The sequence below is a fragment of the Salarias fasciatus genome, chromosome 12 (genome assembly GCF_902148845.1).
Source record: "Salarias fasciatus chromosome 12, fSalaFa1.1, whole genome shotgun sequence".
In the NCBI taxonomy this organism is placed as follows: Eukaryota; Metazoa; Chordata; class Actinopteri; order Blenniiformes; family Blenniidae; genus Salarias; species Salarias fasciatus.
In genome coordinates, this window is record NC_043756.1 from 12,306,393 (window position 1) to 12,449,753 (window position 143,361).

Here is a 143,361-nt window from a genome sequence, read left to right on the forward strand (position 1 = left end):
GATAGTCACCCATTGCATCAGACTCTGCTTTTGCTTACAGGAAGAAAAAAGATCTTGTGGGGTTTTTTTTTTTTTTTCTTTCTTTTCTTCTTCTTTTTTCTTAACTCTGAAATGGGATCAGAGAAAACTGGCAGCGCACGACAATGTTTCTTTTTTTCTTGATGCAGTCCTCTCTGGCTGCAGCACTTCAGGAAAAGGAAGAGAGCGAAAGAAAGCGAGGGATGGTGGCAGGAGAGAGGGAGCGACGGGAGAGGAGGGCAGTCTAATCAATAATGGTATTTCATTGAGTGGTGCGGGTAATTCCGTCTGATGGAACAATCTCGTTTGGTGACTGACGTGAAACACTGCGACGCGTGAATGCCAAACACGCGAGGAAGGTCTAATTTAAGCTTTCGTGCATCCACGATGGGGGTAGCCCACTGTTTTCTGAAGAAAGACTCCGCGCTGTCTCGGACAATGGTGAGTAATAAATAAGACTTTCACTATAGAGGAACACGCTGGTCGAGGAAGTTCTCCACTTGTGAGTTCCCGAAAGAAAAAAAAAACTGATTCAAAATGTGGAAAAAATGGTTTCCTTTGTGAGTTTTAGCGCCTCCAGTTGCCTGTTTTATATCCCAGAAAATGTGCAAAGCAGAGTGTAAAACCCATTCTTACGCACATATTCTGTACAGTTTTATCCAATTCAGGGTGGAGAGGGGCTGGGGGCGACAGGGAACACCCTGGACGGGTCACCAGTCCGTCACAGGACCAACAGACGCGGGTCACCAGTGCGCTGCGGCCACAGTGCGTTTAAACGGGGGCTGTCGCTGTCCGTGGTGCTGAATGCGTCGCTGTCCGTGGTGCTGAAACAGCCGCACCTGCTTGAGCGGCGCAGCGGTGCAGGCGGACAAGTTTACATACACACGTGTGCAATAGTTGTTTGGAAGTTTCTTAAACACAGTTCCTACATACAGTAATACTATCATTTCAGTGTGTGAATATGACAAACCCTCTGAATAAATACCTAGTGAATTCAATTATTTTTAAAAAAGTAAGATCGTTTGTCATTCATTAGTGCAACACGTATGTCTAGGTGGAAAAAAACGTGTCCTCAAGTTTCTTGATTAAAAAAAAAAAAAGTACTGATGTCTGTTCCAGAATACAGATTTTTCAAACTTTTACAAATTACACAGAAGAGTTTCAACTTTTCAAAGAGATATTCAAAACTTTTAATTGCCATTAGTGTGTTTTCAAATAATAATAACCTGCATTCAAACATTCAAAGCTCATTTATCAGAGTAGCAATAAAGTAGCCTATATAAACATAACACACAGAGATACAATGCAGAAATGTTACATGCTGAAATGGTAAATTCATTGTATACAAAAACTTATTAACTCACTGTATATTAATGGAGACTGTGGGCCTATGCAGAAATGACATGTGGTCTTAAAAATACTTAAATAGAAAGCATGGTGAAAATTAGACTTGGAGTGAAAAAAAAAAAATTCTTTAAATGTTACTTAAATTGTAAAATGAACCAGAAATATTACTTAATTACACTAATGTGAGTATTTCTAATTTGTTACCTACATCTCTGTTAACATTATTAATATAATACTTTGGTTCACATAATATTCTCCACAAAGACTCAACACATTATCAAAACCAATACAATCTCATTGTGTTCCAACCCGAGTATTTTGTTGACCTAACACAAGCATTACCGAGTAATGTATCTGTGAACAAATCTCCAGCTCATAAGCGTCCTTATGAAAAATGTAATAGGCCGTTCTTTATCATTTTTTCTTCAGAAGATAAGTGCAGTCACATTGTTTGTCTTTCTTGTATGAAAATTAAGATCTTTAAGCTCATTAATCAATGACCTACCTGTGGACACATTAACAAATATGAAAAAGCTGCATGGATATGAGAAAGGAAACGGTACTGGAACTCATACAAGATCCCATCCATTTTTTCAAGATGAATGAACCTTATATGCATGTTTTGGACTTTGGCAGGAAACCAAAGCTTATAAAGTAACCCATTATGTGCACAAGGAGAAAATTGAACAGTGATTATTCCAGCTGTGAGGTGAGGGTGGTAACCAACCACCTGCAATGTAGGCCTGCTTACAACAATCCTATACTTCATGTGAATACCTTTCATTATTTATAGCTTTACTATTTCAGTTTAGGTTAAAGGTTCACATCTGTGGTTTAATTATTCTAATATAATTTTACTTTTTTTGTTTAATTTACAGTCCACTGAGAGTCATTTGACAACATAAAGTAACTTGTTCTGTAAGTGAAGCCCTTGCTTTGATACAATTGGAACACAGAAAAACACTCACATCTTTTGTTCGAGGGCTCAGGGAGAGTAAAAGTATTGGCGAACACTATACAAAGATTATACAATCCTGTTATAACAATTGCATAATGTAACACGGGCTCTTTAGAGCTAAGTAGGCTCTTTAGATGAAGTGTGAGACAGCAACTGCCTGTGTGCCTGCTATGTCAGATCCTAATGCCCATGAACCAGCGAGCGATTCCTGGAGAATGTGAGGGAGGGAATAAAAGAAGAAATGAGAGACTGATGCAAGCAGAGCAACATTCAGCTTTTCAGTATTCACATCATTAAATCCGGCACACTATACCAGCACAACCAGTGAGACGCCTCTGCTGTGCCCACTGCAGAAAATGGCTCCCAGTGAGCTTCTTTGATTTACTGCAGCCGAGCCCCGTAAGTCCATGTTCTCAAATTTAAATAGTTAAAAATTAATTATTTCATGTCAAAACACATTGCAGGAAGTAATGCTGTCTGAAATAATTGCAAGCACGGAATTGTAAATGATTGCATGCACTGTGTACGAAAACATGCTTAACATACAAGACAAGGCAAATACAAGCACAAACATGTGCGCACACACACACACACACACACACACACACACACACACACACACACACACACACACACACACAAAAGAAAAAGAAAAGCATCTATCTCCTTCCTCTGAATTTTATGATTGCCAGAAGCAGTGACCTGGGGTTTGGGACACTCTCTGCTTTTGATCTCGAGTTAAGAAACAAACCCTCCCTCAAGCCATAAGACTCCATTTACTACTAGGAGTGCTGAAGAGCACTTAGCTTAATGTACAGGACAGTAGAATGACCCTCTCGCTCTCTCCCTTTCTTTCTCTCTCTCTCTCTCACACACACACACATCCATACAGAAAGAGAGGAGAGAGAGAGAGTGAGGGAGAGAGAGAGAGAAAGAGAGAGAGAGAGAGAGAGAGAGAGAGCCTGTACACGTCAGAGCTCTCTCTCTTAATATTGTCACTTGAATATGCACACAAGCAAGAAGGCTGCTCTTAATTTCCCATTCAATTATTGAAAGGAAGTAACAATAGCTACGTATGGACCCATGAGAGGATTAGACATGTAAATGTAAGAAGAACTCTTTTGGAAATACTTTCCCATATCCCTTCATCTTCTGTTGTGTTTTATGAAAACTCAGGTTTGCAGCACAATAAAACCAATCACAGATGATTATGGGTAAAGGCAGAGTACAAACTAGAAGTTCAGACCATCACAGAGAAAGCACAGAAAGACAGACAGTCACTTCAAACAACTCAAATAAGTTTTTGTGTGTGAGGAAACCAGGGTATTCCGAAAAACAAAACAAATGCAACACACAGAGACTCTGCAGACTCTTCAAAGAAAGCTCTTAAATCCATGAGCTTCTTCTCACCATGAGGTGAGAATACTGTGGACACAAACCATTAGTGTCAGTGATCTCACTGTCATCTCTACACTGAGAACCAGCTCTCTTGGTTTCACACAATATATATATTTGATAGACAATTTGAATATCATTTAATTGTAAATTATTGCATTTATATTACATACTTAAAATACAGTAAGTCCCCTTGTTTGTATTTATCACCCGCATTTAAAGAAGCTATGCTCTGTTTGTTTCACACATTGCATCAGACATTCTTCATGAGAAGATATCAGATTTAGTTTTTTTTATTTGCTTCTAATCTACCAAATACAAAACTACTGAAACACTTTCAACTCTTTCTGTAAAAATCTTCTATATGTTCTTTCTCAAAAGAGTAAAGTGTAATGTTCTTAATTTCATTTTTTTCATACATGTCATGTCAGAAGATAAACAATGGATGGAGTATTTGCAGTACCAGCTTCAATGAACAAACAGAGAGGTGGAGGTACACTGGAACATGTGTCGGCTGCTTATCGTCCTCCAGATTATAACAGACAGTGATGGTAATTGTTGCTGTGGGCTCCATATCTAATGTCAGCCTCTATGCTCATCTTAACTCACACAGGTGAACACTCGATGCCGGACTCAGCTTTCATCTAACTCCTCTGAAATGTTACATACAAAAACACACACTGTTGCCTTTTTTGCATCTCATCTGGATGCTTTTATTGTTTTCTCTGTCCTAATGGCGTTGCCTTGTGTTCACAAGTGCTGGTAAATTCCAAGCTTTGAAACAAACAAAAGGACGTTGGTGTCACTGATCGAGAGATGTGATGGATTAGAGTGGCCCAAGGGGGAAGTCCTGCTCCATCAAAATGTAATGAAAACTAATTTGATAACAGCAGGCAGCTATGAATAACTCTAAGATGAGTTCTGGCAACAATGTGTTCAGCAAGAGGTCATTATTGTCTCATATGTGTGAAAAATGGAGTTGATAACATTGCGATTGATGATAGAACATTAGTTGTTGTCGTCAGGAGTTATGACTGTCTGCGGACACGTCTGACTGAAAATCGATCAAGGGCAGAAACAATTTTACACCAAGTTGGAAATCCACATTTCCACAAGTCAAATGCAACAGAGGAAATAGCACAAATATAAGACAATAGCAAAGCTGTTTAGTATTTTCCATGCAGCTGTGTAATGAGATAACTCACAATAGAATGCAGAACTGTATGTGTTTCAGGAATGAATAAGTCCCTCTGCAGAGTCAGTATATACTGTATAAGCGAGCAATACATACACATTTTTGTTCCGTATACCATTGCAAGGTCCCACATACCTGAGCTAAAATACCAGAGGGAAGAAAATCAAATGGATTGTGATTATTGTCCTGGAACAGATTGAACAGGCTGAGGGAGGAGAATGTGAGCTGAATCCCATTCCAGCACAACAGCACAGGTGCATTTCTTTTACTGGGAGGAAGGTGAAATTTACTAAAAGGGATGTATGGAAGGGTTAGAGCCAGAGAAACTGGCTTTCATCATCCACCATCAACAGTAGGTTGCTACCTTTATCTGGAAAAAAAGGAAATCATAGAGTAGAGTAGGTGCAGTATAGAGTCTTCTCTATGTCTTCATCATTGTTTTGTGTTTTTATTTTTTTTTCCCTTAAATTTTATTGGCAGCATGTGCCGTTAATAAAATGGGATCAATTCAGAGAAATACTTTCGCCAAGTGGGATTAATAAGGGAAAATTAAATAGTTTTGGAAAAATTAATGTGGATAAAGTCGACTAGAATTGTACTCAGCTGTATATGAAGACTTCCCATATGTTTAACTTCTAACATAACAAATGTCTTGCTAACACTCAGATGTGTTTTAAGGTGCATGGTTCATCTGTTTTCAGTGCACCCTGCATTGTAAGCAGAGATTCTGGGCACTGCACCAATTTCCTCTCTAATTGCTGTTGATGCTGATGTATTCCTGCTTTTAAGTGCTGCCAAATACAGAACATGTGTCTAAAATGCTTAACCTACCACAGCGTATAATCACTCCTGCAGTTTTCTCCTTCTTGGTATTAAGCATATCACACATAGACGCAGAAGAAAAATTTAAAAAGAGAAAAATGAGGAAAAAAAACTAACGTGCCAGTTGGGATGACAAAAAAAAAAAAAAAATCACCCCGAAAGAGAAACTGTGATGAACACCATCACCAAAACCTGTGAATCATCTGCACTGAAATGGAAATAACTAATCTGTGGGAGTTGTGGCTTCCTGTCATTCAACAGGAAACCTCCACCCCCCCACGGAGCGGCGGGGATTATCCTCAGAGCCGCACAGTTCTGGTTCACATGCATAGCCGGCATCAACTGTCAAGACATGAGAGAAAAGGAAGAGTGCGTGTGTTAGTTGGGGAGAATCTGTGCAGGTCATTCTTATTTTGCCGTAAACAGTGATCACATTTTTTTTTTTTTTTTTCCGTTTACGAATGCCAGAATACCAACAGGCCAATTTCATACATCAACTACCTTCATCCAATTCAACTCAGAACAAGCACTGAGGAGACCCTGCAGACAGTTTCCGGCCCATCCATTACCCTCATATGTGTGCTTTTGGGCTGTGGGAGGACATCAGAGTAACAAAACAAAGACCCACCCATCAGGAGAACTTCCAGACTCTACAAAGACAAACCCAGGCTGCATTCAAACCTATTAAAAACTACTGAGTTGCCTTATTTCATTATTTTGAAATAAAATACAAATAGTAATATTAATCATAATATTCATCTGATCTTGGGTATACATTTGTCCTGGTTTTTTGACAGTTCTGCCATCAGTGATCATTTATTATCATTTCTTACATTTATTTAATTGGCATCATCGGCATATTTTTTTAATGATCCTCTTAAAACAGGTGTATGCACTTTTTAATAGAACAGTGCTGCACTGTCGCCATGAATCTCTTGAAGTTAGCCTGCAGGTCTAATAACGGAGCTGACAGGATGCCTTCGGACTCCGAGGTATTCTCAGCCAGGTGGTGTGGAGGCTCTGGTCCAACACTGCAACTAGCAGCCCTGCCATGACTGAGAGGGACCATATGTCTCCTCTCTCCAGAGTCAGTCACAGCGCCACACTGCCAAGCCAAAGGCCGATCGCACATATGTGTGATAAGACTGGTCGGTTCCTAATTTTCAAGTGGTGGAGAGTTGCTGCAATGTGGATAGTAAACCAGTGTCTGTTCTGTATTGTTTCATTGAAAAACACACACATGGTGTTGGAGGGCTTCACAGGGTGACGACCTCCCCTTGAAATTTAAAGCAACGAGCTGGGATGAACAGACAAAGATTGTCACAGATGAAAGGGCAGCAAAGCAACTCTTGATGAAAGAGAAACGGTACCTTTTGAATAGAATGTCTACTGCTGAGGCAGTGAGAAATAACTGTAAATGAGATGGATAAGTATGACAACAAAACAGATTCATGCAAGTAATTTTCTTTTTCTTTGTAATTGTCATATTTTGGGGGGGATTAATTGGACTCCAAAAACAAAAATGGTCACGTGTGATTGTGTGACCTCCTGACTCCTCACCAGCCCAGCAGAGCCCTACACTCCTCTGATCAGCACTTCTTGGTGGTCCCTCGGTCCAGGTGTAAACAGTGGGGCGATCAGGCCTTTGCAGTGGCCGGGCCCAAACTCTGGAACTCTCTGCCTCTGGAGTTACGCTCCATCATGGACCTGCCCCTGTCCAAGGCCAGGCTCAAGACTCATTTGTTTAGGTCAGCCTCTGACTGTTGAGATTTTACTTTATGTAATTGAACTGACATATTTGTTTTTTTACTCGTGTTTTTTACTCATATTCAGCACTTTGATCAGCCTGGGTTGTTGTAAAGTGCTATATAAATAAAATTTGATTGATCGATTGATTGATTGATTGATTGATTGATTGATTGATTGATTGATTGATTGATTGATTGATTGATTGATTGATTGATTGATTTAAAAAATGTTTGTATGTTTTGTTAATTCAAGCAAATCACACTTTTGGAGCTTGTGTCTAAAAATGTGTGTGCACTTTTTTATAACTTCTACACCAAATATTGGCAAATGATGAACTTCTGAACTCCACTGAATTATGTGTATCACTACATGACCGGGTCAGAAAAAGCCATGCATACTTTTAGAACCTTTGGAGTATATTTGTATCTCTCAGTGCACATTTATGTTGTCTCCTCCCTTTATTTTAAGTTCAGTTGAGGGCACAGAGGCATAACAGAAAGGTGAAGTCTTGAAGATAGTTTGGATTCCAACCTAAGCCTGTCTGCTATTTTTTTTTTTTTTTTTTCTTTAAATTTGCTTATAGTGACTTTGGTAGCGTGACACATGTTTACTGCATAAACAGTAAAGCCCAATCTTGGGGAATGAAAAAAAAAGTTCGCAAAAAAAAACATAAAAACATTTGAGATATGTGTCTGGTCATTTTTCTGATTTTAAGTTCCTGAGTGTTATACAAGTAAAAGCACAAACTCCATAACCACTTTTTTTTTTGTAACTAAAACGTTTTAGTGAAAGTGCATGCAAAAAAAAGACGAATGAAAAAAACAGAAATTATAAATTTGCTTTTCAGACTCTCTCTCAGACCAAGACAGCTCTTGGGGTTTCGGTTTCATGTATCAGGTAATAAAATCAGGTAATAAAAAGCGAACAATGTCCTTTAAACATGTTTGTGTATGTTTAAAAAGCCTCGGTCTGACTGAAAGTGCTCGTGGAGCAGATGATGACCGGCGTCGTTCCGATTTTTGTTGTCATAGAAATAATTCAACCAATCAGCGGGCAGCTCACAGAGTCTTTTTTAACAGTAGCCAATCAGAACGCTCGATATATGAGAGTCGGACTGTTTGAAAGGCAACGAAAGCGTTCTCCAACAGACAGCAAAACTCAGGAAACAGACGAGCGTGGTTCCTGCAAATGTAAAAACAAGTAAGAATGTCTGAACGCGGCAGCGCATTACCTGGACTGTTGCTTTTGTCGGCAGTATTTACTTTGCTCGGTGTTGTCAGATAAACGCGTGTTTTGTTTCCTCCAGATTTAATGTTAGCTAAAGGCTTAGTCTGGCTTAATGTCCGCGTCAAGACGGACACAGAAGTGTGTTTTGAGTGATTTGTTGTCCAACATTCAGTCAAGTGAGTCTTTTACTCATAAACGAGTATGTTCGTGTGTCTTTTTAAGTCTGCCTGCCGTGCAGCGTTTTGCATTTGTTGAACGCACAAATATGTAGCTTTGAAATCATAGTTTCCTTACCTTCCCGTAATATTTTTAACTTTCAAATGAAATAATAATAGGACAACAGCATCACTCGTATGTAATGTATGAAAATCTAAATATTTATTTAGTTGTTCTTTGGGTTCTTCCCAATCAAAGATGTCTTCAGAAGAAGAGGAACCATCGAGTCCCATTCTCCCCAAAGACTCTGACCGGGGAAGCTCCGTGTCCTCTGAGCTTCAGGTAATATTTTACAACATCATTTGTAAATTCACATGAAGCTTTTTGAGTAGCTCTTCTTTGCTTTCCCCCTTTTGATACATACACCATATTCCATCACTGATAGATGGGACAATAGTTTTAAAGTAATCACAATACATTTGAAATAGGTATCTTCATCAAACAAAGCATAACTTTTTCTGCATGTGTATCCTATTATGACTTCCAAGCCTCATATTGCCAAATATTAACACTCAAGACGAATTTTGAGCTTATATATTAACACTGTAAGAAACTCTCATGTAACTTTTAAACTGACTTCACGATGCCATTGATATTCCATGTAGATTTTGTTAAGTTTACATCAAGATAGAATTATACCCCATTTTTCATTTTGCGTATTTCTCCTGTATCAACAGGATGAGTATGAGGAGCTGCTCCGCCATGCTGTTGTCACCCCAAAACTTGAGGCATTCACCAGTGCTAAGCTAAAGCCACCGAGCACCTCGCATCTTTCTGTGCTGGCCCCTGCCCACCAGAGTAAAGATTACACACAGTCACAGCACCTGTCTGGTAACTCGTGTTCCGATGTTGGGCCCCCGTTCACATAAAATCACAGCTCAATAAGCTGTTCTGACAGAAGCTCAGCTTGATCCCCGCCTGATACTGCTTCCATCAGATGATCAGCTGTCAAAAAGGATTTGGCATCACACAAATTTGGCTTTATATATTTAGTGGTTAAACCAGCCTAACAAGCTAGCTATCAGCCTGCCACAGTATACCCTCTATCTCTTTCCCCTATGATGCCCACATCTTAAACAGCCCATCAGTCCTTCTTCCTCAGTTGCGGCTCTCATTGGAAGCTCAGTGCTTTAACTGTCACGGAGCGGTGCACAGGGATGTAGAAAGCAGACAGGCTGATTGGTAAGGATCTCCTGGCACGCTGCCCGCACTGCTCTTTAGACTGCAGGCTTTCTCTTCCCCCTGCAGAATTTAATTAAGGTATTGACATAAATGCATTCTTGGCCACGGTGATCTTATTCAGCACTCTCACCATCTCATTTTGTGTTCTTGAGCCATCTTTTGCATTCTGGCTTTTACATTTTATTTTTAGCTCTCATCACTGAAATGTCTTGGCAAAAGGTATTTTAGCAGCATCTAATTTCAGTCTTTTTTTTTCGCCATTGCTTTTTACTCTCTGATTCATTCACTTGCTGCTTCTTGTCTCCTATCAGATCCTGAAATTAAAGATGGGAGACATTCAGGAAGGAGTATGAGATCGTCACAGTCCTCTCCCTTAATTATTGAGCCCTCCACACACTCAGGAGCCTCTCATGGTAACCCCAATTAAAAAAAAAGCAACAGCATTAAATACTTTGGCGTTGTGTATTTGTGAATGAGTGAGATTGAAAATGTCCAGACGATCAGTTTCCGCTGATTTCATTTATCCTCAGCGGTACTGTCCTCTGTGGATTTTTGTTTTTGTGTCTTTCAGCTGAGAGGATGGAAGGTCAGTCGTCTGGCAGGGCGTCCGCGCTGTCAGACGCCGCCTCAGACAGGTTGCACGTGGCGTCTGAGAGGTCGAGGCCAAGCAGCCCGGACCCACTCGAGTTTGCTGTGTCAGAGATGTTTATTTCAGACGCAAACATAAGCAAGATGGAGAGCATTCTGGACACGTGGAGCAACAAACTGAAGGTTCCTCTACCTCCTCAAACTAAAGCATGATCCATCCGCAACCAGATACTCTGATCCATGATTAATAGATGAGCACCGTTTAAAACTCTGAGTAGTGTTTTGCTTACTGTTGTATCGAAATATTTGTTTCTTTTCTGTTGCTCTTGAGTGCAAAAGAAGAAAAATAAATATGCATACCGTTATATATGATATTATAAATGCATGACTGAAAAACATCAACATATGTGAACTCAAAGTGCCCACTCTTCCTCCCTGCTGATTCGAGATTACGAATAAGAATTACACATCACTCTGTTCTCAGAAAGGAAAGAGGGCAAGATCAAAAATTCCAAAGGGGAGTGTGTGTTACAATTATGATAGCTTTTTGGAGAGAATGACAGCCCTGCTGTTCAGGAGACCAGTGACCTTTTAATTGTGTCCTCCACTGCAGTGATTCTGAGAGGTGGGTCGTTCCATGTGGGTGTTCATCCTGCCCTTTTTCTCTGAATTTCTACGATTCATTCATGAAGAGGACATTTACAAGCAGTCTTCTGTTAAGCTTTAGTGACATAAAGAGTAGAGCTCGATCCACAGAACAGAAGCAAGGACAGGCTAAATAAAGTTGAAATAAAAGTTACAAACCTTTAGCTGGTAGAAGGAACTTTTCTGGACGTGGGGCATGTTTGTCATTATTTTGTTGCTCCTCACATATGGGGCTGAAGCCAAGCGCTATCTATAGAAGCTTAAATTTCACTTAAAAGAAACTGCTGCTGCGGATGTCTCAACGCATGAACTCAGCAAAAAAGGATGAGAAATGAAAATTTGGGCTTCAACACTCTGCTGTGGGTGGCAATCTGTCTGGAACACCTGTTCACATAATTTAAAAATGAAGTGACGCTGGCTGTACAGATGCCTGTGTTTGCTAAAGCAGTGTGATGAACTCGGTGTGACTGTCCTCCCCTCTGTTCCCTCATTAGTCCAACGTGCTGATGGAACTGCGGAAGTGGAAGCTCGTCTTCGTGGAGCAACACAAGCAGGAGATGATGAAAGAGCGAAGAAAATATGAAGCCCAGGCAGCTGGTCTCAAGTCAGAGCTGGATAGCCTGAAGGAGCTGCTGCACACCTACGAGACGTCCAACCAGAGGAAAGACGAGGTGACTCCACGTGTATCAGTCTGCCTTTTCCCCTGACGTTATTCAGTTATTGAACGTTGTAGCGAGTAAGATTCCATCAGTAGCATTTCCTTATATCTTGTGCACAATTAATTTCTTGAGCTGTTATTGAAAGTACTTGCTGTCTTGTATGTGAGAATATTATGTAAATTACAAATTATAATTTTCTTTGCCTAAATTCTATAATCCATATCTCAGCGATGAGCCAAAAGCCTTATATTATATTGTCTGTCATGTTTTGCAATAATTTGTAATGAGAAAGATAAGAACCAATTTTTTCTTTTTTTAACAAATTGTACATTGTGTCCCCTCTCAGGTAATCGGAAACCTGTGCCATGTTTTAGAAAGACAAAAAGAAAAGCTTGAAAAGATGAGGGCCTTCACCCACTGGAGACTTCAGCATGCCGAGGCCAAAGAAGAGGTACAAATGTGGCATTCTGCTGCAGTTTGGTTTTGTTTTTTGTTATTTGTTTTGCTATTTTTGCCGAAAGTGTGGCTGAACCTGCTCATCCGGATGGAATTACTACCGTATCAATATTATCCTGGTCTTCTGGTTCCTGCCAGGCTCACGCCGCTCAGGTAGCACGGCAGCACTACCACTTACAGCTGAAGAAGAAGGTCTGGTTAGGGTGGCGCTCTCTGGTCCAAAAGCACTGGAAGGACCAGGTGGAGAAGGCGTGCCGTCTGAGGGCTGAAGAGGTCTGCACTCGCTTGTCTGCTGACTATGAGGCCAAACTGGCAGAGGTAATGAATAAATTATGTTTAATTTTTCACTTCATGTTCATAAAATGTTTTATCAAGTTTTCTTTTTAATTGAAATGAACAAAACTCAGCCTTGCAAAGTGGAAAAAAAACATTTCAGAATTGCAAAGAAACTGTTTGCTTTAATTTATCTCCTTTTTTTAAATTGGTGAATAATTGTGTGGTATTCCAAAAGTTATGCTGAGTGAAATTTTGATATGCTTGAGTCATTTATTGTTATTTTTTTTAATCACAAGCACATTTGTAAGCACTGTTTCACAAAAAAATAAATGCTATTTGTGAATAAAAGATAGATGTCCTGTGTCTGGAAGTGGGAAAGAGGACGTGACGTGTTCTTATCTGTATCATAAAGGGATGATTGATCGGGCTGCCGCTGTGTCTCCTGTCTCCACAGCACTGTGAGGCTATAGAGAAGGCCCAAGCCGAGATTCACAGGCTCCGAATCGAGCGAGAGCAGTATGAAGAATCCATGAAGAAAGCCTTCATGAGGGGAGTGTGCGCTCTCAACATGGAGGCCCTCAGCATGTTCCACGGTCCAGAGGGGAGGCAGGAACAGCCTCCACTCACTAATCAATATGGTGAGTGACACAATTACCAGACAAGCATATTTTTAGAGGAATCCGAGTTCATCACAAGCCCCATAAATAGAACCCCGCTCCGTATGAGGGACTATCATCGTATGTGAGCCTTGCCTCTGTGCTGTATTGATTCAGCCCAGACTGACACTGCGAGGGGAGAAAAAAACCGAAAGCCCATTTCTCCAAAAGAGTGAAACCACGTGTTATTGACAAACGCGTAGATTTATGAATGAGAGGAGGGAAGCGAGTCTTTCGAGGGCTGGATCATTTAATGGAGTGATGAATCAGTGGACGCGCTTTGTGCTGACTGAGCCGTATTTACAACCTTGATGTGACGCTGAAAGATAAGTTCAGTAACACCTGTGTAACATTTTTTGAAGTATGTGATTACTGTGGCTAAAATAGTGCGTTCTAATAATGTTATTTTCAAATCATAGTGGTAAAATTAACTGACTATGACTTTAATAATTAACCATTCCCACTGACACTGGACAAATCTGATCTAAATCTAGATCTTATCAATTTATTTCTCAGGTGCTGAATTGTTACCTTTCTAATATGATGCACCAGATGTCAGGATGTGTCACAATGAGTAGCAATTCTCCCGCACAAGCTCAGCCAGCTTTTTTTTATTGCTCTCATAACTGATTAGGTTGAATCTCAGTGCTTTTAACTCGTGGGGAAGAACTCTACCATGGTCCTCTGCTCCTCCATCTGCCGCTGTGTGAAATGCATTTTATTATCATACGATTGTTTTTTTAGCTTTATTGTTTGAGTATTCTGTTTTGCTGCTTTCCAAAAGAGACCAAGACAAAAATTCAACCTGAGATTTGAAGAAACGGTGAACTTTCTGTCTCTGTGTAGATCCCCTGACCACCCGGGATGAGCCGATGTCCACATCAGTCTCTCATCTTCAGACGCATCCCACCTCTTCCTCACGCTTCAGCCCTGTCCACCCTGACCAGCCAGAGCCTTCTCACAGCGAAGCTGATGAAGCAGTGAGATGCTCACATTTTTTATTGAAAAACATATTTGTAATCAGACTATCAGCTTTGGAATTAACTAAACTTCAGACATTGTCTATTATTCGTGTTTTTCTCTTCGCTGATCTGTTTTTCCATTCAGGCGGGCTCAGGCGCCCACATGTCCCGGGAAGAAGTCTTCCCTTCCACGATGGTGCTGCACACCTCACTTCCACTTGGAGGCATTGCAAGTTCCCACAAACAGGTGATCAAAAATGAAGTGTGTCTCAAGTCTAGTGAAATATCTGTTTGTGGCTGCCTGATGTTTTAGGAGTTCCGAACAAATACCGCAATCTAAGAGGTTTAAATGGTCTCAGCAAGCTGCACGTCTCAGCTCGACTCTATCACCTACATTTCCAGAAACCTAATCCCAAAGAGTCTCTTCCACAGCAATCATGTCTGTGATGAAATATTTGTTCCAGGTCAGCGGTCGTGTTGTGACAACAAGTCAACAGAAGCCCTCAAAGACCGTGACGGCTCGCATCACCGGCCGCGGCGAGGTTAGCAAGGCTGCGCGCAGCAGCCTCAACGTGATGGGGGTGGCTCCTCCCATGAGCTCCGTGATCGTCGAGCGCCATCATCCCGTTACCCAGGTGTGAGCACTGTGCCTCAGGACCGTCGGTCTCGAGTTGCTGCTCTGTCTAGAGAGTGTGAGCAGATAACTAACCTCCCGTGGCTTTTCCTCCGCTTTTCTTCCAGCTCACCATCGGACAGGCCACAGCTGCGAAGTTTCCTCGCTCCTCCCAACACGCGTCCACCGCTGGAGCCAGAGGGTCGTCGAGAACACACGCCAGCTCGTGCCACGTTCACTCCATAAAAGTAGTTGACTAGCTCCACTCAAGATTTTGTCGGTTGGTGCCCTTTTAATCTAGGTTTAACATGTTTTATGCAACAATCCCGTGAATGGCGACCCAGATGTTAGTTTCTGGTTCATTTTACCTTAATGTCAGATAATGAATCTGCTCAGCAATTTCAGTTTTTATGGATAAATGGCACAATTTCCTGAGCAACAGGATTTTTCTCAGGAAACACTAAACAGACAGATGTTTGAACTGGAATATGTAAATGTTTTTAATTATTACATATTTGACAGTTTAGAATTGCAAAACAGTTTTATTTTCTATTTGAGTTTTCCTCTAAATTATGCCCAGGTGAGTACTGTAATGCATGAAATTACATATATTTGTGTAGTGATCCATGATGTGGCCACCAGCAGTTTGTTTACTTTTCAAAGCCGAAGCCATATGCTTTATGATCAGATGCACAATCTTGTTTTTCAAATAAATTATTTTGCAGCAGACTGCCTGTTCAAGTCAGTATTTGGCAGCGAGTTACACACCGGGTTGAATTATTCAGTCGATTTGATGAAGTGCTCATCCTCATGAAACGCAGCAGCCTTTATTGCTGGAACTCTCTTCCTCCATGCGAATCTTATCTGGAAGACAAAATAAGATCTTATGTGGTAAATGTTGACCCATCCAAGTAGGTCCTGCGTATTTGTGCTAGAAGTAGGTTAACTAAATCTACCTGCAGCTTTCCTGTTCCGTGTGACAATGAGGCCGTGGTACAGGTCTTTAGCAGGACTCCTCTGAGCCAGCTCCTCCCCGTGCAGCCAGATCAGCAGCATCCTGTTCCCATGCTCCCGGTAGCTGTGCTCGCCTGCAGACCAGCAGGTCTTCATCACACATAAAGTCATCATGAATCTATATTTGCAACATTAGGAGAGGCCTTACAGAGTCAGACACTCATACTCAATGCTGCGTCGATGTGTGTGAATGGTGGCACCTGTCCACTGCTCCTCGATGGCAGATATCTGGTCCTTCGTGAAGCCCCAGTGTCCTGCCAGTCTCTTCCAGTCTCCCGGCTTCAGGAGCTCGTAGGCCAGACGCCACGCCATCGAGCGGAGCTGCTTGGTCTCGTTCCGGTGGTCAAGTTTGAACGTGAGAGGATACTCGCTGGGAACACTCTCATTAAGCTCAGGGTTGGCCTGAAAGGGTAATTAAATCATGTCAGCAAGTCTGATAAAGGCCACAAGCTCCGGAGAAAACATAGGCATGCAAGGCGATTATTGGCAAGACACTAACACACATAAGTGGCAATATGAATGCCAGGGCTGCACGTTTTAAAAATCAATAATGGAAGTGAATCAGGCATAGCTTTAATTAAACTGATAGTAAGATGTTCCTGATGAATGAGTCTTCTTTTTTCTTTTTGAGTGGACGTCTAACAGCATTAGAGTAGATTCAGCTAATTGAATATGACCACGGGAAATTAATCTCTTGGTATGAATGTAATCATTGATTTCCAAGCCTCAGAAAATGGACCGTGGCACACATGAAATTGTGAAAGTGTCACTTGTCACTGGTTTATTTCTCACCTCTCTCCAGGCGTAGTATCTTTCTGCTTTGATGATCATATCTACAATAATCACCTCATTTGCTCTGGCAGCAACGCCCAAAACTGTCTTGTCCTGCTACTCCAAATTCAGCATGAATGATGGAAAAAGAGAAATCATAGTGGAGAAACATGACATTAGAAATAACGTTTACTGGCAACTTAATCAGAAATAGTTTTTGCTCTTTGGATGGCTAGGTAATGTAGTACAAACTATTAAGAATAAGCATTAAAGAAACTGTATACTTACTCTGTCCTTGAGCGTGAGATCGACCCTCGATTTAAGAAGCATTTCTACAACTTCAATCCTGGCAACTTCTGCTGCCAGATGCATGGCAGTCTGGGACCTCTGGAAGTTCATAGAACAATACAATGTAGTACAAGCTGACTAGTTTACTGTGGTTCAGATGTGATGGCGATCCAGTACCTTATCTCTTATATTCAGGTCACAGCCAGCTTGCAGAAGAGCGTGGATGACAGGGATGTGGTTTTTCCTCACTGCAAGGTGGAGCGGTGACTCTAGTTGCTGGAACAAAGATATGCTGTTACATTTAAAAAAAAAATAATTGTGTGTGTGAGTGATCTGTACACCCAGAAAACTGAAGGAGTGTGCTGCTGCCACCCAGCCTGTGTGTATTCACCTGATTTTGAAAGTCCGTATTGGCTTTGTACTTCACGAGGAGCTGGACCAGAGACGTTTGACCTCTCTCAGACACAGCATGCAGGGCGCTGCATTTCTCCTACAGAGAAAGAGCAATTCAGCCGCAGTCCTGCATTCAGAAATGCAGCTTATTTATCAGGTGCTTCATTGCTGGCCTGATGATTATCTCTTCAACAAAAGTTATCGTTCTTTATTGTTAACAGGCAAAAAGAGCAGAGATTAAAATGTTCCAGTTAGTATTCTACCGCTGTAACGATGTCTGGGTTACAGCCGGCCTCCAGCAGGGCTCTGACACACTCTTCATGACCGTGATCTGCTGCCTGGTATAAAGCCGTCTCCCCGTCCTGAAAGACACATTCATATAAAGAGGAATCATTAATGCAGTGTACATGAGTTTGTGACATCTAGTGATAAAATTGCATTTAACTGTCCTTCTAAATATGTAAGAGATCAAAAAATCGCTCTCTAAACAAATAGAAAAAAATTCATTCTCCCTGTCCAGAAAGCATTTAATCAGAAACAGCAGTTAAAATTTAGTACAATTTATTAGCCAGTGCAGGGGTTTAAACTAGAGGACAACGTGTGTTGCTGGAGCCGTAACCAGTGCATGTTTGATACATCTTAATTGATCCAGAGGGGAGCCAGTATCCAGCAGTGGATTAGCTTTTGTGCAAACTCTGTCACAAACCAAACCCTGATAGAGAGAAAGTTTACACTGATTGTCTACCATATTGACTTCATCCCGAGTATCAAAGCTCTGCAGCAGCAGCTGGACCGCGTCCAAGTGGCCGTTCCTGGCAGCTAAGTGCAGGGGTGTGTCGCCTCTCTGGCAGAAGGAAAGGGAGGAAAAACAACTCGCATCAAAGACTGTTTGACTTTGAGTTTCCTTACAGATGTGACACACAGAATGCCCCTCAGACAGATGTGGGAAGAGCAATCCACACACACGCACCTTGTCAGGCTTCATGGTGGCCATGTCGTATGTATCCATGAGCATCTCCAACATCTCAACGCAGCCGTTCTTTGCCGCCTGTGCAAAAGCCCGGTTTCCTGACTGGAATATCACAATTTGGAAAAGCATGTTTACTTCATGTTCCAAAGCAAAAAAGTGATTTCTGCTGCTGTTTCCTGCAGAAGTGGTGCCTCTTCTCTGTGATACCTGATCCTCTTTGTCCAGTTCTTTCATTTGAAGGTCACTGATAATGTATTCTACAATATCCGTGTGGTTGTTCATGGCAGCACAATGCATAATGTTCAGTCCATCCTGAGGTAGAAAAAGCAAAACACAGCTTAAAACAAAATCTGTACGTTGTATTGGGAAACCACTTGAAAAAGTGGATTTTCCACTCTGAGACTTGTATGCAGCAAGGTGCAGAAAGTAATATCAGGTTTCACAGTAAATACAAGACACTTGAAAAAAATCAACAATAGCCTGAGGATGAGCAGGTTTTTTTCTGAAAAGTTCAAAGTAAATAGAAAAGTAGGCCAGGTTGGAGGTTTTCTGTCTGTCAGTTACTAAGAAATAAAGCTCTCTGTGCCTCTTGTACCTCGTTCTCAACCTTCTGCTCGGCTCCAGCCTGAACTAATAACTTCAAGATGTCCAAGCTGCCAAACCAGGCAGCCAGGTGAATTGGTGTGATCCCGTGCTGTCGAGACACAGGAGACGGAATGGAAAGCTGTGCTTACAAGTGAAACGTCGCATAAGTTTCAGTCTGTGGGTTTCAGTCTCGGGATGCAAACATTTCAAACCCCGCTCACCTTATCTTTTTGATCCACCTTGACCCTGCGCTGCAGGAGGAGCTGCACAGCCTCCTTGTTTTTCCCAGCCACTGCGTAGTGAAGGGCTGTCCTGTTATACTGAGGCAACACAATCAATACATTACCCATTTAATAAAGGCTTTTAAAAAAGCAAACAGCTGCTCGTCCAGTGTGATGCGAGAGGAGATGCTGAGAGTGCGCCGTCGCAGACCCACCACGTTCTTTGCATTGGCGTTCATCCCTCTTCCAACAGTCTTCATGGTCTGCACGTCATTCCTTTTAGCCGCTTCCATAAATTGCTTCTCTGCCTCCAGCACTGCACAGCACAATGGGCAGGAGGATTTAACATACAGCTATTACTTGTTTGCATAAATAACAGCTTATACCAGGCCTAACACACACAACCAGACGATGCCACAGCCTCAACGTCCCGCCAGGTAAAGTGGAATGAGCATCTCCTCCTCTAAAGACTTCTCCTATAATTTTTTCCTTACCTGAACACACACCCACACAGCAAATAAAGTGCGGCTTTGTAGCAAGAGACTGTCGTACTGTCAGCATACAGTCGCTTTACGAAGTCGCTAATACTTAAGAATACAAACTCAAGAGCTCTTCTATTGAATTTCCATAATCTTCTCTTTCCTGTTTGTTTTCCACCATTTCTCATTATGTTGTTAAAAAATCCTTGCATACTCACACTCTTCCTTGCTGTCGAAGCTCTTGTCAGCTTCTGTGCTCATGCTTTTGTTGAACAAGAACTCTGCGAACCAGTCAACGGTCTCCTGTTTTATCCACTTCCAGGGACCCAGATCCTCCATTGGAGGGCAACGGCTCCTGGCTTTCTCCCTCAAAGCCAAAGCTGTTCTCTCCATTGTGAAGTTCTTCGAGGAATCCTTTTGTTTAACAAAGACTTATTGTAATAAACAACACAAAAGTCAACACTAGAGGCGAAATACCTGAGGATAAGAACACAGCAGCTGAAAGAAAATAGTGCTTTACCGAGTATTGTGTGGTTCAGTTGTACCCAGAGCACAGCAGGAGATAGAATGGAAGCAGACACCCACAGTCTGTTCAGAGTAATTATGGGTCGACCAGTGTTGACTTTACCAGCTCACGCCCATCACGGGTCTGCCGATAACAATACTTTTAAAATGAGACTTCTCCATTTCCAGCTCGTAAATTACATGACTGCAGCCGTTTTAGACATATTCCAAGAGGAAGAGCTCACGCTGGCCAGGCCAAATGTTTGTTCCAGCTTCAACGTGTTTGTCTTGTGAAGTCAGGTAAGTCGGACATGTAACTTTCCAGTAACGCGTCCTATTTACACAACCCGGTGGAGGCAGTTCGTCGTGTGCATCACTGTGCAGCTCCACACATAAGAAATACACTCAAATCCCAGCTTCTTTTGAACCTGTTGGACGTCAAAATGTTTGAATTCAGGTGCACACAGAAAGGAGGAGTATCCACAGAAGAAATTTCACTCAACATGAAATCTGAGCAGAATAATAATTTATTGGAATAATTCAAATGATAGAAACATTCTCTTATCTTCATTAAAAACAAAGAATCCAGCGTCACCATTGGTAAAATAAATACAACAGGAAATTACTGAAGTATATCTGAGGAAAATGGCCTAATGAATATGAATTTAAAAATCCGCTGACCTCAAGCATTAGGAAAATACCCTTAAGTTACATTTAACACTCATTAAAACAGAGACACCAGGCTGATCTTTAATGAGTCATTAATATTAGACAATGAAATAGACACTGACAGACACCAGGGTCATTTAAAAACTCTCATTACTTTGCTAGAATATAAATATAAATACATTATTTGTCTTTGACATCTTTCATTTAGTTTATGGCTTTGAAAAGACAGTGCAAATGCATACCTTCAGCAATTCCGATGATTTGAAGAGAAAAAACTAAATATGGTTTTTGTGTGCAATAACTGTGTAGGCGGGATTAAGCTGTGGAGTCTTGAGCAGTAAAAGCATGGGGATGGGAGATGAGTGTGTTACTGCCTGCTGAATTCGCTCGCTCAGATGAGGATGTCGGTCCTGTGCAGACGAACGTCACCGGAAAAACCTGTCGATGGTGTTGCAGGGCTGGATGTTTTTTGCCTTCTTCGAAGGAGGAGAAGAAGGTGAATCCCGTCTGTCATGAAGCCAACAAATGAAAATCAACTGAGGTGTAATAAAAAGTAGGCATAAATTCAAATTATGCCTGAAATCTACCACTTATGTAAAGGAAATGATCATATCTCACCTTTTGCTTTTGCCTTTGCTAGTTTTCCTGAGCACAAGATCTCTTCCTACAAACAAAAACAGTCAGTCAGTGGCACAGACAGGAAGAAAAAACAACTCCATAGTTATCTGTTCTCTGACAAGAAAAAAATGACATCCACTGAGAAGGAGCACAATTGCAGCACCTCTTCAGAGACATAAAGAGTGCAATTTCTGAGGCAGGCTTGTTTAAGAGGAAACCAGGGTGCAGTTCATTGTCGGAAATGAATAGGTGAGAAAGTGATTTAGCCATTTCCAAGCCCGGGGCAGAGGGAGCCCCATGGGGTGAAATGAGATGTCTTTTCTCTGTCAGAATCAATACAAACTCCTCACACGTAATGTCACTGACAGTAAATAACAAGGTCAGAGGCCACAGACATCCACCCAAGCAGACATTCCTCCCGTTAACTCAAAGACGTCACACAGCCACAGCTTATAAACAACACCGAGAGGGGAGCATCTGTCATCCTGGGAGACGGAAACATTTTCAGATGCTTCCCGGAGAAAGCAACAGACTAAGAAAATGTTCACACTTACCTTTGATCTTACTGTTGCTGGCTGTGGGTGGATTTTTGGAGGATAATATCTGTCCCCTCATCTCATGTAAGGCTTCCTGGTTCAGACAGAGGTCGACGTGGCGGTTGAAGACTGTGAGGTCCTCGGTTGTCTGGGTCCGCTGACACACCGGGCAGATGAGGACAGGCCCTTCACCGTCACATGACCGGGGCTGTTGCGAGGTCGCGGTTTCGCTGTCCCCTTTGATCAACAAAACCTTTTGAAGATGATTCTCCTCGACAAAAACTCTGTCTGACCCTTTGTTAGTTTTTGGCTTCTCCGCTTCAGTTACAAGCTCCTCTGTCAAATTGTCCGTGAATTCACTTTCTGTTTGGTCACTTTCTAGGTCCACATCCAAAATCTGGTTTGGTTTTCTAGAGCCTTCACTGAGACAGTAATCGATATGCCTGTTGAAGATGTTCAGATCAGTCGTCTCCACCCGCCTGAAGCACACAGGACATGTGAGGGTTTCTGATTTCATCCCACCGCAGCCTGATGTTGATGCTTCTACGGGAGAAACAAAGAAATCATCTGACTGATCAGATGCTGAGCATGCGGGATGATTTTCTTTCACTGGTGAAGGTAAACTCTCTTCAGCAGAAATGCTTGTAGAAGTAGAAGTAGAAGCATCTTCTCCACTTCCTCCCTCTTCTGCTTTGACTCTCTCCACCTGGAGCTGAAGCCTTTTGGCATGAGCCCTTTGAAAGAAAGACTGCTGGGGTCCCTCGGCAGCCTGGCTCTGCTTGAGCTGCCTCTGTTGACTCCGCCAGGGAGCTTCTTTAGGTGTCTGGCACATCTGTGTCACAACTGGCCGGGTTTGGAGAGAGTGATGCTCCTTCTCGGGGTTTTGATGCACACCTGGGGAATTGCCGCTACAGTCTGTTTTGCTTAGCTGGAGGAAGCCAATGATGCTTTTCTGCATCTGCTTTTTATCGTCTGAACCAACGAAGGCAGAAATGCGAACACCTACGAGCAGAAAAACACATTATAAGGAAAAACTTCAAGTTCAATGTAGACTGCAGTGCGTCACAGATCATTTAGATTTATTTCAAACTAGATATATTAATTGATATGTCACTTATATTTTCTTAGAAAATTACCCATGAGTCTCAGTCTGAGTGGCTGGGGGCTTTCATTTTCTATTTCCGTTTTCAGAAGGTCCTTAGCAACGGCGAAGATCTCCTCCTCAGTAGCGACAGCACATGGCAGCGTCTGGGCCTTGGTCTTCACCTCAAAGTTTACTTTCTTAAGCTTCAGCGTTACCGTTTTACCCTTCACGGAAACAAAGAAAAACACACAACTGAATTCAGAATGGCGAAAACAGGAAGACGGCCTGCCTTCCAGTAACCTTCTAATTACCACCATGATCAATGGCACTGACAGAGAGGGCCGTAAATAGGAACAGAGATGGGAATCTTCATAATCTCTCATATCATTGATTGATTTGTCAGAATGTATTTGGTGAGTTTTCATAGTAATGTGATCATCTCTCAGGAAGATACTTCCACAGCTGATAGCGGCCCCTGCTGTCTCTTTAATGGCCCTCCATTTCCTGCAGCTATCAAGGCCACATGAGGACCCAGGCGGGGGGGCGATGGCTGTGCCGGGCTTCACTCCATTGATTCAAGAAGGAAGGGAGAGGTTAAGGTAATTGTATGAGATCCTGTATGGAGTCAGGGTAATTTGAGGTCGAGGATAACATTGTTTTTTCTTTTTTTTAACCATCTTGTACAACACATTTCCTTTCATTTGTGATGCCCATTGATTTTCAAGCAACGCAACACAGAATACCCCAGTAGTTATAATAAACAGTATGCTACATATAGTATCAGGCAAGGTAGGTCGCCAATGTGTTTAAGTCAGTGTTTCCTTGAAAAAAAATAATTCTGTACCTTCAAGTCTTCTTTTTTCAAGTCTGCGGCCAGCTCTTCGCAGAGCTCTCTGCACAAAGACATCTGCTCTTCAGTTTTATTCATTTCCTTGAATGTCCTATAGTTATTCAGCAAAAAGCAGAGATTCAGTAATCAATACACTAAAAAAAGACAGTTTAAACATGTCAGTGTCTTATGACAACAAACCTTTCGATACTCATGCTTTTTCTTTCTTCATGTCTGTAAGAAATCAAAGGTAAAGTAAACTATCTTTATGGGATTTACATCAAGTTTCACCATTTGCACTGAACTGTGTTAATACCTGGGTATGTGTGTGGAGCCCAGGCCAAGAGAAATCCCCATGAAATGATGCCAGCTCGTCTCAGAGAACAACAACGACAGCAGCGCCATCTGCTGGCCTAGATGGGAACAGTTAGTAATATCCAAGGCGTTCAGCATCTTCTCGCTCACCTTCCCAATACCAGAAACCTGGACGAAAAAACACGAACATGCACTTAATGTAAATCCCTTTCAGGCATTTTTTAGCACATAAAACAAACAACAGTTATTACAGTAAACATTATGAAAAGTCTATGAAAATTCAATAATCGCAGAAAGCACACATTCATTTATTTGCATAAATAAATGCATTTATTTTGGTCTGTCATCAAATGAACTCATGAAATAAACTGTTGTGGCTCACTTCAGTGGGACAGTCTCTCTTCTTTTCCACTCCATAAATCCCATTTCCATTCTCAAACACTCACATGAGCACAAAGCGCTGTTTATGTTTTACTTTGAGTGAGGAGTACTGTACCTTGCGAACTGGAAGGGTCTGGATGAAGTCCGTGACGGCCTCTCTGGTGGACGGCAGTCTGTACTGGCCGTTGGGCTTGTTCTTGTCGCTGCACACCTTGGCAAGCATCATGTTTGGTGCAATTCCTTGAAGATTGGAAAGTGTATTTGTTGGTAACAGCTCGTATAATGATATACAAAGTTCAGAAAAAAAAAGTTTATACTTCAAGTCACTTGCAGTTACATTTTGAATTCATTTAGAAGAGGAATGGGAATCTATAGAAATATAGAAAAATGAATCTATAGAATATATAGAAAAATAGGGACCACAGTGAACATCACAGTCACTTTGCCCTCACCTGCACTGGCGGTCAGCATGGTCTTCTGTTCAATGCGGAATCGCATCTCTCTCACAGCCTCCTCAACAGACGTCCCAAACACCTCACACTTAGCCCCAGCATCACAGACGTCTCTTGAGCCCGGCAGAGAGGGAGATGAGCTTAAGCTGTCCTCAAAAAGTACTGGAGAGAGGTCCTGCTCCTCTGTCACTGCCTCTTGGGAAGTCTCGATCTGTCCTTCATCTTTACAGAGAAGAAATGGTTCATGCAAATTACCTGAACATCCAACAGACATAACCCACCACACTGTACATTCATTGACATTTTTGTAAGAAGGAGCCCTGCCTGTGGCGAGCCGCCCGCTGCAGTACTGATGTGTGCGTGACGACTCCGGCCAATGTTGCCTCTGTTCCACGTGGTCTGTGAAATCTAGATAGGCTTCATCCAGGCTAAGTGGCTGGAAGTGAGGGTCGTAGTCTGCAAAAATCTCTCGGATCTGAAAGAAACGAAAAAATAAGAAAAAAATTAAAGGGTCTTTGGAAAATAAGCTACAGAATGAATACTGTGAATTTCATTGCATCTGTCTTTGTTTGATGTGGTTCACACCTCATTGCTCACAGCTCTGTATTTATCAAAGTTGACTGGAACAATGACCAAGTTTGGGCAGAGTTTCTTTGCAATGAATCCAGGCATCGCTGCACGAACTCCGTATTTCCTGGCATGGTAGTTAGATGTTGACTGAGGAAAGAGTGCAGTACAAATGAAACACTTCTGGATTGCATGTGATTTAAAGCCAAATATGTGAAATGAGTAGAACTTCACATGCAATAATTAAATGATTGTGAATTAATATTAAGAGAGTACAGAATCTCAGAGTAAGCTATAAAATCCTGCCAACAAATCATCCATACTTGAACCCACCAGCATGCTCATGGATCCTACAGCCATCGGCTTGTCCTTCAGCTCAGGACAGTCTCTCATCTCCACAGCAGCATAGAAAGCATCCATGTCCACGTGAACAATCAGACGACTTAGATCTCGACTTTTCTCCAGTGATGAAGCCATCCTGTCCACCTTCACAGGGAAATATGAAGACAAAGGTTTTTGAAATATGTTTTCCTTCAGTTAAATATAGTTGTCTGTAGTGTCACCCGGCATGAGAAAACCAAAGCAGGAACATGCCATACTTGAACTTGTGCTGTCTTTAACTGCTGCTCGGTGATCTGTGCCTTCTGAAGCAGCATCTTCTCAATACGTTGATTCACCTGCTGCTCTTTCTTCAACTCATTCTCATAAAACCTGGATCCCTGCAAGAAAAGGACACAGACAAAACAAATATATCCTTTCAAGAGTGTGGCTTTCAAGGAAACAGTTCTGATGGATGTGTTTCAGTCCCTTTTTTGTTCATTTCTGTGTGCCATTAATTGGTAGTGGTAATATATTGTTATAAAAGGTTTGGGTAGATGTGTAAACACATCCGACATCTGATTCAAAGCTAAGCATCTTTCATTTGTACCTTTGACGTCTCCATGATGATATTGTTGATCTTGTCCCTGTCAAGCCCCTCCATACCAGCCTTGTTGTCATTGAGCGCCATCCTGGAGAGGAAGCTCTCTTGTTTGGTAGATGAAGCTCCATTCTCCATCCTGAGGACCAGTCTCTTGTCAGGAGAACCCTCGGTTGTGCTTGAGTCCTGTTGAAGTCCCGTCGAAGTCCTGTCAACTCCGTGTTAAACCCCCTTATATGAGCCCGGCTCAGATAAGCAAATTGTATCCCCTCCTCCGGCTCATGAGGAGAAACCCAGATCAGAGTAAACCGAACAACTCAGCTGTCTACCGTTCATGTCTCTACATGTTTTCAAAACAGTAACGAAAGTAATTTTGGCGCCACTTCCGCATACGTCACGCAAAAAGGAGGTCAGATGTTTTTCCATAGGATTGTGAAGGACGAGGTCCCGCCTATTCTGTTTTGATTGGTTAATATGATTTTTCAGAACGAGTAGGAGCCAATCAGAAGCAGAGTAGGGCGGGTCATGATGCTGCCTCAGTAGTATTTGTAATATTAACGATTCTCATCTCGATTCTATGCAACAAACGTTTCTTTCTGATTGTGTAACTTCAGACAGCACTGTGTTCACTGAACCGAGCTGGACTGAATTGAATTGAACAGTTTCATTGTGATTATTATCACTATAAAGTGTTAAAAAAAACACAGAAATTATACACATAATAAAGATATGAAAATACAAATGTGTATTCAGTAAACAAATGGGCTCTTTAGATATGAGAGGCCTTGCCGAATCTTGGGTATAGTTATCCATGCTCATAGTAATATTCACGAAAATGTGTAAGTTTTGTCATAATTTGATTGATGCAAATCTAGAAGCTGAATTCAGTTTGTGACTATAAACACATGTATCAACTTGACAAGCTGCTCAGTTCACTAGAGGAATATTTTTTTCTGAAAAGCACCAGTTTTCACAAACCTGCAGTACTGTTTTTTAACAAATATAATATCAACTTTTCTTTCATTTATTCAAATTCAAAGCAACAACCAGGTACACAGACTGAAACTGCTTTGACAAAGTAACAGACCAACAGTCAGTGTAGGACAAGTTACTTTTAAAAAGTAATTTAATACTGTTTCTGTGTGATGACGTCATGTAGAACTCTCCTGACTGAGTTGGCAACAATGTATCGGTTTTAAAAAGAGGCATGATCTAATTGACCAAGATATGCAAACTATATGCAAATCAGATGATGACGTCACTTGGAACGTTCCTGGCTGAGGAGTTAGCAACAATGTATTGTTTGATAGCGATGTTAAAAAAACAACAGAATAATGTGCATAATATTTAGTTTAATTACTAAGCATTTAATCTAAATTTTATCATTATTCAAATTATGCACTTTCATTTAAATTGTTATGATATTGTAATATATAAACTTATTATTCATTTCAGTTAAGCTTTATTTATATAGTGCCAAGCAAAATACAATCATTTCTAGGCACTTTTACAGATAAAAACACAACAGTTCCACATGAGCAAGCATAAGTGACTGGTGAAAGGAAAAACTCCCTTCTAAAAGGTAGAAACCTTCCTTATAAAGGCTGGGGTGGGGACTACAGGAGAGAGAGAGGGCACACACAGGTTAGTAGCTTTCATGGTCTCATGAGACAGGTGCCATACCTTCTCATGACTTCACAAATATTAGAAATTATTCATTTAATCATTGCTGATCCATAATTCCAACAACTGACAATGGGGACAGGTTCCCAGTTACAGTGACAATCCGGACAGGGATCAACTTCAATTTATACATGCCAGAGATGGGTGAAACGTGTTTCCAAACTTTGTGTTGTTTCAACATAGCCATTTATACTAAAAGTCCATGCAAATTTATTTAATTAAAAACCTGACTGATAATGATTACAAGAGAGAGAGAGAGAGAGAGAGAGAGAGAGAGAGAGAGAGAGAGAGAGAGAGAAAGAGAGAGAGAGAGTGTGTGTGTGCGTGTGTGTGTGTGTGTTCTCGTATTTCTATCCTTGTTGGGGCCAAATGTCCCCACAAGGATAGCAAAACCTGAAACGACGTGCCTTGTGGGGACCTTTTTCCGGTCCTAAGTAGGAGAAACTGTGTTTTCTTGACCATGTTGTTGTTACTGAAAAAAGTAAAAGTGCAAAAACATTTCTTTAGTGTTAGGCTATGTTGTGGTGTGGGTTAGGGTTAGGGTAAGGGTCAGGGTTAGGGGCTAGACATGAATGGGAGTCAATGGACGGTCCCCACAAGGATAGAAATACAAGACTGTGTGTGTGTGTGTGTGTGTGTGTGTGTGTGTGTGTGTGTGTGTGTGTGTGTGTGTGTGTGTGTGTGTGTGTGTGTGTGTGTGTGTGTGTGTGTGTGTGGCCCGTCCCCTCTACGCAGCAGGTACACAGTGAAGCGTGGCTGTAGCTCCTCCCCCTCCGACCCGACTGAACGCAGGCTAGTACTCCGTCCTCTGCTACAGCTAACTGAACTGCGGAACCACAGCGGCGGCTCCAGCCCGCTGCCCCTCATCTTTCCATGGGAGTTCAGGTGTCGCGTTCACACGGATTCCTCTCTTCTTCTCCGTTTTCTTTTCAACCGACTGCCGCTGATACTGCAGAGGACACCCGTCACAAGTCGGAAGTTGTGCTGGAGCGAGCTAGTCGCGTCGTTTGACAGCTAACGCTAACTAAGTTAGCTAGTCTCATTGGTATTCGAGAGCAGTTTCAAAACAAAGCCCGCAAAACGGAGGAACTGAGAGCCAGCTGATCCCAAACAGCCCGATCCAGACGAGCTAGCTCGGTTCAAGTCCTAAGATAGGTTACGCTCTCCTGCTGCTTTTTGACCCTCATTTATTGCCTAATTAACATCATTTTGCCGACGTGGGGCTAACTTTAAAAGACTGTCAGCTGGTTTGTCACGTCTGAACGGTGATCTAATCCACAGCTAGCGCTCGGCTGCTGTTGAATACAATCAGGTTGAAGTTTTCCTTTAAACTTGGATTCAAATGTCCGAAAAGAGTTCCTCATCGGATGAGGATGTGGACCCGGAATCCGGCCAGCCCGTGGAGCTCGGAGGCATCTTGAGCAAGGTAACTTTAGGTGAACTAGGTTCAGTGTTTGCTCCAAAATATCATGTATGAGACGCTGTAAAACCAGACAGCTCGTCTAAAAGTTGCTTTAACATCACTAGTAAGATTCATCAGATGACTTTATTGCTACATGTATTAAAAAATGTGTTGATTTGATTCTACAGCTGAGTGTTTACTGTCCCTCTTGTTTGTTTACAGTGGACAAATTACATCCATGGGTGGCAGGACCGATGGGTGGTGTTGAAAAACAATACTCTGAGTTACTACAAGTCTGAGGATGAGCGGGAGTACGGCTGCAGGGGGTCCCTGTGCCTCAGCAAGGCTGTCATCACAGTAAGCGTTCACCCTGGCATGAGGAATGGACATCACTCCTCTGCTGTCTGATGCACAAATAGAAAGCACAGCGAGCTTTTTGCACCTGTTCAGCATTTCAGTGAGCAAGTCCGGGAACCAGGAGATACTTCCTGAAGGAGAATATTTTAATCCTGCCTGTCTTTATCATTGGCACAGCCTTAGACGTATTGACTTCACTGTGATTGTGGGGTAAACATTAACTTGTAATGAGACTGTTATTATGAGCATAAATAGGAGTGAAACCGGTGGGTTTTTTTTGCACACAAAGGCTGTCATGCCACAGCGGTTTTATGAGCGTGCTCCCAAGCCTTTACCTCTCTTCCTATTATTGCATACCTGAAACTGGTGTTGTCCTCAGTTCTAGATCGAAACGCTGACCACAAACTGCTGTAGAGATTGGAGCTACAATCGTATGCGGGCCCCATGTTAGAGAGATAAGCTGAAATCCCACACCCTGGTTAAATATTCACTGCTCTCTGAGCATGCCGGCACTAAGTACAGAGGCCAAACAAATGGTTTTACCGTGATTTCTTGAGTTTTGGGCAGTAGGATCATATAAATCACACCTGGATTTAAACCATAACCAATTTTTTACTCGGTGACAGTGTTTGTGTCAACTATTTTTATGCAGCTTCACACAGCAGTTGGTATTTTTTTATATTGTGTCTTAGTAACCTCAGAGTGAACAGTTTTATTGCACATACTGGCTAATAGGAGTGGAGTGACCCGCCCGCCCAGCCTCTTCTCCCTCCCTGTCATTTCCTAAAGATCCAAAGCCAGTTCAGTCCGAGGAGACTGTGCTATGAGGGCCCAGGAATGCAGAAACAAGCCCCTGCTTCTTTTCTTGCCTAATATTAGTCTGTTACACACTGTATCTACTGACATGCATGAGACTAGACTACAAGCCCAACATTCAGGAACTGTTGCTGTCTGCATTCCTACTGCAGGCCAAGGTTCATTATCTAAAAATCACGCCAGTTCAAGCTCCTTTTTGTGCATGAATTATAGTCAGCATTTGTTGTGCCTGTTATTTTTCTTCATTTCAATACAATCCTGTATACACGAACACACTGCTTTTAAAGTGTTTTCAATGTGGCACCTTGCAGGAGAACTTCAGTCTTTGTGCTGCCGCAGTTATCAGTGTTTAACTGGTAATCTCCTCTTTCCTAACTCTGAAGATTTCACTGTCCTTTACTCTGGAAAGAAAAAGCCAATGCATCATGGGTATAATGCAGTGCTGACGCAAGGGTTTAGAGAATGTTCTTGTCCGAAAGAAAACGTTATAAACGTGATTGTAAAGCAGGAGGTTTATGGTCTGTGCCTGATACAGCACAATAATAAGAGAGGCTGGATTTCTCTGACCATTCCCCATCACGCCTCGATGCACTTGAGGTTACATTGTACTCTCTTCTAAGTGAGCTATTAGGACTGGAGGGCATTTTTTTTTCCTGCACCTGTCTGAGTTGAAACATTTGTATTAGGATTTTGGTCACCATCACAGACAATAAATCTCTGCATTTTAACTCGTTTGATGCCCCACCAGGAAGAATCTGCTGTATAAAGTCATACGTGGTGATGGCACTGAGTGTTCAGAGCTGGAGTGTATGTTTCCTTTGTCAGGGGCAGTAAATAAGTAACCACATGAGAGTCATTCAGCAAATGAAATTAAACCTGGCCAACATACGGTTAAGTCAGCTGACAGCAGCTGTATCCATTATTCTGCTATCGAGAACAATGGGGAGGAAACACACAGACTCCAGCCAACTGCGTCTTATTTCTCATTTCGAACTCTTGCGGGGTAGATCTCTTCTCAGTCGGGTCCAAATTCCTATCTCAGAGGAAACGGGGGAATTCTTTGTTGCACGTGTTTGGGTGCCTAAGGCGGTCAGTGGCTGGAGCTGGGTGCGGTGCGCTGCGGAACAGGGGAGTGCAACAGTTGAAACATTGGGGTCAGAAGTAGATGGAGAGGTTACGATGACCCAGGCTGCTGGAGCGGTCGGTGTTTTCGCGCTCGCACAGCTTCAACGCGGTCATTTGGGAGGCGCGACTGCAGACACAAAACATCAGTTTTCAATTAAAATTCCAGTTAATCGTGAGGCATCTGCTTGCCTCGAGCCCGTATGTGTCCAGAATATGTCGCTGCCAGGCAGCCAGTGTCATTCAGAGCGGATTTCTAGCAGGACTTAGTTCCAGTGGTGGAAAATGTATTGCATTTAATGTATTTTTTCTGACATTCATGTGTTTGTTTGAATTATTGGGATTCCCTGACCTCACTTATAAGTTTTCACGAGGCTTCTTTCTCCTTTCTGTTCAGCCTCACGAGTTTGACGAGTGCCGTTTTGACATCAGCGTGAACGACAGTGTTTGGTACCTCCGAGCCGAGGACCCTGAGCACAGACTCCAGTGGATCGACTCGATAGAACTACACAAGGTGAGTGTTTTCTTTCCAATACTGATTTAAGGCTTTTCTGCGAGCTTCTCCTTGACATCTCTGTTCCGCTTGTCATGTAGACTTCCGATGGATTACGTGTATTTGTAGGAATTATGCTTCTAAAGCGAAGAATCAGAACAAATCTTCTCATGTTACATTGTGTCAGCGTCTTAGTCCTTAATAAATCCTTGTTTTGGGGTTTTTTTTTCTAATCATCCACTAAAACTGTCGGGCGGTATTATTCACATTTTTTTAAGTATTCGGGTTTAATTTCAGGCCATTTTCGAGGCTCACAGGAGCTAATCTGTTTTGTTCTGTGAGCTGGGTGTGGCTGCTCCAGGATTTGGAGTCACACACATACACACTCACAGCACTTCACTCTGGGAATTTGAGGAATCTTAGGAGTGAGGTGTTGAGGTGGGGGTATCCCCTGTCATCAGATAGTAGGCAGCTGCTGACTGTGAAAGGACACAGTGTGTGTAATGCGTGGCTTCTCACCATAAATGCGCAATGCAACAGATTGAATGTGGCTCAGGTTGTGTTTAGGTTTGTTTCTGCTCTTTGTTGGTGTCTTATTAGTTGAGGAGTTGAGTGTTTATGTCAGGCTTTTTCTTTTCACGATCGAGTTTTATCTTAACGTTTATTCAGATAAGTGTCAAGTGAAACCCATACAGTGGATCCTGTTCTGAATGTGTTGCAGCCTGAGGACCCAAATACCTTGATTCAATATTGAGTTTGTCTCATGCGCATTTCAGATTCTCTGAATTGTTTGATGAGTTCACTTATCGTAGACACTGGCATTGAGATCTTGTTTCCTGTTACAGGCCGCAATATTTCTCAGTTGTTTTAAAAGTTTTTTTTTTTTTTAACCTGTGCTTATCTTATTTCTGAGAAACTCAGCTTCTCCTAAAATCCCCTTTATTTACCGTAGTTCTCACTGATCTGTTGCCAGTTCCATTGCAACAGTTTCAGATAGTATCACTTTTAGCCTTTTGTTGCTCCGTTACAGTGTTTTTTAGAAATTTTCCATGGGATTATGAAATGTCAGATTTTTTTCCACCTGCGTAAGTGTTCAATTGCAAATGAGGCTTGCAAATTATTATTGATATTGATGTTTCCTGAATCACTTCCCTGTGATTGTTTGCTGTGCTTTTCCACTGAGATGAGGCCGTTGGTTCTGCTGAGTGTTTAAAGCGTGAGTGCGACTGACCGCAGGTCTTTAGTCCATTAACGATGGTGTGAGAGTATTTTAGGGTTAGGTTTGCGTTGTGACCTAAAGTAACCTCTGAAAGCTTAATGCAGCTCCACCTGCAGTATACTGCTGCAGGCGGCGTGTCAGATGGACACAGGAGGACCTGCGAGGTGTGTCTTTCACCACCGCATTGTCACTGAGGACGGCAGTAATCAGTCTGTCCTGTCCACATGAATACGGCCTGTGGGTTTTTTTTTTTTTCTTTCTTGATGTTGAAAATAAATGTATTGTCAAATGTGGGAACATGAACATTGAGGCATGGAGAATATTTTTCCATCTTACTGAAGAAAGCGTATGTTTTTGTTCAGATTGCGAGTCACTTTTTTTAGAGTTGTTGCAGAAATACATGTTGTTTTCGACTGGATTAGCATCAGCTTCCATCTGCTGTAAATATGCTTTAATTTGGGATTCGAAAGTCATGATTACAGCTTTTAAATCCACTTTGTATTTTCATTTTTACAAATACATACATGTGTCATTTGCTTTTCTGTAATAACAAATTAGGTTTGTTGGGGGAGAAATGTTTTTGTGCAGGCCCAGTTATATTTTTATGCGTGGATGTGTTTGTGTTGGCGGTGGGAGAAGTCTTGCTGAATGTAGGGATGCTTTTTTTTTTTTTTTTTTTTTAAGTCTTGTTCTCACGGAAACATAAGTTTAAGAGGAGGGTGCATCTAGATAGAAGAATTCAGATTGACAGTGCTTTACAAAAATGTAGAGGAAATATATTGAAACAGAGCGAGGTGTTTGTCCACTGGCTACTTAAACAAACCAGCATGGGGTCGTTCTCATCTCTGGTGCACTTCTGATTGGATGCTTCCTGCTACCGGCTCCTCGATCTGGGTCTTTCCTGGACTGAGACAGAGCCGTGCTTCTCGTTCCCTGGATGATCTGGAGACAGGATCACAGGAGGTCAGAGAGATGGCGGCTTTCTGTCTGTTTGCACTGATGACTTCGGCGCTGATCATCACACTCGGGCATGTCGGATGTTGGCATAGAGCAGTCTGAATCCGGTGATGTTGAGATGAACGTCTGATTAGAAGAGAGGTCCTCACAGCTTGTGACAGAAGCATGTTGAAGTTCGCCACAGATTCAGGGCTGAAAGGCGAGAGAAAGATTCACTTCCCCTTTCCAGGGTTTCAACGGGGCCTGACATGAAAACATTTTGTGACACAGTACTTCAGTTTCTCCATGAGTCAGGAAATATCTTCTTTTCAGGACCTCAGAACCAGTCTTACTCCTCAGTATGTCGAAGGAGCCTGAATGACGGCGTTCGTGTTGCTGGGGTGTGTAGACAAAACATTGGGTAACATCTCTGTCAGCTCCTGCTCTGTTGTTTTTGGCCACATCAGTCCTTCCCATTCTGACTTGCCTGGTGGTAGATTCCCCTCATCTTGAGAAAGAGCTTGTTGCATTTCATATATTTCTCTCGTTTTTTTAGACTTCTTCTGCATCCTTGTTTGTTTATTCTGCCCGTTGTGCGACGAGCCTCCCTGAGCTCTGAATTTAATCGGACTCAGAGGGTCGATGTGGGAGGAGAGAGGGGAAAGCCCCTGTTTGCAGTCTTGCTCTTCTGCCCCGCCCTCATTAAACTCAAGAGTGCAGTCAGTCGGATATCAGTAAGTCAGAACAAGAAGAGTCCAACAGGACGAGATCAGAGGATCCAGGCAAACGTTTTTGCGTCCCTCCCACTCTCAGCCTCTCTCTCTCTCTCTCTCCCTCCCTCTCTCCCTCTCTTTCTGTCATTATAAACAGTAGGCGGCTTTCCTCGCCTTTTTTATTGGTTCATTACACAAACAGCCCCAGACAGTCCACATCTCTCTCTCTCTCTCCCTTTGATGCATGCACTCATCGTTCTTTTGAGCCCGTTCTCTCTTTCCTTACTCTCCCTCGCAAACACAACCAGCCATGGCTGCTTGCCCTGTGACGGATGCCGCACATAAAGACGTCCAAGACGAAAAGGTCTCCCATGTCAGGGTGTGTGATCTGTTTCATGCATGTATGCAGCAAGGGTGGAGGAGATGTGTGTGTGTGTGTCTGTGTGTGTGTCTGCCTCTGTGAGCCCGTGTGTGTGTGTGTGTGTGTGTGTGTGTGTGTGTGTGCGTGTCTGCAGAGGAACCGACTGAAAGCAGACTCTGCTGCCTGCCTTCGCTCTGCCGAGGACTCCGCTCTCCCCTCCGACGCTGCGTCTTCGGCTTCAAGGAGCAGCCTCTCCTTTTCTCCTCCGGTCGCTGTGGAGCAAATTACTACTTTTTCCTCTTCCTACCTTTTTGCTTTTCTTGCTGCAGCTTTCTTCAATCTAGATGAGTTGAGCCGACCCCGTTTGGCATATCTTCCCCACCTCCCCTTTGTCTCAAAGTGAGGTGTGTCCAGGGAAATGCGAATTGTGGATTTAAGCTTGTGACTCTGTCAGGTTGGGGGAGCGCCGCCGGGCCATGCTGGGGCCAGAAAACCGCCAGGACTGCAGCAGTGTCCTGCTCTGCTTTGGCTGCTGGAATGGCCGAATGGTGGGCTTATAGCATGTCGGCATGCTGCTTGCTCACTTTTATTAATCGCTGTTTAATTTCCCTGCTCTTATTGTGATATGAATGAAAACTGCACATGACCCGTTTTTGCCACACGCTGCATATGTTTTATTCCTTTCTGCAATTTTCCACTTTGATTCCATCTTCTCACCACCTTTTATTATTAAACACCCCTGAACGTCAGTCCTCGTCATCACCGCTATCCGACGGTGAAGCTTTTAGTGCATGGCTGTGTGCAGAGGTGGATTTTTTTTCTCCAGCAGAAGCTTTCAGATGTTACTGTAGGCGGTCACCTCTCATTATCATTAAAAATCCTCAAGGAGCCCGTTGTTGTTGCGCGTGTGGGTGTTCGGTTTGCATGGTTGTCACGCAGCTGACCAGGTGCATAAAGATGGCACAACCTGCTGTGGTCACAGCTTTGGTCCAGGTCTACAGTCTTGGTGAGAAAACTGGAGAAACAGTGGAAGCCGTTTCAAGTCGAGTTGCACAAGTTTGGGTTTCATTGCTTAAAAAGCAGGAAGTCAGGAGTATGATGCTAGGTTGAGGTTTGTTTTTGCAACACAATTCAGTCACTTATCTTGTGGATACAGGAGCAGCAGAGGGTTTGACTACAAAGGGAGCGGCTGCATCATGCATTTCAATCAAAATATAAATCGGAAGTTTAAGTTGTTCAGAAATATTGGCCATAAATAGGGTTCCAGGTATGATTTTCTCATAATTATTACACTTTTGATAAATGCATGTCATGTGTTATTGCTTGTAGTTTTTGTGTCCTTAAGGTCCTCAAATCTGGTCTTGTAGTCAACTAATAGTTGAATAAAAAGTTATAAATAGAACCAGCTATAATTCCACATTTAGTGAAAAGTGAGTGTTTGTTACAGCCAAAACCTGCACAGATGAAAATACAGTTATGGAATCGTTTATAAGAGCTGTAAAGAAATGCCGTCCTTGTTGCTGTCAGAACATCGATGTTTGTGGAGGCTTGCTGCAGCCGGAGGGCTTCGTAGACGTCAAGTCTCAGCCGTCATTGGCCTCTGCAAAACGACCGACGCAAAATAAACATCCAGGGCATCCTGGTCTGCTACTTGCTTCTGATTTCAAGTGGAAAATGCAACGATGTCTCATATTTTATTGATTTTTTTTTTTCTTCTCTGCACTGTGACCAGTCACAGTCCAGCATGACAACAGGAAAAAAAAGAAGAAAAAAAACCTGTTGTTTTGTTTATGTAACCAACAGTTATGTGGACTTCAGCCTCTCGGCGTGTGTCAGCTCTCAATAATTGAGTTCTCGCTCTTTGCATCATAAAATGGCACTTCATTGGTTTCAACAGCCTGTAAGTGTTAATCGCAGCTTTTAATGAAGACACGCTGCAGTTGCTGTCAGTCTGTTCACATTGAGTTCTGTTAAATTTTAAACTGGGTTGGGTAAATGTGTTAATAATAAATAAGATCTATTTGTATTTGTTACACCTGGATGAGTGGGAGGGAAGGGTTAACTCCGATCGACACTGATGAGTGTGAACACTGGGGTCCTGTTTTGTGTTGGTCTGTCGGTGAGCAGTTGTGCCCTCAGCTCCTGAGCTGTTCGCCAGCGTTTCGTGTCGATCTGTCACACTGGTGCGAGCGTTGAAAGATCCTGAGAGGAAGAGAGGAATGTACGTGTTCTCTCTCTCTCTCTCTCTCTCTTTCTCTCTCTCGAGGTTGTCACCTGACTCCCTCTCTCCAGACTGCTCACTGTTCTGGAGAAATTCCTACGCTCGCCAGTGTGGTCAACAGAAGCAACTTTCAGCCTCTTGTTACATTTTTGTAATGAAGAGGAAAGTTCGGCGCACCGCCATGACTAAACCCAAGCAAATAGCGTCACAGTCATTAAACCGGTCCTGACTCATATGAAACAATTCAGTGAGCTTTGTGATCAGTGTGTGTGTGTGGCTTGTATTGTGTCATACATTTTCTGCTATCTCACTGTAATATCAAAGATTGTTTGACACACTGTATCGTTAAAATTCTGTCATTTTGCGGAGAAGGCAGGCCCATACATCTCATACTGTTCTCTCTACTTTCCTTCAAAATTCACCGTAAGACCGACTCCGTGCACGTTAGGCCGTGCTGCCATTTCCTCTCAGTGCTTCCCAGCTGTGGTGGCTGGGCTGAGTCGTGATGTGTCCCCTCGCTGTGTGGGTGTCGGCCCCGCTCAGATCCATCTCCCAGCATTACTCACTGCGCGGATTGATCCCACTGTCTAGTTTTGACAAGCCTTCTTGTTGCATCGCAGGTTGTTCAGCATTCTATATGATCTTTCTGATCTTTTTTTTTTTTTTTTTTTTTTTGTCTGTTTGGTTTTGTCTCCTTCCTCTCCGGGTCTCCTCCCGCCTCAGGCCGAGTCTGGTTACGGTTCAGAAACAAGTCTGAGGCGTCATGGTTCCATGTTGTCTCTCACCTCAGCAGCCAGTGCCTTGTCTTCCACGTCCACGTCCTCCTTCAAGGTAAATACCGTCACCAGCAGCGAGTGGATTTGGATATGTTGTCTGATGTAAACATTAAAACAATGATGAATATTTCCTGTGGTGTTTTTTTTTTGTTTTTTTTTTGTGCGGTTGCTGTTCAATCTGTTTTACTTCTGCTTCCCTCCGCACAGAAGGGCCACCGGTTGCGTGAGAAGCTTGCAGAAATGGAAACCTTCCGGGACATTCTGTGCAGACAAGTGGACACCCTGCAGAAGTACTTCGATAACTGCGCCGATGCCGTTTCCAAAGACGAATTTCAGAGAGACCGAGGTAACGGGACAGCCTCTGAACGCCAGCAGGCCGTTTAGCGTGACAATTTTGAAATGGTTGAATGTGTATTTTAGATAATAAAGCAGCGTGGAGGAAGTCGGCCTTGACATTTACTGGCACAGGAAAGCATTTCCAGTCTGTGCATCTTGAACTGGTTTGATGTAGCATGAGAATTGAATCTGAGTGGTAAGACCCATTGAGAAGGGAAATAAAAATCAATATCCACTTACAGCTGGTTTGCGGGTTGTTTAAACTCCATTGCAGATCCTCTCTGTAGTCTCTGGATTTACTTTCTTAGGGAGGTGAAAGAATTGATTCTCTAGCAAATATTGTTTGCAGTTTTTGTGCCAAAATCCTGTGCATTGTATTTGTAGGAGAATTTAAAGAACCCAGAATAAAAATTCAGCAGAGAGTGTTGCTTTCAGTGTCTTTAAACAGCTTTGTAACATTTAAGAAGTTTAAGATCCTTAAAACCAAAGAATTTTACCAAGCCTTTTTGACACATTTTACTTATGAGATTGTTTGCTTTGCTGTTCTTCTAGGGAATTTTTCAGGAAACTCAGCAGAGAAAAGCCTCAGAGCCAAATAGAGATGTTATAGATATGAGGCGAGAAACTGTTTCGATACTGAATGATCCATGTAAATTTCTCAGCTAGCAGCAGTTTTTATTGATTTTAGCATTCCTGCAGAGTCAGTGAAAAGATTCAACAAGTTGAGCTAAGGCCGATGTTTTTCTTTTCACCTGTAGTAGAGGAAGACGAGGATGACTTTCCTTCCTCCACAAGACCCGACGGCGAATTTAATCACAACAACAATGGCAGCAAAGAGAAATGTGAGTCTTCACTTCACTGGGTCGTTTCAGTCTGTCTACAGCAAAACGGGCTTTTTGTTTCTCTGGCAAAGCGCAATCATTCATGTGTCTTCAAGTCACTTTTTATTTATTTATTTTTTTGTTCTTCTTTCCGTTCGCGTCAGTGTTTTCCCCCGCAAGTCCCAAAGGAATGAACGGAATAGACTTCAAAGGTGAAGCCATCACCTTCAAGGCCACGACGGCGGGCATCCTGTCCACGCTGTCCCACTGCATCGAGCTGATGGTCAAACGAGAGGACAGCTGGCAGAAGAGACTGGACAAGGTACGGCCCCGGGGCGCCGCTGCGATTATTGCGCAACGTCACTCGCGGCGTGTGAAGCGTGGGCCGTCTGAGCGGGCGTGGCGCTGCTGGAGGAAGTTAATAGCTGCTGTCATTTACTTTCAGGACTTTGATCTATCTGTGAAGAGGTTGAGGTGAAACAGGGTTGATGCATGTGAAGAACAGCTGGTGCATTATTTAGTGTTAAAAAGAGGATTTGTTTTGGAAGAACAGACAGAATACAGCGGTGGTGGTGATGTGGTTCAGATCTGCTTCTTTGTTGTTGAAGCTGTTGTGTGGTTCTTTGTGATCGCATCTGTGTCATGTCAAGTGGTTTCTTGTATTTTTATTATTGTTTGCTCTTCTTTATGTTTTCCTGGGTTCCTACTGGAAAAAAAGCCTTTGGTCAGATTTAAGTCTTAATTTATCTCCCTTGAATTAACGTGAATGTAAAACATTTTAATTCAGCCAAATAAAAGCAAGACAGTTTATAAATCACAGAATTTACAGGTCCAAAATGGATTACAACTTATCTGACACAAATGCTAAGTTTATTAAAAATGCATTTGGCTCAATTATTTCATGAATAAATTTAACATATTTCTTTTTATGGCTTAAGTCCTAATCAATGCAAATTTTTGATATGTATAAATATATATTCCAAAAGTTTTTTGGAATCTGTGTGACACTGATCCGTCGCTCCTTTCACTGACGTACACAGAGTGATCTGTGTCTTTAAAGATTCGCTCTGCATACTTGAATCCTCATTAACCCAGCTGATGCTGTCAAACCAGTTTTGTTTCTTTTCTTTTTCTTTTTTTCTTTTTTTTACCCCCGTGTGCAAAGGCGTGCTGCCTCACCCTGAAACTTCCAAACGCCGGGAACTATTTTCAGTCAGGTAGACTGCCGGAGTGAAAATACCTCAGTGTTATCAGCATTACCTCAGGAATAGCAGTGTTTTCTTATCTCGCTCAGGTTTAGCTCCGCATGTGGAGTAAGGAAATAGGAATTGTAAATCTTTAGCGAGCACACACTGGAAGGACTCAACACAATTCCCTGGACTTTGCACACAGAGCAGCCTTAGAAAATGACTGCCCGGACTTCATGGTCCAGCTTGTGGAAGCCGTCGCTGCACCGGAGGACGGAGCTGCTCAAATGGCAGACTCAGAAATGGATTCCTTTACAGAGCTGCAGCCTCTTCTTTAAAGTAGGTCTCAGTCCGCCGACAGCAGGATCCCCTCCTGTTTATCTTGTGGCTGGTTCGCTCTGTCCACACCTTCCTTTATACTTGCAGCTTCAGTCCTCGTTTCTGCCACGTTTTGCTCTATTTAATTGTTTTTGAGGGGTTTATACTTCTCAAACCACAATTTCATTATTTTCTTCTTTTTTACTGCGTGATTAAGCTCTCTTTTGCGTCGTGGGGTTTAAGTGTAGCCCGCATAGAAAATTCTCCAGTTACATTTTCTCATGAGAGGACAGAAATACTGATGACTTTGCTGTTTCTGCTCATTTCAAGTACTTTAATGTTGAAAGAGTACCTGTTAAACTGGAAGATAATCCTCCCAGTTTAGCTCCCTATTGTTGCACTGACAGCCTGTTGTTTTGTCGGTCTTTTGTGTGGAGTTGGAAGGTATTTTCCTCGAGGAGGAAATGGTACATCGGGCTCTCGGAGCAGCACTGAGCACATCACCCGCGTCTCACAGGCTCATATCTGACAGCTCATGGGTGTGTTTGAATTAAAATGAGGTGCGATTGTGGACGTTGTCATTTTCTTGAAAGCAGTTTATGGTAATCGGATGATCGACTCAAAAGAAACCAGTTTGCACGTTGTTGTGGGCAATGTTTAACAGGAATGTTAACATGTGTCTGCATAAAGCTGTGGCGGTGAATGAATGTGCACGTGGTCTTTTTATGAGACCCATAAATGTTTAGTTCACAAGTGTTTTTTTTTTCAAGGTGAATGATGGCTGTTGGTTCTTTTCATAGTAAACTCAGAATAGTGGTTTTCAGTGTGGAGTAGGAATGTCCGTCTTCGAGCTGGATTAGACTCTTTGTCAAGCCACATGTTTGCCACTTTGGGGCTCCTCTTACTCTGTGTAGATTTGTGAAATTAAAAACCCACCGAGCGAAGCCTGAACAGTTTTTTGGGAGGGGTTTAACAAAGTTTCCTGAAATGAACCACTGCTTTGTTTCCTTTGTGTACAGGAGCTGGAGAAGAGGAGGAGGGTCGAAGACGCCTACAAGTCAGCTGTGAATGAACTGAAGAAGAAGTCACACTATGGAGGACCTGATTATGAGGCACGATGAGATTCTGTGTTTTAAATCGGTTTGAAAAGTTTCTCAAATGACAAAGAAAACACTTTGTCCCGAACTTGATTTTTCAAATAACTGCATATTTAGACTTTTTTTTTTTTTTTTTTTTTTTTTTTTTTATGTTTTTTGTTCTCTGCCTCTTCGCAGGAGGGGCCCAACAGCCTGATCAATGAAGATGAATTCTTTGACGCGGTGGAAGCTGCACTAGACAGACAAGACAAGATAGAAGAGCAGGTGTGACTGAAATCTGATCAGCAGTATTGATTCTTCCATCTCCATCGGTCTGATTACAGTTTCAGCAGTTACTCAAGGCGCTGGTGCCTTCTTCTGTAGTTTTCTCTCTCGTGATGCACTCCTGCACTGTTTGTCCCTCAGAGCCAGTCGGAGAAGGTCAGGATACCTCGACTAACTCCAGTCCCTCCGAACGATGTCTACTCCACCATCGGCACGCACCGATTTGCCAGCAAGGTACGTCGGCTCGCTTCTTAGATTGTTTCTACTCTACATTTTAACGCTAATTTCCTTTTCTCGTGGTTTCAAGCTGCCTCTCCTTTCTGTGCCTTCGGTGTCGTTTTGCAACAGCTCAGCGCTTCATGTTCAAATACTATATTGCATCCATGCTAAGTTAAAAACAAAACCGCTGATTGTGTGCGCCAGAAGATGAAGCTTACGTAACGTCCTCTGATGCGAAGCTCCCTGAGCAGACTTTGACTGTGTCTCCGATCTGCTGCCTCCTTCTGCTCTGTTCTTTCCTGCTTTCTCTCCGGACCCCCTCGCTCTCCGCTGCGCAGCCCCATAGCCACTCTTCCTCCCTGTCCTCCGTTGAGCTAGTCAGCGCGTCAGATGACATTCACAGATTCAGCGCTCAGGTACTGTGCTTGTGTGTCGGCCGGGAGAGGGGGGGCATGCGGATGCCGACGTCCCGCTTTTTTCACGGCGGTCAGAAAGCATGAGGCCGTCCGTCTACTAACATCATGCTCCAGGATTTAAAAAAAAATGAATTTCTCTGGATTCTCAAGGAGTTTTTGACCAGAGTTTGTGCAATGATGCACTGGGATGAAAACGAAAGAAAAACCCGATGGATCAGATATGAGACTCCTGGAGCGATCAGGTTGTCATCAGAAGTTGATGTAATGTTGCATGACTGCTGGAATCCAGTGCAACCTTTCTGTTTCTACCCTCACATTACCCTTTTCCTTCCACAGCATGAGCAGACATGTATCCAGACTGGCTTTGCTCCGTCTTTGTTCTGCATTACTGCGATGTTAAATAACAGCACGAAGCGGGGAAGAAAAGTTTTATAGATTTTTTTTTTTTTTTTTTTTTTTTTCCGTTCCGGCTCAGAGACTGCTATGTTTGCTAGAGGGGGAAAGGCTATTCTATGTTATCACATCCTCCGTGATAAAATGCCAGCGCCATGAGTCCATTACTCAGGATATTAATTATTAATCTTACAGTCAGCATCCCAAAATGCACGTTTTCAACTTTTGCCCCTGGAGGAAGCCCTGTTTCGAACGCGTGCCTTCACATGGGCAGCAGATCGCCAGCCTCTGACGCGGAGTCCATCCATATCTGTCCCATCTCTTAGGTGGAGGAGATGGTGCAGAATCACATGACGTACTCTCTTCAGGATGTGGGTGGAGATGCCAACTGGCAGCTGGTAATAGAAGAAGGAGAGATGAAGGTGAGCGAGGAGGAGAGAAGCTGCCCATGAATCACTTCCCTCCACGCCGAGCTGTGAATATTGAAACATCAGTCACTGCTTTGAAGGCAGCAGATTTGAATGTGGTCGTGGTTCGAGGGAAAAGTCATTCAAAAAAAATAAATCCATTCAAGTTTAGTGGAATCCAGTGAGGCTGTGAAAATGCCTGTAGTCCTGAATCCGCCTCTGTGTCACAGGTGTACAGGAGAGAGGTGGAGGAGAACGGCATCGTCCTGGATCCTCTCAAAGCTACGCACGCCGTCAAGGGGGTGACGGGACACGAGGTCTGCCACTACTTCTGGGACACATCCGTCAGGCTGGACTGGGAGAGTGAGTCCTCTGCCGTCTTATGAACTCCGCCTGACCTCCTCTGTCCGACTGCAACAACCTCCTGAACTCTGCCTCTCTCCCTCAGCCACTATTGAAAACTTCAACGTCGTGGAAAGCCTCTCTGATAATGCCATCATTGTTTACCAAACACACAAGGTAAATCGTCTGTGGCGGCGCCGGAACAGCGGGTCACTGATTTCAGGAGGATCGGCCGCTGAACGTGTCGTGTTGTGTTGCAGAGAGTCTGGCCGGCGTCCCAGCGGGACGTCCTCTACCTGTCGGCCATCAGGAAGATCCTGGCCACGAACGAGAACGATCCCGACACGTGGCTGGTGTGCAACTTCTCCGTGGACCACGACAACGCTCAGGTAACATCGGTGTTCTGGGTTATTAATTTTTTTTTTTTTTGTGTTAATTCACAGCCATATCTAAATCAACTAAATCAAAATCGACTGTAAAGGTTGATACACTTATAAGACCTAAAGTGGAGAACGAAAGGTGACTTTTTTAACGGTACGCTCATATTTTTTAGATGTATATTTTCACGCATAAATTTCTTTTAACACAAAACATTTCAGTGAGTGTAAGAGCCACTTACTCTTCAGTGCTTCATATATTCATACACACTTTTGCATCGTCGGCAGCATCCAGCTGATTAAAGTTTAAGCAGAACAGACATCTCACTGTAAATACGAGCTCCTTTAAAAGCTTTTTAATGGGGAAAAAGAGAAGAAATCTCCATTTCAGGCTAATTAGCCTGCATCTCTCTGTCCATTTTAACTACAGATATTTTCAGATCATTTGCATGTTCATTGTGCTTTCAGCCCACGGTGCGCTGCGTCCGTGCCAAAATCAATGTTGCCATGATCTGCCAAACGCTGGTCAGCCCACCAGAGGGGGATAAAGAGATAAGCAGAGACAACATCCTCTGCAAGATCACCTATGTTGCCAATGGTAAGCGCCGCTCCTGCGTCGAGGGTTTCATATTTCAGGTTTATGCCTGAGGCAGACAGAAGTATCGGAATCAATATTTCTTTAATCTCTTCAAAAGAACCTCAGTGTGAAGATTCATCCTGCTCTGAACGCCAGAACCACAGAAACACAAGGAGATAAGGAGTACATGTATTCTTTGAATGTTCAAGATATCTAGGGGGAGTTCTAGTCATGAGCCGTGTGGATGTAAGATCATGTTAACCTGCAGTAACTCAGGTTGATTAACACGTCCGACTGACAGTCTGTTGTAGAGCTGATAGCCGAGAGCAGAACTGGCAGATCTGTTGTTGTATGTTTGTAATCTGAGTCCAGACTTGAGCCGTTCGTCCTCCATTCACTCCAGATTGTAGCATGAAGTGACTCTGCAGGGGGATCTTCAGTCACTAGAGGCCGTGGGAGTTCATCTGAGAAAAAGATTCTTATCGTCCCGTCTCTCCAGAGGGTCCCTGTTACTGTTTGTGCTGGACCGCCACAGTTTTAAGATTCCCAACTCATGCTGTTCAAGTGTCACTGTCCTATGTGTTTTATTCCGTTCTGACCAAACAAATAATAAATCAATATTTTTTCTGATTTAAATATGTAAGGTGTGTTGGTACAATTGAAACGTTGATGAGGAAAAACAAAGAAAGACAGGATTAACAGTTAAATATTAAAAGAAAAATCAAAGCAGAATTTATCCATAAAAAAAACAGATAAAACAAAATTCTAAATGAAAAAGACACCGATATAAAAGTAATCAAGTAATGTAAAGAAATCCTTCTCGAACAGGACGGTTTGGGAGGTGGGAGGCTCATGGATTTGTTGGACCGGACATGTTTCTGTAGCTTCGTCACACCCGATTCAAATAGATGAAGTGTCGGGGAGACGTGTTGCTGCAGGAGGAGGAGGATGGACTCTATACATTTACAATCCAAATTAAGGAAGCAGCAGCTCAGACGTCCAGCTGCAGCTGCGGTCTGTCTTGTGTCGAAGCAGAAACTGTTTGGCCGTCTGCTGCGGTGTGTCTTTCCACAGTGGGGGATGAAATGATGAAACAGCAAAAATAACATAAGATGAATTTCCTTTCAACAGTAAAAATGCTTCTGTTTTGTCTGTGAAGCAGAAGTGATTTAGTTTGTGAAGGTGTAGAAAGTGATTCACTCTGAGTTTCCATTCAGATTCACGTGATTTCATTTCTCTCGGGCCTCTTCCTGTGCCGAAGCAGTCATTCCCTTCTGGCTGAGTTGTAATCAGTACTGACAGGCCTGTGATGATTCTCTGTTTTCGTGTGGCTGCAGTAAACCCCGGTGGCTGGGCTCCAGCCTCGGTCCTCAGAGCTGTGGCCAAGAGAGAGTACCCCAAGTTCCTGAAGCGCTTCACCTCCTACGTCCAGGAGAAGACTGCTGGGAAGCCCATCCTCTTCTGAACACAAACAGGTATTTTGGAAAATATGACTATTTCTCAGACATTCTCAACATAGAAATAGCGTTCCTCTATGAATTCAGTTTGAGCTTTGAATAAGATCGGGACTCCAGATTCTGGTGTCTTCATCCTGAGCGGTCTGTCGTTTCAGGCTCGCCTGCAGGAGGCGCCGCGTCACTCCGTGTTGAACGTGCCCTTAACGACTACAAGACTTCCTCCTCCTGTCAAGTCAGAATGTGTTTTTAAGGACCACCATATCACCGGGCCGTCCCGATGGACTGCTCCTCCTGACTGGTTTTACGGCTTTAACGCGTCCAGATGTCGTCCCAGCCGGACCGCCTGCTGGCGAAGGGCACATTTGTATGTAAATTGAAAAAATTTCCTACGTAGTTTTGGAATTGTTACCGATTATTTGCTTTTTTTTTTTTTTTTTTTGTAAATTGTTTTGTACATTTCTTATGATTCCATACTTTTTGACTTTCTTGGGTTGGCTTTAATCACTAGTATTACAGCTGCTTGTGTTGCTGCTGCTGCTACAGTAACTAACACGAGAGAAGAAAGTAGACATTTACAGGAAAAAGCTCCGATGAGGTGTTGTACACTATCTCCTCTTTGTTGCCTTCTGCTGTCCCCCTCGTGATGATGATCCTGTCTGCAGTTTCGACCGGGGGCGACGGGGGTCAGAGCCTAAAGCTTTGAGATCTTTATATTTCTAGATTGTTATAAAGTCGCACCGTGGACACAATGTATTGTACAGCAGAGAAAACGGAGCGAGTTTTCAGTTAGTTTACCGATGTGAGAAATGTGAATTGACTGTTAAAAGACTTGAATGGAGGACAGAGGCGGGCTGAAGAAATGCAGAGTGGGAAATGAAGAGTCCAGCAGACACCCTGGGTGACGATTTCAGCTTCGGCCTCGAACAAGGAGTCCTCTCTGTCCTTGAGAGACAAGTGGATGCTTTTCTACACCCAAGGATTCTCTCCATCACCTGCCCCCCCCCCCCCCCCCCCCAACAGCAACAACAAAAGAAGGAAGTTTATCCATTTATGAGTGACAATTAGTCCGGCTTCGGTTTGTTCAGGATCTGGCAAAGTCGTCCGGTGTTGATCTCCACAACCCGACAGTCTCAGTCGTACACTAACATGACATTTCACACACTACAGCGCAGTGGCCTCCCGCCCTTCGACTGATAATCTGCCCCCCGAAATGCCTTAGACACTGGGATGAACCCCACAGCCCGGGTTTCTCTACTGTACAGGCACCAGATGTGCATTTATCAACACTGAAATGAAGCAGGGGGGGATTTGGAGTCAGCATTTCACATCATCTTACCTCAACTTTAAAAAAAAAAAAAAAAAAAAATCTTACTTTAGATGTTTAATGCCATCAAACAATCAAACATTTGGAGTCGACCTGCACGGTTGAGGAAAATCAACCATCAGGTTTTCAGCCTAACGGGGGTCAGAGGTTAACTGGGGAAAATTTTTTTTTTTTGTTTTTTTTTTGTGCTGATGATTTAAAGACCTACACCTGTAAGCGACGTCAGCTGAAGAATGCATTTAGTGTTTTTAATTTTGATATTTGTCTTTAATCTACACACTTTGTATATTTCTAAGTTGTACATCAGAAGTGTTATTATTTGCACTAAATGTATTGCAATTTGACAATGTTCTGTAAATTAAAATTATTACACAGCAGAGTGGCGTCGGCGCGTTGTTTCAACCGCTGGAGATCGAGTTCATTCGTTCAGGGTTTGTGTCAACATGGTGGAGCTGCGACCTACCTGCAGAGTTCTGTCAAGAACTGCAACCCCCTTCAGTTTATCCACTTTGCACTTAATCCAAGCCGTCAGTGAGAAACCCCGAGGGAAGAGCTTTGGTTTTACATTTTATGATATATTAGAATACTGGATGTTTTCTATCATGCAGGAATGAACTCTTATTGTCAGCAGTGTCAGCTTATATATAGAGAAGCGATACACAATACATGAAGCTATTAAATCTAGCATGTCTTCGTAATTCTACAATAAAACTATTATCTTAAAACAATTTCATTTTCATGTTAAGCAGAAAAAAAATCTATATATGAACTGATGATCTGATATATAACACTAGATGGTTGATATATTAATAGAACATATTGTAAAAAGTTAGAGTGCAAAGAAAACATCAGAATATGAAATTGACTCAATATAAAATATGAGAAATATTCTATTGTATTGACAGATATTAGACCTTATTTACACCGTAATATAAAATTCTATTTGTTATGGAAAAACATTTAAAAAATAAGTTACATTTCAGAATCTATAGGAAACCATACAACACTACATCTGGAAGGACTATTCCACTTTTATAGAAAATGTAATAGTGATAAAAGAGCAACTGTGTGCAAACAGCTTCAATACTGATGTGGAATTACATGTTTATTATGGGTAATTGTTTTCCAGGTGCCTGGATTCATTTAGATTTTTTTATATGTGGCATTAAGCAAGACCGCTGCGTTGCAGATGTACTTACTGTAAATGTGTGACACACTGGGGAGTCGTGTCCGTTACTGGAGGCCACTGTGACGTGGAATATATCAACACCAAGCTCCATTTTGCTTCCAAACGTTACACATCCAACAAGCTGTCTGCAGCAGCATCACAGGAATTAAAAGTTCAATAAAATACTGATAGAGTTATAAAGGAGACACTGAATTTTAGCCTTTTATTTATAGGAGTCTCATATATATATATATATATTTATATAAATATGCATTGTCTTTACATTCAGCGATTAAAGTTTTTTCAGCAAATGGTAAAATATTGAGATTTACATAATAAATTATGGTCTCGACTGATGCGTGATCATGGAGTTGAACATTTATAATTGGGTGGGCTCGTGATGAAGAGGTATCAGACAGCTTCTAAGTGTCGGATGCATGTCTCACAACTTCCTCGAGAGGACACACGTCTCCAGTATCGAGTGAAAATCCTGAGTAAAAGCATCTTCAGTCACGACTTTCCTTCACCGTCTCTGTACATGTAGCATAATTGACAAACGGCTATGCATTTGTGTAGTAAACAGAAAAAAGTGCATGTTCACACATCCAGATCTGTGCTTATGTCGGGTAGCCCCCCCCCCCCCCCCCCCCCCCCCCCCCCCCCCCCCCCCTCCACCTCCCAAAGTCCTCACAGAAAAATAAAAAGTCTTATAACCAATTTGAAAAGTGCCTTTATATCAAGAGTCTGTGCATCGTCCCTCTGCTGGGCTTCATCTGGGATCCAGTAACTGTCACTTCGGGCTCCTGTCAGAGCAGAATCCGGAATCCACGTTCAACCACGTCACAGTCTGTGCGCTAGAGTCTGTCCTCGTCCGTGACTGCAGTCTGGCTCGGGTAATCTTGTGAGACACGCCATCGGGAAATCACTGTAAACATATCTTGGTCGTCGGCCAATGCAGCTGCAGTTAACAATGTCTTTCACTGGTCTCTGATCAACACATTTAAAGAAATGGATGGTGTGGATTTTACCCTCTTCTCATGTTTATATACACAGCCGTTGCTCTGGTCGCTGTGTAGGTCATGAAAATAAGTGTACATATATAAAACTTTCATGGCGCTGCGTTGACGCATACCCTAAGAAGCGTCGGTTCAGCCGACTGCTCAGAACGCGACACGATTTGGCTCCTGCAGAAGTCCGTTGCTGGGATTTTCCTTCAGTCCATCGGCCAGTGGGAATCTCAGTACTTTTATGTGTTGGCAAATACAAGTGGCAACATGGATCTAGCAGCACTGAAAGTGGAGTCAAACGCCAGCCTGGCCCGTCCGGTGGGGAGTGGCGATTGTCTGATGCTTGGCAGGAAGAAATGAAGATTGTAAAGCTGCTCTTTTCACTGCAGAGGAAAGAAAACAGATTCATATTAACAAGGCTTCAGGTATATTTATGACAATCTGAAAAATCAAACCACACATTAATGCATTCTTTAAAGAAGTAGAACTGAATGGACTCTGCTCAGTTGGACTTGGGGGGTCTTGGTGTGTGGAGTTTGCATGTTCTTCCAGGGCTTGTGTGTTTATATTCATTTTAAATATACATTTCATGTTTTTTATACAATTTTTGTACTATTTTGATAATTTCATATATCTTCAAACACATTTATGAAAAAAGTGTGACTTTCCCCCGCGTGCCACCAAAGGGAGCTCACGTGCCAGCAGCTTGAGAATCAGGTTGTAAAAGTGACACATTCTGAAACCACCAAGCGTGGTAAAGCTGAAAGCTCACCAAGTAGACATCGAGAACGGAGCCGTCGTCGCGGTCTATGTCCACATCCATGGTGCTCTGCTCCGAGGTGAGGCAGATGGCGCTGTCCTCCAGGGTGAAGGTGGAGCTGGAGGCGACGTCCTCTCTGGAGGGAGACCTAAGAGAATCACGCACTCATTTAGGTTTTCCTTTTCTTACATGAAACAGAGAGATGAGTCAACCGTGAGCGTGGCTGTGATTTCAGGTCATTACAGGCCTCATGAGAGGCGTTTCATAGAAAGAGGATGAAAACTGAGTGGAGTGTAACAATGAAGCTCTTGTGGTTAATATGGAAAATTCGAAAGCAGAAAAACAAATAGTTACCACGAAAAGAGGACGAGCACTCTTAGAGTCACTCCTGAACAGAAAGCCTCAGAACAACAGGGGAGTTTTCCCATCATTCACAGCTCTCCAACAGATCATTATAAAAACCTGACAGACAGTTGATCCATTTGGATCACTTCTACACATGTGAATACGTGCATTTTTTTTTTTAAAATAATATATAGTTTAAATATATTATTTAAAATAATGTATTGAGCATTTTCATTGGTTCTCCACTAGGGGGGCGATAAAAGAGCAGCTTTCTTCTCATGTACGTGATTAAGTAACTATGAGGACTTTTCATGGTGCAATGTTTAAAATTTAACTGATGCCATCATGTGTGAGCTCTTAGCTGTTGGTACTAAATCACTCAGTATGTCTTCGGTCCGACTCTTGGATTCTCGGCCAAGTATTGCAGCCTCTGTTGTGACGAGTTTAATCTAACTGGCTTGAGGACAGATGACATGTGGACATAGACTGGACAAGCTGTGTGTCTCGTTTACTGATTTTACATGAAAATTATTCCAAAAGGCAGTTTTACCCCTCATAAACGAGGAGTGGTAACTTCATTAAATATAAAGAAAAAATTCCATCAAAAGTTATAATAACTGCAGCACCAGCCGACCACACGTCAGGCAGAGATTGCCGTTAGCTGATGTAGAGTCATGATTCCTGTGCTTGTCTTCTTTTGTCCAGGTCCGTGTGCGGCACAAAGACACCAGGTAAGACCGTGTCAAGCCGTTGTTTAACTATTTATGAAAACAGGTGACAGAACAATGTCAGGCCAGCAGCAGGTGACTGATGAGAGGGCAAGGCCGGGCAGGTCACACAATGGCGCCTCGGAGAGCGAGCCGAACCCGACACACCGCCGGACGGAGCGGAGGTGAAAGATGGAGGCGACGCGCAGAGAGCATGAGAGGCCTTCTGAGGCCAGGTGCTGTGCTGGCCAAGTACGATAGGAGAGTGTTGTGAAAAGTGCAATAAAACCTGTCAATTTTTAATCAGTTCGCTGACCTTAACTACGAGTTGGTGCCGTATCGAGAAAACATTTCTGCGATCTATGCCTTAAAAAAAGCCATCCGAGTAATGAAGGGCTCTACTTCATACTTCTAGGTGTCTTGTGCACTGAAGAGACAAACGCTGGCCTCCATCACATCACATCGCTCGCCGTCCGTACGCTGTGGAGGGAGAGTGGACCAACGCTGCCAAGTCAGCTGAGTCACCTGCTCCGTGACGCATGTCACCATTAATAAGGTGGCGCATGATGCAAACGGCAAAGGTGACAAGAACGGAGGCGTGTTTACCGTGCGTACGTGCCTCTGTGTGTGTGAGACGTGCCTTAATTTACATCCTTAAATAGTAAAGTAACTGAAGATCCAGTGAAATTCAGTGTCAGAGCATATTGTAGCAGGAGTGAGTGCTGAGGACATGAGGAGACGCTGTACCTGTCCTCTGTCTGGTGGTCCACGTTTACAAAGATGGAGGAGGTGGAGATGGTTCCCATGGAGGAGCCTTCATAGAAGGACTGTCGGTGGGAACCAGATCGGGACGCAGAACGAACCAAACACAGCTGAGGAGACAAAATAACAACCGGGAGATTTCAGGGAGGAAGAAGAGACTGAAATCCCAGCCCCGTTCCTAAAATGTTCCTCCTTTACAGGTGTGACTGTCGTAGATAAAACGTCTGATACTAGAATCTATCAGATCAATCAGATCCACACCGCACCTCTGGAAACTTAGATATCATAACCTGTGTTTATGATTTCTAGGAAGAGCAAAAAGCCTCATTAGTCATCAATCACAATTCATAATGCAGCATTAATACCTGTTGGTTTGTTGTTTGCTGGGATTTCTCTGGTGGATTTTTAAAACCTCACAAGAGAGGACACACTGCGAAGCAATAAACTAAAAACAATCAAGTGGATTTCCGGCTTAGATTAAATAAAATACCTGTCAATAGAACAGTCAATTCTTAAATGCATTGCATTGTAAAGGGAGGGTCACATGGAAAAACAAGGAACTTCAGAGGAACTCAGAGGCATCAGCTCTGCTAAGTTCTGCTCAATATGACATATATGAGCACACAATATACGAGAATAATGGTTTAAATAGTTGTCAATGCAGTGAAGACAGGTAAAAGCTTGGATAATAGATAAGCGATTCGCTTTTTCAATCTAAGTTTGTTCTTATGTGTGAGAGGAACAAGTGGAAATGATCGATTTGAAGATCAGAGTATACGTCAGTATTTATTTTGGTGTTTCCTTTTAATGGCATTCCACCAGATTATTTAATCTCCATGTCACACTGTGAATGAGTCAGAGTGGAATTACACACTTTTCCCACTATAGCCTCTGGATGGATTTCTCATGCTGCGGCCTCTCGGACACTTTTAATGACCATAAAGAGCAAGTCAGGAAGCGTTGCTTTATAGTGCGTTGCATCACAGCTGGATGTTCCAGAAGGGAAATATATGTAAAGGGAAAGAGGACAACATGACCCCCTGACGTCCTCTTTCTGCTCCAAGCCCTTGTTTCTTCCGGTGCGGTGCAGGCAAACACCAGTTTGTCATATCAAACACAAAGGTCAGACGTCACTGTTGTGTCAGCCTCGGCCAGACTTTCACCCTTTAATCACTCACCACAGACTCACACGAGTGTCAGATTATGGAAATGATTTAATGCCAGAGGAAGAGAAGCAACTGCACTTCTCTTTATTAACATCCCCGACAGAAACACACCGTCCTGGCACTGCATCGGATCGGGCGCCATTAACACTGGCATCCTGGATTTACTTCCTATCAAGCCAACACGGATTCAGCAGTGACAGCTTCTTCTGCAGGGCGACGCGCTTTATGGCCGAATGCAAGTGCTCTTTAGAGTTGTTTACAGTCCCTCAAGTGTTTCTCAAAAGCTCTAATAAGCCACAAAACACAAAAATATACGGACTGAGGTTGAAATGGTGTCTTAGTTATCAGTTTAAGAGAGACACACGAAGAAAGTTGGTGCAACAATGATATGAAAATGCCCTTTTCGATCAGGTTTAAGGCTCATACTTCAGGCACTTCTCTTCTTATGTCTGTGAACATTATCAAAAGTGGCACAAGGAAGGAGATGTGATAAATCAGTGACAGGATCGTTTGTGGCCAGAACTCGCTGATGCAAATGTGAACGCTTCCGCGTGTGTCGTCTCATCCAAACAGACAAACGAGTGTCTCTCAAACTGAAGCAGAGGCTCTCACGGACAGGTGTCACAGTTCAGCGAAAGAGCTTTTACATAACACGAGGCAGGCGCTCATGATTTCATATCTGATTGATCGGAGTGAAAGAGTCACACGGACGTGACTTCTTCTTCCACACATTTGAGTACCTTGTCCGCCCAGGCTGTCCAGGCTGCGGGCTCCGCCCAGCCTGTCCCTCTTGTCCTCTTCATTCCTCTCATCCGCCTGCAATGAAAGGATCTCCTGTGAAGACGACTTGAGAGCCGGGATGGAAGTACGCGTCCTCTTTGAAGGGGAAAATCGAGTTACTGCAGAGCAAAAGGGGGGGAGAAAGGAAGCATTTGAGTAGGAGAGAAGGAGAGAGAAGAGAGAGATTTGTGGAAGCAGCAGAGGGAGAGGAGAGGATAATTGGGGGAGATAAAGGAAAGCGGCAGTTACCCTCTGACTGAAGCAACACTCACACACAATGAAACTCCAATGCTTTCCCGCCAAAATTAGCAGTTTAGTTATTGAACCGCGGAATAAAGGCACAATGACGATTACACAAGTGTCCCCTGAGCCGTCCCTAATTCTGCCTCCCGAGCAGGGCATGAAATGAAATCCTCTCCTGTCATCTCGCTCTGACAGGACTTGGCGGCGGTTAATAGCGCAGCTGAATCCTCAAATCACTGCCTCAATCGTGTCCGTTTCCACAGGGGGTCCCATGTGGTTGCATAACATTTGTTTCTATATTTGAAGTTCCCAAACACCTTCCTGCCTGCCTTTACCTCCAGCCACGCCCGTGACACTGAGAACAAACTGTACCCACTCTAATGTGTTTACCAGAGCGGGCGACTGAGTGAATCAGCTCTGCATGCCACAATTCTGCACACTTACACAGACATATGTTTTGAACTGAAAAACATGCTAATAACTTTTGAGAATGTGTCATTTTTTTTGTGTAATTTGTTTTCTAAATGAAAGTGAATCTGTGGTTCAACTAAAAACGAAAAAACCATCAAAAGCAAAAATAGAGGAAGAGAGAAGTTTCACTATTGTTACTCTCAGACCGATTACATCATCCTGATTCTCAGATGTGCAGTCGGACATATCAAAGAAAATCCTCCCGGTTAACTCTGCTTCTCATGTCACATGTTATTTTCCACTTCACACTCCTGCCCCCCCCCCCCCCCCCCCCCCCCCCCCCCCCCACCTCTTTGTTTTGTCACGTGAGCGACTGTGGGACTTACGCTGATTCTTCCTGAACACCCGTGTGCTCATGAACTTGAGGAAGCGGCTCGCATAAAACCCGGGCCGGTGGACCGAGACGGAGTCCTGAGGACAGACGGGAGGAAATGTTGAGCTTTTAATCGGGCAGCGGCTAACAGACATGCGAGGAAGCAGCCGAATAAAGGGCTCATTCACAAAAGCGGGGTCAGATTTGAGCGGGCGATCGACTTACGCCGTCGTACACCAGGGCTTTCCACGAGTGTTCCAACTTTTTAATTAACCTGCGGAGACACATACAAGGGGAGGCCTTGTTACAGTCATATCCTCTGATACAACTTCCCTTTTATGCTCCACCGAACCTGTCTCTCTCTGATGCAGCAAAAAATAACTATATTGTGCTGGTAGTGCAGCAGAAAACACATTTTTATGTTATGTAACATGATGTTTTTTTGAGTTTGACTCAAGTGAGGCAAATTAGAAGATGTAAATGCATTTAAAATGAACCTATTCATCACTCCTGACCCAATATCACCTGTTTGTCTGCTGCCCTGACCCAAAGATTTATGTCAGGCCTTGAAATCTCCAAAAGTCTAAAAAGTCGATGAACCAGAAAGCTCCTTTCACTCTTCATTTATCCAGCTTGCTTGCTCTCAGGACAAAAAAAAAAAAATCAATGTGTAAATAAAAAAGACCAACAGTCTGCTGAGTCCATTTAAATCGTGCCGGAGAGAGAAGAGAACTGAGTCCACTCAGGAGAGGAGTAAAGTGTCTCTCCATCAGAGCAGGGAGATCATTCAATACAAGATGTCAGCAGCAATAACTGAAAAAGTCAAGCTGTCCTACAGAGTCATGCATTAAACCAGCAAACACTGACAACAAATTCTTCTTTTTAAAAATACTTTTGGATGCTCTAACACTGAACCGATACATCTGTTTTTCACTGGCAATAGATCACTGTACACACAGCTGGTTCAAGTACCTGTACGACTGCAGAATATCTATGATTCCCAGGTAGATGAGCAGCTTTTCGTCTTTGTGTGTTTTTGCAGGAATGCCTCCCATCCTGGTGAAAGAAGCGCAGCCACAGTCAGAAAACAGCTACTGTTCGTCTGCAAGACTGTTTAAATAAAGGCAATGTGCTCTTTTACAAGTGTTTGTAAAAGAGCCACTTGCAGTGTTTACATTCATGCGTGTTGCTGTAAATACATAGAACTGTGTCAGTGTTTGTATTTGTGTAGCTATGGTTATGTGAGGGCCTGACTGTGTGCACACTGCGTGAGTGTATGAATGAGGAATGAGCTCGGGTGTATAACCGAGCGTGTGTGTGTGTGTGTGTGTGTGTGTGTGTGTGTGTGTGTCTTTATTCTTTTACTGGGGGTACATCCCAAGGGGACTCATGTCACCGTAGAAACAAAATATGCAGTCCCCATAGAGGAAGTCTGCAGAAAATTAACGCAAGTCAGCCTGGTGTTCCCATAAGACATGAAAACGTGTGTGTCCATGTGTGTGTGTGTGCGCCCAGCTGAGCCGACTCACGTGAAGTCAGTGGTGATGGCCTCAGCAGCCTTCCCGTCTCCTTGGATAGACTCCATGGCGGTGGAGTAGAGCACCTTCTGAGCCGGGGGTCTCTTCCCGTCACCCCCCTGCTCGCCGCCGTCCCGCTCGTTGTGGTCCAGGACGTGAACGCCCAGCAGCAGACTGTAGTCCATTATTTTAAAGCTTTCCAAAACCTGGTCAGAGCAATAAGAGATGCTTGGTGAGTCTGTGGCTCAACCTCTGAGCGGGAGGAAATTTGACATTTTGACCCATTAGATCTGTTCCACCATTTCTCAAAGTTGAGCATCAGTGTTCTTGAGGAAATTAAAGGTATTTTATTAAATTTTATGCATTGAATGAAGTGTTACGGCCCCCTATACCAAATCAGCGCTGATGACACTATTCTTTTTATAATGGCTTTTCTTTTTTAAGCTAAATTGTGTTGCACTGGTTGGGGGCAGGCGGGGGGAGAGGGGCTCCATCTCTTAAAAAAACATTTCCAGAGGGAATATATTATGAGAAAAAGAATGAGAAGCACTGTCCCAATCCACCACCAGAGGGGGGGGGGGGGATTTACCTTCAGCTCCCCGGCAGTAAATACAAAAACATCATGAAATGTTTCTGCCACTTTGATCCCTCAACACACTTTCATGTCCCAGTGAGCAGAGAGCTCGCACAAGGAAATCTGTTTAAACCAGTTCTAAAGCAAAATAAACAAGGTGTTTTTCCACAGCGAGCCAAGTGTTACACATTGACCCGTCTGAGGAGTCCTTCGCCCAGCTTCCCAGAAACTCGCACCTAACATCTCTCACGGCTCAAGAAAAGCAGTTTTACGACGTAACTGGGGTAAAGAGGGAGGTGGGAGTCTGGTCTGGGAATGGGGTCAGGGTCGCCGCCGTGTTATCAAGCTTATCTTGTGACCTAGACAGGAACATAATCTATTGTGCTTGTCTAGAATTCTTATGGATTAATCTCATATAGTTCTGCAATACAAGGGTTCTACAGTTTTTTATTGTGTGAATGCAGGAAGCAGAGAGAGCGAGAGAGTGAAAGAAAACAGACATTGCACAAAACCGAAAATAAACTCAATAAACCATGTCATTGTAGTCTGGGACATCGAAATGTACAGTTATGAAAGTACACATCCCCCTCCAACATATGACTGATGGAACAAAAAAAAACAGTGAAATTATGACAGCTGTGACCCAGACATCTGATCTCTAATCAATTTCTGAAGCGTGGTCGAAGAAGATTTCATCAGAAGTTTCTGTTTTAGAAGCAGCTGATGTATAAGTTGCACACATTCATACACACACGCATGAAAGTACATAAATCCAGACCAAATGACAAACTCAAACACAGGGTCATTTGTTTGAGCCCTGCTTCTCCATATCAACAATTTGCATCTCTTCACTCGGACTCCTCCAGCCTATTCAAACTGAAGCCATTTTGAATAGAGCCATGCTCCCCACGCCGCCTGCAGAAAGCCAGTACTGTGTGTACTGGCCCAGCTTTACCCCCAGGACACAATAAAACTGTCACAGCAAAGAGAAAACGGCTAAAAATCTCATTTATCTGTGCAAAAAGCTGTGAAAAAAAAATAGGTTTGAAATGATAATATCAGTGAATCAGAAGAACAGCAGATCAAAGTTTGCGGCATTCTCCCTGCTCGCCGCTCTGGTTTCCAACAAAGCTCAGTTTGCTTTCAACAAATGGGAAAGTCCAATACTCTAACAGGGCTACAGACAGCGAGCTTTATCACTCACAACACTCTCTGATCTCCCACAAACCTCCGATGTTTTTCAGTTTATTGCACCCCGAAGCACTCCTCCACCGATCCATCTCCGTGCCAGCGAGGCCGCGGCGCTCCCCACAGCGCCGGCTCTCATGCCCCACTTCGCAGTGACACTAATACACTGCAAGCTTTCTTAAGCCCGAGTCTGTCTGCTCGGAAGACGGGGGCACACAGGCGCTTGGCTCTGTGGCACAGAGTCCCGAACGCACACACACACACACACACAGACACGGCCCAGACGCAATCGACAAAATGCTGGCGCTAATGCCTGCATTCATAATGTATGAGTACAACTCGCTCCTCATGACAGAACGCCGAGGCCTCAGACACACGGCCTTTGATTCCAAAGTTAATTACATTTTCTCTTTGAAATAAAAAACAAACTCGTGACCCTTGAAGAACAAGAAAATGTCAGTTATTAAGGTTTTAAAAACAATGCTGTTTGCCTTTCTCTAAATACATCAGACTCGTGAAGGTATAATAAATGTTGTCCTGTGACAAAGATTTATACACTAGAATTCTTGTTTGCCAAACCATGCGATGATTATCCCAAAACAACCATCAAACGGTTGTCAGTCATGTGGTTAAAGTGTTGGACCGAGGAGCCATAAAAAGCTGGACTGAAACAAACCATGAAATGTTTGAGGTTTTAACCTTGAGTTACACACTAGAACACCGCTTTGTGCTGGATGTGTTCTGACATGTGAATAAACTAAACTCGAGCATTCATTTAATTTGGTTTAAATATAAATTACACCTCACCATCATGATGAGTTTTGGTTTTCTTTTTTCTGTTTTTGCTTCACAGATTTACAGGATGAACAAAAAAAAAAAAGGAGCCGCAGTAAAACGTGACACACTCACACTTACACCAGCATTTTATTGTCCACTAAACAAAATTCACACCTGCACTGGCTAAATCTTTCTATTTTTAAGACATTTCTTGTCCCCAAGATAGATTTTTTTTTCCTCTGATCATCTTGATCACACTCGGTTGGGAAAGTCTCCAGACTCAAACATGAAGCGCGGAGGAATCTCTGCTGAGAGCTCCACATCATCCTCATCAGCGTCGGTGTCATTATCACTTCTGTGTCACTGACGGCAGCTGCACGTGCACACACACACACACACACACACTTTACACACACATGGCCCTCTGTCTCACTCCCTCCGTACAGTAGAGTTCCACATAAATCATTCATGACGTATGTTGTTTTGGTGTTTGGTGGGCGTCGGGGGAACTGCAGCGTAATGGAGAGAGGAGACTTAAAAGGAAGAGAGTGTACCAGCCATTTCCTAGAAGGGTCCCAAGCTGCACAAATCTGTGATTCTCTCACATTCTTTAAACTTTATCTGTCAACTCGACTTTACCCTCCAACCCAAACCCTGTGACAGTCACTTAAAACAAAAATAAGCAGACTGGGAAAATAACCTGCATTTTTTTTTTGGTAATCTCAGTGCTGCTATGATGTGACAAAAATCACTTCCACTTCCTCGATCCCTCCATTCCCCCCACCCCCGCTGCGTTTTCGGCCGGTCCTGGGGTGACGGGGTTAGCTGCTTACTCATGAAAATGGAGAGAGATTCTGCTTAGAGGGCACTTTGCTTCCCGCTTCGGAGGCGAGAGCAGGAAGCCATGACAATAACAAACTACGCCGCACAGAATCTCTCCCAGCCGAGGCTCAACAGATTCACTTCCATATACATTTGCCTCTTCACATCTTTTTTTTAAACAATTGCTGCAAAATATTTGCACAATATTAAACCACCCAAACATCTACATTAAAAATATGAGCTACTGCATTTAGTCTCTATAATAAATGAAAAATATGTTTATGGCACAACGAGCAATGACTTCTAACACTCTGTATTGTGATATCCTTAAATCAGATCCGGCATGAACTTCTGTTCCCCACGTGCGACAGTCAGACTCGGCTGCACATAAAGTTTTCTTCACTTCACTTTTCCTTTCCTGAACATCTTTTGTATTGAGGCTGACCTCTGCAGACCGGAAACTCCCCACAAGGGCAGGAGGACGAAATATGAACTTGATGTGGACTCTATTCCACCCACTGTGAAATGAAGAGAAAATGTTATTTACTTCACCAGTCAGAGGTCAAAATATAACTCCACTGGAGTTTATTGACGTGGTCTCACTGGCCTGAAGTCTGTTTCTTTCCCCTGTAGAAAGCTCCTGGTCTTTGGTTCTTCCGTCTGCCTGCACTCATTAGTTGATGTTTGATCTTGATTTTTACCACGCCGAATGCAGAGATACATCATGTGGAGGTGGTGTGTGATGTTGTAAATGTTATTATAAACCAGATGCAGAGCACAAAAACAAGCTTTAGATCTTTCTTTCTTGTGTTTTGTACATTGAGCATGAAATGCTTAGAGAATAATTCAGATAAATATATTTTAATGGGTTTTGTAGTGATGACGGGGCATACTGTATCTCAATAAACGCACATACGTGTTAAACATAGAGGAAGCTCTGAGTTAGCATGAGAATAGGATGTCATTCTGGCTACAGTTTGCTCGGGGAAAACAATTAAGGAAAACATTGAGGAAGTCAGCATATCAGTCACTGATGACAAGAAAGGCCATAACCTCAGTGGATCACACGAAGTTCCTTGTTTCACATGTATAACAACACCCAAGTTCGTGCAAAAGCTCATAATGGTGACTTTGTTGACGTCGAGGGTGGGAAACGAACATCTGTTCACACTTGGAAAATTCCTGTAAAGGTTTTTCTATTTTTACAACTGCATGACAGAAGAAAACTTACTACAACGAGAGATCTGCCGTGAGGCTAAATCCATCCACAGCATCACACTGCTCATCACGTCAAACTCTCACCCGTCCTCCATCAATCTCCGTCTGCCGATAAAACCATCGCGGTTCCTCTGTTCCCACTCGCTGATTGAAAGCAGAGTGCGGCGTGCTGGAAGTCATTAAGCTGTTAGCCGAACGGCACAGCGCAGGGTCACCAGGTTTGGCAGGTCGGCCTCGCGGAGCAGGGACTCTTCCAGGAAAGCCTTTCTTCCTCATGTCTGGCCTCATCAGAAAACACTGACACACGCTTACAGTAACAACCTGGTCGGATTCCAAGTTAAATAACAGATCAGACATTTTTTTTGCCGAAGTACAAATGGGATTACAAAACGGAGGGGGCTTCGGGCTCCAGAGCCCATCATTAGTCAGCTGCTATCACTGCCTGGAAGTCATATAGTCGTCACTGATAAAGCTCTCTTGAGAGCCCATTAGTTTCCTTGTAATATTGCAGGAAAGTCACTGCGTTTCAGGCCCTGATGTATATTTAGTCATCTATCGATCCCCGCTGAAAGATTATGGTTCTCAATGATGTCATAGCAGTCATCCGAAGATGTTTTCTGATTAGTACATAAATGTTGTACTGATACTTTGTAAAGCTCTTTAAATTCACATTAAAGTAAACCAGAATGATGGCGAAATGGAGAACAAACAGTCCCCAGCGACAGATCAATCTTTTTTCGTGATTTGGCATCGCTAACTGCTGCCTCTATCACTTTCAATAAAACTCATTTAAAGTTGGTTTATTTAAATGGTGGCTGAGTTGCCTATTAACAGATAAATTAACAAATGAAATTGAAGACAGCGTTAGTTAAGAGTTCGTTTAAATATAATCTCAATAATGTATTATCATAATTTCAACAAATGGAAATTATTATAATGCATTATTTCCAGTTTATTCGCCCAACTAGGACTGCCATTTAATATATGGAATGTGAAAGTTGAACAGATTTGGTAAAACTGGAGGTTTGTCGGGTCTGTAAACATGTCAGCAAGACTTAGGAATGACTTCAGTCTTCACTTAATGCAGCTCTGACGCAATATAGACTGACAATATGAAATGAAACAATGAAGTCCGGGAGGCTTTTTCAGGAAGTGATTGGGCTACAGGAGAGTTTTTAATATCTGGGAAATGCTCAAACTCCCTTCTTGACGCAGATCATCATTTGGCTTCAGCCTTGAAGCAGAGAAGAATGCGAGCCTTTAAATTGGAGGACTATCTTTGGACTGAGCTCTGCGCCTCTCAGGCTCTCAGGATCATGTCTTGATGACATGGAGAGTTTGAAGAGCTGTCATGTGCTGAAACGCAGCTATGCAGCGAGAGGAGCGGGGCGGAGAGCAGAGACCCGGAGCGAGCCAGACACACAGTGAAAACAAGCTGCTTCCCACCCTCCGGCAAACACATGGAAAATTCTCTTTTCTAAACATCTGCCCCACGCGCGCACGCACAGACTTGTACATGACGTAACGTATGGAGCAGCACATGTTGGCATGCAAGTGCCCACAATCAGGTACAAGACTGAGTCAGTGACAAGTCTTTGGCAGGACACTCCGCTCAACTCCCATCTCAGTGTGCAGGTCAACTGTTTGAGCACAGAAAGTGTTACTTTCATGAAACTAAAACGACCCAATCCTTTGTTTTCTTACTAGTTTAACAGCTTCCTTTTTTGGAATAATAGTGTGCTTCCTGTTGTGAGGACACTTATGCAAGATATGTCCCATAACCACCTACCCGACAGTCTCTCTGCAGCGTCTTCATCAGGTTGTTGTACATCTCCGTGTCGAAGTAGAGGCCGACCTCGTGCATGTCCTGGAAGTCCAGGTCCTTGTAGGTGGGAGAGCTCTTCTCCCTCTCTTTCCTGGACGCTCGCCTCTTGTAGGTGGAGCCCTTCAGGTCGTACTTGTAGTGCATTTTAACAGAGCGAGGCAGTACGTTGTTCATCACCACCAGTCGAATGTTGATTCCTCCGGACTGGATACAGTACAGGCCGTAAAACTTTGGCAGAAGAGTTCGAGGATTCTGGTTCAAGTTCTGTGGACATGAGGAGAGCAGGGGATCAGACCGATTCAACATGCACAAACACACTTCCTCTGGTTCTGATTTAATTATGACAAACAGACACATCCATTCATTAAAAATCACCTGAAGTGGTTTTACTCAGTGAGACTAATCACCAAGAAATCTGGAAGAAATACTGGAAAAAGAAAATCTTATTGAGCCCGAGGTTAATTTTTTTATTAGCTTTTCATGGTTGGCTCAACAGAATGGACTCTAAAAGAGACATCTTCCTGAGGGAGATTAATTTTGGATTTACACTCATCAGAATCAAGGGTCACATGGATCTTTAATATAGCAGTGTAACTCAGATTCATGTAGTTTTAACCTGTGAATTATTATTACTCTGATTATCAGATATTTATTGAGACAATAATTTCCCCACAGAAACATAAAAGTCTTATCAGTTGATCAAAGTTCGTTCATCTGTCCTAACACATAGCTGAGCTGAGCGTCAACAGTCGGTTAAACTTTAAACTCAAGTTAATCTTCAGAAAAAGAAAAGCTTTGGTTAAAGAGGCAATGAGAAGTCGTCATACAGCCACATTCAGCTTCTCACCATGTAGTATCCTGGCAGCAGCCTCTGCAGAAACTTGGCCTCTTTGTGCTGGACAGTTTTAATGATGAATTCGTCGTCGCTGGTCAGGTAGAAGAGCGAGCCGCTGGCCCCCGGGTTGGTGAGCTCAATCAGAGGCTCATTTACAAGGGAATACTGTTGAGGGGAAGAAAATAACAGGGAGAGAATTTAATTTTTTCCACATGTCAACTCCAAAAAAATACATGTCTTTGTAGGTGAGGAGACAAGAAACAGTACATCTGGCATCAAGAAGGCCGATCACAAGATTCAAATTGAATTAAGAGATAAATGAAGAACCTGTTTTATCCTCAGATTTTTAAGCAAGCTGAAACACTCCAAGCCTTTTATACTTCAGATTTCTATTCCTGTTGCTCATGAATCACGACAATCTAAAACGGAATATTGTATTAAAGCAAATGTTTTCACGTGTTTTCTTTTAGAGTCCATCATTATCAAGTCATCCAATTTCAAAAATACTTGAAATTCAGACAGAAACAACTTTTGCAATGAAAATCGCTCCGTGACGCAGCTCTGCGTCGACAACCGTTTCCTCCTCACATTAACTGTAGGAACATAAGGTCTGTTTCACAGACTTCACGACAGCGTTTGCCAAGCTTCACGTGTCTGCAGGAACATCGGAGCTTCGCTGCTAAGAAGCGGCCAAACAGCCAAACTGCGAGGGCCATTAGCGTGAGCCGAACACAGGTGATCACTGTTTGTCCTGTGTTTCTCAGAAGAAAAACCCAACAGACAACAGATCAAGAGGCCTCACCCTGAAGTGGCAATCACCGTGTGCGGGAGAGCCTGCGAGAGCGGCGTTAATCGGGGGAGATTTGAGAGCAACGTGTCCACTCTCCCTCCGCTGATGACCTTCCTCCGTCACTTTGAGCTACCAGCACAAACACACCCGCAGTTTATTGCATTTGCATTGGGGAGACTGCGTCTGTGTGTACAACCCCTCGCTTTAATTACACTGCGTCTGTTTCTCTCTGAATAAATTCATCATCACCTCAAGGACATCCATCATTAGTGCGTCCTCTAAGCCGCTGCGCCTTATAGCCGCCGCCGCCGCCTTCAAGTCACATTTCGTCTCTGCGTCTCTCCTCTAGAGTCCTTTGTCTTTCGCGAACGCAGAATTAAATTGGCCATTCAAAAACAAGAATGCAGCTGGTTCGGGCTTATGAAAGGCTCGGAGGCAGATGGAAAATAGGAGAACGGCGTCATAACAGGATGAAGCCTAAGAAAACATCACACAAAATCTAATTTTGCGCCAAACAAATACGTAGTGTATGTGGAGGAACATGACAGAGAGCTTTAGTTTAAATCAATGAGGACTAAGGCTTTATGAATGTGCCTTCAGTTGCAAATATTCTCATACATGTAAATACTAAAACAAGCAAGAAAATAGAAAACAGAAGCCACAAGTCAACGTGAAGCTTGTGCAGAAAAACTGAAGCAGTTTGTCTTTGATTCAGCAGGAAATTCACTGAGTCATCATCTGCTGGTTTCATTCAGCTCTGTGCGGATCGGAGCAGCCCGAATGGAAAGGCGTCCTCAGAGGTGGTCTGCAGCACCACGTCTGCATCATTCACCCCATGTGCAAGAAAAAAGCATTCAGTGAAGAGGGGGGTGGGGGGTGTAATAATGAGAGCAAAACAGGCCTGCCCGTAATACAACACAACTATACTTTGATTACCGATAAATGCATAATCAAGCATGTGGTCCAGCAGACACTGATCAGCTAAATGTGCATTTACTTCTTCTTCTGTCTGAAGACTGACGGGTCGATAGTGGAGTAAATGGTGCGGTAACAGTTGATGGGTGGTTTAGCGGTCGGTACTCTTGTTTCCCGGACTGATGCCACATCTTTTAGTTAGCATGTTTTTATAAAAAGAAACATTGAGGCTTATTGCTGGCTCTAAATTCACAGTAGGTCTGAATGTGTGATTGTACTTCGTGACTGTACAGGATGCAGTAGAAGGTTTTACATATTTTCAAAATCTCACTGATCAACAAGACATATCAGGTTTGTTATTATGTATATCAAGTATTCAGTTAACATTGAAGTAAAATAACTTAATTCTCTGTGAGACAGTATTTTCCTTGAACAGCAGTGTGTCGGCACTTCATTTGATTAACCCCACGATATTCAGAGCAACACAAATCCCTTGGTCAGAAGCAGGACTTCATTTGATTACTTCATCATGAGTGGAAACAAACACGCAGCCGGATCAGCTGACAAGCAGCAAATATGTTCGCTGATCTTACCAGGTAATCGTCCGGTTTGATGCCGAACAGGTCTCTGAAGTAGCGAAAGGCCAGGGGGGCGTACGTCTTGAAGCGGAAGTCAGGGTATTTATGTGCCGGAGTTAAGTTGCTTCCCTCGCTGGTTTGTGTTGAAAATATAAAGCAGACAGGAAAAAAAAAACATATCAAGATATGTTTGCAGCAATAACTGAAGAAATTAAAAACTGAAGAAACATGACTGAAGAGTTTCAATCACACAGACACAATACCAGCCAGGGGAAAGTAAAGTCTCACACTCAATCTGTGTATCTGTTGACTGTGTAAGTTTATCAGCTTTCCGCCGCAATTTTGTCGCTCACACGCCGACAGGCTTCGGTAAACTCACGGATGGGAAACCAGATTTACCTGCATTGTGGCTACAACCTGACCTGTATTCAGTTCCTGGCCTGGGGACCGAGGACGTCTCTGATTACTGCGTACCAACAACACAGACACACATGAGCCCTGCTCCAGTGGGGGGAGACGGACGAGCGAAAAAAAACCCAAACAATGAGAAAATAACCTACATTTTGACCAGTCAACGAGGTGCTTCTTTTAGACACGCTTTGACAAAGACTGCACCTGTTTCATAACTAACCTAACCCGTGTTCCAGGGGAAAACCACAACACTGGAGTAAAGCACATCTAATAAGGTTAGCGTGAGTCAGGCGTCGAGTCTTTCATCTAATAAACTCTCGGTGGAATCAGTCTTGTTGACGCTAAGTGAACAAGTAGGCTAATAGAGGCTTTTGTTTTCCAGGCCGCCACTAAATCTTGCAACTTGAAAGATGTTTGGTGTGAAGGGGGCGACTGTTGTCGTTTCATGTGGGTATAATACTCAATCATACAAATGAGGGCAAGAGTGAACGCTGGCTGTGTAACTCTATCCCCGTCATTACTCCGCAGTGACATCTGAATGCTGCTTAGAGTCGGAGGGGAACAACAATTATCTGTCATGAATGAGTGACAGCTGTTGATGGTAATGCACACTTTGGATGGAAAACAATTACTACCTGGAACGGTTTTACTTCAGTCTAATTAATGACCTTCTGGCTGTGGGAAGATGTGCGCCTGGCTATCTGAGATATATCCACTGAGGAACAGAAAAAGGGAGAAAAAAAAAAACGGAGGTGGCGGATGTGTGTGAGTGGGAGTGAAAGTGATCTGCGGCATCTCCAGACTGACAGGACGAACAACAGAGGAGAAGCCTCAAGAGGAAAACTGCAACAAGGAGAAAGGGGGGGGGGGGGGGGGGGAGGGGGGGGGGGGGGGAAGAGGAGGGAGGAAATAAAAGTATCTGAGCTGTCGCCATCACTCAGCTGCTTCTCAGGAAAGTCCCTCAGCTCAAAGACAGAGAGACGTGTTGTGTTTGTGTGCTATTACACAACAATAATGTTTAGGCAAAGAAAAGAGAGAAAAACTGTCATGTCAGTTGATCCAATGGAGGTATTCATTTTTTTAGTCAATAAATTGGTTTTGTTTGTTGTGTCTTGAATGATTTCTTTTGTGCTATATTGTGATATATTACGTTTGGTTTCCACAGTAAGAAGTTGACCCTGAAGGCAATAAAAACATTTTATTCACTTTTGAATGAGAAATCATTCTCGATGGCATTGATGACATAACTCATATTTTGTACACTTCAGCATCTCACAAAGCCAGAGACTTTAGTGTTTTTAACACTCATCACTGCGGCGCCCATTGTAAAAACGCAAATTATGTTTGGCTGTTGCTGAGAGATCTGACACAATGAAAGGTCAGCGTGCGTGTCAAGACCAGGTTTGAGTAAACAAGACTGAGTTTGCATATCCTGGTCCAGCTTCTCATTGATGGGAATCTGAACCTCTCCGTGAAACTTAAGACATAACAATAGTCACCACTGATCTAAGTTTCACTTGCTAAATTGTGTGTTGGGACAAAAAGTGTGTAATATGTATTATGATAGCTGTATGTGTCCTTTAAAAAGAAAAAGAAAAAAAAAAAGATGGAAGCTTTGTGTATCCTCAGACAACAGATTCTGCACGGACTGAAGCTGAGAAGTCTCTGGATGAACTGTTGGAATGTTTTGGAGTTTGTGACAGAGCAGACACTGTGTGTGGACAGCGGTGCCTCAGTTTATGAGAAGTTTCTTTAAGCTGATGCTGTAATTGTGCAGACAGCCTGAGACCACAGGGCCGCCTCTACACTAACGGATGCTTTTGCGCCGTGGCAGTGAGAAGCATCCAGCAAGCTGATTTCATAGTCCCTGACAGGATAATCCATTAAACTAGTTTGATCCCAGCATCCTGACTCAGACAAGCAAAAATCATTCTGTGCAGTTTGTGGAGGTGGAGGGATTCCCTTGGACTCTATGTCCAGGCGCTCGCACTTTCCAACGAGTGTGATTAATGATAGCTTTTAATACCAGACCCTGACATATAATATTTGAGCTGACACACAAGAAAAGCTTGGTTGTCACTCCCTCCTCATTCATTCACTTTAGAACAGTGTCACAGCCAATGAGCAGCCTGTTACCACCCACACATAATCTGTCTCTAATGAAGCAGCTTCCTGATTCACCAGCTCCTGCAGATGAATAACTTTCAGCTTATGCAAACGTCTCCTCCGCTGTAAAAGTCAGTTCTGATGACAGGGTGAAAAACCTTCGCCACACAATTAACTCAGATGCTGAGGGAAGGCTTCTGAGACAATGCACAGCAAAAGAGGCGTCTCGCTGTGTGCGTACGCCTGAGCGCGGCGGCGTGACGCAGCACTGACCTGGGCAGAAAGACGCTCTCCACCACGTAGAAGTCTTGCATAAGCACGTCTCTGTCGGGCTTGGAGGTGAGGTTGCCGACTGTATAGCCAATGCCGAGCTGAATGGCTCCTTTCAAGGCCGACGATGTGGTCTGTGAGAGGAAAATGAGAGAGAAAACATCACATTATCCTGGTTGCAGCACGGCGTTACAGCTATATAAATTCATTAATCATTGCACGTCAGATATATAATACATTCAGTGTCTCGTTCATGTTAAAAGAAAAAAAAAAATCATTGGAATGAAAAAATATGCACACCCAAAGATACTAATCCCGCAGTTTGAATTTATTAAATGAAATTAAGCAAAAGTGTAGAAACGAGACTCAAGAGAAAGGCCCACTCTCACAGTCTGTTGGCAATATTTTCCACAGAAACAACCTGAACAGGCTGGGACACAAACATACAGGCAGTGTTTTGTGGAACGGCCACCACAAAGAGACCTTTGACTTCTGTCGTCCCGACCCAAACAGAGTTTGGTTCTGAAGAGAGCCTTGTAATGGGCCGATCTTAGAACAAGCTGCCATAAGCAGTGACGTCTGCATTAAAAAAAAAAAGAAAGTAAAGGAAAGAAAACAAGTGTAACCAGGGCTTGAATGGTCTCTGGCAGCTGGCCCTGGTGGAGGTCGGGACATTATGTGCTGCAGAAAGACATTTTAAGGACTCAGATGACTCAGACTTAATGGCCTTTTGGACTTGTTGGCTCTAAACAGCGTCATTCCAAAATAAATGTTATGGGACCAGGTTCATATTCACCATAACAGGCAAACAAACCAGGCACACTGAGACGCTTGTACTAATACTGTAGTTCACCTTTTTGTATGTTTTCTCTCTGCTCGTGCTCCAAGGCCCTCCCGTCCCATTCTCTGCTGTAGTTGACATCTGAAAAAGGACCCAAGGTTAGGCGAAGTAGCAGCTGGCCATTTCACGGCTCATAATAAACTCAAATATGCTCGGAGGTACGTTACATAAACTCACCTTGCTTCAGGAAAAAAGCTGTGCCTGACAAACCGCAATCAGGGCAACGGCTCTCGGTTGTGGGGTTCAGCAACCATCAGGAGTCGTCCAGAGACCCCCTGTGAGGGCGCAGAAAGAAACACCATCACACTATAGGCTAGAAAATTAAAAAATAAAGGGAATAATATGCCGGCAGACGCTGCAGTACAGTAAGTGAATCTGCAGGAAAGTTAAAATGTGGCAAGCTGAGCAACAGGGAATATGTCCACCAGCAAAAGCTCTTTAATTAACTGCGATACACTTGTGTGCTTTCGGTTTGAGGCCATTTTAATGCCATCACACTCCTCTTAATCACCGCCTTATAGGAGAGGCCATCACAGTCACTCATGAACTGTGGCACGCATGTGTGTAACGATCATCCAGCATATTCGCATTAGAATAATACCGTCCTGCCGGTCACATCAATCCCCACTCCAGGCAGGTAAAGATTAGACTTTAAAATGTCTTCTTATCGCCCTGATTTTCATCACAGCAAGCTTTTCTGTTTCAATTTTCCCTCTGCAGGTTTTATGAGGTCAGGATGAAGCTTCATAACAATTCATGAGGGAGGCTCAACTATAAAGAGCGAGAATACTTTATGTGAAGGAGGGTTCGCCCCAGGGCTGGAAGTGATCCACGGGCTCACAGCACAGCGACGGCGTTACTCCACACAACACACGTCTCCCTAAATGTTCCCTGTTATTTTTACTGCACCTCTCCATCTGCCTCCTCCTAGTTTGTCTGGTTTGTCTCTTGACAATGACACAAGTCAGAGAAATCGTGCCTCAGTGTTCTCTGAAATAAAGGACACAGACATGGAACAAAAAGCTTAATTCAAACCCTAGAAAATTTTGGACTGTTTGACAAGTTCTGGCAGGTCTGCAGTCCCCACACCATCTGCATATAAATGTACCTGCTGGTCTCTGAGCCCCTGAGTATTACACAATGTCTCTGTGCTTTGTCAGCGCTCAGAGCGATGTTCTCCAGTCACCTGATCACCGAGGAGCCAGCGGAACATTTATCCCAAGTAAGAATAGGTAAGACTGATAATGGACCACTGCCTAATCCACCATTAGACATTTGTGCACAACCCAATGTGAGCCGACGTATGGATCTGACCTACATTGATTTGTGAGCAAGGTAAAATCCATCTCTCCCTCAAGGTAAATAAAGCCATTTCACCTGCGGTCTGGACAAACACAATAAAAAGTGTGCTTTCGGAAACAGTCAGGAAGTCACGTTTCATGATCTGGCCGCCTCATTCTCAGATAAATCACAAAGACGTCTGTAAAAGGCGAGTACAATTGGCAGCGGCTGTTGAGAACAATAAAAAAAACGGCCATTTGGCTGCTTCCTTGTATGAGTGTCACCACAGCCAGTCACTGCAATCTGTACAATAGACTTTCCTAGTTTTTATGCCGGATGCTTTTCCTGCAACAAAAGGGATTTCAACCTGGGTTGCTCTCATTTGAGGTAGAGCGTTATTAGATGTGCCAACAGGTGGGATTAAGATCCATAGACAGGCATTAACAAAGAATAACTCACAAACCTTTGGAAGCTTGGTTAGGTTATTATTCATAGCCAGCAACTCTGTGCACTTATAGTTATGCAGTATTGCTTATTGCAAAATTCTAATTGGCACTGTATTCAGGTCAAAGAAATGTGTTTTATTAAACTAAATATCAGTTTCAAACTCAAGTCAATCATCAAACAACAATGAATGAAACAACAGAGGAAAGGTATTTAACAAGATGGTATCAAAGTCCCCACGTCCATCATTCACACGTCATTCACGTCCTCCACACGACTTGACGTACATCATCCATTCCTCTCTCTCTGGACAGAAGATAACAACATCCAGGAGGAGGAGTCTGGTTTGTTTTGGTTTCTTCACACGTTTCTAATAAAGCCAGGTATTTAGTATCTTTGTAAAAGATCAAGTGTGATCCAGGAGGAGTGTGTGGCCTTAGCCACTGCTGGATGACGCTTAAGGAATACTTTCATTGTGAAAGGCACACTGTGTGTGTGCGCGCGTGTTTGTGAGAGAGCGAGAGAGAGAGAGAGAGACAGCTTTAATTAAAAAATGGAGACGTGCTTTTAGATGAGCACACATTCATATGTATAAGTCATATATTAAAAGAATGAGGCAGATACTGAGCTCTTATCTCCAGACTCCCTCCTTATCAGAGCACAGGCTCCTCTGTTGCTATAAACACGGAGACAACACCAGACAGGTTCCGTCTGCTCGCCTCCCAGCCGTATCTATTTGTCTTTGTTTGGGTAGGAACAGAATTTATATCTTTTCTATCACATTTATAATATTATCCTGTCTTTGTTGTGAAGGAACACACACAGACACACAAAGCTCATTAACTCATCCCGTCTGCAGAGATAATGTTCTTCTCATAGCTTTAACCCAAACCCAGGCGGCATTACAGAGTCGTATGACTGATAATGAGTTCTGTCAGTGGAAGTGAATCTGTTTAATAAGGTGTTGATCCACCTGAGCTGTAACTCTGTGCGACTGGGTCTGCGCTCTGAACCTGAGGAATGTTAATAAGCCCATCTGGCTCTCAGCTCCGGCCTGGCCAGAGCGTCAGTGCAAAAATGGATTGTGTCAATGAGTTGTGTCTCTCTCTCTTTTTTTTTTTTCCTCTCTCTCACCTGACCCCACAAACCAGCCGGTGCTCAAACAGACTGTTTCCAGAACAATCTGCGAGAGGCCGGCAGCCGACGAGAACAACAGCCGGTCTCTTGTTTATCTGCTAACAAAAGAAAGCCAGACAGACCGACCGACAGACACATGGGTGAAAATGGACGGAGGGATGATTGTAAGCAGCTGTCTTACCGCTGTCATACACTCCTATTGCAAATAATGGTGGCAAACAGGAATACAAGAGGGTACTTACATGCTGCTACACAGCATGTAAAATGATACATGGCAGGTCACAACCATAATATCATGTTCTACAAATAGAAAAAAAAGCACTTTTGTCAGATCGATGCTTCTGTTAGAGGGTGGGTGTTTTGTGGTTTGGATGAGAATCAAACGGGTAAAGTGACCCAACCAATCAATGAAAAGGAAACCTTACACTTGAAAGTGTAAATCTGAATAATAAACCACTTAGACCTGGCTGGCATAAAGGAGCTAAGCTGGGGATGGGTTATTTCTGTGCCTCTGGGAAAGTCGAGCAAGGTCACAGGCTTCATGTTAAACCTGCCTCTGTACAGTGAAAAGATGAGGAACACGTTCTGGCTCCAAATACCCTCTTAAACCGCTTCCAGACAAAGAGACTGTCCAGAACCATTGCAAAATATTTGCCCCTGCAAAATCCCTTGGCAAACACATTTCAGGGTCAGCTGTGACTGGCTCTTTGTTAATATCCTGACTTGGTCAACAAGGTGCTTTTTTTTCCCTCCCTGACGAGCATGCTTCTGTGAAAAGGTGCAATGTTATTAAATTTTGCTTACTTACCTCTTCTCATCAGCTGTCTCTTTGTTTTTCGAACAGCCGTCAACACACCCTCGTCAGAAACTCTACCACCCTTCAAACAAACACACTCGAGCGCAGATCAAACACTGCTTCTCATGTCATATCTGCTCCAGGGTTTCACAGTTATTGCCAATGGTGCCGCTGAGCCTCCAAGGAAGTCGCACAACAAGTCTGCAGCCAAGCTCGCCGAGTGAAGGGAAACATGCAGCTGAGACACGCAGACACGGACCGTCTGGTGTGGCCATTATGCAAATGAAGTAAATCTCAACTGTCAAAAGGTCTGAGTGGCTGTAATGGCCCCTCAGACGACCACTGGAGTCGTAATATCAAAGATCAGAAAGTCAGGAGTCGGACAGATGAGTCAACACATCTGCAAATAAGCAACATACTTTTTTTTTTTTTTTTAACAAAATGTTATGAACTGTGACAAATACAGAACAGCACCTCCTCACGTTGCAGCAAAATCATTTTCAAACAATCTGAACAGGACATCAGTGATGAGTCCCACCATTACCCTCGTGAGAACACAGATACTTCATATAGGTTCCCATTTTACTCTACTTTGCTTGAGTCCCCAGATACTATTGGATTACTGCAGCAGATTGGAGACTTAATGTAGAATCAATAGCAGAGCAGCGATGCAGGGTGCTGAGGAGCAAACCGCTGGGCTCCCATGACCTCCGCTATCCCACACTGAGACGCCAGATAAGCAGGGAGATCTGGATTTGGATGGACACAATCAAAAAGATGCACAGGAGGTGAGATTAGCTCGGCTAAAAGAGGATTGGCCTTATCAACTTAGCAGCTTTCATCCATGAGCAAAGTTCAGAGGAAGTAAATACAACTCTATTGTTTTTATCACTGCCTCTACTAATCTCTTTCCTGTATCGTTCAGTTCTATAAACAATCAGCATTTTGAACTGAAGCGCACTGAAACAGACTGTATGGTGTAAAGAAACATTAACAACGTTACACTGTGTTCTATCCGGCGGATGTATGTTTGTTTTTTTTATTTATTTATTTATAATCATCCCTCTGGGGGTCAAGACGTGATGAATTGTATCTGTGAACACAAGGCACTGTGCAGCACTGCAGAGCTGTGTGTGTGTGTGTGTGTGTGTGTGTGTGTGTGTGTGTGTGTGCACGTATCTACTATATTAAATCTGTAGCCACATTATAGACGTCTGGAAGCCGAGTTGAGCCTCTAATGCTGTGTGGTTTAGCATCCAATCAAAATGCAGCGGTATGACTATGTTTAAAAACAAAAAAAAGGAGTCCGGTGGGACCGCAGGGTTGTGATGGCTGCACACTAGTTTCGCCTCCTGAAACCACCATTAATTTCATAACTTTCGAAACATTACACTTCATGTAAAGTCGGGATTTTGACAGTTTTTGTTTTAAGGGATACTTTTTCAAAGCTTCATACCCCTTCGACGATGTCTGGCGGTGCTTAAATCGAATTTTTTTAAGGGAGCTGCGCTACGAGGCTAACTACGAGGAAGCTAGCTAGCAACCATGCTAACAACACACCGACACAGCAGCCTCCGGAGCACACAGAATTGTCGCCTGCACTGACGGAAGACGATTCTTCAGCTGACGGGAAGACTGCAAAGTCTGAAAGTGCGATTATGTTTGAAGAGATGAGAGGAATGCATGCTACGCTGCTTACGCGTTGCTACGGATGTAGCCGCCATAAAAGAAACAACAAAAGAACTGAAGGATGCAGTGGAGAATGTGCAGACACGGCTCGGAGAAGAAGCAGAAGGGCGCATATCGGAGCTGGAGGATGCAAACGCTCACACGGGGCCCTACGGTGGATGAGTGTGAGAAGAAGGTGCAGCTGTTATGGTCCCGAGTGGAGGACTTGGAGAATAGAGGCCGAAGAAATAACGTCCGAATCATGGTTTGAAGGATCGCTTGGAACAACCCGGTAAAATGGCTCAATACGTGGAGAAGATTTTGGTGGATGCCCTCGGTTTTACTGGGGGTGAATTGAGATTGAACGTGCACATCGAATCCCCGCACCAATCCCCGATTTGGATAAGCCACCCAGGCCTGTGATCGTGCGCTTTTCTTCGCTCTTCTGCAAGAGATAGCGTTCTCAGTTGGCAAGAGAGAAGCGAGGGTTTGAATGGGAAGGGGGAAAGCTGTCAATATTCGAGGATGTCACAAAGGAACTGGCGGATAAGAGGAAAGCATTTGCCCCAGCGAAGAAGCGTCTCCGGGAGCTTCAAATTAAGCACAGAATGATCTACCGGCTACTCTTGTTTTTACATGGGATGGCCAGAAGAAAACGTTTTCCAACGGGAAAGATGCGGACAGATTCCTCAACATGCGTGATTCAAAATATAGGAAGTGTATGAAGACCTTACAAACTTTAATGGTAACAGTGGAGGGGGAAGGAAGTGGATGATGTGTGCAGCCGTCAGTCAAAAGGGGACTTCCTCACGGACCAAGGAAAGATTTCCCTCCAGCCGGGACTGGAGTCGGTTCGGTTGGGTGGGGGGGGGGGGGGGGGGGGGGGGGGGGGGTTCAGCGGTGTTCTACGCTGGGGTGTGTTGTATGTTCATGTTTGTCAGACCAGCAGTTTGAATGGGCCAATATTTTATTTATTTTGCCATTGCCTTTATATTTTTGATGAGTACCAGATTTATGTTTGTTGCACACTATGACGGGGTATATTAATATAACATCGTGGAACATAAAGGGATGTGGGAACCCAATTAAAAGGAGGAAGGTTCTGACATATTTAAAATCTAAAAATACAGACATAGCATTTATTCAGGAGTCTCATATTGTGGGAGAAGAAGAGGCAAAGAAAATTTAGAAGAGATTGGGTGGGAACAGTGTATCATAGCTCATACTCTAGTAAACAAAATGGTGTCATGATTCTCATACATAAAAAATTGAATTTATTTGATTAAAAAGTACAATGATAACGAAGGTCGTCTAATATTGTGGAAGCACTGGTTAATGGTATTAGAGTTATACTATGTAAATATACGCACCAACTAAAGAGAATCCCGAGTCTTTTCCACATAGTCAACAGTATCATAGGAAATGGAGGAGGACAGGTTATCTTAGCTGGAGGACTCAACCAGTGATGGATGGAATGATTGATAAAAGTAAGACAAAGGTCAACCTACACCCAGGGACCAGAAGAGGCAATTCACATGTTAGCAGAGGACATTAGTTGGTAGATATATGGAGACTGGTGAATCCTTCCACAAGAGATTACACATTTTATTCTCATGTCATAAATCATACTCAGAATTGATTTCTTTTAATTTCCAAAACTCTAGTTGACTCGGTGGTGGGTTGTGAAATTGGAGCCATAGCACTCAGTGATCATTCTGCAGTAGAGTACACATTAACCTTAAATACAGATAAAGTAAAAAAGGGACGTTGGAGACTAAACACAATACTCATTCAGGATAAATTATTTGGTGATCAGTTATCAGAGGATCTCAAAATGTTCTTTGATATTAATATGGGTTCCACAGACAAAGTTGCAACTGTATGGGAAGCATCTAAAGCATATATAAGGGGTAAGATCATTGCCCATGCCTCTAAAATGAGGAAAGATCACCAGGAAAAAGCAAAGAAGTTGGATGTAGAAATTCATAAACTAGAGAAGGAGCTGGCAAAACAATTCTCTGAGGAGAAATACCAAACAATCTGTAAAATGAAATATCAGTTAAATGATATCCATAATAAAAAAGCTGAATATGCATTATTTCGACTCAAAACAAAATTCTACGAGGGAGGTGAAAAGCATGGTAAAATATTGGCGAGACAATTAAAACAACAAGACAGTTTGAATAATATAACAATGATCAAAAAACATAATAAGATGATTACGTCAACAAAAGAAATAAATCTAATTTTTAAAACATTTTATGAAGATCTGTATCAGTCAATGGGGATTGTTAGTGAAGAAGACATGGAACAATTTTTCTCAGGTTTAGAGTTTCCAACCCTTACTGGAGAACAAAAAGAAAAATTGGATGCCCCTATAACAGAGGAGGAGATTAGAGTAGCAATCTTGAGTATGAAAAATGGGAAATCGCCGGGCCTCGACGGTTTTCCTATAGAATACTATAGAAATATATAGACATTTTGGACACCAGTTTACATAAAGTTTACTTAGAAGCATTTGATCTGGGCTCATTGCCAAGTTCATTTAATGAGGCACTGATATCTTTAATTCCTAAAAAAAGAGCGAGATGTTTCAGACCCTGCAACATTACCGACCTGTAAGCTCTTAGGAGTAGACTGCAAAATTTTAACAAAGATATTTGCTCTACGCCTAGAAAACATACTACCGACTATTATTAATGGCGATCAGGTTGGGTTCATGAAGAACAGGTCTCAGGGGATAATATGAGGAGACTCATCCATATTATGCATAAAGTAGAACGAGCCTGGATCCGATCGCGGCCTTCTCCCTTGATGCGGAGAAGGCCTTTGACCGGGTGGAATGGGGTCTTCCTTATGAAGGTCCTCATGCGGTTTGGTTTGGGCCTGTATTCTGTCACTGGGGTGGCGACCATATATTCCAACCCAAGGGCAAGAGTTTTGACGAATGGATTATTGTCCAACCTTTTTGATCTCTCCCGGGGCATGAGACAAGGATGTAGCCTGTTCTCCATTGCTTTTCACAGTATTCTTAGAGCACTTGCCTTAAAATTCGAGCTGATAAAAACATCAAGGGTGTGGAATTGGGAGGAAGTGAACATAAATTATTTCTATATGCTGATGACATATTAGCAGTGCTATCCGACCCAGAGCACTCTTACCTGCTTTACTCACATGTGTAGAATCATTTTCAAGAATTTCGGGCTACAAGATTAACTGGAGCAAATCTGAAAGCATGCCTTATCACCAACATGTTATTCTCGACATGTTACTGCCTTCAATTTTAAATGGTTGTCATCAGGCATGACGTATCTGGAATACTCTTGAATCCAAATTTAGAAGAAATGATGGCAACTAATATGAACCTCTCCTTCGGAAAATAAAAACGAACTTGGAAAAATGGGGAAAATTTGAAATTATCACTTTGGGGCAAATTAATGTAATTAAAATGGTGGTTACCCCACAGTTCAATATGTATCCATGATGTTACCGGTGAAGATACCCACAGAATACTAATACAATTGAAACGATGGTTGAAACAATTTTTGTGGGATATGAAGAGACCTAGGGTCAATTTAAAGAAAATGTGGGCTCCAAGAGACATTGGAGGAATGGCTCTTCCAAATGTGAAATTGTACAACCTCGCTTTTGAAATGTCAAGAATTGTAAAGCATTGGGACAAAAACTGAATCTGACTCTAATTGGATTAAAATTGAAAAGGAATGGGTGGACCCATTCACACCTATGGGACTTCTTATCCCAGGAGACAAATATAAACAAACCAGATCTTCAGAGCAACCCTGTTCTCAATTACTCAAAGTATGTTTGGAGAGAGCTGCATAAATTGTGTGGAGCGTCACATTTGAGACAATCTTATGCCACGTTATGGTATAACTCAGCAGTACGGATTGGAAAAGAGCCTATTTTTTGGAAAGAATGGATTGATAAAGGAATTCATATAATAAGTTATCTTTATAAAGATGGGGTGTTTATGTCATTTGAGGAAATTATTCAAACATATGGAGTAGAAAGAAGGGGTAACTTTTTGGAGATATTTACAATTAAGGGACTGCATCATAAAAGGAAATTTTAAGAGGGAAACAAATTTGATTGTAGAATTCTGGAATTGCCGTGGTAAGCGCATAGGGCAGCTGTTGTATATAAATGTTTAATAATCTAAAAAAGGTATATGTGAAAACCTGAGAACGGTATGGCAAAGGGATTTAGGATGTACTATAAATAAGGAAGAAGGGATAAAATATTGTTGCATTCTTGTAAATTTGTCAAAGAGGCTAAAGGGAATTCATTCAGTATAAACTAATACATAGATGGTATCTAACACCCTCCAAACTCCAAAGAATGGGAATTATGCAAAATGATAACTGCTGGAAATGTCATTCCGCTACTGGAACTTTATGCATGCTATTTGGGAATGCAACAAGGTTTATCCTTTTTGGGAAAAAGTTTTACTTCAGATAGGGGCGTGGCTTGGATGACGGTGCCAAGGCACCAAAATTATGTCTGTTGGGGGATAAATCAGTAATTCCAGGTATATCTAAATGTAAATATGTGGTTGTAAAAGTGGGGATAATTACAGCAGCTCGGGTAATCTTGAGTGTGTGGAGAATCCTTCTGCTCCAGAGTTTAGCAGGTGGAAGAAAATATGCAGAAAAATTGTAACATATGAAAATTATTGGCTAGAGTGAATAATGACATGGATAACTTTGTTGAATCCTGGGCTCAGATTTTTTGAAACACTTAACCATTTAGATACGGAGAAGTACTCATTTTGTATGTTAGTTTGGCCACATTTTGTATTGTTTACTGCTGTCTGTTTTTGTTTGTTTTGTTCTAAGCTGTGAAAAAGAAATAAAAACTTGAATTACAAAAAAAAACAAAAAAAAACAGATTGATATATTTATTTATATAGCTATTCCAGAGCCATGATTAGTTTGCTTTTCAGCAGCAGTAAGACCATCTAAAACGTCACAACTGAGGTGGAGTAGACTGACGGTTACCGATGCTTTGCATCAATCAATCTTTATTCCCGACTCTGAGGTCCATAAAAAGACCTAACAAAAAAACAATGATGACTAAAAACAAACACAGGCTACAATAAAATCTAGTATTGTCGTTTATATATGCACTGCCTCCAGTGGTCCTTAGATCTGATTAAAACTGCTCCAGTCTGTTGACAAATTTATACACAAAATTTAAGATTTTATGGAAACACTAATCAATACTTAAAAGCTTCACTCAGAAGTTTTTCTTGATGATGAAGCTATTTGAACAACAAAAAAAGAGCTTTATCACAATGATGGAAAAAAAAAACTAATACAGTAATAAAGACAGTAAGACGATATAGCAAAGTAATGGTGAACGTGAGGAATGACTCAGGCTTAAAGAATGAGTAACATCAGTAATAAAAACAGCCGTGATGCCGTTCAGAGTGCAGATATACCAGAACGAACAGCGTGTACTGAACACTGCACCATACTCAATCTGAAGATTACACTTTCAGTGGAGATTCGATGGTATGCGTGAGTGAGCCGTACCACGGACTGTGTAATTTCCTCTGAACATACATGCAGCGATTGTTGTGTATTAGGATGGTGTTTGACCTTTCAGCACCATGGGGGATGGTGCTGTACTTCCAGAGCTCTTTGACCTTTCCAGTGAGACATTTGGAAGCAGGAATGAAAAGGTGGAGGACACACAGAGGAAATTATGTAAAGTTTTGTACAGCTGTGTTGCTTCCTATGATGTGCAGCAGTATTAAGTGCCAGGACTGAGTAAAATAGCTTTTCTGGCAGTAGAAAAATAAAACAGCTGTGGCGATATTACGACAGAATCAGTGTATTTCATTTTTCCCGATGAGCTGAACACCAGAAACTCTCGGAGAAGGTTCAGTCCGTGTATTTGTAATTCAAAGAGTGTTCCACTCTGCATGAGGAGCAGCGCGGAGGAGGTCACCCTCTGTGTCCAGAGGAGTCATGTGATTGGGCTGAGGGAACAGCGGGGGTGAGGGAGATGCAGAGGGTAGTATATGGAAAGAAAACAGAGACACGGTGTTTTCTAAAGACACTGACACAGAGAGGAGCTGCTTCGACGCGGCGCAGCGCGACGCTCTCGGAGACCAGAACACATGACAGCAGACTTATTATGCTCAATAAGCTGGCAAGCGCCTCACGTCATGCTCGGTGGAAAACATGGTCACATGCACAGGGACAATAAGGCCCAGACTAGCGCCACGACGGCCAATCCCATCTCAGCTGAACTCTGCAAAGATCTTCTCAACCCAGAGAGACAAGTTTATTATCTATTCATCTCATTTTGGACACAAACTGCTGCATTATTCTTAGAAGTGGCTGGTCATGAGAGGAGGAGCGGCCGATACTGCGGAGCCTTTATTGATTTGAGGTCACAGGTTGCTACAGGAAAAGGGGAGGAATTTCATTTGGTCAGTTCTCCAGTCTTTGTTTTTCTTCGCTCGTCCTTTTCTGTCCTGCTCTCTCTCACTCCAGTGTCTAAAGGTCTCCTAAGTGGGCCCCTGTAAACCTCACAATTATCAGCGCAGGAAAGTGGGGAGGGGGACATGGGGGACTCAGTAAGCCAAAACAACAACAACAACAAACATTACAACCTCTGAATAATCTGAATTCCTGCGAGGCTGCCAACCAATCGCTCTGCCAGCAGCCACCGGGGCAACCAATGGCGAACGCGGAACAATAATAGCCATCGCTGCAGCCCTCCTGTTTTTCACTCTGTCAAAAGCTGGCGTCGACGTGCTGCGAGGCCACAGAGCAGGTTACTCCACTTTTGAGGTCATTAAGATCGAAATGATAACACCGGGAAATTCCGCATCCGTATTCAGCTGCCGGAAAGTAAATGAAGGCCGTTTCACACTGACACGGAGAAGGCCCGAGTGACAGACTCACACATCGCAGTCTGCACGAACCTGAATTTAAGATGCCAATGAAGCAGAAAAAATAAAAAGAAACTGCTGCGATAGCCAAGAAAGTGTCAAGTCACATCATTGAGATTGCATAAGACGTCGTGTGGATTTGTATTTTCACCTTTGAGGAAGCATGAAAAGTCTGCTCAGAGAGGCCGAGTGATTCTGGCAGTTTCTTTTTGAACAAGCATTCAACTCTTCTACTCCCACCATGCAACTTGGCAATATCACTTCCATCAGTTCTAGATGTCAAAAGTATGTTTTCACTCAGCTAATTTCGAACATGTCCAACTTCTAATACCAAGATTGCCTCTGACTTAGTAAACAATCAATGTCAAATGCTGCACTTATATCAAAACAGCATCCAAAAAAATGTTTTGATAAGTTCAATTGACTGCTTCAATTAAAAAAAAAAAAAAAAATCACTGCGTTTGTGACTGTGTGGATAAAATTGAAACTTACAGAAAGTAAATTACAAAAATCTTTCAATCCATGCAAAACTGATAAACTTCATCTCTGAAAACACCAGCATCTCTGCTTGTTATCTTGGAACGTCACAACAGGAGTGACAAAACCTTTGATTTGCACATATAAAGAATAAAAAATAAAGTTGCCTGAACTGACAGCCAATGCAGCTAAATTTAATTTAAAGGTGCTAAAGTTTTGGAAAATTACTTTCTTTTTTTCCTTCATCATTTTTTTTTCTTTAGACTGAAGAAAGAACCTTGAAAAGTGTATCCTAGTTGTTGGCACAGCCCTTTCAAATGCTGACTTGATCGCTTCTCTGTGCTTCACAAAACTTGATCAAATGAAATGTGACCCACCGTTGGACACAAACCTTCTCATGAACTTCAGTTTACAGTTCAGCGACGCATAAAATGACACGCTCTGCTCCTCGCAAAAATCACAAGGCTTCGGGCGACGTGCCAGCATGTGTGTGTGTGTGTGTGTGTGTGTGTGTGTGTGTGGAGCAAGGTAAGTTAATTATAAAGTCCTGACTGAGGCTGGGAGCCAATCAGCACTGTGCGGTATGTGCTGACATGAGTGCAGCCTGCCAATGAATGAGGACAATAAAGCAGATAACAGACAGAAGGAGCAGCCCACGCTGTGCAGCCCTGTTCACAGAGGTGTGGAGCCTAAATCTCATCAGATCAATAAAGCATATGAGTCAAACCCGAGGCCAATTCATAACAGCTTTTTTCTGCAGTGCTCTGACTCACAGTGCTGGATACCAACTTCTGAAACAAATTATGAGTCACTAATTTTAGCACCAGGGAGATGAGTGTATTTTTACACATGTGAAATGTCTGATTCAGTGCATCATAGTGTATGATCAACACTGATTGAACATTTGACTGAATCTGGTGTTCAACAATATAACATGAAAACTTATGCTGGAATTTGCAAACCAAAAAATCTAATCTAATCTAATCTTTCGCTTGGCTTCTGCGGATTGTTTCACATTTTATACTAAATAGCTAATTCAATGTCTGATCAAGTAAAACAGTATTAGATTAACCAATAAGACAGTAACTATTGATAGAAGTGCAAAACAACCTTTCAATGACTTACAAGAAGCGGTACTGAATAACAGTCAGTGATCGCAAGCTGAATAAGAGTAAAATACCCTGTCAACTACAGGAGTTTTAGTTCAAATAAAGTGATCAAATTTATATTGATACAACTGAGTTGAGGAAATTATACGGTGTGATCTGAGATTATTAACCTAAGGCAATATAAAAACATACACAGATCCAATACACAATATTACTACATATGCTCTTCAGAGAAGCTTAAATATAGCACTAAACTACAAGCAGAAGAGAAAGAGCCTGCAGCAGGAAGAAAAAGAAATCACACGAAACACAAACATTGTATGGTGCCAGATTGCAGACAACACAGATGGGCATCTCTCCTTATCAGTAGATCATGAATGTAACTGGAGACGGTATGGAGCCACACCCATGTGGACACACTGGTCAGCTGAAGCATTATCAGGAGAGACGCGGAGCTGGGAACTACTGTTCAGGGCACTGACTTACGCAACTGTCTTAATGAGGCTCATATGCTTGTTATTTCGGCCCTATCACTGCTGGGATCCCATGGTACAGTACGAGCACAGTACACAGAGTGCTCTTTGACCCAAAATCACAAGACGACGCTAAAAAAAAATCCCTCCAGTTGGTAATTGTTGTGCTACCTCTGCAATGGGGACTCATGCAGCTGGAACAGGAAACACCACTGGTGATAAGAAAAGGTGTCACCCAGCTTTTAATTAAAGTGTCCGTAGTTAAAACTGACCATCTCTCTGCTAATTTGAGACCAAGATGCACCACAGTGGAAACTGCGACACAAGAAGAGCTGGGAGTCGCAAAATAAATATGATTTGTGTCAACAAGGTTTTGCCTCTGCAGTGCTGAGGCACTTCTGCTGCTACTCGGGTGGAAAATATTACATAATACACAGATGCTTTTCACTCCGATAAGCAGCGTATCAGTGCAAGGGGCAGCAGGCAGCACACGATAGGAGCTCAGGTGTGACTCCGAAAGAGACAGCAGGAGATTTGCATGAGTCGTTTTCCCTTTCAAATGTCCTGTGCCGCAAGCTGATCAACCTGGGCTGAGTCCTCCACCCCCCAGCCTGAGTCAAACGAGGAAACACAGGGATCATAAAAATAATACACAATGGTAGTTCAACACTACAAGTTGTACTTTGCCTTTTGATCGTCCTGTAGGTCTGCCAGATTTGCATGATTAATATTTCTCTTTTTTTTTAATCATTTACTTAATAACAGTTTGTCTGGTTCTTCCTGATATGAACAATCATGAGATATGCTTGAGATATTATGTTTTGTTGAGACACAAGGTCACAGGACAATGTCGAACAAACTTGACATTTCAGACAGATGGACCACGATGAGGTAGTTTAAAGATATTAAAACCCAGGCTCATGAGACAGTAATCAATAAAGAGTAATAGAGATCTGATTGTCAGTTTTAGATCATACACAATAACCTGTTGTCTCTCTTTTATGGTGTCTGTTCTAGGCAGAGGTGAGCTGAATCAGGGTGGATGGAGCTGCGCTGACTTCCAGAGGGGAGAAATGTTGCACCTCATTGTAAAAAGCAGTGTTAATGTGACAGAAGCTGAGGGTTAGGCCAGTGGTGGACTAGAAATACACCCTGATAACAAGAGCAGAACACAGAAAATCTCTGATCTGACCTGCAGAACATACTGTGGCAAAAAAATTAAAGCAACAGCAGCAGGGGGAACTTTCTGGCTTAGCCTCTGAAGCAGAATTTAACAATATTGACACTTTTCTACCCACAGGAGGGTCAAAATGTCAGATTTCTCACGATTGCCATGTTCACAGGCAGCGTTTCCTTCTTTGATCTCCTCATGCTCAATCTTGAAACAACCTTGCCTCATTTCCCCCACCAAACTACCTGTTCCTCTCTGAACAGGCGAGACAGAGCTGCAGACACACAAACAAAAACACTTCCTCATAAATTAGGAAACAGCAGCATGATGTTGATACAGCAAACACAAAATCCCACCAGACCCAATATAGAGCTCACTGTAAACAAAGCTCTATTTGACACTGTAGGAACTGATTAGGAAGGTTTAAGGAGAAACTGAACTGCCTTCTACACACCTTCAATTATTATTATTTAAGAAAATCAAAAGAAAAGGAAGAAGAACCCATGGTTTTATATAAAAATAAGATTTTCTGTCCTCTAATTTACTAGATGGGGAAGATGAGTCATTTCCACCGAATCACTCGAGGAGCTTTTCTCTCTTGTCACCGAAACAGAAAGGTGAAAGTCGGTGTTTGTCAGTGTCAATCGTGACGAGTAAAACCTCCACACATGCATCAAACTCACAGTGATCCTCCTCTTCTGACTGCAAATGATTGTATTTCCCTCTGCGTGGCCGCTGCAGTCCCCGGAAAGCTCTTCTCTTTTCCCCTCCAGCAGACGATCCGCCGGCCGATAAATGAATGACAATAATGTGCGCAGCGTTTATTCCCACCACAGGCTCGCTGTCACTGCTGAAGAGTGTGTCTGCTCTGGCCGAGTCCACTGCGTGCGTCTGTCCGTCTGTGCGCGTGTCCCTGCCCTGCCTCTCCACCAGCCAGCCATCCAGAGCACAGTGCACCACCGAGGCAAGTGTGGGGAAACAACGCAAACCTGCCCCCTGCAGGACAAACCCCACATTTCACGACATTCCTCCTCAGCCGGGTTGCTGCTTCTGCTGCTGCTGATGATGATGATGGTGGTGATGATGATGGAGGAGCAGAAGATTTGAGGGAACTTCAGTCACTGGAATGGATGCTTCTATAACTTTATGAAAAAAAAACTATAAAAAGTGAAACAAATTTCTTTATTAGGTTAATTCAATTAAAGGGATACTTCAACATTTTGGCAAATTGGCCCATTTAGTGCACTAAAGTAGTCATTTCGAACAGCATACTTACTTTTTTGTGAGTGGAATGGTAGTTGATCAGTGTCAGCTGGCTTCATAGATAAATAGATTTGTGTATCATCGGCTTAACAATGGAAGTTAAAGGAGTGTTTCCAGATGATATTCCCTACTGGAAGCATGTAGTGTGAAGAGCAGAGGTCCGAAGACAGAGCCCTGTGGAACTCCATGTATAAATTTGATCCGAGCTGAAGAGTCATCGTTAACATTAACAGAGTGGAACCTGTCTGCTACATCTGATCGAAACCAGTTTAATGCTGTCCCTTTAATCACAATAATACATTCTTGTCCATTTAGTAGGACGTCATGATCAACAGTATCAAATGCAGTACTGAGATCTAACAGGACCAGAAGCGCCAGAGTGCCGTAATTGGCTGCCCGGGCGTCTTTAAAACCCAAGCAATTTCTTTGTAACTTGTAACTTCGGTAACTTGTTGTGACGACAATAAAGACTATTCTGATTCTGATTCTGAACAGAGACCAGTCCTCTACCTGAGGCTGTGAGAAGATCATTAGTACATTTTACCAGAGCTGTCTCTGTGCTGTGATGAGCTCTGAAACCTGACTGAAAAGACGCAAATATTGTTATTATATAAATGGTCACAAAGCTGACTTGCAACAACTTTCTCTAGGATTTTAGAAATAAATGGAAGATTGGATATTGGTCTGTAACTTGTTAGAACACCTGGATGAAAGGGTGGGATTTTAACAGCATTCTTTAAGACCTGTGGAATATAGCCTGTTAATGAAGATAGGTTGATCTGATCTAATATTGATGTACTAGTCAGGGGGGAAATGTCTTAATGGTCTAGTTGGGATGGCATCCAATAGAAAAGTTGCCATAATTGAAAGATAATTCAAAGAGTTCAAAGGATGGAAGCTGGATAGGTATCAGTCAGGTTCTACTCAGAGATTTGAGGATGTGGTTGATTGGTCTGTGACCACTTTGGAAATTTATCACTAAAAATCAGTTTAGGGTGTTTTTTGTAATATATTTATTTATTTATTCATTTACAGGAATGTCGAGAATGACCTTGTGAATGTACTCGTGACAGAATGGGCACACAGCGATAGCAGAGTGGCCTGTTGATCATTCTTAAAGTTGATGGTTCAGTCATCATTTCTCTGGTCCATTGAAGTGTAAATGTTACCAACTGAAGCAGTAAAACATACTATATAAGTGAAGTCTATTTAATACACAGAGCCTTTTAGATCACATGAATACAGTACTTTATTGAGATAGCTTGCACAATACGTGAAGGAAACTTATCAGTCTGGGAATGAGTCACATGTTGTGAACGTAACAATGACTTTCAGTTGAAAGGACATCTGGAACAAAATGGCTTTAATCCAATTCAGTGATTAAAAAAAATGGGGGGGGGGGGGAATATATCCGATAAAGTATTTTTTGAGGACGTCATGCTTCCAGATTTACCTGTAACTTACTGACGGACTGTTGCCAAGGCAAAGTTATTTACAATTGCAACAGTCACTACAAACCTTTCATATCTGAGCCATGTTTTCTGATCGATCAACATGGCTGACTGAACAACAGCCAATTTAAATCCATGGTGCTAATCAAAGGTTTTTTCAGCATCGAGCGAAATAGCTGAAATTGGAGACTCCAGATCAGAAACTGCCCACATAATATTAATAAACCTTCTAATACTGTCCCCTGTTCTGTTTCTGAATGGACCCCACTAAAGAGGTGATCACTCTGTTCAATCGGTTTGCTAAAATCTTTGACAAAATCTTTGCATCCTGAGAAATGGGTCGATAGTTCTTACATTCATATGGGCCCTTGTCTTTTTTCAGAATTAGTGTAATCAAAGCCTGAGCCAAAGTTTGAGGCGATTCCCCTCTGACAAATGCTTCCATGTACATATCATGCAATGGAGGAGTCAACTCTGTCACAAAGCATTGAAAGAATTTTGCCATGTCGCCATCAGGGCCAGGAGCTTTATCATTTGGTAAGCTTTTAATAACCATAAAAATCGTCCCTCCTGAGTTCTTGGTGAATCAAGATAATCCCTTTGGGCTTCTGATAATTGAAAACTAAGGAAAAAATCTGCATTAGTACCTCTGTACTGACCTGAGAGAGACATGGGCGGACTCTGACTATATTCTTAAGATGATAATCACCAATCTTAGCTTTATTTTTAAAAGGGCTGTATCATGCTTTTTTAGCAAGTCCAAACTCTAGAAATGGCATTAACATGGTAATAGTTTATTTTTGGCGCTAAGGAAAAGTAATTTTGTGTGAAATAAAAGATTTTCTGGGGCTAATTCTGAAACCCGGAAGAGAAAACGCTCCCTTTCACTGAAAATCCCGCCTCTCCCCCTGTGGACTTTGACTGACAGCGTACTTCAGCCAATCAGCGCTCCAAAACAAATACGCTAGCTCGCTTTAGCTCTTTAGCTCTAGCTTCTCCACACGCAAAAACGTCTTTTCCTGTGAGAAATTCACCAAGCGCAGACCCTTCAGACCCTTCAGACTCTTGCTCTTGCTTAACTGTTGCTTTCAGACGATGGTCAAAGTTTATCCTCGAAATCGGAATTACAAAAAGCAGCAAATCTGATTGCCGAGGGCCTGCGGGAGGGGGGCTCAGGGGAGCCATCTTCACCGTGTGACATCAACGTGGGAAACGGAGCATTTTCACGGGTGCGGGAGGGGCTGCCTCTCGGAGCAGCGCAAACACGAGGAAAGCTCAAACGCACAGGCACGAAGGAAAAAAACGCTTTGGGGGTGTTTCTGGTGAGTACATAACTATTTAACAAGGTTAAAACATACAAAAAGTTAATTTTGCATGATACAGCCCCTTTAATATGTAGAATAAAATTCAGCTCAGATTACAAAATCACACCCAGGTTTTTAACCTATTGTGCTGGTTTAAACAACAGGATTCAATCAGTGCAACAGGGCCAGGTGCAATACATTTAGGCAAAATACATTCTGTCACACAGTCAATGGGAATAAATTATTTCAACCTTTTTGAGCCATTTGTAGCTGTTTAAGTTTTCTCTGTTAGATTCTTGGGGTTGCAGTTGTTTTATGGCTTTAACATGACTTTTTTTAAATTCCTTTTCCATATATACCAAACATACAAGACAAAAAGGTGTGATGTGTTCCAACTGAATCATCCTGTCACGAAGGCGAGGACTCGAAAGTATTGCAAAAGGCTGAAACGCAGTCGAAGGTGTAGACAAACTCAGAGAAACAAAACAAAGAAACACAGGGGGGACCCACGGAGAACTTGTGATGATAGCATGGAGCAGGACTATCCGGCGAAGGGGGAGATAAGGATCCATTGCTGCTGCCTCCAGATCTTCACCTGCCTTCAACGGAGAAGTTACACCGCGTCTGTGAAACAAGCTGACGTTAATATTATTTTGTCATCAGAGACACAAACCAAAAATATAGAAACAAGTATTGCAATTACCGTTTCGGTTGCAGGGTGAGCATCGCTTCTTGCAGCAACAATACAAAGCCAATGCAACTGTTGGTTTAAAAGACTCAAATTCAGATTAATTCATCTATCATCTAAATGAATACACAAACAGACACACTAAAACGAAGTGAATTCCATCAGAAAACACCGATCTCACCTGACTTTATTTGAAAGAATGATCAGACGACCAGCGATGCAAGAAGAGAGACGGAGAGCAAAGCAGAACAAGCAGGATTAGCAGCAAAAAGCCAGAAAAGCAGTTCTTCAAATGGAGCTTAAAGAGTGGACAGATTTGTCATGGATGTCTTCATCAGGCTCTCTGGTACAGAAGAATATGTAGAATATTTACCCAAAACTATGATGGCCAGAATCACCACGATAGCTACTGGGATCAGGTAATCTGGAACAGCGAGAGGAAATGTCAATCACTGTTCAATAAAAACAATAAGCTGTACTGTGTAAAGTGGATTTCTGCAGTCACTTACCACTGGACACCTCACCACTGGACACCTCACCAATGGACAGCTTACACATGCTGCCGATGTCTGTTAGAGAAAAGAGAAAAATGTTACAAAGTGTTTTTTTTTTTTTACATTGAATTGTCAGGCCCTGTGCCCCTGCGTCCTCGTGGAGGCGCTGGGGTCCTGTTCTGTTTGTCTGCCCTCATGTTCTCCCGCCTCGTTACTCCCTAATGTGCACCTCACCTGCCCTGCCATGTATTTAAGTCCCGTGCTCCAGGTGTGTCTTGTCGGCTCCTTGTGGGTCTGTCTGTGTGCGTCTGTCTGTGTGCCTCCATGTCCCTGCCTGCACCTCCGCTCCGTTTGCCTTTTTGTTCCTGTGTTCCTGAGTTCCCGATTTGCCTTGAGTTTTGGATTCCCTTGTTTTGGAAAATCAAGACTTTTTTACCCCGCCTGGCTGCCTGCGCCTGGGTCCTCCCCCCCCCCCTCCCGCACCCGTGACATGAATAGATACAGCCATAGGTTATTTATAATAAGATACTAAACTACATAACGTGACTACCCCGACAAGAAAGTTTTTAGAACCGAAACGTTTATGCAATTTCTTTTCTGTGCAATGAGAGCAACTTTGAGGAAGGGATTGTAGTAGGGTTGGGCGGTATGCACAAAATCTTATATCACGGTATCAGAAATTTCATATCACGGTAACGGTATATATCACATTATTATTTTTCCAATGTAAATTCAAATAATTGCTTAAAAATAACCAAACTGTCACATTTGCTTATTTTCCTCATTTATTTTTTAAACTCCGGTTTATATAACTTCAATCATTTTTTTAAAAAAATCAGCAGGGTTTCCACCAGACCTTTTCAGTCTGGGCACCCTGCTGCACACGAAAGGAAAAAAAGACCTGAGTTTTTAGCGTCACTCCTGGAGCCGCTCGTCTCTGCATTCTCTCCATTATGGAAACCACCTCTCCTGGATACGCTGGTGTCGTTTGCGAGCGCACCCTGTGCTGACCTGACCAATGAAATGCAGCGAACAAACCCCGCACCACGTCGGGACACGCTGTGAAAATACACAAACGCACCCAAACAACTACGCTCCAGCTGCCCTGTTAGCAGGTGCAGACGACTGTACACTGACTCAGAGAGATGCAGCAGACATCTGCTCTCTCTCCGGTATAAACCGTCTGGCAGAATTTCAACCGGTATACACTTTTACACCGTCACAAGGTATTATACCGTCATACCGCCCAGCCCTAGATTGTAGTAATTACCATAAACTGGCTTTGGTGGGATGTAACCACCACTCCCTTCGAATTCACACTGGGACTCCGAGAAGGCTGACACAAATGCGTAGCCGTTGCAAAGACAGACACCACCGAGTGGTGGAGGGCCGGAGCACTTTGGGGCGCTGTCCATGGGGATGAAGGTGTTGTTGCAAAAAACTCGCCTGACATTCTCAGCAATTGTGGAAAATGTCAGTATCTCTTGACCTGTAACATCACACAGTATATGTTTTCATTAGATGTTACTCTTTAAAATTAAAGGTGCTGTAGGCAGGATTTTGCTAGTCAATGCCAATTTTTCTGTGTTTTCTTTGGATTAAATGTTAGAGTATCCATTGATAATCCTTTAGGAGTGTAGCATAACTGCACTACCGCGAGGGCGCAGCATTTCCATCTGTCTCTGTTCTGAGCTGAAAAGGAATCTCGACAGCTCCAGGTATATTTGACCAATCAGAAGAGCCCATGAGGCTCTAACATTGATTGGTTGAGGGGCGTTTGTCGCACGTCCTTGTGGGAGGGGCTTAACTTGCGTAAGGGTGTGATGTCACAGAAAACAGGACCGGATTGGATGTGCTGGGTTTCAAATGGCCATCTTAGATGGGTCAAATCGCCATCTTGCTTAGGTAAACCTAAGCAAGATGGCGGAGATGCGGAATCCTGCCGACAGCACCTTTAAGTCAGACAAATAGTGTCACTATGTGATTAAACATACAACATGATGCAACAGAAAGGAACAAAGTTAAGTTCAGGAGAAAATTATGTGGAACACTGATTTATATTTTAAGTTTGTTAAGTGCCACAAACCTACCGGCCATGGTAGAGATGTTGGATGCTGGAGATCAGAGCTGATGGAGCCTGTGATATGTAGATCAGATCCTGTCACACACACACACACACACACACACACACACACACACACACACACACACACACACACACACACACACACACACACGAATGATGAGCAGGGATGTGACAATTCAATTCGGCTTTATTTATGTAGCACCAATTACAACATAGTCATTTCGAGACGTTTTTACAGAAAAAACCCAACAGAAAAGTACTGACACCAACAAAGTTCCAGGACACCAGTGCTCGAGAAGGAAATAAAACACAAGTAATAAACAAACTGACACATTAGTATGTTTTCTGCGGCTTCTAATATTTCACTGCTTCATCGCCAAGTGAAACTAAAACAAAGGACGCCACGTTAAGCTAAACCATGTGGGGACTTTATACAACGTTAGCCTTAATGGCGACCACAGTGGCTGACGTCAAACTACATTAAAGGGGCTGTATCATGCAAAATTCACTTTTTGTATGTTGTAACCTTGTTATATAGCTATGTACTCACCAAAAACACCCCCAAAGCATGTTTACCTTCGTGCCTGCGTGTTTGAGCTTTCCTCCTTGTTGCGCTGCTCAGAGAGGCAGCCCCTCCCGCACCCGTGAAAACGCTCTGCTTTCCCACGTTGACGTCACACAGTGAAGACGGCTCCGCTGAGCCCCCCGCCCCCGCAAGCCTCGGCAATCAGCGTTGCCGCTTTTTGTAACTTCGATTACGGAGATAAACTTTAACCATCATCTGAAAGCAACAATGAAGCAAGAGCAACAGTCTGAAGAGTCTGAAGGGTCTTCGCTTGGTGAGTTTCTAACAGGAAAAGATGTTTTCGCGTGTCCTTGCGTGTGGAGAAGCTAGAGCTAAAGAGCTAAAGCTAGCCAGCGTATTTGTTTTGAAGCGCTGATTGGCTGAAGTTCGCTGTCAGTCAAAGTCCACAGGGGGAGAGGCGGGATTTTCAGTGAAACGGAGCATTTTCTCTTCCGGGTTTCAGAATTAGCCCCAGAAAATCTTTTATTTCACACAAAATTACTTTAACTTAGCGCCAAAAATAAACTATTACCATGTTAATGCCATTTCTAGAGTTTGGACTTGCTAAAAAAGCATGATACAGCCCCTTTAAAGCCATAAAAAAAGAGAAGCTGAAGTCTTCACTTGTTTGAATCAACTTGTAGGAATAATCAAAATCCATGACAACACACTTCATTCTCGTCCCTTCATTTTTTAAAGCTCAAATAAAAGGCTTTACAGCTTCTTGATGACAACAAGTACCATATTATTCATGACTAACAAACAAACTACAAGGTATATTTCAAAAGAATGACTTTTTTAGGTGTTTACCAGAATGTACGTGACTCATAAGGACCTTAGGAAGTCACTCTGTGGAGAATACCGTTTTCCTTTGACTGTCTGCAGCTGAGAACTGCCTGTCTCTACGTCCCTCCACGTTTACTTCAAAAGGGAGTGAGAGGCGCTTCCAGCAGATGGTGCTATCACTGATGACCTTGTCATCATATGGCTATGATCAGAAGTAGCCGCTGATGAAATGTGTAAAACTTTTGCCAAATCGGAGCAAGTGCAGGCCACTCCCTACTTCCTCCCCCCAGCAGGTGGCACTTTGACCTGCGGTGGTGATCATCATGTCACACTGATTGGACCATGTTAAAGTGATTTACACTGCACTTCCTGTTTCATAGCGAAACATCAAACTTTAAGGCGTAGCATCAAACTTTAAGGCATGCTGTGGCCATGCCTTCCAGCTATTGCAGAAGATTTCCATAACTTTGGCTTTCCAACCCCTCTTCTATCAAAACAATGAATTTGAGTCCATTTGGAGTTACGCCCTAGGAGGAGTTTGCTCCAGAAAAATTAAATTTGGGCCAAAATTGGCAAAGAAAAGTTGAGTTTGGGTATGGGTCCTTGGGACTTTTTTGTGCATCTTGGGCTGATACACATGTGTACTGATTTTTGTAGCTGTAGGCGAAAGGTGATGTCGTGTCTGAATTTTCTTAACTTTGCAGGTGCAGCTGTAGAGCCTTTTTGCTGTGCATGTGTATATCACTCCCAAAATACTCAAGTTATCCACAAGATCTAGGCATGTACGAGGGGGTACCCAAAAAAAACGGAATTTGGTCAGAAAACAATAATAATAATGAGTTCCGACTTCTGGCCGTTAGATGTGCTGCAGGTAAGCCTCATGCACATCTGTGAGAAATCTGAGCTCCGAGAGTGACACTGACGCCTGTCAGGCGCTATTTATAGTAACAGAGTGCAGCGGGGTCTGCGATTTTTTCCAAAATGGCGACATTGACTGGGAAGCCAGAGCAGCGCGCAAACATTAAATTCTGCTTTTTGCTGGGAAAAAACTGCAGCAGAAACACTCAGCTTGTTGCAGCAAGCCTACAAGGATGATGCTCTGGGGAAGACTCAGGTCCATGAGTGGTTCGGGTGGTTTAAAAAGGGCCAGATGTCCGCGCGTCAGGTCCGCTCAGCAGTGAAAACAATGCTGAGCTGCTTCTTCGCTGTCCAGGATATCGTCCACAGTGAGTCTGTCCCTCCAGGTCAGACTGTAAACCAGGACTACTACATGGAAGTCCTCAGACGCTCAGTGAGGATGTGAGGAGGAAGCGGCCCGCGGAGTGGCGGAGTGGAGCCGGTTGATCCACCACCACAGAGCGCCAGTGGACACGGCGCTGCGCCTCACGCAGTTTCTGGAGAAGAATGAGATGAATCTCCTCTCCCATCTGCCTTATTCGCCAGATGTAGCCTCCAGTGACTTTTTCTTGTTCCCCAAGTTGAAGAAAGAGCTGAAGGGACAGCGGTTTGCAGCTGTGGAGGAGGTGACAGAAAAATCGCAGCCGGCAAAAAACGGCACTTTTACGCGCGGGTCTGACGACGCATTCGTGAAGTGGGAGACACGACTGGAGCGCTGCATTAATGCAGATGGGGATTATTTTGAAGGCGACGGTGGTGTTTTATTTTGAAATGTCATAAATAAAAAGTTATAATCAAATTCCGGGTTTTTTTGGGTACACCCTCGTACCAAATTTCACAACTTCCCATGGATGTTTACTCCTTAAAGATAAGTAGACAAGTGACCAAGAAAATAATTCCTGCAAATTCTATAGGGTCCTACACATGCATTGCCCCTCGGGATCAGACCCGACTAAGTCTGCAACTGTTCTGGAGATGAGGGCTCACAGCTTAACGCTGCTGAATCAGTGGTGCTCACCTCTGGAAGTGCGTCAGGACGATCGGGATTCTTAAGTCACTTCTACTTTATTACAAGAACCCTGGAGGGATTAAAGGCAGACATTTGGCTTCTTTTATAACTGAGCCGGTGGGAGTTTCTATTTGTATTTGTGTTGTGGTCCTACAACAACAAAGCAATAATCATTAAACTAATGGGAAAAAGATATATAACATCGATATGAATAAATAACAATAATCAGAACAGAATCAGTCTTAAACAAGAAATAAACTCAATACTGATGGGATTTACCAGAACACATGCATATTGAATAACTGGTCAACAGTGACACCTGCTGGCCAGAAATTACAAAAGCACAAACTCTCCAGGTAAATATCAATTAATGACTTCCAGAAACTACTTTGATTTATGTAGATGAAAACAATAACCCAGTCGTCTTTTGAGATTGGTACACAATGCATTTAACAGAAACCCACAGTATGTTATGAAAATGTCCTAATATCAATTAATATATCAGTCACTGCAAGCTAATATTAGCATGGTTATTAGCATCTAAACACAGGACTGAAACACACTGTAAGAACTTCCAACAATCAACAGAAACACTCAGTACTGATACAGGATGATGTTATCAGACTAAACATACCGAGGGATACTTACAGTGACGCAGGAGCACACCTTTCCTCACTGGATTCTCTCCCTCCCTCCCAGACGGTTACTCACAGCTAAATGAGCAATCAAGCACCAGCAGACTTTAACGGCACTGCTTCTACCAGTAGGGGGCGATAACCACCACCAAATAGGAACCTACTAGTATAATAACACAGCAGCAACATAGGAACTTTCTAATATATTCTAAGATGGTCAACAGAAACGGAACAGGTAAATCAGTAAATAAAAGTAAATCAGACCAATGAGCAAAAAAGACACTCTAGTTGAACTATGATGTTCAAGCCAGACATCAGATGACTGTACTAAAATTGGAATGCACCTTTTTGTCTAACCATTAACACTGTGCTACAGGCAAAAGTAAAAGGTGAGGCCAAAGTAAACTATCCACTTAGGAACTTTTTTATATTTTGTACACATCCATTTAAAAATGAAAATGTGACTACAGAAGTTAAAAGGGAAATAAAGGTAAAAAGAATCATGTTAGTAACTGAACAGTAGTTGCACTTACGATGACAATTTGTCTTTAGGTTCTGTATTATATCAATATGATTTAAAAACTAACTGGTGGGAGTGACCATAACCACTCACAACCAATATACAGCACACAATAAATAAACTACTGAAGTACAACTCAGTCAGAAGCTCAAGGTTCTTAATGATCCACAAGATATTGCTTTAAAAATATATCAAATGTATGTATTAAATTCTGAAATGCACAATATTTTCTTACAGACATGTCCTGGGACATGCCTAGACATGCCTACACATGCCTAGACATGCCTGGAGAGCCACTTCAGACATGAAGTGTTATGCTTGTTATGCTACACCTGTGCATCTCAAAGTTAAACGTATTTGTTGCATTTTCAGAGACAAAGTTTGGAAATTAATTAGTCTGTTTCTACAACACTGATTCTGCATGGTGATGCTTGCCTGCTCAAAGTCTCTCAGAAATTAAAAGACAACATAATCACACAAGTTTCAGGTCATATGTGAACTAAACAGAAATGTTTGACTGATTGATCCCTTTCGGCAGGCAGATACAGACATGTCTAAAAAAAAAAAATACATATCATGAAAATGTTCAATATTTTATGTCACTTATGACAGAAAGTCAAGTTCATATATGATATAGGTAAAAATCCAAAATTCAGTGTCTCATAAAATTTTTATATTATATAAGATCAGAAAAAAACAATATTCTAAACAAAAATATAATGCTTCTCAAAAGTATGTTCATTTCTATGCACTCAATACTTGGCTGGGCCTCTTTTTTTCAGATTAAAGTAAATTTTGCATATCATTTGGAAATCAAGGTCCCAGAGTCTGGAGGAAGAGTGAAGGCTCAGAATCGTGGCTTGAAGTCCAGTGTGAAGTTTCAGCAGTCTGTGATGATTTGGGCTGCCATGTCATTTGCCGGGTGTCGGTTCACTCCGTTTTCTGAAGTTCTCAGTCAATGCAGCCATTCTAGAGCACCTCCTGCTTCTTTCTACTGGTAAGCTTCATGGAGATGCTGATTTCATTTTCCAGCAGGACTAGTTGACAAGACCCCACACTGTCAAAAATCAAGTTCAATGACCATGGTGTTAATGTGCTTGATTGGCCATCAAACTGGCCTGGCCTGAACCCCAAAGAGAATCTACTGGCTACTGTCAAGAGGAAGATGAGAGGCACCAGACCCAACAATGCAAATGACCTGAACACTGCTGTCAAAGCAACCTGGGCTTCCATCACGCCTGAGCAGTGCCACAGGTTGATCCCTCCGAGCCCTGTCACAGTGATGCAGTAATTCATGCAAACTGAGGCTCAACCAAGTATTGAGTGCATAGAAATGAACATCCTTTCCAGAATATTTGTTTACAATATCTGGTTAATCTTATGTAAATATTCCATAATTTTCTGAGACAGCAGATTTTGGTTTTTCATTATCTGTAAATCATTATTATGAAAACTTCAAGAAATAAAGGCTTTAATTATTTCATTCAATGAGTTATGGTTTGACTTTCTGAAATGAGAAACAAAAGATATTGGACATTTTCATGATATTGTAATTTTTTTAGACATATCTGTATGTGCTCTCCCTGAAGAGTGCTGTAAACATATCTTTTCTCTGGAAAATTGAGATTACATAAAGTTGAACTGAAATTTTTAGATGTGGAAAGAGGGATCCACATCCATCCATCCATCCATCCATCCATCCATCCTCTATACTACACAGCGAAAATTGGAGAGTTGAAATTTCAGGGAAAAACATATCAGAGTTTATTACCACTATCCAATTCTGATTCGAATTATGTTGTATTGTTTTTCCTCAAATCTATCAGTCTACAGAATAATACAACTGGGGTACAAAATTAACTCTGTGGGAGTGGAATAAAAAGAGAGCAAAAAAGAGAGAACAAAAAAGCGCGCGTTGCATGCGCAGCAGTAAGTTTCATCCAGGTCAGGAAAAATCGGTTTCATAGAAAACGTTCAAGGCCGCGGTGGGAAGCAGCATCAGCAGGAGTCTCAAAGCCACACACACGAACTACACGGAATATCCGTGTAATTTGCTGTAAAGTGCTCACAAACGAGAGCTTGAAACCAGTACAGCTTAAGAGATATCTCGGCACTAAACTCAGCTTGACCGATAAAGCAATTGAGATTTTCAGTCGCAGGAAGCAAGAACTATAAGGAGCCAAAAATAAAACAAAATAAAATAAAATAAAATAAAATAAATAAATCAGCGGTGAGTGAAAATGCCACAGTCCCTACTAAGGGACAATGGATGGGATTATTGCCATTCACCTCAGGAGCCTGATCGATAGCTTCAACAAACTTCCCAAGCGATGGCACGCGCCAGACATGTACTGCATAGCCTTTCCACCATCCGCCTCGCGCATCACCTGCCTTCCGAGCCGACGCCCTCCACACCTTACAGAACGCTTTCTCTACACAAAATACAGCATTGTCGAAGACTGCAACTGTGCGAAACACATCTGTACGAAATTGCTAAAAGACCTTTTCTGCGCTGACATACATGAAAAACGAATACAGATGACTCCTCAGAGTTTAGAAAGATCTTCGTGTGGCGGGGAGTAAAATAAAGCCAAGAATGGAACCGCTTTGCTCAAACAAACAGGCTCACAAATTAGATTAGGGGTGGTCTCTCCACTTTCAGAGAGCAAGTTACCTGCTGTCGCCGGTTCTCTCTGACGGGAAGAGTCACGCTGGGATGCTCGCGGGATGGCACGAAGACGACCCACCCACGTACGTGAGGTCGCACACGCACACACGGCTGCGTGTGTTTGTGTGTATGTGTGAGCTATGACTGCACTCATGGCCCTCAACAAGTATTTTAGCATAAACGTCCCTGAGGAGTATCTCTACTTACTTATTCTCCGCTATTACAGGAAACTGATACAAAAGTAGTGGTGCGCGCTTATACTAGGCATTACGGTAACAGTGCAGGCAGGCACATGTCGCTGTATAACTGGATTTATAAATATAAAAAATCCCTCTGATATCCACAAACCATTTCACCTCAGGCTGACAGTAGAACTTCCCACGATGTCACTCCACAAACTTCAGAGCAATCTGATGTTGCATTTCAAAGTAAGAGCCCTCCAAACACACCACTTCTGGGATTATACTTACCCTCATTTAAAAAAATCCCTCTGATATCCACAAACCATTTCACCTCAGGATGCCAGTAGACCTTCCCATGATATCAGTTACCAAACTTTAGAGCAATCTGATGTGGTATTTCAAAATAAGAGCCCTCCAAAAACATCAATTCTGCGATTTTTTTTCCCCAGTGCTTTAAAAAAAATCACATAAAAAAATCCCTCTGATATCCACAAACCATTTCACCTCAGGATCACAGTAGACCTTCCCACGATGTCACTCACCAAACTTCAGAGCGATCTGATGTTTCATTTCAAAGTAAGAGCCCTCCAAAAACATCAATTCTGCGATTTTTTCCCACTACTTTAAAAAAATCACATTAAAAAATCCCTTTGATATCCACAAACCATTTCACCTCAGGATGCCAGTAGACCTTCACATGATATCAGTTACCAAACTTTAGAGCAATCTGATGTGGTATTTCAAAATAAGAGCCCAACAAACAGACTGCAAGACTGCTTCTTTCCAAGAGCCATCGCCATCCTAAACTCTCCCATGAAGCTACTGCTCAACAATATAATGCAGCTGTGTCTCTCTGCTGCTGTTCACTAAGTCATATCCACTCAATTCCTGCAATACAGTCACACTAAAGTGTACAATTCACCATTTTACATTTTTATTCAAAATTCTTTCACATTAAAAAATATTAATCCTTTGTGACATTTATTTTGTGTATGTTTTACATTTGTAATATTTGCTGTTCCTGCAAGGAGAAATTGTCCAATCTCATTGTACACTGTGACAACAAAAAGACCATTCTGACTGTAATGGCTCCAGTTTCAGAGTTCATGTCATATGTGGAAATGAACTATGATGCTTCTCTGTCAGAAGTACCGTTTGAAATATGTATGGAAGCGAGCTGTCGTCCTGGTTTTATGATATTTACATGGTAAAAACAAGAAACATGACAAAACTGTGCTACTCCACTGATCACAAATGAAGGCGACAGTCCAGTGAAGCTGGATTAATTAGAAATAACCACAGGAGATGTTTTTATTTTTCAGCATATCAGCATGTCTATTGATTATTAAGATATCAAGTTTATAAATTCGGTGTGATGAGGAGATCAATACAGGGCGACCCCTGCTGGTCATTTTTTTAACTACTTTCATGAAGTCGTGAATCGAAAAAAAAAGGCAGTTTTTTTTTTGTCCGACAATTAGAACCAAAGAGCAGCAAAGCACAGAGTAATCATGTGTGCATAGTAATAATATTACTGCTATGAGATATTTACAGTCCTGACAGGAGGCTGGACCCTCCTACAGCAGACAGACATTTACCGCTGTGTTGAGAACACTTTTACTTTGACAAATTATATTAGGGATTGTCTCCAGAAAGCGATGTACCTGTTGCCGTGTCGCCGGTTCTCTGCTGCGGACAGTGACTCACACCGGGCCACAAGACGCAGCAGAGGAATGAATGAAGGCGCTCCTCCTCCTCGGAATGAACCATTTGAGCCGGAGAGAGGGGGTGGGTCTTGTATGTGTGTGTGTCAAATGGAGCGCCCGGCGTAAGTCACCGTCCCGAAGCAGAGAACCGGGGACACGGCAACAGGTACATCGCTTTCTGGAGACAATCCCTAATATAATTTGTGGGCCTGTTTGTTTGAACAAAGCGGTTCCATTCTTGGCTTTACTCCCAGTCACACGAAAATCTTTGTCAACTCTATGGAGTCGTCATCTTTGCTTTTCATGTATGTCAGCGCAGAAAAGGTCTTTTTGCAGTTTCGCACACATGTGTGGATGCAAACGGGAAAAGTACGTCAGTTGCAGTCTTCGACAATGTGTAGCTACAGACAGAACTCTTTCTGTGTGCGTGCCGAGAAAACCTTCTGTCAGGTGGGGAGGGCGCCGGCTCTGATGGCAGTGATGCGCGGTGCGGGTGGGGAAAGGCTGGAGTGTCAGTCATAGCGTGTCATCGCTTGGGAAGTACTTGTTGAAGCTATCGATCAGGCTCCTGAGGTGTTTGGCAATAATCCCCTCCTTCGTCCCTTGGCAGGGACTGTGGCATATTCATCGCTGTTTTTTTTTTTCTCCTTACATATTGCTTCCTGCGCGTGCTTGAGAGTTGAGAGAGGGGGATGTACTGTATATGCACCACATCCGCTCTGCTTTCTGTCCTGCCAGGGCTGTTTCAAGGAATTTGGGGGCCCCAGGCAAGAAGGACATTGAGCCCCCCACCACCCCCCCCACCCCTCCCCACCCCCACCCCAAAAAAAAAAAATAGGGTTACGGTTTCAGTCCACACACACTTTATAACAAAAACAACTTCAACAGCCTAACATTTTCACCACCATCATAACAACAATAACATCAATCAACAGTAACCAGTAACTATAAAATTCCAATAAGTACAGTATAGCTATTTACATACAATGTGTGTGTGTAGATTTATTTATATTGTGGTGATCGCGTAAGGAGGAGGTAGGCAATGGATCTGATTCAGGTGAGGTGTATTGTTCCCGCACACATGGTGACAGCATAGGTGAAAGTAAGCCGGAACGCACCGGAACGCCGTGCTGGTAAGAAATATACTGGCCTCTTCTACTGGAACACCCCGGAACGCCTCTGAAAAGCAACTTTCACTCATGCATACAAAGAGCCCTTTCTTTTTTCAAGCAAATTTTACCGAAATAAGTGTAAAATTGATTAATACATAAAACTCATCTCCAGACTACATCTTCTGTGACGTGTTGAACAAGGTTAATGCGCCTGACGAGCACTGGAGCACTCGCTTACCGTGACAGGTTGCAGCTTGTAGCGGCAGTTTTTATTATATATATATATATGTATATGTGATTGGCGCTTTATAAATGAAGCTGAATTGAATTGTTAAGTCCCTGCTCATCACTCGTGTGTGTGTGTGTGTGTGTGTGTGTGTGTGTGTGTGTGTGTGTGTGTGTGTTTGTTTGTGTGTGTTTGTGTGTTTGTTTGTGTTTGTGTGTGTGTGTGACAGGATCTGATCGACATATCTCAGGCTTCATCAGCTCTGATCTCCAACATCCAACATCTCTACAATGGCCGGTAGGTTTGTGGCACTTAACAAACTTCAAATGTAAATCAATGTCCCACATAATTTTCTCCTGAACTTAACTTTGTTCTTTTCTGTTGCATTGTGTTTCATGGTGGCAAAATTTGCCTGATTTAATTCAAAAGAGTGACATCTAATGAAAACATACTGTGTGATGTTACAGGTCAAAAGCCACCGATATTTTCTGCAAACATTTCTTCTGACCTCAACTATCGACTTTTTTGCAACAACACCCTCATCCCCGTGGACAACGCCCCAAATTGCACCGGCCCTCCACCACCCGGTGGTGTCTGTCTGTGCAACGGCCGCGCATTTGTGTCACCCGTCACGGTGTGCGAGTGTGAATTCGAAAGGACTGGTGAACAAATCTTAACAGAGAAGGTTTTTGGTAACTATCACTACCTTCTCTTCCTCACAGTTGCTCTCACTGCACAGGAAAGAAATTGCATATTTCATAAACATCTCGGTTCTAAAAACTTTCTTGTCGGGGTAGTCATGTTATGTAGTTTAGTATCTTATTATAAATAACCTATGGCAGTATCTATTCAATGTAAAAACCACTTGGTAACATTTTTTTCTTTTCTCTAACAGACTTCGGCAGCATGTGTGAGCTGTCAATTGGTGAGGTGTCCAGTGCTGAGGTGTCCAGTGGTGAGTGACCGCAGAAATCCACTTTACACAGTGCAGCTTATTGTTTTTATTGATCAGTGATTGACATTTCCTCTAGCTGTTCCAGATTACCTGATCCCAGTAGTTATCGTGGTGATTCTGGCCATCATAGTTTTGGGTAAATATTGTACATATTCTTCTGTACCAGAGAGCCTGATGAAGTCGTCCATGACAAATCTGTCCACTCTTTAAGCTCCATGTGGAGAACTGCTTTTCTGGCTTTTGGTGCTAATCCTGCTTGTTCTGCTTTGCTCTCCGTCTCCCTTCTTGCATCGCTGGTGATCTGATCATTCTTTCAAATAAAGTCAGGTGAGATCTATGTTTTCTGATGGAATTCACTTCGTTTTAGTGTGTGTCTGTTTGTGTATTCATTTAGATTATAGATGAATTAATCTGAATTTGAGTCTTTTAAACCAACAGTTGCACTGGCAGTGGCTTGGTATTGTCGCCGCAAGAAGCGATGCTCACCCTGCAACCGAAACGGTAATTACAATACTTGTTTTTATATTTTTGATTTGTGTCTCTGATGACAAAATAATATTAACGTCAGCTTATTTCATAGGTGTGGTGTAACTTCTCCGTTGAATGGAGGTGAAGATCTGGAGATAGCAGCGATGGATAGTTGTCTCCCCCTTCGCCGGATGGTCCTGCTCCATGCTATCATCACAAGTTCTCCGTGGGTCCTGTTGTGGAAATTCTTATTGATAAATGCACCAACGATGATGTAACACTCCTTTACTCTCAATTTAAATTATACTCATCCAAATATATGTAATGAGATTATTTAAAATGATTGGACTAGTAGGCTCTGCTCAGGTTCGGCTCATACCAGGAGATGGAAAAATGAATGAGACTCAGACCACAGTTTGAAAAATGAGTTACCGGCATATATTGAACAATATTATAAACACAATACAATGAAACAAAATAAAATATTTTCAACAAAAATTCCCTGTGGTACCACTTTCTATGTTGATATCTGACCCCACAAACTCTTTTGGAAATATAACAGAGAGCTCGACAAAACCCAAATAAGGCACTGATTCACCATTAGCACCCTCTACGTCAAGCAAATCATGTATTGGATGGATTGGTAAGTTCGATAGGTGTTTTTCATAGAAGCTCTGGGGTACTGTCGTCACTTGTGATCCTGTGTCTAACAGACAGTTTGTTTCTTTGTTAGCGATGATGACATTAGCAGTAGTTCTGGTGCCAATTAAACCTTTTGGGAGGTTTACTGACTGCACTTTTGATTGAGCTTTCTTTAAGGAGGTTGTCTGTGGTCTGGGACAGATTTTGGTTTCTGTAGCCCCCACTTGTCCCACACTGGAGGCCGAGATCAGTTTAAATGTGACTCGTCATTGTTGCCATTAGAAGCTTCCCAATTGGCCTGTTTCTCCCTCAGTTGTTTTTTCTTGGAAGCTACCAAGGATGGATTTGGTTCGTTTTCACATGATGAAACAATATGGCCATCTTCGCCACAGTGAAAACAATACCATGGGCGAGGTTTTGCGTTTGTTTTAGCAAATGTCTGTGTACTTGGAGCTTTCTTCTTCACAGGTCGGGCCTCAACTTTTGCACTGATTGCTGGGCATTTTGATTTCGGTTGCTTGGGTTGCTTCTGTTTTGACTTTCTGTTTTCCAACTGGTGAGCTGTGTGCTTATTTCAGCTATTTGTTTCTTTAGCTCATCAAACTCCGATTCATTTGTACTCACAGTCTGTACATTTGACACGGCCCGTTGCTTTTGATAGTTAGGCGCAGGTTTCTGCCGTCCCAAATGTTGTCTCATACGGTTGAGTTTTGATGCTTGTTTGTCTTCTTCAGTCCGTAAGAGCAGGAGCAGTTCGGAAAAAGAAGGTGGGTTCTCTTTTCTTTGTCCTAATTGGAGGTCACTGATGAGACTGTCCTCCCAACAGCCGCGACAGAATTGCCTCAGCAATTGCTTATTGAACTCAGACACATTGACACCTCCGCGCTGCATAGCTTTTGTCAAGCAGACATGCAATCTCTGCAAATAGGCTGATGGTCTTTCTCCTTCATTCTGAAGTGTGTTCATGAACCGAGCAAAGAGCTCGTCATTATCTTCAACAGCTCCATATGCAGAATCTAACACTTTCAGGAATTCAGAAGGTTTTGCATGTGGGCCTAAATGCTTTATGACATCCGTTGCAGGCGGTAGAAGGCTGTCAAAGATTCTTTGTGTACAGTTCAGGTCAGAAACGGCTGGGTCATTTATGAGGACTTCAATGCTTGTGCGCCATGTGTCGTAATCTGCTTCGTTATTTGGACGTGGGATGCGCCCAGAGAAAGCTCTGAATCTGCTTGGCATGGGTGAGTGTGTTGGTGTTTCACTACTGCGCACGACATGCTCAACTACAACTTGCTGCACACTTGGTGGATTAAGATCGAGTTTGTAATTGGGTTGCATCTGAAGGTTGAGATCGATCAGGTTTTGGCTACAGTTTGGGGTGGAATCATTTAACTGAGAAGAATCAGCAGGTTGTGAATCAGGGGAGTTATCAACCTGTCCATTGGAGCTTTTGTCAGTGACACTGACAGTTTCAGAAGCTGAAGTCTGAACGGATTCAGGTGATACAGTGAGCTTCGCCAGTTGTTCTTCAAGCAGTACTTTTAGTGAGTGTCCACTCACATGTGCTATTTCTGACAGCTCTTTCATATATGCCCTGGTGACATTTTGTGCATTTTCTGCATACACTTCTGCTAAACTTTTGATTTGAAAAGTGATTTCAGGTTGCGCTGTGCTTTGGATACTGACTGGAAAAAGGGGTTTCAGGGTTTCCAGAGCACTGGTGTGGTTGAACTCGACAATCACCTGCTGGTGAAACTCTGAGTTTGGGTTGTCGATGCGAAGGTGGCGGTTAATTGAACCGTGTTTTGCAAGGTAAGTTGCTACTTCTTCATCAAGATCACTGTTGGTAAGTCATTTTATGATAACTGAATTTGGAATTTTAACTGACTCTTGAGATACAATCTCCATTGTTACTGGAATTTGTTTTGGGGTTTGATTGTTATAATTTTTTTTTTGTTTTTCTCGAGTCTCATTCAGTTTCACAATGACTCCTGGCTGGCTGACTCGCCACTTGTAACACTCCTTTACTCTCAATTTAAATTATACTCATCCAAATATATGTAATGAGATTATTTAAAATGATTGGACCAGTAGGCTCTGCTCAGGTTCGGCTCATACCAGGAGATGGAAAAATGAATGAGACTCAGACCACAGTTTGAAAAATGAGTTGCCGGCATATATTGAACAATATTATAAACACAATACAATGAAACAAAATACAATATTTTCAACAAAAATTCCCTGTGGTACCACTTTCTTTTAGTAAGGTTCACAGTTTAAATCACTTTCTTACCTGGGTGCACCCTTCTTTCAATTAATATCCAATACAATCAATTACAATTCAAGTTAATCACCAAAATCATGTTCAACATTTCATAAACCAAAAGTTCATCAACCACTTAACAAAACGTTTCCCTTTTTGGAGTGATTTTCACTCAGTAGCTCAAGTTCCACTTCTGTGTGTGTGTGAAGAATTGTCCTGTCGATGCAATTGTCCTTCAGTCCCAAAGAAAAATGTCCAAAGAAGAAAATTAAGAATAAAGAGAGTTCCGGGGCGTGTATGTGAATGTGTGTAAGGGGCAGAAAGTGGAAAATGGCTGATGTTCTGTCCTACCACACCGGGCTGTGTAGTAGAAGAATCTGGTTCATCCACGGACTCGGCTCGCCATCCAAGGTTGATTCCATCCAGTGTAATAACAAAACCAATATAAGAAAAAAAAAAAAAACAATCTCGACGGCAGGGGCATAAAATGGCGCTGCCTCGTGCAGTTTCACTTTCCCTTTTCGATTTGCAACCAAACGCACACGATGGCTGTGTTCGAAACCGCATACTTACCAACTACTCATACTAACTTATTGAGTATGCAGTGTGTTTACACTGGCAGTATGCGATTTTGAGTATGCGAGAAGTTCCCGGATGCATACTGCATTCGCCAGAAATGTTGAGTATACATCGTGTGTTCACTACTCATACTGAAATTGCCCAAGATGCAACGCGACGGACATTTGAATAAACTTTATTCAGTTCACAATGACCGTTTCTTCATGATGTACATTTAGCAAGCTGAGTATGGTTATAGATTTAATCTTCCCTCCATTGTTTGTGCTCGTAGGTATGTCATATTACGAGATTTCTGATTGGATTGACAATGATTGAAAATAGTAAAAACAAAAAACATCCATTCATCCATCCATCCATCCATTTTCTACCGCTTATCCGGGGCCGGGTCGCGGGGGCAGCAGTCTCAGCAGGGATGCCCAGACTTCCCTGTCCCCAGACACTTCCTCCAGCTCCTCTGGGAGGATCCCAAGGCGTTCCCAGGCCAGCCGAGAGACATAGTCTCTCCAGCGTGTCCTGGGTCTTCCCCGGGGTCTCCTCCCAGTGGGACATGCCCGGAACACCTCCCTAGGGAGGCGTCCAGGAGGCATCCTAAACAGATGTCCGAGCCACCTCAGCTGGTTCCTCTCGATGTGGAGGAGTAGCGGCTCTAGTCCGAGCTCCTCCCTGGTGACTGAGCTCCTCACCCTATCTCTAAGGGAGTGCCCAGCCACCCTACGGAGGAAGCTCATTTCGGCCGCTTGTATCCGGGATCTTGTCCTTTCGGTCATGACCCAAAGCTCATGACCATAGGTGAGGGTGGGAACGTAGATTGACCAGTAAATTGAGAGCTTCGCCTTTCGGCTCAGCTCCTTCTTCACCACGACGGACCGATACAACGACTGCATCACTGCAGCCGCTGCACCGATCCGCCTGTCAATCTCACGCTCCATCAGTCCCCCACTCGTGAACAAGAACCCAAGATACTTGAACTCCTCCACTTGGGCTAGGGTCTCTCAACCAACCTGGAGGGGGCAAGCCACCTTCCTCCGGTCGAGGACCATGGCCTCGGATTTGGAGGTGCTGATCCTCATCCCTGCCGCTTCACACTCGGCTGCGAACCGCCCCAGTGCATGCTGTAGGTCCGGGTTCGATGAAGCCAACAGGACAACATCATCTGCAAAAAGCAGAGATGAAATCCTGTGGTCCCCGAACCGGACCCCCTCCGGCCCCTGGCTGCACCTAGAAATTCTGTCCATGAAGATTATGAACAGAACCGGTGACAAAGGGCAGCCCTGCCGGAGTCCAACATGCACCGGGAACAGGTCCGACTTACTGCCGGCAATGCGGACCAGACTCCTACTCCGGTCATACAGAGACCGGACGGCCCTTAACAAGGGGCCCCGGACTCCGTATTCCCGGAGCACCCCCCACAAGACACCATGAGGGACACGGTCGAATGCCTTCTCCAAATCCACAAAACACATGTGGACTGGTTGGGCAAACTCCCACGACCCCTCGAGCACCCTATGGAGGGTATAGAGCTGGTCCACTGTTCCACGACCAGGACGAAAACCGCATTGTTCCTCCTGGATCCGAGGTTCGACTATCGGTCGGATCCTCCTCTCCAGTACCCTGGAATAGACTTTCCCGGGGAGGCTGAGGAGTGTAATCCCCCTATAGTTGAAGCACACCCTCCGGTCCCCCTTTTTAAACAGGGGGACCACCACCCCGTTCTGCCAATCCAGAGGCACCGTACCCGACCGCCACGCGATGTTGCAGAGACGTGTCAACCAAGACAGTCCCTGCATATCCAGAGACTTAAGGTACTCAGGCCGAATCTCGTCCACCCCCGGTGCCTTGCCACCGAGGAGCTTGCCAACCACCTCAGTGACTTCAGCTTGGGTGATGGACGAGTTCACCTCTGAGACCTCAGCCTCTGCTTCCTCCACGGAAGACGTGGCGACGGGATTGAGGAGGTCCTCAAAGTATTCCTTCCACCGTCCAACAATATCCCCAGTTGAGGTCAGCAGCTCCCCACCTCCACTGTAAACAGTATTGGCAGAGACCTGCTTTCCCCTCCTGATGCGCTGGACGGTTTGCCAGAATTTCTTCGAGGCCGACCGATAGTCCTCCTCCATGGCCTCCCCGAACTCCTCCCAGACCCGAGTTTTTGCCTCCACAACTGCTCGGGCTGCAGTTCGCTTGGCCTGCCGGTACCCGTCAGCTGCTTCGGGAGTCCCATGAGCCAGCAAGGCTTGATAGGACTCCTTCTTCAGCTTGACGGCAGCCCTTACTTCCGGTGTCCACCACCGGGTTCGGGGGTTGCCGCCACGACAGGCACTGGAGACCTTACGACCACAGCTCCGAGCAGCTGCTTCGACAATGGAGGTGGAGAACATAGTCCACTCGGACTCAAGCTCTCCCGGAGGTGGGAGTTGAAAGCCATGCTGACAGAGGGTTCCGCCAGACGTTCCCAGCAGACCCTCACAACACGTTTGGGTCTGCCAAGTCTGTCCGGTTTCCTCCTCTGCCAGCGAATCCAACTCACCACCAGGTGGTGATCGGTCGACAACAAAACACAAAAAAACAAAAAAAAACCTTACATCTGAGAACAAGTCCATGCTGAAAGCGACCATGATGTACCGAAGACGGCGAGCCGATCTTTGTTGAAGAGCCGAAAAAACTCTCCGTCGGTAAAGCATCATAATTGGCATAATAAGTGGTCCGTTAACGGGACACCGGTCCACACGGCGACGTTAAGCGAGATATATTGCTGAAAGATTGCCTTCTTGTTTTCAAAGTAAAAGCACAGATTTATCACTGAGGTTTTTTTGCTCGAGAAAGGGAAAGGGGTGGTTTATTTTGGTGAAAATAACCGGAAGCGCGTTGCTCACTGCGGCTGGCTTGAATTTCGCCGAATTCGTACGAACAAAATCATAAACGGCTGGTATTCGGACAAATAAACGACACACTCGGGCTCTAAACCACCACTTCGTCGCCTAATTTTAAAAAAAATCTCGATAAAGTTCTACATTTGAAGAGTTTAGAGCCAAAGTGAAATCAGCTTTAGCAGGTCGATTTCGGCTCGGGGAGGAGAGCAATGTATTATGCAGTATGCTGTAGTGTAAACGCTTTGCATACTGTCTGATGGACTGAGTATGCAGGATGCAGTATGGGTAGTATGAGTATGGAAGGATGTAGTAGGCAGTATGCGGTTTCGAACACAGCCGATGTGTGGAGTCTGCACGGAGTTTGGGACAACCGGAAGAGGAAAAACGAAAAAAAGAATAGACTCCCGCGGAAAGGAGGTGGGCGGGACAATGCGCAGTTTTAAGACAGCTCATTGGTCTAGAGCATTACATACATCATCCGCTTACAGTTAACCCTTTATCCGCTGAGTAAAATTAAATTAATAATGAAACCAATAAGAATAGCTTGAAATGACAGTTTATCATTTTTTTCGGGGATTTCAGTGTTTTTCAAATGTGGGTTACAATGAGTTCCTTATTGGTTCCTTTATTTCCAGTTGCAACAGCAGAGAAGTTACGACTGCTCATTCAGTATGAGTTCTGAAATTCTAAGACACAGACCAATATTTATACCCTGTCCTGAACCCCTGTGGCCAGGGGCAGACATGTTAATGTAATTAACATGTCTTATACCCCTTTCCCACTGGCCAAAAAACCCGCTTAAACCCGCTAATTCATGGCAGTGGGAAAGGGTTTGACCCGGGATTTCGACCCGGGTCGTTCACCCTGCAATCGACCCGGTAAATTCCCGGGTCAGCTTTCTACCGGCTTTTAGTGGGAGGGACTTACATGATGACGTCGACGCAGCGCGACTAAGTTAGCGCGCTAGTTGTTGTTTCTGGACACAGCGTGAGATTTCCTTCGTCCAGACGACCCAGAAATGGCAAGATAGCGAGACCAGAGAGCTTCCCCTGATCCGTGGGGAAGAGGAGATTCGTCTACAGGTAACAGGGACTGTTTTCCGCTGCATTGTTTACTTTCGTTTTGCTCCGTCGCGCTGATAATGTCATCAACGTGGGACACCATCAGTGCGGGAAAACGCAGCGATGCGGCTCGCCAGCAGGAGGTGAGACACGGGTCAGCAGGCGGTGGGAAAGGCGTCTAAAAAGGCGATAGTTAGCGGGTCGCAGACACGGGACGACCCGCTGGTTGCAGTGGGAAAGGGGTATTAGAGGCTGCCCTCAGTCAGGGACGGACACATATTTAACATATGAAGTGACAAAGGAACAACTCCAACCACCCAACCCACTTCAACCCCCCGTGGCTGCCGATGCATCAGAGAAGAACAGCATACAGACCACAGACACCTCTTAAAGATTACGCATGGTCAGGGGGAGACACATCTGCTCAAAATGCAAAAGGACAAACAGGAAAGAACCCCCATTTGGGTTTGCTTGGTGTCAGGAGTCCAGGGGGCCGTCTGCTAAGGATAACCATCACATGCATCAAATACATAAAATTTCCATTAAAGTCCCCCCTGTGTTTCTTTGTTTTATTTCTCTGAGTTTGTCCGCACCTTCGACTGTGTCTCATCCTTCCCTCTGGTCTGCTTTAGAGTCCTCGCGTTCGTGACAGGATGATTCAGTTGGAACACATCACACCTTTTTGTCTTGTATGTTTGGTATATGGAAAAGGAATTTTTAAAAAAAGTCATGTAAAAGCCATAAAACAACTGCAACTTCAAGAATCTAACAGAGAAAACTTAAACAGCTACAAATGGCTCAAAAAGGTTGAAATAATTGATTCCCATTGACTGTGTGACAGAATGTATTTTGTCTTAGTATGTTGCACCTAACCCTGTTGCACTGATTGAATCCTGCTGTTCAAACCATAGATTGTATATAAATGGATAGACCTTTTGTGACGTCACCCATAGAGTTCCCAACCACCGTTCTGAAGACTTCAGCGAGTCCAGCAGGACATCTCCACATTGAATATTGGAAACTGGATGTAAATGTGATTGGTCCCACCCGTCACGTGACCGCATCACGGGGACAGAGGAGGCACTGTGATAGGACGATTTATGCAAAACTTTAACTCGTAATATAAAATCAACAGATGATTTATGTGAAAATCAGAGTCTGGTGAAGCCAACACGGTTATAGAAACTAGTGATAGAGACCAAAATATGTGCTGAAACCGGGCGCTTTATATGTTTATTTGCACTCTGAAAATCGGCATTTTTTAATGGGTTCCAGTGAGACCTGGGCTCTTTTTGAAACCTGCATCATCGCCCCCTGCTGGAATCTCTCTGGAATTACAGCTTTTTTGCATTACCGCATTATCTTCATGTTTTATGAGCGGAGGTTGGCGCCTGGTTTAAACCAGCACATCCATCCATCCATCCATCCATCTTCAGCCGCTTATCCGGGGCCGGGTCGCGGGGGCAGCAGTCTCAGCAGGGATGCCCAGACTTCCCTGTCCCCAGACACTTCCTCCAGCTCTTCCGGGAGGATCCCAAGGCGTTCCCAGGCCAGCCGAGAGACATAGTCTCTCCAGCGTGTCCTGGGTCTTCCCCGGGGTCTCCTCCCGGTGGGACATGCCCGGAAAACCTCCCCAGGGAGGCGTCCAGGAGGCATCCTGAACAGATGCCCGAGCCACCTCAGCTGGCCCCTCTCGATGTGGAGGAGAAGCGGCTCTACTCTGAGCTCCTCCCTGGTGACTGAGCTCCTCACCCTATCTCTAAGGGAGCGCCCAGCCACCCTACGGAGGAAGCTCATTTCGGCCGCTTGTATCCGGGATCTTGTCCTTTCGGTCATGACCCAAAGTTCATGACCATAGGTGAGGGTGGGAACGTAGATTGACCGGTAAATCGAGAGCTTCGCCTTTCGGCTCAGCTCCCTCTTCACCACAACGGACCGATACAACGACTGCATCACTGCAGATGCTGCACCGATCCGCCTGTCAATCTCACGCTCCATCCGTCCCCCACTCGTGAACAAGACCCCAAGATACTTAAACTCCTCCACCTGGGCTAGGGTCTCTCCACCTACCTGGAGAGGGCAAGCCACCTTGTTCCGGTCGAGGACCATGGCCTCGGATTTGGAGGTGCTGATCCTCATTCCTGTCGATTCACACTCGGCTGCGAACCGCCCCAGTGCATGCTGTAGGTCCTGGTTCGATGAAGCCAACAGGACAACATCATCTGCAAAAAGCAGAGATGAAATCCTGTGGTCCCCGAACCGGACCCCCTCCGGCCCCTGGCTGCACCTAGAAATTCTGTCCATAAAAATGATGAACAAAACCGGTGACAAAGGGCAGCCCTGCCGGAGTCCAACATGCACCGGGAACAGGTCCGACTTACTGCCGGCAATGCGGACCAGACTCCTACTCCGGTCATACAAAGACCGGACGGCCCTTAACAAGGGGCCCCGGACTCCGTATTCCCGGAGCACCCCCCACAAGACACCACGAGGGACGCGGTCGAATGCCTTCTCCAAATCCACAAAACACATGTGGACTGGTTGGGCAAACTCCCACGAACCCTCGAGCACCCTATGGAGGGTATAGAGCTGGTCCACTGTTCCACGACCAGGACGAAAACCGCATTGTTCCTCCTGAATCCGAGGTTCGACTATCGGTCGGATCCTCCTCTCCAGTACCCTGGAATAGACTTTCCCGGGGAGGCTGAGGAGTGTGATCCCCCTATAGTTGGAGCACACCCTCCGGTCCCCCTTTTTAAACAGGGGGACCACCACCCCGGTCTGCCAATCCAGAGGCACCGTCCCCGACCGCCACGCGATGTTGCAGAGACGTGTCAACCAAGACAGTCCCTGCACATCCAGAGACTTGAGGTACTCAGGGCGAATCTCATCCACCCCCGGTGCCTTGCCACCGAGGAGCTTACCAACCACCTCGGTGACTTCAGCTTGGGTGATGGACGAGTCCACCTCTGAGACCTCAGCCTCTGCTTCCTCCACGGAAGACGTGGCGACGGGATTGAGGAGGTCCTCGAAGTATTCCTTCCACCGTCCTGTGATATCCCCAGTTGAGGTCAGCAACTCCCCACCTTCACTGTAAACAGTGTTGGTGGAGACCTGCTTTCCCCTCCTGAGGCGCCGGACGGTTTGCCAGAATTTCTTCGAGGCTGACCGATAGTCCTCCTCCATGGCCTCCCCGAACTCCTCCCAGACCCGAGTTTTTGCCTCCACAACTGCTCGGGCTGCAGTTCGCTTGGCCTGCCGGTACCCGTCAGCTGCTTCGGGAGTCCCATGAGCCAGCAAGGCTCGATAGGACTCCTTCTTCAGCTTGACGGCAGCCCTTACTTCCGGTGTCCACCACCGGGTTCGGGGGTTGCCGCCACGACAGGCACCGGAGACCTTACGACCACAGCTCCGAGCAGCTGCTTCGACAATGGAGGTGGAGAACATGGTCCACTCGGACTCAATGTCTCCAACCTCCCTCGGGACATGAGAGAAGCTCTCCCGGAGGTGGGAGTTGAAAACCCTGCTGACAGAGGGTTCCACCAGACGTTCCCAACAGACCCTCACAATACGTTTGGGTCTGCCAAGTCTGTCCGGTTTTCTCCTCCGCCAGCGAATCCAACTCACCACCAGGTGGTGATCGGTCGACAGCTCTGCTCCTCTCTTCGCCCGAGTGTCCAAAACACGCGGCCGAAGGTCAGATGACACGACAACAAAGTCGATCATCGACCTCCGCCCGAGGGTGTCCTGGTGCCAAGTGCACTTATGGACACCCCTGTGCTCGAACATGGTGTTCGTTATGGACAAACTGTGACTAGCACAGAAGTCCAATAACAGAACACCACTCGGGTTCAGATCAGAGAGGCCATGCGATCCAATCACCCCCTTCCAGGTCTCACTGTCGCTGCCCACGTGGGCATTGAAGTCCCCCAGTAGAACAATGGAGTCTCCAGTCGGAGCACTGTCCAGCACCCCTCCCAGGGACTCCAAGAAGGCCGGGTACTCTGCACTGCTGTTCGGCCCATAAGCTGAAACAACAGTGAGGCACCTATCCCCGACCCGAAGGCGCAGGGATGCGACCCTCTCGTTCACTGGGGTGAACTCCAACACATGGCGGCTGAGCTGCGGGGCTATAAGCAAACCCACACCAGCCCGCCGCCTCTCACCGCGGGCAACGCCAGAGAAGTGGAGAGTCCAGCCCTTCTCGAGAGGTTGGGTTCCAGAGCCCAGGCTATGTGTGGAGGTGAGCCCGACTATATCTAGCCGGTATCTCTCAACCTCCCTTACAAGCTCGGGCTCCTTCCCCCCCAACGAGGTGACATTCCATGTCCCTAGAGCTAGTCTCTGTGTCTGAGGATCAGGTCGCCGGGCACCCTGCCATCGGCTGCCACCCAATCCACATTGCACCCAGCCCCTACGATTCCCTCGGCGGGTGGTGGGTCCACCGGAGGGTCGGCCCACGTCGCCCCTTCGGGCTGAGCCCGGCCGGGCCCCGTGGGCAAAGGCCCGGCCACCAGGCGCTCGCTTGCGAGCCCCAACCCCAGGCCTGGCTCCAGGGTGGGGCCCCGGCTGCGCCATACCGGGCGACGTCACGGGCCTCGATTGTAATATATTCATAAGGGCTATTGACCTGCCCTTGGTCTGGCCCATCACCCAGGACCTGTTTGTCATGGGAGACCCTGCCAGGGGCATAAAGCCCCGGACAACATAGCTCCTGGGATCACGTGGGCACTCAAACTCCCCCACCACTTTAAGGTGGCAGGTCAGGGGGGAGTTAAACCAGCACAATAGGTTAAAAACCTGGGTGTGATTTTCTAGTCTGAGCTGAATTTGATTCCACAAAATGGAAATAAAGCTAAGATTGATTATTATCATCTTAAGAATATAGTCAGAGTCCGCCCATATCTCTCTCAAGACAGTAGAGGTGCTAATGCAGCTTTTTTCCTCGGTTCTCAATTATCAGAAGACCGAAGGGATTATCTTGATTCACCAAGAACTCAGGAGGGACGATTTTTATGGTTATTAAAAGCTTACCAAATGATAAAGCTCCTGGCCCTGATGGCTCCATGGCAAAATTCTTTAAATGCTTTGTGACAGAGTTGACTCCTCCATTGCATGATATGTACATGGAAGCATTTGTCAGAAGGGAATTGCCTCAAACTTTGGCTCAAGCTTTGATTACACTAGTCAAGTCAAGTCAGCTTTATTTATAGAGCACATTTAAAGACGGCTTAGCCGCGCCAAAGTGCTTCACATAGTGCAATCGGTAAAAATAGACATAAGAAGTACATAAAAGTCAAAATTCATAAAAACACTCAATAAGACACATCTTAATTAAAGACAAAACAAACTAAAAACACAGTAAGGCCTAATTGAAGGCCAGCGAGAAGAGATATGTCTTCAGCTGGGATTTAAAAATTCCTACGGACTCGGCTGCTCGGATGTGGGGGGGAAGGGAGTTCCAGAGTCGAGGGGCCGCTACAGAAAAGGCTCTGTCCCCCCTGGTCTTGACCGATAAGTTTCCTTTACATATTGTGCAAGTTATCTCAATAAAGTACTGTATCCATGTGATCTAAAAGGCTCTGCATATTAAATAGACTTCACTTATATAGTATGTTTTACTGCTTCAGTTGGTAACATTTACACTTCAATGGACCAGAGAAATGATGACTGAACCATCAACTTTAAGAATGATCAACAGGCCACTCTGCTATCGCTGTGTGCCCACTCTGTCACGAGCACATTCACAAGGTCATTCTTGACATTCCTGTAAATGAATAAATACATTAATAAATATATTACAAAAAACACCCTAAACTGATTTTTAGTGATAAATTTCCAAAGTGGTCACAGACCAATCAACCACATCCTCAAATCTCTGAGTAGAACCTGACTGATAACTATCCAGCTTCCATCCTTTGAACTCTTTGAATTATCTTTCAATTATGGCAACTTTTCTATTGGATGCCATCCCAACTAGACCATTAAGACATTTCCCCCCTGACTAGCACATCAATATTAGATCAGATCAACCTATCTTCATTAACAGGCTATATTCCACAGGTCTTAAAGATTGCTGTTAAAATCCCACCCTTTGATCCAGGTGTTCTAACAAGTTACAGACCAATATCCAATCTTCCATTTATTTCTAAAATCCTAGAGAAAGTTGTTGCAAGTCAGCTTTGGTGGGGCAATGTGTTGTACTGGGTCGATTGCACACGACCCAGTACAACACATTGCCCCACCAAGTATTTTAGCAGAAACGTCACTGGTGTGTCTCTACCTACTTATTGTCTGCTATTACAGGAAACGGACACAAAAGTAGTCTGTCACTCCGTTCAACAACCAGATGCGCCATTTCCACTAGAATATATCCTGCTGCACTGCAGCTTAAAGGGTGCACTTGCCAGATTACCAGACTGGCTTTATTTGAACATGTTGGCGGGGTGATGAAATAATAATGTGTTTGTGACGTGTTTTTTTTTTTTTTTATGATGCTGCAAATAAGAGTTTTACGGTTTTAACAAGCATTTTCTGCAGAGAAGGAGGTTTGGGCTGCTTTCTATTGAGTTATGCTGGTTTTACACCGTGTCTGTGCTGGAAACACAATGACAAATTGGGCAACATTGTGCAGCGCACTGCAGACGCACCGGAGGCAGATCTGACTCACAGCAGGGGACTTCACCGGTGCCGAGCTGTGTATCTGCTCGTTCATTGACAGTCGTTCAACTGGACTGTTAGTGGCACTGCCTGTATACAGCTGTGAGGGAGAGAGGCCCATCTCACAATTAAAAACAATCAAAAATGAACTGAGGACAACTTTGGGTCTTAAAGCTCGTGTCCGGAGTTTCCGTTCGTTTCCAACGTATGTATCATTTTTCAACAGAGCTTAAATGTGTCAGTCTGGTTCGATAGTACAATATAATATTAGCATAAAGCAATATAAAAATTCATTCATGAGCCCCGCCTTCGTCTCATAGACCCCCATGTTATCCGAAAAAGCGCCGGTCAGCGTCAGCCAATAGACTTCAATCTTCCGCATTCTCGTGCTGTCAATCAAAGTGTGCATGCAGCCAGAGAGCACACGCACTCGCCCAGGCAGAGTAAGCTCCGCAGCAGCCGGCCCGCTTACCTCGGATATATCCATGGTCTGCTGAACATCCACCATAAACAGCTAAACATGGAGGATGCTGTAGGACTCGGAGGCTTTCATTTTCACCCGAGAGATAACTCGCGTGCACAATTAAAGGGGCGTGGCTTGGTCGCTCATGAAAGCAGAGGGAGGGCGGAACCTCGAGATGTTGGATTAAAAAAAACCTCTCTCTTTCAAAACTCCGGACACGAGCTTTAAGATACGTTCTGTCATTAATGGCCATGGAGTCCGAGCTGGTGAGGGAGCTGGACTGAGGATGTGATTTGATACTTCACAAAGAAAAAGACCAGGAAGAAGAACTTCAAAACGCAAGAGCCACTGTGCCTTCTGTGGAGTGAGTAGGCCACGAGCTGTTGTGATACAGGTAATGAATGTGTTTTGCTTATTTGATATGCTTTCTGCCGAAGATGTATTTTACATCATTGTGGCGTGATGCTGAGAGTTACAGTGCTGTATATGTTTGTTTGTTTTTTTGTAGTATATGAAGTTGTCCAGCTAACTTGGTGATGTTGTAATGCACCCTGCACTCATTTGTGTTGTGTTAGGGCATAGTTATATCTTCAGTCCGTGACATTTGAGAAGTGCTGGTGTGCGTTGTGCTTGGATGAACACTTTATTGTCATAATATTTTTGCCATGCACTGGGTTATGATTTATTTCACATATTTTGTGATTTATCGGTTAGATAGCAGTACTTGGTTTTCCATAAAAGATAAAAGGCTAGTCAGACCACATATCTGACATATATATATTGTTAGGGATATAGGCCTTTCCTGAGAGAAGTACACCAAGGTTATAAGATGCTCTGCTAAAGTGTAAACATACCCACACGTTCCGGAGAAACCAACACACACTCACTAGTGTTCCAAAACATACTGGATAAGGATGTCAGCTCTTGGTTGACAGCTGACAGCAACACCAAATTGTCCAATTGCGAACAAAGTCCAGCCTATCTGTCGGGGCAGGCCCAGCCCAGAAGAACATGCAATAAAAACTCAGTTTCATCAACAATCAGGATCCTTTCGGGGTGAAATACTTTGTATCTTTCCCTGTAAGGTCCAGCACTGAGCATTACATCTGGCTATACTTAAGGAATACTCCAAGCAACACGCTCGTGCCCTTTCAGCAGGACACCGAATTCAAAGCTTTAAAACAGTAGCCAATCACTTTTGTGATTGTCCACAGCTCGGTCACTCACAGCAGAATATAAACAGCGGAACTTCTTCTTCTACGCTTGCAATTTAGAAAAGTAGTCGCTGAAAGGGCACAAGCGTGTTGATTGGTCTGCCGCGGCTTCCGTAGTTCAGGGTGCGCGCGCAGACATGCACCTGAGCTGTACGAGACCGCACTGTTTGGGCTCTTAAAATTTACTAAATGACCTCGTTAAGAATTAATTATGGACGTTACGCGCTCAGAACACTTGGATTACAGCGGACGAGCAGTATGAAGGAAAATGGGAACGTTTTGTGGACTTTATGGATCGTTTTTTCTGTTGGGCTCTGTCAGTCCCTGTTTGTTGACTACGAAAGTCCCCAAACATCTCCAACTGCATTTGAAACATCAAGAAAGTGCTCCAGAGTGTTTCTCAGCATGAGGGTGAGTAGAAAATGAGGCCAAATCGTTTTTTGGGTGGAGTATTCCTTTAAATAAATGGTAATAATCTGAAGTCAGTCATTTTGGCATTCTTTATACCAAGCATAGAATAAAAGAACCGGGTGGAGTCACCCGGACAGAAGTCCTGGGCTCCAACAATACATACATATATATATATATATATATATATATATATATATATATATATATATATATATATATATATATATATATATATATATATATATATATATTTATTTATTTATTTATTTATTTATTTATTTATTTATTTATTTATTCAGTGCCCAGGGGCCTCTGGAATTATTTATCTGGACCTGGCTGCTGGTTTTCTCTGACTCAACTTGATTCGGGTTATGTTAACTCATTTCACCCCATGACAGCACTTTAGGAATTCAACTTCAGTAACAATAGAGACCTAATTAGCCTGGACTCGAGTGACAGTAAGTGCAAATTGTGACAGCGAGTGGCAACTTGCCTCGGCACGTCCGACTGTCTCATAACTGCTGCAGATCTGCGGTTTTCAGATCCGCTACGGCAACTGCCACGGATTTTATACATCTAACAGGGATTTTAGCGACTTGCCATGGCAACTTTACAGCTTACATTGACTGCAGAGCTGTTACACGATCGTTTCCTCATAGGAAACAGCATGATGTTGACAGTACATTAAACACAAAATCCCACTGGACCCAATAAGAAAAAGAAGACGAAACATGACTTTATAGAAAAATAATAGAGTAAGATTTTCTGTCTTCTAGTTTTATAGATGAGAGATTTGTTATTATTAGAGGAGCCATTTCCACTGAATGACTTGAGCAGCGATAGGAGAGTGGCCTGTTGGTCAGTCTCAAGGTTGATGGGTCAGTCATCATTTCTCTGGTCCATGTAAAGTGTGAATGTTATGAACTGAAGCAGTAAAACATACAATATAAGTGAAGTCTATTCAATACACAGAGCCTTTTAGATCATGTGGATACAGTAGTTTATTGAGATAGCTTGCATACACATTTACAGAAACTTAGCAGTCTGGCAATGTGTTAAATGTTGTGTATGTTGTGAATGTGATTTCAACAATGACTTTCAGTTGAAAGGACATCTGAAACAAAAGGACATGCATGCAATTTAATAAAAATAAAAAGGGGGAAAAAATCCAATGAAGTATTTTTTGAGGACATAATCCTTCCAGATTTAACTGTAACTTACTGATTAATGACTGCTGCCAAGGCAATTTTTTACAAGTACAACAGTCACAACAAGCTTTTCATGTTAGACATAACTGAGCCATGTTTTCTGATCGATCAACATGGCTGACTGAACAACAGCCAATTCAAATCTGTGGTGCTAATCAAACTTTTTTTCAGCATCGAGCAAAATAGCTCAAATTGGGGACTCCAGATCAGAAACTGCCCACATAATATTAATAAACCTTCTAATATTGTCTTCTGTTCTGTTTCTGAATGGACCCCACTAAAGAGGTGATCACTCTGTTCAACCGGTTTGCTAAAATCTTTGACAAAATCTTTGCATCCTGAGAAATGGGTCTATAGTTATCTTTTTTCCGAACTAGTGAAAAAAACACAATATCTCCTTCCATTGCTATGCAGACACATCCAGCTGTACCTCCTCTTTAAGGCCGACGACCCTGCTGCTCTCCAGCCTCTGCAAAACTGCATGTCGGACATTAAGGCTTGGATGACAGCTAACGTTCTCAACCTTAACGAGGAGAAGACAGAGGTCATGGTGTTTGGCAAAACCCCTCCAGCACTTCACACCAACACCCTGGGTTCTCTTGCCGGTAACTCCAAGTCAGCTGTTAGGAATCTGGGTGTGGTTTTAGACAAGTCGTTGTTTGAGCAGCATATTAGTGCAGTTGTTAAAAGAAGCTTTTTCAATCTGAGGACCTTGGCAAAGATCAAAGCGTACCTTCCCCAGGCAGGGTTAGAGCAGGCCATGCACGCCTTTGTCACATCCCACCTGGATTACTGCAATAGTCTTTTGTCGTGGAATTTTATTTTAAAAAGTATCCTAGGCCAGTCACGGTGCAAAAAACCCCACCAACATATATTCCAGAAAAAACGTAAAATCCTCAAGTATATCCACTCTTGGTTCTTGAAGTCTTCCATCGTAGTTCTCCTCAGAAAAATCAGGCAGAGTCAGAGTCAGAATGCAGAAGGAGGACTTTATTCCCAAAAACACCTCCTGGCAGCCAGGTTGACCAAAAGAACTGACGCGCCGATCGCTCTCCGCTCCATCTATTTATACTATTTCTTGGGGGTTCGTTGCTGCTTAATTAATTCTCCTTCAAGACACAATTGTTCCCCCCTCCCTACAAAGGTCATGGTCCGTGACCCCTTGGGAGGCCCACTCAGCCTCCATCAAGTCTCCTTCAAGTCTTCCCAAATGCCAGGTGTTGTGCAACAAATCATGGTGTTACATTTCTTGTCCAATGAGCCTCATTTACACCAGAGGGAGACAGAGAGACAATTGACCTGTGGTCTTAAAGGTGGAATACAACATTTTCTCGAAAAGACGAAGCCCCACGTCTGTTACTCACTTTTTGAACAACGCGCATGCGCCAGACCATCCGCCCGGCTCTCCTGCTTCTCCCAGAAAACGCGGAAGTGTACGAGCGCGATCTCCTCTCCTCCGGTGTGCACGGCTCTGTACAGTTTCTGCGATCCGCCTCGCTCATAAATAAAGCTTTTTTTTTCCGAAACAGATACAGTTTCATTATGTTAGACTCGCTATCGGTAAGTACGAGCTCAGAAGCTCACCGGCTACATAAACACTCTGAGTGCGCATGCGCAAAAGGGAGAAGCTGATTGGGCGCAAGCACGGAGAACCGCCTTACGAAAGCAGCTCGTCAGAATGATTGACAAACAGACCCACCAATTATTTAGGTGATCCACCCGGAAATCAAAATGTTGTATTACACCTTTAACTTTAGAAAAAAACAAACTGTCCAGCTGCCAAGAGGCTGCCGTAAAAATGAAAAATGGCAGGCTGGCGAACAGATAAAGGATACATGTCTTTTCTACACCTGTGTCTACTAGCATACTATAACTAACAGAGACATGCATTACATGAACAATAGTAAATAACATAATATAATAAGCATGATGTAAAGAATATTATAAAATTATTCTACACTTTACACTGGTTAGTCCAGAACTCGGCCGTTCGACTCCTCTCCTGCACCAAAAAACACACTCACATCACCCCGGTTCTCTCGTCGCTCCACTGGCTCCCCATCCGCTACCGCATTGATTTTAAAATCCGCCTAACAGTTTTTAAATCTCTTCACCACCTTGCCCCACCGTACCTGGCTGATCTTCTCCACCCCTTCACCCCGTCCAAAGCGTTACGGTCGGCTGACCAACGCCTTCTTGTTGTCCCGAGGTCGAGGTTGAAGACCAGGGGGGACAGAGCCTTTTCTGTAGCGGCCCCTCGACTCTGGAACTCCCTTCCCCCCCACATCCGAGCAGCCGAGTCCGTAGGAATTTTTAAATCCCAGCTGAAGACATATCTCTTCTCGCTGGCCTTCAATTAGGCCTTACTGTGTTTTTAGTTTGTTTTGTCTTTGATTAAGATGTGTCTTATTGAGTGTTTTTATGAATTTTGACTTTTATGTACTTCTTATGTCTATTTTTACCGATTGCACTATGTGAAGCACTTTGGCGCGGCTAAGCCGTCTTTAAATGTGCTCTATAAATAAAGCTGACTTGACTTGACTAGTGTAATCAAAGCTTGAGCCAAAGTTTGAGGCAATTCCCTTCTGACAAATGCTTCCATGTACATATCATGCAATGGAGGAGTCAACTCTGTCACAAAGCATTTAAAGAATTTTGCCATGTAGCCATCAGGGCCAGGAGCTTTATACATTTGGTAAGCTTTTCATAACCATAAAAATCATCCCTCCTGAGTTCTTGGTGAATCAATATAATCCCTTTGGTCTAATTGAGAACTAAGGACAAAAGCTGCATTAGTACCTCTGTACTGGCCTGAGAGAGACATGGGCGGACTCTGACTATATTCTCAAGATGATAACAACCAATCTTAGCTATATTTTTAATATGTTGAATAAAATTCTGCTCAGACTAGAAAACCACGCCCAGGTTTTTAACCTATTGTGCTGGTTTAAACAGCAGGATTCAATCAGTGCAACAGGGCCAGGTGCAATACATTTCAGCAAAATACATTCTGTCACACAGTCAATGAGAATAAATTATTTCAACCTTTTTGAGCCATTTGTAGCTGTTTAAGTTTTCTCTGTTAGATTATTGGGGTTGCATTTGTTTTATGGCTTTTACATGACTTTTTTTTTTAATTCCTTTTCCATATATACCAAACATACAAGACAAAAAGGTGTGATGTGTTCCAACTGAATCATCCTGTCACGAAGGCGAGGACTCGAAAGCATTGCGAAAGGCTGAAACGCAGTCGAAGGTGCAGGCAAAGTCAGATAAACAAGACAAAGAAACACAGGGGGGACACACAGAGACCGTGTGATGATGGCATGAAGCAGCACCATCCGGCGAAGGTGGAGACAAGTACCCATCACTGCTATCTCCAGATCTTCACCTCCATTCAACGGAGAAGTTACACCGCACCTATGAAATAAGCTGACACTATTATTATTTTGTCATCAGAGACATAAATAAAAAATATAGAAACAAGTATTGTAATTACCGTTTCGGTTGCAGGGTGAGCATCGCTTCTTGAGCCAACAGTACCAAGCCAGTGCAACTGCTGGTTTAAAAGACTCAAATTTAGATAAATTCTTCTATCATATAAATGAATACACAGACAGACACACACTAAAACGAAGTGAATTCCATCAGAAAACACCGATCTCACCTGACTTTATTTGAAAGAATGATCAGACGACCAGCGATGCAAGAAGAGAGACGGAGAGCAAAGCAGAACAAGCAGGATTAGCAGCAAAAAGCCAGACAAGCAGTTCTTCACATGAAGCTTAAAGAGTGGACAGATTTGTCATGGACGACTTCATCAGGCTCTCTGGTACAGAAGAATATGCAGAATATTTACACAAACCTATGATGACCAGAATCACCACGATAGCTACTGGGATCAGGTAACCTGGAACAGCGAGAGGAAATGTCAATCACTGATCAATAAAAACAATAAGCTGCACTGTGTAAAGTGGATTTCTGCGGTCACTTACCACTGGACACCTCAGCACTGGACAGCTCACACATGCTGCCGAAGTCTGTTAGAGAAAAGAAAAAAAATGTTACCAAGTGGTTTTTACATTGAATAGATACTGCCATAGGTTATTTATAATAAGATACTAAAGTACATAACATGACTACCCCGACAAAAAAGTTTTTAGAACCAAGATGTTTATGAAATATGCAATTTCTTTCCTGTGCAGTGTGAGCAACTGTGAGGAAGAGAAGGTAGCGATAGTTACCGGAAACTAGCTCTGTTTCAATGTAATGACCACTCCCTTCGAATTCACACTGGGACTCCGTGAGGGGTGACACAAATGCGCGGCCGTTGCACTGACAGACACCACCGGGTGGTGGAGGGCTGGAGCACTTCGGGGCGTTGTACACGGGGATGAAGCTGTTGTTGCAATAAACTCGAGTGGCATTCTCAGCATTTGCAGAATATATCTGTGGCTTTTGACCTGTAACATCACACAGTATGTTAGATGTCACTCTTTTGAATTAAATCAGTCAAATATTGCCACCATGAGATTAAACATCTAACAAGATGCAACAGAAAAGAACAAAGTTAAGTTCAGGAGAAAATTATGTGGGACACTGATTTACATTTGAAGTTTGTGAAGTGCCACAAACCTACCAGCCATGTTGGAGATCAGAGCTGATGAAGCTTGTGATATGTAGATCAGAGCCTGTCACACACACACACACACACACACACACACACACACACACACACACACACACACACACACACACAGACACATACTCTTGAGTGATGAAGGGTGCACGTAATGGCGGCCACTGCGACCTCAAACTACGCTTAAAGCTATAAAAAAGCAGAAACCAATACTCTGAGAAGCTGAAGTCTTCAATTCTTTGAATTAACTCATATGAATAATCAAAATCCATCACGACACACCTCACTCTCCTCCCTTCATTTTGAAGCTCACATAAATGGCTTTACAACCTCTTGATGACAACAAATACCATATTATTCATGACTAACAAACACAAACTACAAAGTATATTTCAAAAGAATGAATTTTGAGGAGCTTACCAGAACACACTTGAACTTAAAGCAGCTTCTGTGGTGAAAAGCCATTTCCTTTGACCCAGCTGAGAACCGCCAATACGTGACTTAAGTGTTTACTTACAAAGGAGGAAGTAGGAGGCAATCACCTATGAGAACAGTTGTTGGTTTTACACAAATGATGTAAGTGACTGAAGATTATTTAATGAGGCAAAAAGAGGAGCTGATCAGAGTTAGTAAAACCTCACACCACACTTCCGTGAATCGCTGTCATCACGGAAGTGATCATTATTTCAAACTGGTGGGGCGTAGACATACGTATACGTAGAAACCTTGCGACGCTGACGATCGAGAGGTGTGCCTAAAGTGCCGTCATCTTACCATGGAGGTGGAGAGCAGCAGGAGTGCATGTGCATCTACGGAGGTCAGTGGTTTTCTTTCATCTTGAAGTGGAATTATTCACTGAATTTTCCGCCGATTTCCAAACGGTTTGATTTGTTAAAAATGTCACATGTGTGGCTATGAAACAGGATGATTGGATGTTTTAAAAACAAAATTGAATACAATATAACTGGAAAAGATGCTGGATTTTTTGTGCCTCTTATGGATTTTATAAATAAACCAGATACTGCAGAATCACTTTCACGGGCAAAGAGTTTATAAAGAATAACATGGAGAGAGCTGGTTGTTAAATAGTGAAATAAACCCAGACAGGACTGATTGAATCCCTTCACTCTGCCTCCATGAATGTGCCTCCACAAATTGCTTAGTCCTGCTAATCATGTTTTGTAACAAACCATGAAAATTATCGCTCTAAAAGCTGACAATAAATCATCACATCATTCATTCTGATACATTTTGAGCTTTAAGATATTTTACTTTCTCTGTTTTAGATTTTTTTGGGGTTAAAATAGTAAAGATCGCAGCTTTTATTTTTCCCAAAGGTTGCTGACTTCAGTGGATGCTAAACCTGACCAAAAGGAGATGCTGTTTTGTTTACCTTTAAAACTTGAAATTCAATAAAAGTATTGGGGGAAAAAAACGAAAGAAGGCAGAGCTGAATGAGACCCTTTGTCAACCACATCCCCACTGAAGTTTTACACTGACGTAACAAGTTTCTCCAGCAGTCTGCTCGCTGTCTCTGATATCATCACTATCAGCTTTTAACTCACTGCTCAGCTATTTTTCTCACGTCACACATCTGTACGCATGTATCAAGCAGCATGGAAACATCAGCATTTACATAAAGCTTACCTGGTGAATTTGGCGTGGTTGTTGCAGTTCTTTGGGCTGCATAAGGCTGCAGCTCATCCTGCTCCAGAACACAGACACAGTCTGGGTCAGACACAAGAAAACACACAGGTCCCTGAATTAGGAGGCGAAATATCGCAGTTCCACTGTGCAGATGCTGGAAAGATAGCTTTTGATTTGCGTGCATCTTATAAGTTATTCAGAAATGGGTAATAGGGCAAAGAAACTCATTAATAGGCTGAACTCACCTCTGTCTGTGGTCCGTGGCAGTGGAGCGTCGCTGTCTGATGAAAGACTGTGATTTGTGGTTCTCCGTCGTTTTCTCGAGATGACGAGAAAAAATAACTCGAGATCTCGAGAAAACCACTGAAATTAACTCATTATCACGGGAAAATGGAACAAATGAAAAAGTGTTCAACCACGTCCTTTTAAGGCTTCCGTAGAAAACTGATCGATTTCTGATCACTTTTATGGTGAAACACACTCAATGTGCTGTGAAAGTGAGGTCCACTCTGGCAAGATGGCCGCCACACAGGCGCGTCGCCTCCAATCCACAGCAGCGTGACTGAGGCGTCAATGTATGTCTGTGAATCAGACCATGTTGAAGTGATTTACACTGCACTTCCTGTTTCATGGTGAAACATCGAACTCTGTGGCGTGGCCATGTACACAACCTCTGGCTTTTGCAGAAGATTTCCATAGCTTTTTCTTTCCAACCCATCTTCCATCAACATGATGAATTTGAGGCCATTTTGAGTTACACCCGAGGAGGAGTTTGCTCCAGAAAATTTAAATTTGGGCCAAAATTGGCAAAAAAGTTGACTTTGAGTCCTTGAGACTTTTTTTGTGCATCTTGGGCTGATACATATGTGTCCTGATTTTCGTAGCTGTAGGTGAAACGTGATGACAGGACTGGATTTTCTTAGCTTTGCAGGTGGCTCTGTAGAGCCATTTTGCTGCTCACGTGTGTATCACCCCCAAAACACTTAAAGCTTGTGTACGCAGTTTTGAAAGAAAGAGGTTTTTCCAACATCTTGAGGTTCTGGTCTCCCTCTGCTTTCATGAGGGACCAAGCCACGCCCCTTTAGTCGTGCACGCACATTATCTGTTGAGTGAAAATAAGTGCTTCTGAGTCCTATCTTACATGTTTAGCTGTTTACGGTGGATGTTCAGCAGACAGTGGATATATCCGAGGTAAGCGCGGCGGCCGCTGCCTAGTAGTGGTGGGCGGATCTATCCAAATATCGATAGTATCGATACCAAAGTTAGTATTGGTATCGATCGATGCCAGCACGTTGAGATCGATTTTTTTTTTTTTTTTTTCTGCTCTGGCAGAGTTAGCGCAGCCTCTCTGTCGGACCTTAGCTCACTTCAGTGCTCAGACGCTCGTTCACGCGCTCTGCGCCGCTCCCTTCCTCACTCCGCTCTTCACTGCCATGTCAGAGGCAGCTAGAGAGAGAGAGAGAGAGAGAGAGAGAGAGAGAGAGAGAGAGAGAGAGAGAGAGGAAAAGCAATGGTGGACGGATAAAGATGCGCTGTGTGGACTTATTTCACAGCTTCAGACAAAGACACTGCATCATGTGTGCATGAAGGTAATTCGCTGCTGCGGTAACACCACTAATCTGCACAGACTTTTAAAAGCAGCGTAAACGGACCAGACCCCGACACAGACAGAGGTCTCTGACTGAGGCTTTCAACAGAAGCCTCCAGAATATCCGGGGAGCTGTTTTAGAGAAGCCGAGTTAAGATTTTGGTATTTCCAGCATAATTTGATGTTGCTTTTCAATTGGTGGTCAAAGATGTCATTTTAGCAGTGATTAAAGTATTTTCATATATTTAGTCAATTGAAATAAATCCTGATTGTGTTAATGGAACTAAAAAAATATAATATATATCAAAGGTGGTGGTGAATGACAGCCAGCTATAGTTTACAGTATATAATGACTGGAATTGTTCAATGTGGTTCAGCATATGACTCTGAAGATGCTGTGTCTTGACACAGCTTTTGTGTTTTTAAAGTTTTGTTTATCGTGTTATTGCTGTGCATTTTCAGGTATTTTTTTTTTAATGTATTTATTTACTGTAGTATAACTGCTCACGATATCCAGGGGCAAAAAGGGACCTCAGGGCATAAGCTCATTGACAAAAGAGCAAAGAGCCAATAGTATTTTGCACCTTATTTGCACTAATGACTTTTTTTTCATAAATACGTGTGGGTAATGGTACGTTTTGTTGTACTGCTTATACTATTTTTTTTAATTATATTTTCAGCATTGACATTTTCTGTGTGTGAAAAAGGCAAAAGGAATAATTTTTATTGAAATGTTGACATTGTTGTAGTAATCTTGTGTTTTTTGATAAAAACTGTTCTTTTATTTGGTTAAAATCTTGGTCCCGTGTTTTATTTTCCAGGTGAGGTGATTACAAATAGCGCTCCTCTTTCTCTCTCAGCTCACTCAGGCTCAATGTGCAGCTCTCCTTCTCCTCCTGCTGATCAGACAGACAGACTGGTTCATTAATGGCAAATTTATAGATGAGGAACAGGAGCAGGAACTGTTAGGAGCTACTTCAGAGCGTCAGACAGCGAAACTGCTACCTGTGATGTATGTAAAATAAAAATAAAAACTTAAAAAATGTTTTTTAAAATCCTAATAAAAAAAGTATCGGTATCGGTTTTGGTATCGGCGATATTGGCCCAGTATTTACTTGGTATCGGATCGATACCAAAATTCGGAGTATCGCACACCTCTACTGCGTAGCTAACTTACCTCTGCCTGGGCGAGTGCGCGTGCTCTCTGGCCGCTTCACAAGTTGATTGACAGCATGACAAGGCGGAAACTCGAAATCTATTGGCTGACGCTGACCGGCGCTTTTTTGGATAACATGGGGGTCTATGAGACGAAGGCAGGGCTCATAAATACATTTTTATATTGCTTTATGCTAATATTATATTATTGTATCGAACCAGACTGACACATTTAAGCTCTGGTAAAAAAATGATACATACATTGGAAACGAACGGAAACGAACGGACACGAGCTTTAACCACAAGATCTTCACATGTACCAAGTTTCGCAGCGTTTCATGTATGTTAAAAATGCATCGGCAGGCGAAGTAATTGTTGTAAATTCAACATGGTTCTATACACACCCTTGGTGGGTTAATTAGTAGTTACTGGATGTAACTCCAGTTCTACGAGTAAGTGCGTGCCCGCCATCGGGCTTCGCTAGTGGCACCCCCCTTGGCACAGCCAATCAACTGAGACAACAAAAGCTCGACGCACCAATCCCCCGCCGCCCGATGGCGCAGCTCCACGCCCCCCGAGGGTATACCCCGAGCTGGAGGCAGCCATTTTCCCTTCTTCTGAATCAGCCAAGTAAGGGAAGCAGACAGCTGGGCCAGCAGGTAGGCGGGCACGCACTTACTCAACTGGAGTTACATCCAGTAACTACTAATTCTACTTCGTAAGTGCTTAGCCCACCTACGGGCTTCGCTAGTGGCACACACCCAGGCGAAGGCCGTAGGCCGATGAATGTACTCCCAGCTGGCATGCTGACGGGATTGGTGCGTAAGATGGAAGTAAACAAACCATATGTCCAGAACGGTCGCAGAACCCCCGAAGAACGAGGCGGGCATCCATGCGCCGAAGCGCCGCCCGCGACGTGAACAAACATCGCCACAGCGACACACACACGCCGGCCGGGGCAAGCCACAGCGGCAGGCGGGGAACCCTGGTCCGCGACCCACACAGGGAAGCGGCAGCCGGGCTAGAAAATCCAATACAGCAAGCGGCAGAACTCCTGTTCCCGCGAACACCGTCACTGTAACAACATCCGCACACCGTGGCAGAGCCAAGCGGCAGGCGGAGAGAAAACTCTGGCCCGTGACCCCACCCGGGACGCGGCAGCCGAGCAAGAAGACCAACACGGCAAGCGGCAGAACTCCCGTTCCCGCTAAGCACCGGCACAGTCACAACATCAGCAGGCCGCTGCAAAAACCAAGCTGCAGGCGGGAAAGCCCTGGTCCGCGACCCCACTCGGGACGCGGCAGACAGGCCAGAAGGACCAAAACGGTTAAGCGACAGAACTCGTGTTCTCGCTGAAACCGACATGGCCACAGAGTCAGTTCACATATCCAACAGATATGAACGCGGAGGCCCATAAGGCAGCCTGGCAGATGTCACCGCGACACCCCTGCACAGGGCCGCACAGGCAGCCACACGCTGTGTGGAATGAGCATGAATCAATGCCAGCTGCAAGAGATTCTGTGCCCTGCAGGCAGCTGCAATAGCGCCCCCAACCCAGTGGACGAGACACTGAGAGGTCGGGGGGGCCCCACGCCCCCAGGCTCCAAACCCCACAAACAGCTGGTCCGTGGTGTGAAAACCAGCTGTGCGCTGGACATAACGCAGGGCCCTGACCGGACACAGCAACCGCAGCCATGGGTCGTCCTCAGATGAGCCAGGCCGGAAGCAAGCATTCGGATCCGGATCACTCGCGACCGGAAGTCCGAAGTGATCACCTTGAGATTAAAGGCCGGGTTAGGCCAAAGATGCACAAGTCTCCCATCCTGGCTGAACAGCCTGCAGGATGGGCGGACCAACAAGGCGCAGAGATCCCCAACTCTCTTGGTGGATACTAGCGTGAACAAGATGGCGGCCTTGAAGGAGAGAAAGAGGACCTCCGCCTTCTCCAAAGGCTCGAAGAGGGGAGCCCTCCAAGACCATCCAACACAACGTGGAGGTCCCACGGGGAGACCCCATGCCTGGGGGGTGGCCGTAGCCAACACGCCCCACACAGAAACCGCTTCAACAGCAGGTGACTGCGTGTAGAGAAGCGGCCAAAGCCGCCGTAACCCATTGTAATGGCCGATGCAAACACCGCAGTGTGGATGCAGCGCAGCCACCGTCCAGCAGGGCCTGGAGGAACTCCATGGAATTCCAAGGCACCGCCCACCGCGTGGTGGTCCAGGGTGACTCCCCACCCTGCGAGAGACACATCCGTGAACACCTCGACGTGATGCGATACGCAGCCCAGGGGGACTCCGAGCATAGGAGAGCAGGATCCATCCAGAGAAGGAGATCCTGGCGTGCCCGGGGGCGGGATCGAGACCTTTCTGCATCCGTCCCGCTTCCCCAAGCAGCGGAGGCGTGCAAACCACCGTAGCAGCCTGCGCATGTACAGAAGGCCCAACTGTACCACCAGGTGGGCCACGGCCATTAAATCCAGGACGGTCCTGACCAAACAGACCCTGACCAGAGGCATGGTCACTGCAGACCTCAGGGCTGAGAGGAGGGAGGCTCGCCTGTCCGCAGAGAGGCGGGCCGTCATAGAGAGCGAGTCCAGCTCCAAACCCAGATAAGCCATGTGCTGAGCTGGGGTGAGTGCGCTCTTGTCCCGGTTCACCAAGAACCCCAGGAGCTCTCCAGGAGGTGTCTGACCGTCAGCATGCGGAACCTCCTGGTGGCTATGTGAGTGTTTAGGACCCGCTGGTCCAAAGCGGGTCTCATGCCTCCGCTCTTCTTGGAACCAAGAAGAAGGGAGAATAAAAGCCCGAATGCACCTCCTCCGCGTCCAGCTCCGTAACCGCGCCCCGGCGGAGGAGCGAGGACACTCCTGCTTCGAGAGCGGCCGCCCCCACAGGGCATGCGAGCCGCGTACAAAGAACCCCATTGAAGAGAAGCAGGCGACAGGCAAAGTGCAGGGCACAGCCACTTCTCAGCGTCCTGAACAACCAGGGAGAAAGCGGTCCCCAACATAGCACGCCACGTCCGAAGCGGAGCGTGAGTGGCTGTACCACGGCCTGAGGGGACAGTCCACCCGTCCTCCCAGCCTCGGGAGACGGGGGACCCCCGGCGAAAGGGCTGAAGGGGGCGTCCCATGAAAGAGCGTGGGCGGCCGCTTCGGGGCCGCAGACCAGTGCTTTGCTGGGGACAAACCCAGTGGAGGCGGCGTGATCCCGAAGTTCTCGGGCCGCTGACCTTGGTGACGATGCCGGGGCGCTCATCAGCGGGAACCCAAGCTGGCACAGCTCCGCCGCTCTGACGCTTCGCTGTGCTAACACAGGCGGAAGCCGGCGGATAACGCAGCTTGGAGCGTTTATGAATGATGCCAGGGCCGGGGCGCTCATCGGCACAGACCCGGGCTGGATAGCTCCACTGCTCTGACGCTTCACCATGCTGACACAGGCGGAAATCAGCGGAAAAAGCAGTTTGGAGCGTTCGCGAGGTACCGGCGGGACCTCGACGGCGTTTCTCATGCGCATAGCACACGGCGGATGAGCCAGCGGCCTCAGCTCGCTGCTGTGACCCGCGTCCACGGCTGCATCATGGCAATGAGGGGGCGTCCCATGAAGGAGCGTGGGCGGCCGCTCCAGGGCCGCGGACCAGCGCTTTGTTGGGGACAAACCCGGTGGAGGCGGCATGATCCCGAAGTTTCTCGGGCTGCTGACCTCAGTGATGATGCCAGGGCCGGGACACTGCACGTAGCGCACGACGGGTCAGCCAGCGGCCTTAGTGCGCTGCTGTGACCCGCTTTCACAGCCGCAGTGCGACGAAGAGGGGGCGTCCCCTGTAAGAGCGCGGGCGGCTGCTTAGGGGCCGCGGACCAGCGCTTTGTTGGGGCAAACCTGATGGAGGCGGCGTGATCCCAAGGCTTCTCGGGCTGCTGAACCTCGGTGATGATGCCGGGACCGGGATGCTCAATAGCGGGAGCCCAGGCCGGCAGAGCTCCGCTGCTCTGAGGCATCGCCGTGTCCATACAGGCGGAAGCCGGCGGAGAAACGTCACTGAGAGCGTAATGAATGAAGCCGGGACCGGGGCGCCCTACGGCGGGAACCCGGGGTGGCATAAGTCCGCCGCTCTGTCGCTCCGCTGTGCTAACACAGACAAGGGCTGGCAGAAAACGCCGCAGCGCGGCGGTGAGGGGGTGTCCCACAAAGAGCGCGGGCGGTCACTTTGGGGCCGCGGACCAGCACTTGTTGGGGACAAACCTGGTGGAGGCGGCGTGATCCCGAGGCTTCTCGGGCCGCTGAACCTCGGTGATGATGCCAGGACCGGGACGCTCAATAGCGGGAGCCAGGACCGGCAGAGCTCCGTTGCTCTGAGGCTTCACTGTGTCAATACAGGCGGAAGCCGGCGGAGTGACATCGCTGGAGGTGGTATGAGTGATGCCGGGGCCGGGACGCTGCACGGCGGTAGCCCGGGGCGGCACGGCACAGCTCCGCCGCTCTGACGCCTCACTGTGCCAACATGAGCGGAGGCCGGCGGATAAACGCAGCTGGAAGCGTTGCGAGTGATGCCGGGAGCGGGGTGCCTTACGGCGGGGACCCGGGCCGGTGAAGTTCTGCCGCTCTGACGCCTCACTGTGCTAACACGAGCGGAGGCCGGCGGATAAACGCAGCTGGATGCGTTGAGTGATGCTGGGAGAGGGGTGCCTTACGGCGGGGACCCGGGCCGGTGAAGTTCCGCCGCTCTGACGCGTCGCTGTGCTAACATGAGCATACGCCGGTGGAAATTACGGGTGCCGCCGGGGCCGCGATGCCCCACGGTGGGGACCCGGGCTGGCACAGCTTCGCCGCTCTGACGCTTCATCGTTCTCACATGAGCCGAAGCCAGCGGATAGTGCAGCCTGGAGCGTTTGCGGGGTGCCGGCAGGACATCGGCAGCACTCCGCTTGCATGACACGCACGGCAGGGAAAACTAGCGGCCCCAGCTCGCTGCTGTGTCCGCGTCCACAGCCGCCGCGCGGCAGAGCGTGGAGGAAAAACCGGTGATGGTGCATGCGGGCAGGCGGCTCCGTGTGCAGTCCGCTCACCGTTCTACGCCGCTTATCACATAGCGGGGCGAAGGGAGGGAAGAGCCCCGCCAAGCTTGATGCTCAGTCATACAAGCACGGGAAGGGGGAGGATAGCTGCTCTTGAGAGATGCAGCTGTGGAGAGGTCGTCCCATGAAGAGCGCGGGTGGCCGCTCCTGGGCCGCGGACCAGCGCTTTGTTGGGGGTGAACCCGGCAGAGGCGGTGCGGTCCCGAAGTTTCTCGGGCCGCCGGCCGCGGTAATGCTACCAGGGCGGGGCGCTCATCAGCGGGGACCCGGCCGGCGTGGCTCCGCCGCTCTGATGCCTCACTGCTTAACACAGGTGGAAGCCGGCGGAAAGTAGTTTGGAGCGTTGCGAGGCACCGTGCAGGACCTCGACGGCGCTCCGTTTGCGCCTCGCGCTCGGCGGGAGAGCCAGCGGTCAAGCTCGCCGCTGCGTCCCGCTTACACGGCAGCAGCACGGCGAGCGCGTGGAGGGAGAGCCCGTGATAGCGCCGTGCGTCCGGGCTGCTTCGCGCGCTCTCTGCTCGCCATTCTCTGCTTTATCACGTAGCGAGAGAAGGGAGGGGGGAGAGCCCCTCCAGCTTGCGCGGGAAGAGGGGAGGCTAGCTGCTCCTTAGTGATGTATCACAACAGCCGTGCTAACGGTAGCCCCTCACTGTCCTCTTGGCGGTGAGCGGGGCGTCCCAGACATGCCGCATGCAGGACAGGAACGGTGGCACGGCGGGACACAGCACTGCAGTCCGGGACCGAGTCCGTGACTGGGTTGCTAGCCCGGGTGCTAAGCCGCGCTGCGCCGGCTCAGAGGCTACGGCGGAGGCGCGAGGCCACGTTGAGCGGCGGAGGTGAAGAGCCCCGCGAGGCGCTCCACGGGCTCGCAGGGGGCTCAGGCAGTACTGCAACAACATCATGAGTAGGGCATACTAACCTGTCTCACGGTGGTCTGAATAAGGAGGAGAAGGCGCCGTCGCATTGCGTGGGCTCCATAGACGTGGGGACACCGCTGCTGCTGCTGCTGCCGCATGCGCGGGAGCCGGTGAGACCGCGCCCATAAAGGCCGCTCGCCACTGGGTTACCTCGAGCGGCAGAGTGAGGCAGGCAGGCAGGAAGGCCGCTGGCAGTGATGCCGTCAGCCGACACAGACAAAGCAGCGCTTGAAATGATCTTGCTCGATGAGCAGGGTGATAGGCCTGACGCCCGATGGCGACTGGTCACGGGCAGGTCCATCCATCTTGATTCGAAGAATCTTGATCCGAAGAAACTTGTGGCTTCTTAATGTCTCAAGTGATGCTGAGGAAGAAGAAGGGAGAATGGCTGCCTCCAGCTCGGGGTATACCCTCGGGGGGCGTGGAGCCGCGCCATCGGGCGGCGGGGGATTGGTGCGTCGAGCTTTTGTTGTCTCAGTTGATTGGCTGCGCCAAGGGGAGTGCCACTAGCGAAGCCCGTAGGCGGGCTAAGCACTTACGAAGTAGAACTTGTATGCCACAACGCCTCATCATTCATTGGTTTGAAAATTAAATTTAAGGGCAGGCAAAGATAAACGTCTTTTCCGTTTCATTGTCCTCATTTGCTGTTTCTAATCTTGAACTCGTTTTCGGGAAAAGGTTGCCAATTTTTGCACATTGCCTTGCATCTGACCCCAGAGTGTTCCTCTTTTGAGTTCGAGTTTCCTCCGCGCCTCCCTTTGTGTCTGCCTGACACGCAGCAGACCACAATCAGGTCACAGCCAGGTCACAGCCAGGTGCTCGGCTGTGCTGCAGTGCTTTTACACTGTCTATGCTTTTGCCACAAAAAAAAAAGAAAAAATTAAAGAAAAGAAAAGAAAAAAAGGAAAGCAGCTCGTGGAGGAATCACTTGCAGAACTGACAAATTTGAAACGTTTGAAAAAATGGCTGAGACATTTTGTGCCTAAAGGCGACTGAAAAGAAGTGCTATTGAGAAGGCGCTATTGAGCAAAAATACTATATTGTCCATAAAAGAACATTAATATAGATACATATGTAACACATAGATGTACTGCACATCGATTAAAACAAGTCACACATTAGATTAGGGATTGTTTCTCTACTTTCAGAGAGCGCGTTACCTGGATGATTTTCTCTGGTTTTCTGCTGTGAGAACGTCTTTTCTTCACCGCTGAGTCTTTTTTTTCGCCTAGTCTTTTTTTTTTTTTTTTCACCATTACTGAATCTCTCACACGCGACGCACGAGATGAATGAAGGAAGGCGCTGCTAATGGAACGAACCACATGCGTAAGAGAGGGGTTCTAATTACCACGAACTCGGAATATTTACTTTATTTCTGTACTGATTATGTAGTATCGTAATAAGTCATTAAACTGTTTTGGTAGATTTACATATTTACAGTTGCTACTGTGTGCATCCATTGACGTCATTATGTTCGGCAGTGTTTGTTATTTGTAGTTCAGCAGCGCCTGCAAAACAATACCACCGTCAATCCAGCAGAGGGCGCATTGTGATTGTTAGAAGCTGAGTGCAGTGTGCAGTATAGAGAAGAAGAGCATGAGAACGGAATCTCCGAGTTATGAGGCATGTTGTTTTTTGGACTTATTAAAAGACAAGCAACGCAATTTCACGTGTGGACAGTGAATCTTTTTAGAGGATATAACATCTTTTTGGCGACGAGGATTTTTGTGGCTGCCTGGGGGAGGAAGACGTCACCTCCGGATGGGAAAGAAGGACTCGGCGGGACTCGGGAGTCGTCTAAAGGTTGGAGAGCTAGCACGGCGGTAAGCACGGCTGGGAAAGAGGGAGAGAGAGGACACTGAGGCGCAAGCATGGCTACAATTGGCACGCTAGCGGCGTTTGATCCCAAGAATCAGACGTGGGATGAGTATACAGAGATACTTGAGCAGTTTTTTGCGGCCAATGAGATAGACAATGCAGACAGACAAAAAGCAATACTGATAAGTGTTGTCGGAGCAGCGACCTACAGTCTGATGCGCAACCTCCTCAGCCCAGAGAAACCAAAAGACAAGTCTTTTCAAGAGCTGGTGGCCTTGATGAAAAACCACTATGATCCCAATCCCAGTGAAATCGTACAAAGATACAAATTTGACTCTCGAAACCGGAAGTCCAGTGAAACAGTAATGGAGTATGTGGCCGAGCTACGTCGTTTGGCACAGGATTGTAACTATGGCAACACGTTACAGCAGAGGTTGAGGGACCGGATAGTCTGCGGGATCAACGATGACAGAATCCAGAGACGTCTCTTGTCAGAAGCGGACCTCACCTTTGATAAAGCACTGTCACTGGCAGTATCATTGGAAACTGCAAATAAAAACGCACAGGACTTGCAGACAGGAACCACAGCAAAATGTTTCAGCATGACCAAAGGACAACAGGAGCCTCATCCCTTTAAAGGAGAAAACAGAGAGTGTTACCGGTGCAAAGGAACCAAGCACGCCACTGCAGATTGTAAGTACAAACAAGAAAAATGTCATGCATGTGGTAAAGTGGGACACTTAGCCAGAGCTTGTAGAAGCAAAGCTAAACTGAACCAGAAGAAAAGGGGATTTCCAAAAGAAAAGAAGGATGCAAAGCAGAGTTCACACTACCGCTCTCACAACGTGCATGAGGCTGAGAAGGAAAGTAACACTGATAGCTCTGAAGAGGATTCCTTCACTTTGAACTGCATCAAGTGTAGACAAGAGCACCAGAGTAAAGTGTACAAGTTAGGGCGTCGGAGTGCGATGCACGTAAGAAAAATAGACCCCTACACAGTCGAAGTGGAGCTGAATCAGAAGAATGTCAGATTTGAAATTGACACTGGATGTTGCCTCACAGTCATGAATGAGGACACGTTTAAGGAAACATGGAAACACACACAGCTCCCAACATTGAAGCCCATCCAAATAAAATTGGAAACATACAGGGGATCCTGTCAAGGTGGTGGGTGCAACGTTTGTCAGAGTCAACTACAAGCAGCAGAGAAAGAAGCTCCCCCTGGTGGTGGTTGAAGGGGACGGCCCCAGCTTGCTCGGACGAGGTTGGCTGGAGGAGATAAAGTTAGGCTGGAGAGAAATTGAAAATGGACATGAAGCCAGAAAAATCCACCAAATGAAAACATCAGGAGCTACACTACAGCTAGTGATGGACAAACACGAAGAGGTTTTCAAAGAGGAGTTGGGCACTCTTAAGGGCATGGAAGCTACCATTCATGTGAAAAAGGACGCCACCCCTCGTTTCTTCCGCCCACGGTCTGTTCCCTTCGCCATGCGAGCAAAAGTAGATGAGGAGATAGACCGACTGCTAAAAGAGGGCGTCATCTCGCCCGTGAAATATGCTGAATGGGCAGCGCCAGTTGTGCCGATTCTGAAACCGAATGGGACTGTGAGACTTTGTGGAGATTACAAGCTTACAGTCAAAACAGTGGCATCTCTGGAGCAGTATCCAATACCCAGGGTGGAGGACCTGTTTACAGCGCTTTCAGGAGGGAAGCAGTTCTCCAAATTGGATATGAGTCACGCATACCAGCAAATACTCCTGGATGATGAATTGAAAAGGTATGTGACAGTGAACACTCACAGGGGACTCTTCACATACAACAGACTGCCTTTTGGCGTTGCGTCAGCACCTGCCATATTTCAGAGAACCATGGAAGGTCTTCTGAAAGGAATACCTATGGTGGCTGTATATTTGGATGATATTTTGGTAACTGGAGTGGATGAAGCAGATCACTTAAAAAACCTGAACGAAGTATTAATGAGACTGAAAGGGGTGGGGTTGCGACTGAAAAGAAGTAAGTGCACCTTCATGCAAAAAGAAGTGGAATACTTGGGACACAGAGTGGATGCACAGGGGCTCCACCCTGTGGAGAAGAAAGTCAAAGCCATCATGGAGGCTCCCACTCCCACAAACGTCACTGAGCTCAAAGCTTACTTGGGTTTGCTTAACTATTACAACAAGTTTCTTCCCAATCTGGCAACCCTTTTGGCACCCCTGCATGAACTGTTGAGAAAAGAGGTGTCTTGGACATGGAAAAAGGAACAAGAGGACGCGTTCCAAAACTCAAAAACTTTGTTGAACTCAGCAGATGTATTAGTGCATTACTCTGCTGACCGAGAGTTGATTCTGTCCTGCGATGCATCACCATACGGGGTGGGCGCTGTTTTGTCACACAAGATGGATGACGGCAGTGAAAGACCCCTCAGTTTCATGTCACGCACGCTCGCACCTGCTGAAAAGAGGTACTCTCAGTTAGATAAGGAAGGCTTAGCTGTAATGTTCGGCATCAAGAAATTCCACAACTACTTGTATGGCCGAGTTTTCACCATTTACACTGATCATAAGCCACTGATTTCTCTTTTCAACGTGAAGAAGCCTATTCCACAGATGGGCTCGCCGAGAGTGCAAAGATGGGCTGTGACATTGAGTGCTTATGAGTACAATATTGTGTACAAGCCAGGCAAACACCATGCAAACGCAGATGCACTCAGCAGGTTGCCCTTACCAGACATTGCTCCTGAAAAAGAGATGACAGGACAGGTCTTGATGATGGATGTGCTGGATGATACTCTGGTTGATACCACACAGATCAAACGCTGGACAGCCAAAGATGTCATCTTGTCTCAAGTTCACGAGTACTCCTTAAAGGGCTGGCCTGCACAAGTGGATGCTCGCTTCAAGTCATATCAGCACAAGAAAACTGAACTGAGTGTGAGGGATGGTTGTGTGCTCTGGGGAGCCAGAGTTGTTATCCCCACCAAAGGCAGAGTTAAAATGCTCAAGCTTCTACACCAGACACATATGGGCATGTCAAAGATGAAAGGTCTAGCGAGATCATATTTATGGTGGCCAGGCATGGACGAGGACATTGAAAGAGAAGTGCAGTCATGTGAGGAATGTCAAAAACACCACAAGTCACCACCCACTGCACCATTACACCCATGGGAATGGCCGGAGTCGCCGTGGTCAAGAATTCATGTGGATTATGCGGGGCCTTTTCAAGGTGAGATGTTTCTACTCATCGTGGATGCTCATTCCAAGTGGATGGACATTTACCCTGTGAAGTCACCCACATCACAAGTGACCATTGAGAAGCTCCGACAGAGTTTCAGTGTGTTCGGTCTGCCGAAAATGTTGGTGTCAGACAATGGAACTTGTTTCACAAGTGCGGAGTTTGCAACATTCATGAAGCAAAATGGCATTGATCATGTGAAGTCGGCGCCTTTTCACCCATCCTCCAATGGTCTCGCAGAGAGGGCAGTCCAGACTTTCAAGGAGGGGATGAAGAAAGTAAAAGGTGACACACTGCAAACCAGACTGTCAAGATTCCTGTTCAGTTATCGCATCACGCCGCATGCAACAACTGGGTTGTCACCTGCTGAGCTGATGATGTCACGGAGACTTCGATCAGTCTTTGACCTGCTCCTGCCAGATGTGAAAACAAAAGTGCAGCAAAAGCAGCTGAAGCAGAAAGAGAATCATGACTCAAAGAAGCGACTGAGAAGTTTCCTGACTGGGGACAATGTGTTCATCCGGAACTACTCCTACGGTCCGAAGTGGATACCTGCAGTCGTCGAGAGCTCTTCTGGTCCAGTGTCGTACAATGTCACCATCGGGAATGGAAAAACCCTGAAACGGCATGTGGATCAGGTGAGAGCAGGGTTAAAAGAAACTGTGCCCAGTGAACCGGACAAAGAGATGGAGTCACTGCCTGGCATGGTGACGGGCTCTGAGAGTTGGTTGTCTTCAAGGATGGACACAACACCACAACCGCAGTCCGGTGAAACACAGGATCTGCCACCTGCCCCTGAGGTTGAGGCTTCCTCAGACTCACCTGCTTCACCAGTG

General features: G+C 44.3%; 5 protein-coding genes and 1 long non-coding RNA gene across 10 annotated transcripts; 2 read left to right on the top strand and 4 right to left on the bottom strand.

Moving 5' to 3' along the window:
- The first annotated feature begins 8,615 nt into the window (after nt 1-8,615).
- Nucleotides 8,616-15,497, top strand: poc5 (POC5 centriolar protein homolog (Chlamydomonas)). 2 transcript variants are annotated; one of them, XM_030104065.1, is made up of 13 exons: nt 8,616-8,684; nt 9,126-9,209; nt 9,605-9,758; nt 10,421-10,522; nt 10,681-10,880; nt 11,837-12,013; nt 12,348-12,452; nt 12,596-12,775; nt 13,188-13,371; nt 14,236-14,369; nt 14,497-14,598; nt 14,816-14,986; nt 15,093-15,497. In XM_030104065.1, exons 2-13 carry the CDS (start codon nt 9,126-9,128, stop codon nt 15,222-15,224), a joined length of 1,725 nt encoding a protein of 574 aa, XP_029959925.1. In that variant the 5' UTR covers nt 8,616-8,684; the 3' UTR covers nt 15,225-15,497. The 2 variants fall into 2 exon arrangements, with proteins under 2 accessions (XP_029959925.1, XP_029959926.1); XM_030104066.1 differs by having other exon boundaries at nt 9,605-9,725.
- LOC115397645 (uncharacterized) lies at nt 14,468-36,533 on the bottom strand. Its single transcript, XR_003932526.1, has 4 exons — nt 36,436-36,533; nt 30,287-30,291; nt 30,218-30,222; nt 14,468-14,480 (listed from the first exon to the last, which is right to left on the bottom strand). It is a non-coding gene; the product is annotated as an uncharacterized LOC115397645 (long non-coding RNA).
- Nucleotides 15,556-19,612, bottom strand: ankdd1b (ankyrin repeat and death domain containing 1B). Of its 2 annotated transcripts, none has more exons than XM_030104069.1 (14): nt 19,422-19,612; nt 19,207-19,305; nt 18,996-19,094; nt 18,608-18,712; nt 18,401-18,502; nt 18,176-18,274; nt 17,694-17,792; nt 17,429-17,527; nt 17,215-17,313; nt 17,038-17,136; nt 16,771-16,866; nt 16,127-16,380; nt 15,921-16,052; nt 15,556-15,828 (listed from the first exon to the last, which is right to left on the bottom strand). In XM_030104069.1, the coding sequence occupies exons 1-13, from the start codon at nt 19,497-19,499 to the stop codon at nt 15,968-15,970; spliced, it is 1,413 nt and encodes a 470-aa protein (XP_029959929.1). In that variant the 5' UTR covers nt 19,500-19,612; the 3' UTR covers nt 15,556-15,828; nt 15,921-15,967. The 2 variants fall into 2 exon arrangements, with proteins under 2 accessions (XP_029959929.1, XP_029959928.1); XM_030104068.1 differs by having other exon boundaries at nt 16,179-16,380; nt 19,422-19,606.
- On the bottom strand, nt 20,784-26,894 carry polk (polymerase (DNA directed) kappa). The gene is made up of 14 exons (XM_030104061.1): nt 26,569-26,894; nt 26,240-26,359; nt 25,974-26,126; nt 25,659-25,790; nt 25,398-25,548; nt 25,074-25,295; nt 24,737-24,861; nt 24,242-24,408; nt 24,127-24,159; nt 23,941-24,037; nt 23,149-23,320; nt 22,031-23,014; nt 21,477-21,522; nt 20,784-21,365 (listed from the first exon to the last, which is right to left on the bottom strand). Exons 1-14 carry the CDS (start codon nt 26,695-26,697, stop codon nt 21,284-21,286), a joined length of 2,613 nt encoding a protein of 870 aa, XP_029959921.1. The 5' UTR covers nt 26,698-26,894; the 3' UTR covers nt 20,784-21,283.
- On the top strand, nt 29,037-48,277 carry LOC115397640 (collagen type IV alpha-3-binding protein). Of its 3 annotated transcripts, XM_030104062.1 has the most exons (18): nt 29,037-29,668; nt 29,867-30,001; nt 32,337-32,453; nt 38,606-38,713; nt 38,866-39,004; nt 39,753-39,836; nt 39,980-40,137; nt 42,340-42,432; nt 42,595-42,681; nt 42,823-42,915; nt 43,239-43,316; nt 44,036-44,131; nt 44,347-44,479; nt 44,565-44,635; nt 44,719-44,847; nt 45,304-45,433; nt 46,750-46,887; nt 47,025-48,277. In XM_030104062.1, exons 1-17 carry the CDS (start codon nt 29,585-29,587, stop codon nt 46,875-46,877), a joined length of 1,863 nt encoding a protein of 620 aa, XP_029959922.1. In that variant the 5' UTR covers nt 29,037-29,584; the 3' UTR covers nt 46,878-46,887; nt 47,025-48,277. The 3 variants fall into 3 exon arrangements, with proteins under 3 accessions (XP_029959922.1, XP_029959923.1, XP_029959924.1); XM_030104063.1 differs by lacking the exon at nt 43,239-43,316 and having other exon boundaries at nt 29,038-29,668; XM_030104064.1 differs by lacking the exons at nt 29,037-29,668; nt 29,867-30,001; nt 32,337-32,453 and adding an exon at nt 36,117-36,209.
- Nucleotides 48,278-50,050: 1,773 nt separating this feature from the next.
- Nucleotides 50,051-86,956, bottom strand: LOC115397642 (phosphatidylinositol 4-phosphate 5-kinase type-1 beta-like). Its single transcript, XM_030104067.1, is given in 17 exon segments — nt 50,051-50,751; nt 51,141-51,264; nt 52,928-53,009; nt 53,012-53,035; nt 53,038-53,052; nt 54,849-55,007; nt 55,929-56,013; nt 56,141-56,189; nt 56,888-56,971; nt 57,445-57,638; nt 63,801-64,100; nt 64,684-64,836; nt 66,970-67,087; nt 69,745-69,875; nt 70,595-70,663; nt 70,760-70,857; nt 86,747-86,956. Coding segments are annotated over 15 exon segments (1,590 nt in total). The 5' UTR covers nt 70,760-70,857; nt 86,747-86,956; the 3' UTR covers nt 50,051-50,748.
- Nucleotides 86,957-143,361: the final 56,405 nt, after the last annotated feature.

Excerpts from the sequence above, each read along its gene's own strand:
- ankdd1b (XM_030104068.1), bottom strand. The coding sequence starts at position 19,499 with ATGGAAGCGGCTAAAAGGAATGACGTGCAGACCATGAAGACTGTTGGA. Across the intron at positions 18,503-18,607 it reads AACTGGACAAAGAGGATCAG|TCAGGAAACCGGGCTTTTGC; the intron begins GTATCACAGAGA and ends GTGATATTCCAG. Across the intron at positions 16,381-16,770 it reads GATACTACGCCTGGAGAGAG|GCCAACCCTGAGCTTAATGA; the intron begins GTGAGAAATAAA and ends TTACCCTTTCAG.
- polk (XM_030104061.1), bottom strand. The coding sequence starts at position 26,697 with ATGGAGAATGGAGCTTCATCTACCAAACAAGAGAGCTTCCTCTCCAGG. Across the intron at positions 25,549-25,658 it reads ACAGAGCTGTGAGCAATGAG|ATCCGAGAGATTTTTGCAGA; the intron begins GTGTGAACCACA and ends CGTTTCTTTCAG. Across the intron at positions 25,296-25,397 it reads CAGCGGGCGGCTCGCCACAG|ATGAAGGACAGATCGAGACT; the intron begins GCAGGGCTCCTT and ends TTCTCTGTAAAG.
- LOC115397640 (XM_030104062.1), top strand. The coding sequence starts at position 29,585 with ATGTCCGAAAAGAGTTCCTCATCGGATGAGGATGTGGACCCGGAATCC. Across the intron at positions 40,138-42,339 it reads GGCAGAAGAGACTGGACAAG|GAGCTGGAGAAGAGGAGGAG; the intron begins GTACGGCCCCGG and ends CTTTGTGTACAG. Across the intron at positions 42,682-42,822 it reads AAGACAAGATAGAAGAGCAG|AGCCAGTCGGAGAAGGTCAG; the intron begins GTGTGACTGAAA and ends TTTGTCCCTCAG.
- poc5 (XM_030104065.1), top strand. The coding sequence starts at position 9,126 with ATGTCTTCAGAAGAAGAGGAACCATCGAGTCCCATTCTCCCCAAAGAC. Across the intron at positions 10,523-10,680 it reads ACACTCAGGAGCCTCTCATG|CTGAGAGGATGGAAGGTCAG; the intron begins GTAACCCCAATT and ends TGTGTCTTTCAG. Across the intron at positions 14,370-14,496 it reads ACAGCGAAGCTGATGAAGCA|GCGGGCTCAGGCGCCCACAT; the intron begins GTGAGATGCTCA and ends TTTTCCATTCAG.